At 43.0% G+C, this 106,868-nt stretch overlaps 2 protein-coding genes and 1 long non-coding RNA gene across 16 annotated transcripts; 1 reads left to right on the plus strand and 2 right to left on the minus strand.

Annotated features, from left to right (window-relative positions):
- Positions 1-4,597: 4,597 nt before the first annotated feature.
- Positions 4,598-10,363, minus strand: LOC127044388 (uncharacterized). The gene is made up of 2 exons (XR_007772474.1): positions 5,920-10,363; positions 4,598-5,055 (listed from the first exon to the last, which is right to left on the minus strand). It is a non-coding gene; the product is annotated as an uncharacterized LOC127044388 (long non-coding RNA).
- Positions 10,364-13,129: 2,766 nt separating this feature from the next.
- CREM (cAMP responsive element modulator) lies at positions 13,130-82,956 on the minus strand. 13 transcript variants are annotated; one of them, XM_050939134.1, is made up of 8 exons: positions 72,145-72,229; positions 70,852-70,975; positions 53,971-54,117; positions 44,408-44,505; positions 43,977-44,119; positions 33,890-34,078; positions 25,041-25,197; positions 13,130-14,334 (listed from the first exon to the last, which is right to left on the minus strand). In XM_050939134.1, the coding sequence occupies exons 1-8, from the start codon at positions 72,186-72,188 to the stop codon at positions 14,190-14,192; spliced, it is 1,047 nt and encodes a 348-aa protein (XP_050795091.1). In that variant the 5' UTR covers positions 72,189-72,229; the 3' UTR covers positions 13,130-14,189. The 13 variants fall into 13 exon arrangements, with proteins under 13 accessions (XP_050795091.1, XP_050795093.1, XP_050795090.1 ...); XM_050939133.1 differs by having other exon boundaries at positions 14,242-14,750; XM_050939145.1 differs by lacking the exons at positions 43,977-44,119; positions 44,408-44,505; positions 70,852-70,975; positions 72,145-72,229 and adding an exon at positions 82,826-82,956 and having other exon boundaries at positions 14,242-14,750.
- A 180-nt stretch (positions 82,957-83,136) lies between these two features.
- LOC127044378 (uncharacterized) lies at positions 83,137-99,570 on the plus strand. 2 transcript variants are annotated; one of them, XR_007772466.1, is made up of 3 exons: positions 83,137-84,407; positions 95,424-96,119; positions 98,326-98,391. XR_007772466.1 is itself a non-coding variant. In XM_050939170.1 (3 exons), exons 2-3 carry the CDS (start codon positions 95,532-95,534, stop codon positions 99,349-99,351), a joined length of 627 nt encoding a protein of 208 aa, XP_050795127.1. In that variant the 5' UTR covers positions 83,137-84,407; positions 95,424-95,531; the 3' UTR covers positions 99,352-99,570. The 2 variants fall into 2 exon arrangements, 1 of the variants encoding a protein (XP_050795127.1); XM_050939170.1 differs by lacking the exon at positions 98,326-98,391 and adding an exon at positions 99,313-99,570.
- Positions 99,571-106,868: the final 7,298 nt, after the last annotated feature.

Here is a 106,868-nt window from a genome sequence, read left to right on the forward strand (position 1 = left end):
CCTGGGGCCCTGTTTTTCCTGCGGCAAGAAAGGCCATCTTCAGTGGGACTGCCCCACACTGGAGTGCACCTTTGGCCAGGTCTGCTCCGGGGAGGCTCGGGCCCACCGCCCACAGACAGCCAAGATTACCGCGCCCGTGGTTGTTGAGGGGTACCTGACGGTGGCCCTCCTCGACTCAGGCTGTGGACAGACATTGGTCCACGAACACTTGGGTCCCCAGGCAGATGCACGCTTGGGTGAAATCCGCCTGCAGTGCATCCATGGCACATATGGCCTTACCCCAGCGCCCGGGCCCAACTGATGATAGACGTTACCCGACTGATGGTAGTGGGTCTCGCACCAAGGCTGGCATATCCGGTGATCCTGGGCCAGGACTGGCCCGAGTTTCCGGCCGTCCTACGCCAACATGCTGGAGGCGGCCCGAGCCCCGTGCCAGCCTTGGAGGGGGAGACCCCAGAGACTGAGGAAGACGAGCAGGAGGCCCCAGAAACTGAAGACGACGAGCAGGAAGCACCCGACCCCACCGTCGAGAAAAGGGAATGGGAGGATGTTTCCCCCGGGAGAGGTGGGGGATCTCTCGACCCCCCCAGACTTCTGCCGGGATCAAAGAACCGACCCCACCCTCAGCCGGGTGTATGAGCAGTTGGCCACAGTAGACGGGACCATCCTCGATCCAGGCTGGGTGGCCCAGTGGCAGCATTTTGGATTGCGGAAAGAGCGCCTGTATCGGGTTGAGAGGGACCCCACACACCAGAGAGCCCCAGACTCAACTCCTAGTGCCCCGATGCCCCGATGAAACTGGCCCACAACATCCCGGCTGCCGGGCACCTGGGTCCTGAGAAGACCTTAGCCCGGATACTGGGACGCTTCTTTTGGCCAGGTATACACCAGGAGGTGAAAGACTATTGCAACTCCTGCCCCGATTGCCAGTTGGCTGCCCCGGCAAGAACTCCTAAGGCACCGCTGGTCCCGATGCCGTTAATCGAGACCCCCTTTGAGCGCGTGGCCATGGATCTGGTGGGACCCCTCCCCAAGAGTGTGGCAGGGTTCCAGTACATCCTAGTGATGCTGGACTATGCCACACGGTTCCCCGAAGCGATTCCTCTCCATAACGTCAACGCCTGCACCATCGCAGGCGAGCTGGTGAAGGTCTTTGCCCATGTTGGCTTGCCCCGGAAGATCCTCACGGACCAGGGGAACAACTTTACCTCACAGCTGTTACAACAGCTGTGTGGACTCCTGGGGATCAAGCAGCTGCGGACATCGGTGTATCATCCCCAAACCGATGAGTTGGTCGAAAGGTTCAATCGAACCCTGAAGGACATGTTGCGGAAGTTCCCCCCGGAGGACCTCCAATGATGGGACCAGCTACTCCCGCCCTTGCTCCTGGCAGTACGAGAGGTCCCCCAGTCATCCACCAAGTTCTCACCTTTTGAACTACTCTACGGCCGTCGACCCCAGGGCCTCTTGGACCTGATGAGAGAAACATGGGAGCAAACCCCATCACCCGCCCAGTGTCTCCTAAAATATGTGCTCCAGCTCCAGGAGCATCTTAAACAGGGTGGGGCCCTGGGGTGAGCAAACTTGAAAGCCGCCTAAGAAATGCAGGCCCAGACTTACAACCGGGGTGCACGATCCCGCGACTTTCAACCCGGAGATCGGGTCTTACTCCTCCTTCCTTCCAGTGAGTCCAAGATCCTGGCTCGGTGGCAAGGGCCTTATGAAGTGGTTCAAAAGGTGGGCCCTGTTACTTATGAGATCCATCAGCCTGACTGGCAGAAAAAGGTCCAGCGGTATCACGTCAACCTTCTCAAACCCTGGCAGGAATGAAAGCGTCTGCTGATCAATCCCTACCCACCAGAACCCGAGCCTGGACTCCAGGTACCCCCTACTGAGGACCCGGAGGGACCCCAGCTTGGGGAGACGCTGACAGAGGAACAGCTCAAACAAACCCGGTGCCTCCTTCAAGCCTTCTCCTGTACTTTTACGGCCCACCCGGGATATACCTCCCTGGTATACCATCGAATTCAGACTGAGCCGGGGGTGGTGATCTGGGGCATGACCAGGCCCCTGCCATATCACCGGCAGCGGATCGTTAACGAGGAAGTACAGGCTATGTTAGACCTGGGGGTGATCGAACCCTCGCAAAGCGAGTGAGAGAGCCCAGTCGTCCTGGTGCCAAAGCACGATGGCTCCCAACGTTTTTGCATTGACTTTAGACGCATTAACGCCATCTCCAAGTTCGACGCCTATCCCATGCCCCGAATAGATGAGCTGTTGGCCCAATTGGGAGAGGCCAGCTATATCACAACCCTGGACCTAAGCAAGGGATATTGGCAGATCCCCCTGGAATCAGCCTCCAGGGAAAAGACCGCACTTGCCAATCCTACGGGCCTATACCAATTCATGCAGATGCCTTTCGGCCTTCACGGGGCACCTGCCACGTTTCAGCATTTGATGGACCGCCTCCTCCAACCACATCAGGACTATGCGGCAGCCTATCTGGATGATGTAGTCATCTACAGTCGCCAGTGGGAAACCCACCTAGAGAGGGTCACCGCCGTCCTGCGGTCGGCCAGATTAATGGCTAACCTTAAGAAGTGCCGCATTGGCTGGCAAGAGACCACCTATTTGGGGTACACCATCGGAAATGGGCAAGTGAAACCCCTCGTGAACAAGGTTCAGGCCATCACAGCCTGTTCTCCGCCAACCACGAAATGCCAAGTCCGCCAGTTTTGGGGGCTGGCGGGATATTATCGACGATTCATCCCCCAATTCGCGGCGATGGCTGCCCCCTTGATGGGGCTTCTCACCAAGGACATCCCGCGACAGGTACGCTGGACCCCCGAATGTGACGAGGCTTTCCGGTCGCTCAAGGCAAGCCTCTGCAGTGAGCTGGTCTTATTTAGCCCCGACTTCACTCAGCCGTTCATCCTGCAGATGGATGCTTCGGAGGTAGGGCTCAGGGCTGTCCTCTCACAGGAGGTGGAGGGGGAAGAGCATCCGGTCCTCTACATCAGCTGGAAGCTATTCCCCCATGAGAAAAACTATGCAGTGGTCGAAAAGGAAGCCTTCGCTGCAAAGTGGGCTTGTGACGCCCTGTGATACTACCTCCTTGGGGCCCCGTTCACCTTGGTCACTGACCACACTGTCCTTCAATGGTTGGCTCGCATGAATGACCACAATATGCGGCTCCAGCAGTGGTACTTGGCCCTGCAGCCCTATGCCCTCACCGTTCGCCATAGGGCTGGGAAGGACCATGCAAACGCGGACTTCCTTTCCCGCCTCGGGGGTATGGAGGGGCTTGGCCCCATTGCACAGGAGCCAGCCTTGAGGGGGTGTGTGTGTAGGGAGGCAGCCTGGCTCCCCGCCACGCCTGAGAAAGACGGGCCAGAACTGATGCCAGAGTGGGCGGAGCCACCGCCGCCTGTCCCCACCCCCCTGGAAGTCCAGGGGTGGGACAGGAAGTATAAAGGCCCGGCCTCAGCGCTCAGTTAGGTGTGGGCTCCCGGAGAGAACAGATGCTGGTGCTCGAGCTCTCGCCGGGCCCAACCTGCCTCGTGCTCGCTACCCTGAAGAGCACTGGCCGAGCATGCCTTGTGCCCGGTATCCAGAGGAGCGGTCTGAGCTTCCCTACGCCCGGTATCCAGAGGAGCAGCCTGAGCTTCCCTATGCCCAGTATCCAGAGGAGCTGCCTGGGCTTCCCTAAGACCGGTATCCTGAGGAGCCCATGGTCTGGGACCCACCAGATGACGCTGGCGAGAGACAGGTACCTAGAGAGGGGGAGATTGGAAGTGGCCCGGGGGTAGCCGACCCTAGTCTGGCTCCAGGGGACCCCGAACCGATGTCAGTGTGTTGCGGCCAGGATCCCCACTGGCTGCAGCGAATCTTTGCCGCTGCTAGGGCCCCGGGCTGGAACGCAGTGCAGTGGGAGGGCCTGTGTTCCCCCTGCCACCCTTCCATGGGTGGCAGACTCCCCCTCCCTCCTAGCCTGAGAAGGCCCTTTATACTGTTTAACCCGCTGTTCAGCCCCTGCCTGAGGGTCTGACCCTTACCTGTGTTTGCTCAGCCCTGCTGAAAGGCCTGAGCCTGAACTGCTTACTGCCCTGCCCTGCCCAAGGGCCTGGGCTTATATACTGTGTTTGCTCAGCCCCTGCTGAGGGGTCTAGGCCCTGGATGGATTGCTGCTGGTAGGGAGGCACCCTGGCTCCCCGCTGTGCCTGAGAAGGACGAGCCCCAGCACCGGACTCTTACATCCCTATTTTACATATGGGGAACTGAGGCACAGACAGGAAAAGGAACTTGCTCGAGGTCACACAGGAAGTTGGTGGCAGAGCAGTGATCTGAATCCAGTCCCTAGGCTAGTGCCCTAACCGCTGGACAGTCCATCAATATAGATTGAGAGAGGAACTGAGGGGGGCAGGATGTATGCCCTGGGATATGGATCCAGGGCTGCAACTTATATTTTCCTAACGTTTGGGTTCAGCTCCTTATAAAAACCATCTGTAGGAAGCCCAGATTATCTTTTATGGATAATTGCGGGGGACTGTCTTTCTCCTTCTTGGACCAAGAATACCAAGTCCTCTAGATACATTAGTAAGATCAATTAGTGAAAGTTTTAATGAATTTCATTAGGAAATCATCCAGCTTTTGAGAGTAACTATGATCTAGGAGCTACGGCTACTAAGGTCTGTGAGCCTCAGACGGGTAGGTCTAGGGGGCCAAGTGAAGGAAGTCCCAAGAGACTGGCATTATTTGTGGCAGACAAACACATACAGCAATTTACAAGCCACGAGTGTCTTCATTAAGTTATTACAAGTGATGAGCACATTAGAAGAACCTATATAGAACAGAATAAACTCATAAGGGATGATCAGGATTAATTAAGCTTGAACTTGGTTGATCTTTCTGGCTGCCCAGCATATGATGGGAAAGGTAGAAAAAGTAACCAAGAGATGGCAAACAGAAGACCTGATTTCTCTCTTTCAAGGTGCTCAGAGTGGGATGAATGTTCCTCTTCTCTGATGAGCACAAGGCAAATCAGATATGCCAATCCTGTGAAAAAAACACAGAAATTGGGCTTGTTTTTGGCTTAATTGGCTTGTGAGTTGCTTGTTGGCTAGTTTTGGGCTTGTTGGGCTTGTAGCTTGTTGCTTCTTTTTTTGATCTGCTCCTGGTAAGCAAGGGCAAGGGGGGGCAAGCAGGGGCAAGGCAGTGAGAATGTCCGGGGTGCACAGCGGGCCCCCAATAGTCCCAGACTGCACGCTGGGGGGGGTCCAGTCACACAGAGTGTTGCGGTTCTTAGGGATTGGCTTGTTTTGGCCTTGTTTTGAATTAGCTTGATTTTCGGCTTATTGTGAAAGTCGGAGTGCTTATTTACCCCATAAAAGTTGGCAACTGTGCTTGTAATTTGTAGGGGAATATGCAGAAAAGAGGCCATTTTGGGAAACTGGGGAAGGGAAATGATATTTACAGTCCTTTCATTGAGAAGATATGAACAAACAGACAGTTGGATTGGATCTCACAACATATCATCATCAGTGAGCCCAACTCCAAAGGTGTCTGATACTTAATTTTCAGAGCAGAGGAAAACTAAGGTGGTTTTTTTCAAGTCAATGGATCTTGCACTCATAACTCCCTAATGCACTTCTGAAAATCCAAGCCTTACTTATTGCAGAAGATGCTTCTATAGTCCAAGAAGCAGGACTTCATTCTGCAGATCTTTGCACTCTGCACATCAGGAAGTACAATGCTGCTGCATTCCCACAGCAAGAGTGAGTAGAAGCTATGCATTGGCAGAAATGAGGTTAAGCATTAAGCTTGTGTGATGAACAGAAGTAAGCTTCAAGCCCCTTGTATGCTCTCTCCGTTAGAGTAAAGTAAAAAAATGAAACAGACGTAGGTGAAAAATGGTCTTACCTGAATCCTCTTTGGCTGTATTCCTGTTACAAGAGAAGAATAACTTTGTAGCTGTACAATAATGCTCTTTAGTGTATTCTTGCAATCCCCTCTATTCCTTGTCATCCTCATCATTTTACACATTGTGCTACACTCAATACTTGTCCTGTGCAAGATCAAGACCTGAATAAGAAAAATGTTTTAACAGTATGTCTCACAGACAGTGAGAATTCTTTTCAAGCTACTGCATAGCCCCAAGGAAAAAATCAAGTTCAATGTCTCACTTTGGAGACTTAAGTTAAAAGTGTCCCCTTACACCTTTATATTTATTTCTTATCTACATGTGTGGTCACCTGGCATTTCCCATGCCTCTGGAGGCTGCTAGCCTTGACTGCAACACTCCTCATGGGAAAGGAGTGCCATGCCTTCAGCCATGCCCTTTGACCTGAGAATCCCAAGCAGGGAATTCTTCAGACATACTTCATTCCCTCCTTTTTCTTAGAGGTTGAAAGAACGTTACTTACCTTACAGCAACTGTGGTTCCTGGAGATGTTGTACTCAGTGTGGATACCACTGAAGATGCACACGAGCCTCATCAGTGTGAAACTGGACATTCTTGCATAGTGGTGTCCAGTGGGGCTGTGCACATGCTCTTTGCCTCCTCACGCTCCTTTGCGAGGGCATAAAGCTTGGGGGTTGCTGGGAGCCTCCCTCTTTTCCTCTGCAGTTTGAAGCCTCTGATAGCTGAGGACTCCAAAAAACAAGGATGGATGGAGTGTTGTGGGATCCACTCTGACTACTGCATCTAAAAAACAGTTATTGTAAGTTCTTTCTTTGAGCATCTGTACATGTGGATGTCTGGCAAGCAGCTTCTCCTCAGGATGATGGGAGTTAGGAGCATAATTTGAATGAGCCAAACAATTATTAATGACAAGTGGACTTTGAGATAACTGAATGCTGGTCTCACCTATTTCAGGAGCAGTGTACACCAGGATTTTTGGAATCAGTTCCCTAACTGGATCCAAACCATTTGGGGCTGCTCATATGAAAGATCTTTTCCACTTTGAGAAGTAAATCTTCCTGTTGGAGGATTTTCTGCTTTGCATGAGAATCTTTTGAACCTGTATGGAGCAGTCTCTGTCTCTACTGCTCAAGCAGCCAATATCTAAGCCATCAGTCATAACGACTATGGGTACAGGTGCAAGATCTGATTGTGGTTCTGGGATATTGTATCTGGCAGGCCGGGTCTTACATCCAAAACTGGGTTGGCCAGTAAAGGGCTATTAGATGCCCGTAGCCTTGTCCTGGTGTTGGATAGCATCCTGGGGATCAGGGGAATTGGTGATGGAATATCATGTCTTTGATAGACTCCTTCAGTGACTGCTTGTGATTGGTCACTGCATGCCTGCTTACAAAGTCTTCCAGGTTGTTGTTGACCCCTGGAAAGTGTAGAGCCAGCAGGGCTGATCTGTGTTGATGGAACCACATCCATAGTCTGATGGCTTCCTGGCAAATAGGGGATGATCGGGTGCCTTCCTGTTTGTTTATATAGTGCATTACTGTGTTGTCTGTCAGGATTTCATGTATAATCGTAGGTCATTCTGAGGTCATGTTCCTTATGCATCTGCAGGAGGTTCAGGTAGGCACCCCAAATGCATCCCTGAAACATCTGTGATAGGTGTCGTACTTGGGGAGGAAACAGAGACCCCTTTTGGTATATTCAATGGGTCTACCCACCAAGTTAGCTCTGATAAGACTTGGGATGAGACTATGACCTTTTTGTCTATGTGGTGTCTCGACAGGGTGTGCATGGACCTCAGCCAGAGGAGTAATGGGCGATGATGAAGTCTGGCAAGCGGCATCATATATGTGCATGGCAACATGTGACCAACAGCCCCAGACACATATACACCATCACTGAATTTGACTTCAGGTCATTGACTAGTAATGGGAGAAACCAGAATCTGCCTTCTGACAGGTAGACTTTGGCTGACATGGAGTTAGTCATAGCTCCTATGAACTCTATCATCTGTGATGGGGCAATGGCAATTTCTGTAAGTCATAAGGAGTCCTAATTGGGACAACAGGAAAAATATGTAATCCAAGGATCCCACTCTCCTGCTGGGACCTGTCTCTGCTCAGCCAATCATTCAGGTACAAGTAGATACAGATGCTCTGTCTCCTTAAGTACACTGCCATTAGTGCCAAGCATTTTGTGAATACTCTTGGTGCACTGGAGAATCCAAAGGACAGAACTCTGTATTGGTAATGGTTTGACCCCACTGTCAATCTTAGGTACTTCCTGTGGGCTAGGTGGATTTGGATATGGAAACATCTCCTGCAAGTTGAGAGCCATGAACCAATCTTGAACTTGGAGAGAGAGAGAGAGGATGATGGAGGCAAGTATTACCATCCTGAACAAGAGACAGCATATTTGTTGAGTCTTCTCAGGTCTAGGATAGGACAAAGACACCCTTTCTTCAAAATCAGGGAACACTGGGACTAGATGCCTCTCCTCCTGAACTTTTCTGTTACCTCCTCCATAGCTCCCAGATGAAGCAAGGAGGCCACTTCTGATTGCAATAGGCTCTCATGAAAAGGGTCTCTGAAGAAGGATGGGCAAGGAGAATAGGTGAAAGGTAAAGAGTGAAAATTGGATGGGTGGGTTAGCCATGGGTGATGATCCCTAACACCCATCTGTTTGATGTAAGGGCAGATCATTCCCAGAAGAATTGAGTGAGGCACATTCCAAAGGTAAAGCTCATTTGATTGGATCTGATGTCGCTTCCAACTGTGCTGTCAAATTTGCTGTTGTGTGCCAGGGGTAGGTGTGTTGCCAAGGAGGAAAAAGGTCAGTGTCCTCTAATGTACCTTAGTCTTTTCTAGGCCTGGCATTCAGGATACTTGTGTTGATCAGCTGGTGTCTGTGGCCTCAACTGGGCCTATGGGTGCTACAGCTTGTAGTACAGTGTTGGGATGCAAATCCTGGGGGATCGTAAAGTGACCTTTGAGTCTTCCAATGAATGCAGAGCACTATCTACCTGCTCTCTAAAGAGCTCCATGCCCTCAAAAAGGACAGGTCCTCAGCTGTGGTCGGTACCTCCTGTGACACTGTGCCTGATACTCTTCACAGAGATATTATGATTATGGCATAGTTATGATGTATTTTGTGCAAGATAAGGCATGTGAGACATCATTAGAAAGGTTATGATTTGCTGAATATGATTATCCTATTTGTATGCATGTATCATTTTTGTATCTCAAGTTACGAATATTGAGTATGTATCTATATTTCAAATGTGTTTACACCTGAAGAAAACCCACTACACAAAAGGCTCTCAGTCTAGATGGCTAGCTGGGAAAGTCCCATTCAAGTTAAAGGCCATTAGAGAAAACAATAGGACTTAGAAGAAGCTTCTCTCTCATCTGGGAAGTCTTCCTGAGAATGCTACTAACAGCCTTCGAGGCTGCTGTGACACTATAGGGACATTTGACCAGGTCACCAGGTGCTGGACTCCATCTTTGGAAGTCAATATTTTTTCATTGACTGGCATGGGAACCAAGTTTTGAAACAAAGAGATCTCGTCATATGCAAAAGCTATATAAGACAGGGGAATGACATCATCTGGGTTCTTCACTGACTCCCCACCCAAGAAGGCTCCTGGAAACACCTGAGGAACACAGTCAGAACTGGGGGAAGTGCTGGACCCAGGCTAAAGGGATTTTTAGCCTGTGAATGAAATACCTGAAAATTCCAAGCTGTACGCAAATTCAGCTTGCCCCTTAAGAATCTGCAGCCTCCTTTGTATCATCACTTAGGGTGAGAATTTGCTATTCATATCTGATCTATGTAGTATATTAAACTGAGTTTGCAGTTTTTTTTATTTGCTTGGTAATCTGCTTTGATCTGTTTGCTATCCCTTATAATCACTTAAAATTTATCTTTTATAGTTAGTACATTTGTTTTTACTTTGTTTAAAACCAGTGTGTAGGAATCGTAACTCAGGTCAGAAAGTTGTCGCATATTCCTCTCCATGTTGAAGGAGGAGGTGAATTACATAAGCTTACACTGTACAGGGTGAGGATCTATATCGCGAGTGTGTCAGTCTAGGAAAGCCTGTATAGGGAAGTCTAACTGTTGGTACTCAGTCAAGATGGGTCAATATGATCATAGCTATCAAAGATGAAGGTAATCAAAAGGTGTTTTCAAGAACTTCAGAAGTTCTGTGTAAGATTTAGTTAAAGCTATGAACTAGCAGGTCTGAAATTGTCCAGGTTCTGTCTTGCTGTTGAGGGAGGTGAGGGTAAGAGGGAACAGAGGGAGGGTCATGGTCGTTCTTCCCTTTATGCACTCACACAGGAGCACAGTGCACATGCATGGCCTACTCAAAAATTTCCAGACACATGCACACCTGCAGTGGGATCCACACTGACACCTACTTGAAGACTTTTTTTTTCATGTCACCAAAACAGGCCGCATGAAATTCCCAGAGAGTAATCTAAAATTATAGGGCCTGCAGTAATATAAAATGTATTAAGAATAGAAAGAGAGTCAGATTAAAACAAAACAGTATTCATAACATGAATTAATAGTCTGACCCTCTGCAAAAACTATTCCAAATAGGTCCATTCCATGTCATTACTGAGAATAACAAATCTTTTCCTTTCCTCAGGAGTGTCCCTCTTGTCCCTCTTACTCTAACTCTTTGGCCAGGAGGCATATTAGAGAATCTGCCTTATATCTTATGTGTCTCATATCATTCCTTCCTTCTTGTTTTGTCCTTCTGGGATGCCACAGTTGTACCTTGATCAATCCCTCTGTAACCTCCTTCACAAATATATTTACACAAATGTAATCTTGGAGAATATATGACAGTCTCTTATGAAATGTTAATTGTATGTGTCCTGAATCCATTCAGGATTGGATTTGCTGTTTTGAATCGTCAATTTGTGGTTCCTGTTTTTTCTTTATCACCTTGACAACCCAGATTCCTTCTGTAGGAGCATATACATATAGTTATCTTCAGTCTCATCCTTACATCTTATTTCCAAATAAGCATTTCTTTTCTCCAACAGTCACAGAATCTTTGTTCTCTCTTAGTAACCATATATTTGCATGTTAATTGTCCCAGTAAGAGGTGTTAATCTGAAACTGGCTCATTCTGTCTTTAAAAAATACAGGATTCATATTTTTGTAATTCTCTCCTAACATTAATTCTGTGTTATACTAATCCAAATTATTGAAAGTTTAACATCAATAGGTTACAGGAAGTTTCTCCATTTTTCTAATCTCTTTCAGTTAGAAGAATCAGTCTTTTTGCCAGGTGGATGTTTCTGAAGGTATAAAAATATGATACCTGTCATTGCTGCAGATAAGTAAATAAATAATTTCTAAATGAGAGCCGTTCAGAAGGATAACCACCTATCAGGAAATCCTTTTGGGTTATCTTCCATTGTTTAAAAAAAAAGTTCCCTGTGGAAGAATGAATTTTTAATTACAGACATATAATAAATGTGTCTTCTAGAATCTTGAACAAAGGAGGGCCCATAGTACAAGCTGTACAGTCTTGGAACACACATGGAATCCATTTGTTCCAGTTTCCAACAGTAGCCAACACTAGATGCTTCAAAGACAGGCATAACCACACAACGCACTTAATTTTGCAATACTTTACAGTGCACGGCGGGAGCTCTTCCAGACCCAGCAGTTGATCACTTTATGCTTTGTGCACAACCTTTGTAATTTTATGGCAACTATCTTAACCGTAGTTGTTATGCAAGCATTATAAAATATATTGTCATAGAAAAGGAAAGTGAACTTAAAGTTATCCTTCAGGAATCCTACCACTTTCATCATTCCCTACATAGTCTGTTACCAGCTCAAAGGCTTTCCCCAAGTCAGCAGGGAGGACTGAACACATTAAGAGTGAAGCATGTTGCTGAGTATGGCTCTTCTGAGAGCCAAGTCCACTGGGAAGGACATACGTCAGTCCTCCTACTGAGAAGAAACTAGTTCTTTGCATTTCAAGGACTTTGAAGTATGTTTTGCTGATCCCATTCATTATTTAGGTTTTCCATTATAGTAGTATGCACTGGGAAGATACAGTGGAATGGAAATTTCTTCACCCAAAAACACAATCTTGTAGTTACTCAACACTGGCTTCTAAATCCAAAGAAATCAAGACCCTGAGAATTAAGGCCTCTGCTGTATCTGCCTGGATATTCCATTCTCTCAAGTCTAGCTGATCAGGTTACATAAATACTTAATCCAAGGTTTTGGAGCAGAGGGAAACTATCCCATAGTTGGGACCCTCCTTCCAGAGGATGTCGTAGTATCCTCTCATACTGAGGATACCTCTCCAGGGGAGGAAACTCCAGTTATTAGGAAGAGACAGATAATAGTTATGGGGGATTCGATCATTAGAAACATAGATAGCTGGGTTTGTGATGACCGGGAGAACTGCATGGTGACTTGGCTACCTGGTGCAAAGGTTGTGGATCTCTCAAGACATCTAGATAGACTTATATGTAGTGCTGGGGAGGAGTCGGTGGTCATGTAGGTACCAATGACATAGGGAAGGATAGGAACTCTTTGCTAGAGGATGTTGTGAAGGCCAAGACTATAAAAGGGTTCAAAAATGAAGTAGGTAAATTCATGGAAGATAGATCCATCAGTGGTTATTAGCCAGGATGGGCAGGATGGGCAGTGTCCTTAGCCTCTGTTTGCCAGAAGCTGGAAATAGGCACCAGGGAATGGATCACTTGATCATTACCTGTTCCGTTCATTCCCTCTGGAGCACCTGGCATTGACTACAGTCAGAAGACAGGACACTGGGCTAGATGGGCCTTTGGTCTGACCCAGTATGGCCATTCTTATGTTCTCCCTACTTTCAGTCCTTGGATGAAATCCTGAGCCCCCCAAAGTCAGTGGGAGTTTTGTCATTTACTTGAATGGCGGAGGGGCAAGATTTCATCCTCTATTTTCAGTAAAACAAATTAAATAGGAATACAGTTTTTCCTTCCCTGACTTCTTATAAGTAAGGCAATGTGGGTGACCAGCTACAATGATATGTCCAAAGATTTTTACTCACAACTTGGACCTAACACTGAACAATTAGATCACTCCCACAACATTATCTATTTTATAAAATAGTCATATAAACATGTAATAATTTAAACATTACTTTCCACCAGGGCACAATGGAAAGTTGAGTTTACCAGAAATTTCAACCAATTTGGAATGGATTTATTTTTAAAAACATTCAGCACTTAAAGGCCATTATGGAACACTACAAGTCGGCAGAGAGCTAGTATTGGCTGGAGAGCCTCCCTGACTAAAAAAAAATAAAAAAATCTTCAGTCCCTTTTGCTATCTCAAAGAAAAACCAAAAAGGATTCCACATCTCAGCACCCATTATAATGAACAGTTTGGTCCTGTTCAGAACATTGATCAGTTAGGATTCAGGATGCAAAATCAATTCTGATACATAATCCACTAATACATCAGATATTTTGTATAATGCTTGAAGCAGAAGTAACAAGGAGCGATCTAACAGATATTTGTAACTTCATTCAGGTGTTTAAATAGTTATATTATAATAATGAGGAGCTTGCTTAAGTTGTATAAAGTTTATACTAAAACCTTCTCCAAGGTATTTTTCATATTGCACCATCAGTTTAAAAACAGTTTAAATGTGCCAGATGTTTAAATGAACAACAAATGCTACAAAGGGTAAACAACATGGTTCTATTAAAAACTGTCTTCAACCATGGCACTCAGTGACAGCAATACAATATTTTCTTGGCAAAGCAACTAAGAAAAATTGGCCATAAATTAATATATAGTCTAGTATTCCAATACATCTGTGTAATCATAACATACTTTATATAAACTCTTTCCTGAGATACTTTGGGCAGTTTAATTTTGCTGTATTACTGGATGCATTATCTTTAATAATTCACTTTAAAACACCTGTACAATATTTCTGTGTGTAGGACACTATCAATAATACATAAAAAGTAGTAAATGCAAATATATGGCAATGGAACAGCTCTTATAAATGTTGCACTTTTAACCATGTTACACACACTTTAACATTCGTCTCCTCTGGAAAAAAAATCAAGTTACATCTAAGAATCTACAAAATGCAAAAAAGTATTTCAGGAATGTTAGGGGTTGCAGTATAAGATAAATGACACCAAGAAAAAGTCGTAATTCTTATTGGCTAGGTATTGTCTTCAAAAGCAATTGGACATGTTGTAATCAGTTCATAGCATAATAAATATTTCTACTAATCTGTTTTGGAAGAACAAATGTCTTTTAGGGTTTCAAGCTCATCTATAAGTTTCTTGTTCTGAACTTCTAGCACTGCAACACGACTCTCCAGACATTTTATGTATTCTTTCTTCCGACGTCGACATTCTTTAGCAGCTTCCCTGCAAAAAGCAGAAGTAAAGAGTGCCAACAAAAATGCCATTTGCAGCTATTAGAAAATGCAGATTGAAGAAAGCTCAGTATAGTATGGAGACCATGACAGCATTCCAAATTTTGGAACAATTTCCCAAATCAGTCTGAAAACACTAAGCAAAACTGGGTTCACAAGGGTCACAAGTGTCCCTTCCTCAAATTCACATGGCAATCTGTAGAATTGCTTCATCTCATATCTTGATAAAAGTTCATAGTAAACAAGGTCCATGTCAAAGACAGTTATTCTGCTTTATGGCAATAAAGATCTTTGAGGGCCTTGAGTTCCTCAATCAGTGTCTTGTTTTGGTTTTCAAGAACAGCCACACGATTTTCAAGACATTTGACATACTCCTTCTTCTTTCTGCGACATTCTCGAGCAGCTTCCCTAGAACCAACACAAGGCAAATAACTACAGGAACAGCCACAACATGGCAAAGACTGGATAAGTGAAATGACCCGAAATCCCTACAATTCCACAATAAATCAATCATGCGTCAGACAAGAAGAAAGCTAAGCAATAATTGTAGACAACTGCACGATTAAACAGCAACTTAAGACAACAGGAACAGCTTGTTAATTAATATAGTTTGCTCAGCTTCTACAGTATGATGAAAGAACTTGAACTGACACGAACCGAGACACACACAGTGGGGACAATAGTCAGATATTAATGAACTGCCTTCAACTGCACTGTTATGATTAAACTACTGCCTTCATTTCTGAAAATAGAATTTTTTTGTTCACAGCACATACCATTTTGATGTGCTTATGAAGGCATTTAGGGCATCATATTCTGCAACTGAAAAGTTTAACTCCAAAAATGTTACAGAATTACCTTTCAAAACATTTAATGTAGCAGCACCAGATTAAATGCTAAGTATTAAATGCTAAGTACCTTATTTTTGCAAAACTATGGGTTAGGGTTAGTTATAGTTCCATATGAGTATAATTGTTTTCTTTAAAAAAAAACATTCACTTGTACTCATACAATCCTGATTCTTCTTTGTATGCAAAGACGACCACTCATTTCAAAAATCTATTCAGAATTCTGTTACATAAAAATTAAGCAGTTTGGGAAGGATTTTCAAAAGCATTTAAGTGAGTTACCACCCAACTTCGTTAGGTATTTAAGCACTTCTGAGAATCCCACCCCTTAATATTTACAGGGATGATATTATAAATTGTCATCATATATTAAGAAAAATGCTTTCCTGTATGCTCTGAAGAAGGGAGTGTGAAACTAGTTCAGAAATTGAAGAGAAAAGAATTAAAAAGAAAAGGAAGCAGTATGAAAACAACAATCCTTATGAGTGATTTAAAATGAACACAGGCAAGAGAGCAACACAGTATCATGAATGCAATGAGAAAGGATGCAGCGATTCAGTAATTTAGAGATCTACATGGGAGTCTATTTCTTCCTGCTAAGTGCATGCAACTAAGTTCCACTGAGGTTAGCAGCAGGTATGCACATGCGTAGATGAGAAAACAACACCATTATAAAAGTCAATGTAATGCATGAAGAAAGCAAGGTAGTTTAGCTAATTCTGCACACCAAAGTACATCCCAAGAAATTAAAAAAAACATATCCAAAACCGACCCAGTGCACCAACTGTCACACATAAAGCTACTGAAATCAAAGTTATCCTATGGCAATTTTATTTATTTTTCAAACACATCTTCCTACCAGCATATTATATAACAGTCTGCAACAATCATTTCAGAGTACAATAAAAGTTTCTTTTACAGTACACACTGGATAGATACGTTATTACATACCCACCAAATTTAAATGTAGTTCATATTTAAAAAAATACAAACTACAAAAGAGATAATGTAATTTATATTACAGAGAAAATAACTGATTTTAATCACAAAAATATTTTTCATACTGCAGGATTTATATTTTTGATGTATATTTGGCATAAAGGTTTTGAAAATAATGCAGATATCTGAGTTTCAGACAGCAATAATTTTATGCTTCCTTCCAAAGGAGCAAGTGGACAGCAACTGTAACCCACATGCTTCATACTTATGATTGCCAACCCTCCAAGATTGTCCTGGAGCATCTAGGAATTAAAGATTAATCTTTAACTAAAGATTATGTCATGTAAGGAAACCTCCAGGAATACATCCAACCTAAACAGGCAACCCTATTTACACTGCATCTGACCTTGTTTGTCCCAAAGAAGGAGAGAGAAGCAGTGGAGCGGAAACATGGATTTTAGTTAGAATACTGTCTCCCCATATATACAGAGTGCAGTGCAGGACAACTTAGTCAGAAGAACCCAGAAATAAGGTGTGGCAGTTACTTAGACATGCTTACTAGCTTTTTCTGAAGTTGTATAGGAAATTTTCATTGTGGGCAATCTGCGGGGCCTGATGGGTCACCATTCTCTGAGAGCTGAGCCAATGAAAGTGCACTGGAGAAGAACAGAACTGAGAGATGTATCTGCTATAGGGCTGGGTCCCAATACCTGTACCACTCTGGACACAGGCTATAGATTTCTTTTTCGCTAGCAACTTAGGAAATCTATTCCAAGGGCTGAATGCTTCTAGCCATGGAGATTTCCAGACTGCCTGTCTGCTGACAGGTTTCAAAGTAGCAGCCATGTTAGTCTGTATCCACAAAAAGAACAGGAGTACTTGTGGCACCTTAGAGACTTGATTGGACTCTTCCAGTTGGTATGCATACTTCCACCTTTTCATGTTCTCTGTATGTATAAATATCTCCTGTCTGTGTGTTCCATTCTATGCATCTGAAGAAGTGAGCTGTAGCCCACGAAAGTTTATACTGAAATAAATTTGTTAGTCTCTAAGGTGTCACAAGTACTCCTGTTCTGTCTGCTGACAGGGTTCTGAAGTGTTTGAAAGGACTGAGATGCAGCCATTCTTCCCAGGCTCTGAAGAGTCCAGGTGATACACATTACATATTATGACTACACTATATAAAAAACAACAACAGTTACTCGCCTTCTTGTAACTGTTGTTCTTCTAGATGTGTTGTTCACGTCCATTCCAATCAAGTGTGCACACGCCCTGTGCACAGTTGCCAGAAATTTTTCCCCCAGCAGTTCCTGTTGGGTCAGCTGTGGAGCCCCTTGGAGTGGTGCCTTCATGGCGCTCAATATATGACCTTGCCGACCCGGCCCCTCCTCAGTTCCTTCTTGCTGCTACTCTGACAGAGTAGTGGATATTGGAATGGATGTGAACATCACATCTCAAAGAACCACAGTTACAAGGTGAGTAACCATTTTTTCTTCTTCGAGTGCTTGTTCACATCGATTCCAATCAGGTGACTCCCAAGCTCTACCCTGGAGGTGGGGTCGGAGTCAAGGAATCGCTAATTGGAGTGCTGCTCTGCCAAAAGGGATAGCTCAGCGGTTTGAGCATTGGCCTGCTAAACCCAGGGTTGTAAGTTCAATCCTTGAAGGGGCCACTTAGGGATCTGGGGCAAAATCAGTACTTGGTCCTGCTAGTGAAGACAGGGGGCTGGACTAGATAACCTTTCGGGGTCCCTTCCAGTTCTATGAGATAGGCATCTCTCCATATATTCATATCCTATGAAAGCTGTATCATCTCTAGTGTGCTGTGTAATGGCATAGTAAGAGGTGAACGTATACACTGCGGACCAAATAGTTGCCCTGCAGATTTTCCTAGGCCAGAAACACAGCTGACAAGGCCTATGCCCTTGAGGAATGAGCCTTAAGAGGCGGGTCTGGAACCTTGACCAACTCATACATGTGCGGATACAGGCTGTGATCCACAAAGATAATCTGTGAGAAGAGACCAGAAGTCCTTTTACGAGGTCTGCCACTGCCACGAACAGCTGGTTAGACCTCCTGAGTGACTTTATGCACTCAATGTACAATGCTAATGCCTGACAAATATCCAATGAGTGCAGCCTTTGCTCTTGGGTACTGTTGTGTGGTTTGGAAAAGAAGACAGGTAGAAAAATGTCTTGGCTAGTATGGAATTGTGACACTACCTTAGGGAGAAAGGCCGGGTGAGGTCTGCGTTGTACGTTGTCCTTGTGGAAGACCATGTAGGGCGGGTTGGAGGCAAGGGTCTTTAACTCCGACACCCTCCTGGCTGACTTGATAGTGACCAGGAAGGCTACCTTCCATGACAGGCAGAGAAGGAAGCAAGTCGCCAATGGTTCAAATGGGGGTCCCATTAATCTGGAGAGGATCACGTTAAGGTCCTATGCTGGAAGATGCTGTCTAACCCAAGGATATAGCCATTCCAGGCCCTTAAGAAAACATCTTACCATAGCTAATATGGAGCATTCAGACATGCCCAGATGGAAGGCTGAGAGAGCAGCAAGCTGTACCTTGATGGATGATGCTGCCAGGCCTTGTTGGTTGAGATGCAGAAGGTAGTCCAGGTAGTATAGATGCCTGAAGTGTAGGAGTGTGATGTTGGGCACACCAGCAAGTGAACCTTTTCCACTTGACTAGATAAGTGGCCCTGGTGGATGGTTTTCTGCAGCTGAGCAGGACCTTTTTTACTGATTCTGAGCACAGGAGCTCCACTGGATTTAGCCATGAAGCTTCCAAGCAATGAGATGGAGGGACCGGAGGTCCAGGTGGTGAAGGTGACCATGGCCCTGCATGATCAGATCAGAGTAGAGTGGTAACACGATGGGAGTATCCACTGACCGCTCCAGAAGCGTGGTGTACCAATGCTGGCAGGGCCACACCGGAGCCAGCAGAATACTGCAGCTCTGCCTGTGGATTTTCAGCAGTATTCTGTGCACATATGGGAATGGTAGAAAGGCATATATGAAACGATCTCCCCAGGGGAGCAGGAACACATTTGAGATCAAACCCAGGCTGTGTTTCTGAAACGAGAAGAACATTGGGCACCTCCTGTTGTTCCCAGTGGCAAACAGATCAACCTGGGGAAACCCCCACTTTTGGAAGATGGAATATATGACATTTGGATGGATGGCCCACTCATGATTGTGAAACGATCTGCTGAGGTGGTCCACTAGTTTGTTCAGCACACCAGGGATATAGAACACCTTCAGGTGAATGAAGTGGGCTATGAAAAACTCCCACCAAGAGTTGAAGGGCCTCCCACCATGGGGGTAAGAGCGGGCTCCACCTTGCTTGTTGATGTAAAATATGGCCATGATGTTGTCCGTCATTACCCGCACACACACTGGTCTTGAGCCAGGATAGGAAGGTTTGGCATGCTAGCCGTACCGCTCTGAGCTCTCTGATATTGATATGCAGGGAGAGCTCATCCTGCAGTCATAATCCTTGTGTCTGGAGCTCTCCCAGATGCACCCCTCAACCCAGATGTGACGCATCTGTTACTAGGGCCAAGGAGGGCTGGGGGCTGTTGAAGGGGACTCCTTTGCAGACTGTGCGAGGGTCGAGCCAACATTGGAGGGACTCGAGTACCTGGTCTGGTACCGTGACCACAGATTCCAGGCTGTCGCGCCCCGGGCAGTATAGAGACATGAGCTAAGTTTGAAGTGGTCTGAGCCTCAGTCTAGCATGCCAAACCACATAAATGTAGGCTGCTATGTGGCTGAGGAGACTCAGGCATCCCCTCGCGGTAGTGGTCAGGTAACACCTGAGGCTTTGGATAATGTCTGTCATGGTCTGAAATCAGGTCTCTGGCAGAAGCGCCCTTGCCTGTACCAAGTCCAACACTGCACCAATGAATTCTAGTCTTTGAGTCGGTGACAAGGTTGATTTGTTCACGGTGAACAGGACACCCAGCCTCTCAAAAGTTGCTCTGACTAGTCGGACTTGAGACTCCACCTGCTCCCTGAGTAGCCAGTCATCAAAGTAGGGATAAACCTGAACCTGCCTCCTGCAGAGGAAGGCTGCTACAAATGACATACACTTGGTGAACACTTGAGGGGCTGTTGACAGACCGAAGGGGAGGACCATGAACTGATAGTGTTTGTGGCTGGCTACAAACCACAGAAATCGTCTGTGAGTGGGCCCAATAGCTATGTGAAAGTACGCATCTTTCATGTTGAGGGCAGTGCACCAGTCTGAGACCCCCTTTGCACTAGGGATTAGGAAATAGTGCAAGTAGAACCCCTTGCCCCTTAGCTCCCAAGGAACCTCCTTCACTGCTCCTATGGCAAGGAGCAATTGCACCTCCTGGATAAGGCGCTGCTCATGAGAAGGGTCCCTGAAGGACAGGGAAGTGGGGTGGGAGGGAGGGGAGGAACAGAATTGGAGAGAATATCCCACTTCTACTGTGTGGAGAACCCAGTGGTTCAGTGTTATTTGGGACCATGCATGGTAGAAGTGGGTAGACGATTCCGAAAGCAGGGTTGAGGATCTGATATATGGTCTGACACATCGTCACCAGGCACACTTTCAAAAGGCCTGCTTGGAGGCCGAGAAGTTGGACGCTTGGCCCTGTGATAATGAGGGCTGGGGTGGCTTATGCCTGCCATTCCTACCTTGCCTTCTAGAAAAGTCTTGCCTAGGGCGAGGTTGGTAAGGACGTTGAGGGAGTTGAGGTTTAAAGTGTTTTCGCTGAGTAGCGGGGGTATGCATCCCCAGCAATTTTATCATCACCCTCAAATCCTTTAGGTTGTGTAGATTGGCGTCTGTTTGCTTTGTGAATAATCCTGTACCATCAAAGGGCAGGTCTTGCAGAATCTGTTGGACCTAAGTGGGGTAGGCCTGAAACTTGAAGCCATGAGGTCCTCCTCATGTCTATGCCAGAGGACAAGGTATGCACCACCAAGTCAGTAGCGTCCAGTGAGGCCTGTAAAGAGCTCTGTGCCACTGTCTTGCCTTCCTGCACAATGGCCCTAAACTCATCTCTGGGCTCCAATGGTATTAGCTCCTTAAATTTGAGCATGGAGTTCCATGAGTTAAAATTATATCTGCTCAGGACTGACAGTTGATTAACAATCCTGAGCTGTAGGCTGCCCGTGGAGTAGACCTTTCTACCAAAAAAGTCAAGTTTTTTTTTTTTGTTTTTTTTTTTACAGTCCTTAAGACTTAGGCGTGGGTCCCTGCTGCCCCTGCCTTTCACGTTCATTAACCACAGACATCACCAAGGAGCAGGGCTGCAGGTGGGAGTATACATACTTGTAACCTTGGAAGGGAACGAAGAATTTGCATTCTACTCCCTTGGCCATTTGGGAGATGAAGGCTGGCATCTGCCACACAGTTTTGGTGTTGTTTTGAATGGTCCTAATGAGTGGAAGCGCTACTCAGGATGGACCTTCTGGGGCCAAAATATCCACCATTGGGTCCTCCTGTTCCACCACCTCCTAGGCCTGCAAGCCCATGTTGTGCGCCACCCTGAGGAGTAGGTCCTGATGGGCAAGACTATCTATGGGTGGTGGTCCTGAGACCGAAGTTCACGCTATCGTCTCATCCAGGGAAAAGAATGAGGGTGCAGGTGGGGGAACTGGGTCATCCCAGGCCTGTTGGTCCATGGGGACCTGCTGCTTGACCTGCGGTTCTGGGTTGATGATCCCGTTCCACCATAGGAGCAGGGGTCTGTGTCGGTGAAGGTGCTGTAACCAGAATCCCTTCGACACCTCTGGGTGTGGGATGGCTGGACGAGGCCATCAGCAGCCTGGGCTTGGATGCCACCAACTGGGAGCCCTTGGACAAGGTACCCTGGGACTGGTGATATGCCCGGGGATCCAAAAAGGCCACTGTGCCGGTCCTTGCAATTGGGGCGGCCATGGCATTGTACCCACATCAGGCGGTGCTGGCTCCAGTGTGAGTAGCTAGACCCCATGTCAGATTCTGAAGATGGGGACTGGGATCTAGAAGGCCATGGTGGTGTCAGTCGGAGCTGGCCAGGTGAATGGTGCCGGGACCTCGATCTTTATTGAGGGGATTGGTGGCGCAATGATGATCTGCGCTGGGAGCAGGACCTCTGACGATGCAGGGACCAGCGCCGGGACTCTGAGTGGCACTCCTTTCCAGTGCTGGGGATCGCTGACCTAGCAATGCAGGCAGGCACACCATTGTTGGCTTCTGTGAGGTGGTAGCACCCTCGGTGGTGCCAGGGACTTCTTGCAGAGAGTCGGAAACTGCGGTGCTGTCATGGCAATGAAGTCCCGCGCAGTCTCGAAGATGTCCGGAGTGGATGGCAGCCCCACCTCCTCCACCATGTGGATTGGGGAGTCCAATGGTTCCAGGCTCAACGGTACTCCTTGCATGTCTGAACTTCCCAGAGCCAACTCCAAGGATCTCAGGGTGGGGTGTTCCTTTCTGGGATGTGCTCCATTGGCCGAGACTACAGGGGAGGGTCTCAGAGGAGATCCATCTCTACTCTGCTTGGTGTGCTTCTTCTGCAGTGCTGGAGAGTGGGACCGGTGCCAGGCGGTTCCCACAGTCTTAGGCACGGGGGATCGGTGCAGTGCCACAAGTCTCTGTGCTCAGAGATCTTCTGTGATGCCGATTCTGGTACTGATGCCGGCACACTCCGCACTGAGGAGCTTGGTGTCGGGTCCTGCCGTGCCGAGGCGGGCTGTGGTTTAAGAGCTACCTCCATGAGGAGCTGTTTCAACCTGAAATCCCACTCCAAAACCCTTGCAAATCCTGCAACTATTGGCTTGGTGAGCCTCCCCCAGACACTTTAAAGAAGCGTTGTGGAGGTCACCCATTGGCATTGGCTTATTGCAGGACTCGCAGGGCTTGAATCCCTGGGATCAAGGCATGCCCCGAGGTCCCCAAGGGGAAAGGTTACGGTGGAGAGGAAACTCCCCAGTCCTAACAGAACTACTAGTAACTAATAAAACTAGAACAACTGCAAACTACTAAGGTAAACTACACTATAAAACTAGGGGAAGCAAGTAGAACTTGCAATCAAGCCACTCGCAGTTCTGACCATCACAGGTGGGAAGAAGGAACTGAAGAGGGAACGGGTCAGCAGGTTCATATATTAAGTGCCATGAAGGCACAACTCCAGGGGGTTCCACAGCTGACCTGACAGGAGCTGCTGGAGGAAAAATTTCTGGCAACTGTGCACGTGTGCACACCTGATTGGAATGGATGCGAACAAGCACTAAAAGAAAAAAAGGCAAAATCATCTCTGAACGAAGATCAGAGGGAAATGTGTTTATACATGTATACTAAAGAACAGAACTCTAAGTATAATGTTGAAATCATATATTTAACAGCAACAAAGGGGTGGACGATTGCTGGGGCTTTTTGGCTCCTGGAGAAGTTTAGGTAACATAACTATGTGATAGACCCAGGCCAACTGGGTACAGCAGAGTAATAGACAGCAGATATACAGGCCACTGGATAAGCAGTTTTCTGTTCCGTGACTGACCAGAGCAGGGGCTGCTCCAGGCTAGGGAGAACACATGACTCCAATTAGCCTACAAAGAGTCAGGTGAGGCCGTTAAGCTAATGTGAACACCTGACTCTAATTAAGGCCCTCTGATACTGTAAAAGAGCTCACTCCGATCAGGCCAGGGGAAGGAAAAGGAAGTGTCACTGAAGGGCTGGGTAATAAAGAAACCCTCAGGCCACTGGAAGAGACCCCCTAAGGTAAAGGTGAAGAAGGCATTGAGAGAGAGAAGCAGGGGAGCTGTGGGGAAGTGGCCCAGGGAATTGTAGCAGCTCTGGCGGTGAAAGGTTGGCTGCCAACAGCTGCTACTACGAGGGTCCCTGGGCCAGAAGGCGGGCCCGGGTTCCCCACAAGCCGCCACTACAGAAACAGGAAGACAGGTCCCTGTCAGGACAGGAGACGCAACTGTTCTTGAATAAGCCTGTAGGGATAAAAGAGATTGTGGGGGAGTTCTCTCACCAACCTCCTTGCTGGCTTATGATGAAAAGGCCTCAGCAGACTGTAACCCTGGCCCTAGAGAGAGAAGGGCTACATGGAGGGTCGCAGTGAGCCTCTGAGGCTAGCATAAACCACCTGGAGGCACGGGACCCATGGAGACAAGGTCAGAGCTCTGCCACAGTGATACGTACATTAGCTGGATACTGCTACAAAATATGACTGGCAATAAAAAAGTTAATGTTGATATTTAAATTGTCATAATTATATTTCAGTGTTAAAAGTCCATGGGGATGAGTCAGACAGCTCATGCCTTTGATTTGAGAATTCTTGTTTCAGGCTCTCTGTAGACTCAGGAAGACAACACTGCACTGATTTCTGATCTGTTAATTTTGAAACTGACTTTCACAGTCATGAAGGGTACAAATATTTTTTTCAATGAAAGCTTAGATTTAGTAACACAGTTTTGCAGGAAAGGGTGCTCCTCATGACTCAGTTAGGTGGCTCATTTTATCTTCACTATCATAGAATATCAGGATTGGAAGGGATCTCAGGAGGTCATCTAGTCAACCCCCCTGCTCAAAGCAGGACCAATCCCCAGACAGTTTTTTGCCCCAGATCCCTAAATGGCCCCCTAAAGGACTGAACTCTCAACCCTGGATTTAGCAGGCCAGTGTTCAAACCACAGTTGAAGAAAAGCTACTTATGATTTAGGCAATTATTGGCCATTATACATCAGTGCTGTGTAGGTACACACTTGCTGATGACGTCGTTTAACGGCTAAGAATGTTCTGCTCTCCCTCCATCACATCAAGGGCCACATGACCTTAAGAGTAAGAATTTATTATAATACTTTCCTTTGAAGAAGATTAATCGTAGCTGACATTTGCCCTTTGCAGCAGTGACTAATAATTATATTATTGTTACACACACTTACCTATTTTTCATAAGTCTCAGTTCCCTTTTGCGTGTTGCCTCTTCTGCTAGCTGCTGAGGGCTGTGCAAAGTTCCTGGTGAGGCTGCCATTACCACTCCTTGAGGCAAGGCTGTGGTGGGAGTTCGGATCTGGTAAGTTGGCATGTCTCCAGTGGCAGCTGTATTAAAGAAGAACGTTTTTTACTTTATATAAACTTAACTGTCAAAATCTAACTGAAATAGCATACGTCTGTTGATATGTTAATTACATCAAACATTTCATAGGCTTGTGATGTGATGACACAAAAGCTAACAAATACAACCAAGACTTCTTCTATCTACTTTGTAACACGTTAGTTACACAACACATTTTAAAAGTAGTTTTATGTTTTTAACTTGGAACCAGTCCCTTTCTGATGCTCTCCCTTTGCTTTATTAGTTTCTCTAATTTTTCATTCATTTCTAAGATGTTCTCTTGCTACTTTTATGACAAAAGGCAACCTTTAAAATGTCATTAAATCTGGGTAAGTCACTGTATGTGGCATGTCTGACATTTTAAATTATTATACATTTAAATGTTGAGTGTCTCATACTTAAAAATAAGAGCAAGTTCTTGCTTGTAAATTTTGATATGTTTTATATATCATTGCAGACCTAAGAGCATAACTTTCCCTCATCACAGCAGATGAATACAGGAGATCAAATTTCAGGTGCTATCACATCATCTCATTAAATTTGGTACTGCGTTTCTTTAAAAAAAGTAATTCCAGTACACAAATAATGGAACAGTCAGTGAAATTCAGAAATGGGTTAAAAACAAAAGGTAAAATTTCCCCAACACTCCACTTTTTTGAGGGGGGAAGGAAGAGACACATGGGTTGGGAAGATAAGAGAAGTCAGTTATATGGAGGAAAATATAGAAAAAACTAAATGAATAAATAATTACCCTTCTTATAGCCTTCTTCCACATCTTTTCACACCAGTGGATCTTCTAAAGCAGTACTCAGAAATTGTGAAATGGGAGAAAAATAGATTTAAAATAATAGACTCCTAGGAAGACCATACCAAAAATTCACTGGACATAGGTCACATTCAAGCAAGAGAGGATGGCCTTGTAAGTAAGGCACTGGACAGATTGGCATTCAAGAGATCTGGGCTCAATATTGGTCTCCCTGTGTAACCAATGGCAAGTCACTTAGCTCCTGATTTGGTGAGGTACTTAAGCACAAGGATTTTGTTTCAGTTCACCATTTCTAAAATGGAGTAATAATACTTCTGTGGTCCGACACTATATTTGTTATGTCTATTTAAGTCTTTAGGGCAGGGACTGCCTTTCACTGGATGCATCTTCATTAGGAAAAAGGTGTCATCTTAGCTTGAGTTAATGAGCATGAATCAAAAATCCTAGTGAAGATGAAAACATTTGTAATTTTTACTTGAATTTGCAGGTAACCCTAGACTTCCCCATAGTCTTTAAGATCACCTGTTAACACCTGTGTCAACTACAAAACTGCCTTTTATTTCACCAGGATTTTAACTCATGTCAGCTAACGCAAGATAAAAACACCTTTTTTTCTCTAGTGAACACACTGCCCCATGTATATATAAACAGGGCTCTAGCACAATTGAGCCCTTATCTCTGTTGAGGCCTGTAGAGGATGCTACTGTAATTCAAATAAAGTATGATGATAATGCCTCGACCAGTCAGCATAATGTCTTCTCCTACCTAACAAATAGATGCCAGTGAGTTCTAAAAGCATGATGTTAGAGGAAAATAATTGTTTTGATCCAGCAAAGCTAGCAATCGGATCATTACACCAAAACTCAGACAAAGCCTCAACATTTTTCAGTTCACATCACAGAGTATCAGAATAATGAGATTGTGCAGTACAGTAAGTCTCTTCAAAGCACTTTACAACACACTGAATTAAATTATATTTGCACTGTGATTATTTCTATCTGCAAATCATTGTATATAATGTCTCAAAAAATTAGAATTGACCAGAAAGGAAATTGCCATTTTCCTTAAAGACAAGCTGCAAAAAGTGACATAAAAAGTACATGTAAAGTATATCCAGCTATTTTTCTATTCTTTATTATTACTATTATTTCTTTAGCATCAAGAGCCTTTGGTGCTATACAATGCACAATAATAAATATAGTTCCTGTCCCCAAAGATATCACAGTCTAAAAGGCAGACCCAGAGGATGGGATACACTGGGAAATCCAGAGGAGGGGATGGTTTTATTTGGTTTAAGGGGGTGGTGGTGGTTGTGTTTAATTATAAATGGAAAACATGCTTGCCAACTACAGAACCAGTTTCTCCTCTCTTGGTTTTCACACTTCAACTGCTAGAACAGGGCTCATCCTCCCTGATTGAACTGACCTTGTTATCTCTAGCTTGCTTGCTAGCATATATATACCTGCCCCTGGAAATTTCCACCACATGCATCTGAAGAAGTGGGTATTCACCCACGAAAGCTCATGCTCCAAAACGTCTGTTAGTCTATAAGGTGCCACAGGATTCTTTGCTGCTTTTACAGATCCAGACTAACACGGCTACCCCTCTGATACATGCTTCTTGTGAGATTCACAAAAAAGTGGGTTTTTAAGAGGAACTTGAGCGAAGACAGGGTTACATGTGGAAAGCTGGTATGAGCAGCATTACCTACTACTCCTAAGGTGATATAGGAAAATGCACAGAGCCATGAGGGGAGAAAGGAAATTGTGTATTGAGACTGGAATCACTGTGAGAGTGAAATGGTTAAGAGGAGACACAAGGCAAGGTTTAAGATTTAGGTGGGGATAGCGTTATCAAAAGTTTTGATGGAAAGATTGAGATGTTTTAGAAATGCTGATATTTGGTATGATTCTAACCTATGTGAAATGTGCCCAGATTCCATAGTGATGGATGCCTTACAGATACCTGCAATAACTAATAAAATAATAATGATCCATTAAACATTGGAAGAGTGGAAGTGGAAAGCCTCAAAATAAAGGAAGTAATTCAGTTTATTATTTACTTTAAACTAATCTGTTTTTGTCTTTCTGGTCCCCTTGAGGTAGAGATTCACCAGCTCCTGCCTCTATATGATGCTCCACCATATATTCTATTGGTGACTTCCATGGCAGGTATGATATCACCATCACAGAGAAAGTCAAAGCATCATATTGAATAGGAGTCAGTGAGACTATTTCAACAACCTAAAAGATATAATACAATCTGATCAATGCAGATGGACCCCTGCAAACATGTGAAACCCTATTGTCTTTAATGGTACTCTGTGCAAGTGTAAGAGTTTAGTCTACCATACGAATCAGAATGCAGGATCTTATTAGAGAGGGAAGAATTACAGCCACAGTGATCTTTTTCTTCCTGAACAAAGTCCCAGAAAATTTGATTTACAATAAGAGTATTTGCTCAATTCACCTATCTTAAGGAAATACAGAAATATTCATATGACTTTATAAAGAAACAATGTAGATTGTAAATTCTTTTCACAGACCAAACTCAAATCAAACACTAAGGTCAATGGTACATAAGACTGGGAACCAGGATAGTCCTAATGGCTGACCCATGCTCTCACTGCATTTCCCCAAGGAAGTCACTTTCTCCTTAAAATTAAGCAAAATTGTTAAGCAAACTGGGTAAAAAGCATTCACTGAAAGCCTTGGGCTGTATCTGAGTTCCGGCACATAATTTACCAAATGACCAAATTACTAAAAAAATCCTTACCTTGTAAATCAACCTTATCTGGAGAATTTTAATAAGACCAACATACTAATAAAAATTCCTTTAAAAACAGGCTGTTGAAAAAATGTTCTCTTGATGAGCAGTAAAGAGTAGCCAGACTCAAGTTCTTATAAAGGCTACCCAGGAAAAAGAATGTGACAGGCTATATATCCCTCCCCCTTTGTGAAGCATACCAATAACTACCTTATTAGAAGCTTTTTTAACTTTTCCCCCATAAAGCTTCTAGTTTGCTCCTGAATAGCTGTTTGTGTGAACACAAGACCCTAAAGAGAAGATACTTACACTTTTGGAGTAATAAAACAAAGTATATGAAATAGCTTTACTCAGCTAAGAGCAGAACGTAGACACAAGCAGCAAACTAGTTAGCATTACAACTCTGCAGCGTTTGATGAAGCAGAAAGGAACTGACTAAATCACAGCATGACTCGGAGCTGACGTCAATGTGTATCTTGTTTGGAGTTTAACTTTTCCAGTTCCCCACTGCAACACGATTCCAGGAAGTCTAATGACGTCAGCCTTTTGAACTCAATTAGCTGAGGAACAGACCATTTTAAACAGAGGAGGAAAAAACAAGCAGGCATTATGACACTCAGAACACTACAGCTCTTTCAGATGCATTTGTGCTCCCTATTTTCTTTAGCAATGAATAGTAAAGGCTTATTTATATAACTAGAACAGTGCACATCTTTCACTTACAGCTCCACTTTAGTTTTGACAGGCTAAAATAATCTGACATGATAGTTTATTACTAAACCAAAAAGCAACAGACCAGCTGCACATATTATTGTAAAGAGACTACTGCAATGAAACAACAAAGATACACTAAAGAGTGCTATTAAAAATGGTAAATTTACACTAAAATGCTGTATTAGCTAATGGGGAATAAAAATAATTGGCACCAATTTGTGCAACTTTGCACTGTAAAATTAAAGAGGTACTTCAACAAGTTTTAAAAACAAGTTCCACATACTGCTAGTATGAAATCTTTTCTGGATTTCCAAATAAAGTATAGAAACTGCTATTTTAAAGACCCTGACAAGAGATTCCTACCTGTTTCATCTCCTGTTACAGCCATGATCAGCTTTTGCATATAGGATTCTCTTGTTGCTCTATCACAGCCCAACATGAAATGTTCCAAACTAGCAAGCATGTGCAGGATTACAAGCAGGAACACTGACATCACAATGACCTCACTAGCCTACCTCTGTCATTAACGTGCTTTGTCCTGGAACAGCTCACTAAAACTGCAGCCCAAAAACACTGTTTTTGATGATAAAGCATCCTTTCATATTTCTGTAGCCTAGCTTTGGTTTATTCTAATTTACATACGTTCCTAATTTACAGACCACACTCACAGATCTACTTGTAAATTAGACTCAAAGACACATTGACAGCAAAGTCTGATGGAAATTATTTCATAATCTTAGTATTGCCAATTCCAAAAATCATGAGTCAGATCCCTAAAAATGGTTAAATTAGACAAAAAAAAACAAGAGATTTTTTTAAAGAAGTATAAATCATAATTTTTGGTCTGCCTTCTAATTTTTCAACTCTTTCTGCCCACCCCCAATGTGTGTGACAATTATAGAATTGCCAACTTCTACAAATTTATAGTGATTAAGGAGATTTTGTTCCCCTGGCTGGAGCTTTTCCTAGAAGACCCAATTGAGACCAGGGCCCCCTTGTGCTAGGCACTGTACAAAAACATGGTAAGGCACAGTCTCTGCCCCAAAGAGCCTACAACGAAGTACAAAACACAGTGATGAGTTTGTGACACAGGAACTCAAACTGGGACCCACCAATCTTATATCATATGGGACTACCAAACATCCATTAGATGGGAACAATCCTTGCTGAATGGGGAAGGACTCAAAATCATGACCTACAGGTGAAAGGCTCTGTAGCTCCTTAGCAATGCCCTGAGACTCCAGTACTCCATAAGTACAAATGTTATACCTTTGAGAATGAGGCTTCTTTCTGGACCTTGTCCTTGTAGAACACAGTGTAGGGCGGCTCCAAGGTAAGTGCCCTAATCTCAGAGACCCTACAGGCAGATGTTATTGCTAAGCCCTTCCACAAGAGGAGAAGGAGGGAACAGGATGCCAAAGATTCGAAGGGGGAGCCAGTGAACCTAGACAGCATGAGATTTAAGTCCCATGGAGGTACTGAATCCCAGACGTGAGGGTAGAATCGCTTCAGAACTTTTAGAAATTGGACTGTCGTGTCATGAGCAAAGACTGACCTGCCCTGGGACGGGGGATAGGAGGGGGAAATAATGGCCAACCAAACCTTGGTAGATGAAAGAGACAGACTTTGGAGCTTGAGATGCAGGAGGTAGTCCAGGACTGACTGCAGCGAGGCCTGTTTGGGCCGAATACCTTGGTCCAACACCCAGTACGTGAATTGCTTTTCTTTGGTCAGGTAGTTCACCCTGGTGGAGAGTTTTCTGCTGCCCAACAGGACTTGTTGGACATGGGCCGAGCATTCCTGCTCCTCCATATTTAACCATGCAGCAGCCAACCCCATCAGGTGCAGCGCTGCCAGGTTGGGGTGCAGAAGACTGCTGTGGCTCTGTGACATCAAGTCCAGCTGAAGCAACAACTGTAGCAGGGCATCCACAAAGAGGTCCAGCAGTGGGCTGAACCAATGCTGGCGTGGCAAAGCCAGTACTCTGAGGATCACCTTTGCCCTGTCCTATTTGATTTTCATGAGAACTCTGTGGATTAATGGCACTGGAGGGAAGGCATACGACTATGGGAGCAGAAAGGTGCCTGACAGAGAGCCTCCATCAATCCCCTGAATCAAACAGAAAACGTGGCACTTCCTGCTCTACCTGGATGCAAACAAGTCCACCCATGGAGTCCCCTGTATTTGGAAGATGATGCTGATCATCTCCAGATCTCCAGATGGAGTGCCCATTCATGGCGAGACAAGAAGGTCCTGCTGAGGGGAACTGCCAATGTGTTCCTGGCCTCAGGGAAGTGCATGGCTGCAAGATGAATGGCATGATGAAAACAGAAGTTCCACCGCTGAAGAACTTCCTGCAAAGGGCTGACAAGCAAGCTCCATCTTGTTTGTTGATACAGAACATTGCAGCAGTGTTGTCTGTCAGGATCTAAACCACCCTGCCCCTCAGATGAGACAGGAAAGCTTGGCAGGCCAAGTGAACCACTCTGACCTGTCTGATGTTAATATGGAAGGGGCGATTGTGACTCGACCAACGTCCTTGTGTGCTGAGATTGTCTAAGTGGGCTCCACATCCCAGATCCAAGGCATCGGAGACCAGGGTTACTGACGAGGATCGGGCTGCAAAGGGAACTCCCTCCAGCACCGATATGGGATTTGATCACCATACGAGTGACGACGGTATGTGGTCCAGTACCCTGACTACACAGTCTATGTTGTGTCTGTTGGGAGGTAGACCGACACCAGCAACACCTGTAGGGCCCTGAGATGGAGCCACATGTGCCAGACCCTGTAAGTACAGACTGTCAAGTGGCCCAACAATCTCAGGCACATGTGAGCGGTGGTGAGAGGTTTAGCCCACATGTACAAGATCAGGTCTGTCATGGCTCAGAACCAGGTCTCAGGGAGAAAGGCTCTGGCCTGAGTGGAGTCGAGGACCACCCCAATGAACTCTATCCATTGCACTGGTATCAGAGTTGATTTTTCTGTATTTATCAAAATACCCAGATCACAACAGATCACCAGATTGACGTTTCTCTGCACCTGACCCCACGATCAACCCTTGATGGGTTGCCGGGTCTTAGGCACATCCAGTACCAGGTGTGGTGTATTTGGTACCAGTATGACCATCAGGTCTTTAGCCACCTGGGCAACCTCGGGTGTTGCAGGCCCCAGTAGGAGCCGGGGTCCCCTACCACTCCCAGGAGTTGAAGGAAGATCCCTGGTTGGGCTAGAGGGTCTGACCACAGCGGCATCCCGTTGCAGCTCCATGGTGGATGTGCGGCCTGAACGGGGACCTATGTCCAGAGACCCCTTCCCCTCCTTGGATGGTGCTGGGGAGTTTCTTTTCTGTTGATGCTTTTTGGGCACTGGCGAAGGGGAATGGTGCCAGGAGGAACCTGGTGCTGGTGGAGTGCTCTGCACTGACGCTCAGGTGCTGAGCACAGAGTCCAATAAGGAAGGCTCCAACACCAGGTGAAGTGCAGCCTCCATGGGGAGGGCTTTCAGGCGGATGATGCACTCTTTCTGGATTCTGGGACAAAAAAGTTCTTACAAATCCTGCACTTCTCCTTTATATGGGACGCTTCCAAATACTTCAAACAGCTGCTGTAGGGGTCACTAACAGGTATAGACCTGTTGCGTGATGAACATGGTTTGAAGCCCAGGGAATGGGGCATGCCCCACCCTGGGGCGAAGTCCCTGCTGGTACTCTAACTACTAAACTAACACCTAACACTTATCACTTAATGACTAACTAACTATCTGAGAACTATATACAAAGAAGACAGTCAATGGGCTGTTAGAAAAACCACTAACACTCTTGCGAGGCAAGACAAGGCACTTTGATCAACTGTCACAGGCAGTAAGAAGGAACTGAGAGGGTGTAGGACAGGTGGTGCCTAATATACAGATGCATGAGCATGGCACTCCAGAGGGCGCCACAGCCAGCCCTACGGATACTGCTAAGGCAAAAATCTCCAACAACTGTGGATGTGGGCACACACACACACACCTAGAATGGAATCAACATGAGCAAGCATGCGAAGAAGAATTCTGAATTTCATTTTATTTACTCCAATTACACAGCAACTTCCAATCGAACTCAAACTGCACCACTCCACTCTTGGCCTACTATGAAACACTATCTCGCAAAGCCTGGACAAAAGTGTACATAGGAGCCAGCAATGTCATCATGCTCTTCCCTCATTATCATATTTCCTCTAAAGTACATAAACATTTATTTTCAAATGAGAGTAGCTGCCCTTAGTGAGCAAACCAACCCACTCTTCTCCTAACACTAACTTTCTCAGTTCCTTTTATTAGTAATTCTTCCACTCATTTAACATCACCATAATGTGCACACCAACAAAAAGCACTTTGTGAAAAAATAATTTGTATAAATCTAAAATGCAGTAGATCACAAAATATACCTTGGACAACAACTTGGCTTCCAGGTACAAAAAACTGCTGTGTGCCATCAGGTGTTTGTGCTGCATATTGCACAATGGTAGCACCTGGCTGAGGAGCTCCTGAATTTGTCATTGTTAATGTCTGCAGTCCCTGGACGCCATCAGATGCTGGATTAGAAATCTGGATTGCTCCACCTTGGGCTATGGCAACTGAACGCAAAAAGAAAAAAACAGATTACGCGATAGAAACAAATATATACAACATATTATACTATATTTACCACTTTGGGAAGAAAGTTTTTTTTCATCAGATAGAGACTTCCAATCATTTCTGTGCTTAAAGAAATTTGCAGAACTAATAATATGGCATGGCATGCTGAATTAATATATTTTTAAAAAACTGTACTAGCCTCTTATGTGTCATACTCCTATTTTGTATTATTCACTTTTTGGGTCAATCACATGGAGAATGCACTATTTTACCCATTTTTTTTCAGTTTACAGTCCCAGCAACTCTAATGTTTTCCATTCATCCCAGGAGAACAAGCCACCCAAACACAAGGCCAAGGTACAAATGAGTTTGTACAACAGTACAGTACCATGTTATTCACTACTATCAACAGGTTGGCCCACACTGTCCCTTCGCACAGACAACAGTGATCACTATGGGTCACAGATGAGCTATGGCAGGTAAAGAGTATACCTAGAAAGAGCATACCTAGAAAGGTAGAAACATTTTGAATTCTCCACCATAGCACAAAATAACACTTACAAGACTATGCTACTGCAGTAAAGATGGCAAAATGAACCTTCTACTGCTCCAGAATCAACATGGCAGAATCAAGGCCTACAGAGATATCTTGCATAGTGAACTGCCTAATCAACCCAGACTGTATAGCCCGAGTATCCAAATTCTAAAGCTGTGAAGAACTGTCAACATACTTTAATTATAAGATTAACTGAATACATATATAAAGCTAACTTGGAAAGAAAATTCTACCCCTAACTAGATTGTATTATCCTCCCCATCACCCATGACTGAGTTTGGTCCCTGAAAAAACCCTGAAAAAATATTAGAATCACAATCAGTGAAGCAGATCTATTTCCCTCCTGACCCAGAAAAGCCAGTGAAGAACTATTAAGCAAAGCACTAATGGAAATAGTCAATGCCTCTTTCAGAGAAGCACATCTACCAAAGTCCTAGAAAAATACAATAGTTTGCCCAATTCTCAAGAAACCAACAATCAACCCTGAAGATCTTTCCAACTACTGTCCCATCTCCAATCTCCTGTTTCTGGGCAAAATCATTTAGAAAATAGTAACCGCTAAGCTCTAGCAACATGTGACAGCAGTCAATATCCTGGATACCTCACAATCAGGGCTCAGATCAGGACACACCATACCGAGGGCTCTAGTGGCATACAAGATTACCTCCTCATGGCCATGGACACAGGTAAGATCAACATGCTTATACTGTGGACCTCTCCGCACACTTTGATACAATGGACCACAAAGTAGTACTAACACATCTACATGACATAGCAGGAGTAAATGGCCAGCAGTATAGACTGCTATTGTTCCTCTCCAACAGAACTCAGAGAATGGAGATAAACAACTGCTCCTTCTCTCCAAAGGCCCTCACCTGTGAGGTCCAACAGGGATCCATACTATCCCCACTTCTCTTCAATACTGGGAGAGATAATGAGACATCACAGACTCAGTTGCCAACATTATGTCAATCCGACTCAACTCTCTCTCTCATTCTCAGCTGATGTAACCATTGCCTCTACTAACATGTAACCACTGCCTCTACTAACAACGGGTAGTGATCAACGGCTCCAATATAGTGCCCATCTATAAAAAGGGAAATAAAAACAACCCAGCAAACTACAGACCAGTTAGTTTAACTTCTGTGCCAGGGAAGATAATGGAGCAAGTAATTAAAGAAATCATCTGCAAACACTTGGAAGGTGGTAAGGTGATAGGGAATAGCCAGCATGGATTTGTAAAGAACAAATCGTGTCAAACTAATCTGATAGCATTCTTTGATAGGATAACGAGCCTTGTGGATAAGGGAGAAGCGGTGGATGTGATACACCTAGACTTTAGTAAGGCATTTGATACGGTCTCGCATGATATTCTTATAGATAAACTAGGAAAGTACAATTTAGATGGGGCTACTATAAGGTGGGTGCATAACTGGCTGGATAACCATACTCACAGAGTAGTTATTAATGGCTCCCAATCCTGCTGGAAAGGTATAACAAGTGGGGTTCCGCAGGGGTCTGTTTTGGAACCGGCTCTGTTCAATATCTTCATCAACGATTTAGATGTTGGCATAGAAAGTACGCTTATTGAGTTTGCGGACGATACCAAACTGGGAGGGATTGCAACTGCTTTGGAGGACAGGGTCAAAATTCAAAATGATCTGAACAAATTGGAGAAATGGTCTGAGGTAAACAGGATGAAGTTCAATAAAGATAAATGCAAAGTGCTCCACTTAGGAAGGAACAATCAGTTTCACACATACAGAATGGGAGGAGACTGTCTAGGAAGCAGTATGGCAGAAAGAGATCTAGGGGTCATAGTGGACCACAAGCTTAATATGAGTCAACAGTGTGATACTGTTGCAAAAAAAGCAAACGTGATTCTGGCATGCATTAACAGGTGTGTTGTAAACAAGACACGAGAAGTCATTCTTCCGCTTTACTCTGCGCTGGTTAGGCCTCAACTGGAGTATTGTGTCCAGTTCTGGGCACCGCATTTCAAGAAAGATGTGGAGAAATTGGAGAGGGTCCAGAAAAGAGCAACAAGAATGATTAAAGGTCTTGAGAACATGACCTATGAAGGAAGGCTGAAAGAATTGGGTTTATTTAGTTTGGAAAAGAGAAGACTGAGAGGGGACATGATAGCAGTTTTCAGGTATCTAAAAGGGTGTCATCAGGAGGAGGGAGAAAACTTGTTCACTTTAGCCTCCAATGATAGAACAAGAAGCAATGGGCTTAAACTGCAGCAAGGGAGATTTAGGTTGGACATTAGGAAAAAGTTCCTAACTGTCAGGGTAGTTAAACACTGGAATAGATTGCCTAGGGAAGTTGTGGAATCTCCATCTCTGGAGATATTTAAGAGTAGGTTAGATAAATGTCTATTAGGGATGGTCTAGACAGTATTTGGTCCTGCCATGAGGGCAGGGGACTGGACTCGATGACCTCTCGAGGTCCCTTCCAGTCCTAGAGTCTATGAGTCTATGTATAGTTGGCAGCCGGTTTCAAGCAGAGTGCCCCAAGGGTCAGTCCTGGGGCCGGTTTTGTTCAATATCTTTATTAATGATCTGGAGGATGGCGTGGACTGCACTCTCAGCAAGTTTGCAGATGACACTAAACTGGGAGGAGTGGTAGATACGCTGGAGGGTAGCGATAGGATACAGAGGGACCTAGACCAATTAGAGGACTGGGCCAAAAGAAACCTGATGAGGTTCAACAAGGACAAGTGCAGAGTCCTGCACTTAGGACGGAAGAATCTCATTCACTATTACAGACTAGGGACCAAATGGCTAGGAAGCAGTTCTGCAGAAAAGGACCTAGGGGTTACAGTGGACGAGAAGCTGGATATGCGTCAACAGTGTGCCCTTGTTGCCAAGAAGGCTAATGGCATTTTGGGCTGTATAAGTAGGGGCATTGCCAGCAGATCGAGGGACGTGATCACTCCCCTCTATTCGACATTGGTGAGGCCTCATCTGGAGTACTGTGTACAGTTTTGGGCCTCGCACTACAAGAAGGATGTGGAAAAATTGGAAAGAGTCCAGGAGACGGCAACAAAAATGATTAGGGGGCTGGAGCACATGACTTATGAGGAGAGGCTGAGGGAACTGGGATTGTTTAGTCTGCAGATGAGAAGAATGAGGGAGGATTTGATAGCTGCTTTCAACTACCCGAAAGGAGGTTCCAAAGAGGATAGAACTAGACTGTTCTCAGTGGTACCAGATGACAGAACAAGGAGTAATGGTCTCAAGTTGCAGTGGGGGAGGTTTAGGTTGGATATTAGGAAATACTTTTTCACTAGGAGGGTCGTGAAGCACTGCACTTGGTTACCTAGGGAGGTGGTAGAATCTCATTCCTTAGAGGTTTTAAGGTCAGGCTTGACAAAGCCCTGGCTGGAATGATTTAGTGGGGGATTGGTCAGGCTTTGAGCAGAGGGTTGGACTAGATGACCTCCTGAGGTCCCTTCCAACCCTGATATTCTATGATTCTATATCAGAATGTTTACAGGAAATTAGTTCTTGGATGAAGAGCAGCTGGACTGAACTGAACCCAGGCAAGACTGAAGTGATGCTGGACAGAGAGGGGAAATATTTCCAAGAGCTGATCAAGATGTTTCCACCTTCCAAAGACATATAGTCCTCATTCATCAAAGGAGTGTGAAGGCATACAGCCTCTCAGCATCCTGTTTGACTCTTCGCTAAGCTTGGTAGCATTAGTTGCCAAAAATGACTATTTTTTTAACCTCCAGTTTGCTAGGAACCTTCAACCCTTCCTCCATCCTGCCCACCCTGAAAATGACAAAGGGGAAGTGGCCAGGGAATCTTTATGCTGTGTCAATTCTTGGCTGACATAACAGCTCCTTAGGATTATAGGTGGCTGGAACCAAGTGATAAACTCACTATGACTGAGGATTTGTGCTTAAAAGCTCAAGACCCAAAAGGAAGCAGTTAGGCAATATGGTATCTTTTTATAAAACAACAGTAAATTCCAAATGGTCAAACCTAAAATTTCAACTGCCAGTATTGAGCAGTAACTGACCATCACTACTACAACTTGGATTAACTCTCAACTCTAACTTTTCTTTCACATGACAATTCTGACAAAAACGAGAAGCATCTCAAGAAACATTTTGCTATAACTCCCTTGAGCAAAGGTAGATCTAATATACTGGAGTTCACTGCAATAAAAGATGGATGGGATTTTGTTTTAAGGTTTTTGTCCTTTTCACATACAATGAAGAACTTTTTCAGATCTAGTTAATGAACTATTAAATTATGGAGTAAGAAAACTGCTTGCAAAAAGATACAGCTTTAAAAACAGAGATCCCAAATCAGACTCATCGTCGCATATGAAGGCTGGTATCTGCATTCCTTGAACAGTGCCTAATCTTGAAGCATACTGCTGCAAATGTATTTAACAAATACTGTACATGAAATCAGTCTAAAAATGCAGAACATGTTGTTCTAAGATATCAGTACGATTTCTTATATGAGGGAAGAACAGCATGCATCAGGACGCTTCTAGATCAGGCTCATGCCAAAGCCTTTTTAAAATTAGATTAAATAAGATTTAGTTAAATTTCTTATGGACTCTGCTAACTCAAGCAGACATTGGTGATACATTTATTTTGCTTATTGCAAAGTAGATGTCTTACTGAACAAATATTCCAATTAAAATAGAGAAAAACACAGGCACTACTAGTCAGTACAGTTTTAGCAAATTATAACAAAAGAAAGTGATGTGCAATTACAATTTTAAAAATTATTGATACTAGAATTTGCACTTAATTTCATATTAAAACATTAAATTTCTTAACGAAACTCACTAAACAGTCACAAAAATAATCAGAGTAAAGTTTTAAAATGTTTTTTCAGATTAGACACAAGAGTGACCTCTGAGCCCAAAGAGGGAGGATGGCCACCTGGAGAGTATTTTCTCCAAAAAATCCCAAAATGAAAGTGGAAAAATGTGGAGTAGACTGATGCAAGAATGCCCAGGAGTGCTGCTGACTTCCTGAAGCCCAGGAGGTGGAAGTCCTGATTAATGAAAGCATGGGAGTTCTTCAGGCTTTACTGAACGACACCTCAGACCTTAGTCACCAGGAAGAAGACAATGATGTGACTAGTGAAAACACAGGTCCCCAGATTACCTGGCTGCTGAGTTAAGATGTTTTAACTCCCAGTTCATCACAAACCTGTAGGGATGAATATTGATTGTATGTCTGTAACAATACCTCTCCACAGACACTAGGGAGTTCCCCTTGCATGACAAACTTGATAAATGTCTCATTGCAACTAGAACCAACCCAACCCAAAACTAGTAGATCAGTGATATTTAAGAAGAAAAAATAATTTTGGCATTAATGGTGGCTACATTAATTCTGACATGGGAACATAGTTAAGAAAATTAAAAGTTGGAAAACATGACTAAAGGAATTTTTCACAGAAAGATTTATTCTTTGTAGCACTTAGTAATAGTATTTTATACTAATTATTGAGGCTAATGGAAATATTTAACCCTTCATACATAAGGCCCAATTCTGTTTCCATTCAGATCAGCATCCAACTTCATACTGACTGCAACAAAGCAAAACTGAACTATAAACCATGAAGAGCTTCTTTTATATGTACTGAAAGTTGCTGCGTAGCATAAGTAATAACTGAATTTGTGTTTAATTTCCAAATGCAGATAGTTTCTTCTGGCATTTATTTTCTTTTCAGTCTTGGACACATTCAACAACTCTATTGCTTTGTGTTTTGCTACTTCCATTCCTTCAAGCCTATTCAGGTTTTCCTGAAAAGGCTACATTTTAGAATGAATTCTTCACATTTTTTAATATAACTTCAAAACTGAGTCTCTTGATAAAACTGTAGTTTGGTCATGACGACCTAAAATGAAAAGCTGAACACAACTAATAAATACACTCTCCAGCTGAGTGGTTCAAGTTGTGAGCAGCTCCCAAGAGGTCCTGAGCACTACTGTTGCAGTCACTGGGTATTAAGGACTCTGCATCTAACAGGAGTGAGTATCAATGCCCTTACTTTTTAGACCCAATGGTTTTAAGGACTTTTGAGCACGGGTCCTCAACCTTTTTCTTTCTGAGCCCTCCCCCTGCCCATGCTATAAAAACTCCACAGCCCACCTGTGCCATGACAACTGGTTTTCAGCATATGAAAGCCAGGGGCAGCATTAGGGGATAGCAAGCGGGGCAATTGCCTGGGGCCTCATGCCACAGAGGCCCCCACAAAGCTAAGTTGCTCAGGCTTCGGCTTCAGCCCCGGGTGGCAGGGCTCAGGGACCCAGGCTTCATACCCATGTGGTGGGGCTTCAGCTTTCTACCCTGACCCTCAGCAAGTCTAACACTGGCACTGTTTGGCGGACCAAATGAAAACTATTTGCAGTCCCCCACAGGGCCTGGACCCCTGGTTGAGAACCACTATTCTACAGAACCTTAATTTGGTCATCACCATTAACATCTCTACAACCAGAGTAATAATGAATATAAAGAATAGTAATTAGTAGTTCAGTGTTAAATGTAAATTTTGTTTTCTCAGTGTTGATAAAATCATTTTACCTTTACAAATTATAAAGGATAGCTAGAGGAATTCTAAGAACAGTTAAAGAATTTATTTATTTAGAAAGAGCTATTCTATCCTTTTCTAAGTTCCATTGTTAACATTTTAATAGGAGTCCTCTGTTCTCATATACATACTTCAGAAAAAGCAGATCGCCTTGCCATTTTCCTCCCATTGTGTAGGAGAAAATACACTGCTGTTTTTAATAAAAATCTTCATTATTTCTACACATGAGAAGACCTGAGACATAAATGACTCATTGTAACAGTACATTCTTTGTTTTTAATGCTATAAAAATTCTACATAAAAAGGAAAAAGATTAATGGAAATTCAACCCACAGAAGAGAAATGACTGCAAAATCTAACATTCATAGTGAGGTGTGAAATGTTTAACATGTAAATAAAGCAAGAAAAAATCTTTGAGGAATACTGCTATGAAGCTATTTTTTCTACTGCTGTTTAGAGAAAAACGATGAGCAATTGGAAATTGAAGCTGTCATAAATGTCCTACTCAGATCTGAACCTTAGAGTTCAGAACATGAGAAGCTAGCATGAAACCTCCAAACCTAATTATCAGCTTGGATCTGATATCACTGCCATCAGCCAGAATTCCAGTGTCTGGCTCACTCTGGTCTCCCCAAAACCTTCCCTGGGGAACCCCCAAGACTCAGATGCCCTGAGTCTCACCACAAAGGGAAATAACCCACTTCCCTTCTCCCTCTTCCCCTCCAGGTGTTCCCTCCCTGGGTTCCTGGAGAGATATACAGATTCAAGCTCCGTGAATCTAAACAAAGGGATTCCACCCTCCCTGCTTCAAGTCCTTGAAACACAAGTACCGAGAGATCAAATCTCTCTCCCCCCTCACCCAGAGGGTATGCCAAGTCAGGCTTAGTAAATCTAACACAAAGAGATTTTCCCCCTCCCTTCGTTTCTTAGCCTTAACCAGTGAAAAACACTCAAACAGGTCTTAAAAAGAAAGCTTTATATAAAAAGAAAGAAAAAGGACATAAAATTGGTCTCTGTATCAAGGTGACAATATACAGGGTCAATTGCTTAAAAGAAAAAATGAATAAACAGCCTTATCCAAAAAGAATACAATTTAACACATTCCAGCAACTACACACATGTAAATACAAAAAAAACAATATAAACCTATTGTCTTACTATCCTTGTACTTACAACTTGGAAACAGAAGATTAGAAAGCCTGGAGATAGAAAGATCACTCTCAGAGCCAAGAGGGTCACCGAACCGAGACAAAGAACAAAGAACTCACACCCAAAACTTCCCTCCACCCAGATTTGAAAAAGTCTTGTTTCCTGATTGGTCCTCTGGTCAGGTGTTTGGTTCCCTTTGTTAACCCTTTACAGGTAAAAGAACATTAACCCTTAGCTATCTGTTTATGACAGAAGCTTATGGTTAATTATTGTAGCTTATGGTTAATTATTATTACAGAAAATTATTGTTAATGCAACAGGAAGATTTGAAAATCAATCAAAAGTCAGAAAACTGAGAGATAAGATAGAAAGTTCCACTGTACCTTTCCTTCCTGTGCTTATCCCTAAATTATGGTCTCTATCTCATTACAAATTATATGTCAATTCATACCATAAACAAGGTTATGTTTATATCATGGAGATCATGGTCATTCTCTGCTTCAGTTCCAGGGGCTGTGGGACTTTGGAACTGGCAGCCAGCAGGGCCCTGGCAGGATTCCAGCGACAGGCGACAGTGGGGCCCCCTGCAAGGTTCAAGCGACAGGTGACAGACTCCTGAGGGGGCCCTTCTCAGGGTTCCATCAATGGGCGACAGTCTCGCGCAGGGGCAGAGGGACACCTCGAGCATGTGACTGGGGGTGTCCCGTTTTCTCTTTGGGAAATACAGTCACCTTGCAGCTCCTAGCTGCCGCAGGCAGAGGGGAAACCCCACAGCTCCCAGCCATCAAGGAGGCTGGGGAAACCATGGAGTAGCAGCAGCAAAAGTCACAGACAGGTCATGGCTTCTGTGAATTTTTATTTATTACCCATGACATGTCCATGACTTTTACTAAAAATAACCATGACAAAATCTTAGCCTTAACCATAAATAATAGGATGAATATGACATGTAATAAGTAACCATATAGTACACGGATTCTTCAGATGACTTGATTACTGACACAATTAGAGATTTAAATACAATGAATATTCTATTTCACACCACTTAATTTTATAGTACTGATATTTTGCATTAGATTAGCAAAATGGTATTACATTTTTAAGATAAAAAAGTGAGTCATAGTCACATACAACTTTGTATTGCACTGTATTAATGTTTTAATCAACATTTTCCAATCAACATGCACCTTTATTACACCATTAAAACAATACAATAATGAAAAACAAAAAATTCTTATAATATACAAATACCTGTGTATGGAAAAGACAAGAGAGACACCTACATTTTGCCTCTTTCAGGCAATGCCTGGTTCTTCCATTCTTTAAAGCACTGTACAGTGATGGACTTGATTTCAAAATCACCCCAAGTTTGGGAAACTAACAGAGGCTTTGAGGTGGGAGGGAAACAGACCAGAAAAAGGTTTATTTTTGCTAATGTGATGTGGCAGAAGATGCAATCTGCAATCCTCTTGGACAAATATGAAGATAAATCTCATTCTCTTTTTCCTGGTTCAAATAGCTCTCTCAATTTTTCACTCTGCTATTTTTAAATTCAGCAAAAGACAGTAACAGGTTTTTTTAAAATTAAGATGCTATACTGTATCTTAGCATACATACTGTATTGCCCTGTGCTAGTCTGATATAGGCTGGTTGGTACTGCCATTGCAGGGATGCCAGAAGGTGTTCCTTCTTCCTCTGACTTTTCCTCTTCAATCTTAGGGACACCAGTAGCATCAGAAGATAGTTCATTCAGAATTTTTCTAAAACATAATTTAAACAATTTAATTTAAAGTACACATTTAAAATCAATGCCCATAAGAGAAACATTTTGAGGACTGTCTTTTACTGATATTTATACTATGAGTAGCACATTGGTTTCAGGATATTAGCAAGACAAGGTGGGTGAAGTAATATCTTTTATTGGACCAACTTCTGATGGTAATAGAGACAAACTTTGGAGTGTACACAGAGCTTTTCTTCAGATAGTATCAGTAGTAATATAAGCAGTATGTGGCAGTTAAGCTAGTTTTTAAAAAGCATAAACTTACCGGTATGAAGGCCTTCTTGAAAGAATCTCCCTACGTTTTTGAGAATCAATTACACCCTCCGAGTCTGCAGAGTCCTCTGCATTTGCAACTGATGTAACCTATAATTCCAAAATTTCTGAAATTCATCATCTTGTATAATACAGATGCTGGTAACAGGGTTGTGACACTACACCCCATATTCTTCATAGAAATATTGTTATAATATGAGTATAGCATATCTAAGACATTTTATGCAAGATGGGTCTTGTGAGCTATCATTGGAAAGGTTATGATTTACTGAATAGAATTATCATATTTGTATGCATGTATCTTTTTTGTATCTAAAGTTAGGAATATTGACTATACATCTGTACTACAAAAGTGTTTGCACCTGGGGAAAGCCCACCAGACAAAATGCAATCAGTCTGGCTGGTTAGCTGGGCACAGTGATTTCCCTATACCCCCCTTGAATTTCCCCAACACCCCCCTGCAGTTTTGTGAACTAGTTACGTGCCAAACCTGGTGTCTGAACTTTGCAACTTTGTCCTCACCCACAACTATTTCACATTTGGGGACAATATATACCTTCAAGTCAGCAGCACTGCTATGGGTACCCGCATGGCCACATAGTATGCCAACATTTTTATGGCTGACTTAGAACAATGCTTCCTTAGCTCTCATTCCCCTAATGACCCTACTCTACACTGATGACATCTTCATCATCTGGACCTATGGACAAGAAGCCCTTGAGGAATTCCACCATGATTTCAACAATTTCCATCCCACTATCGACCTCAGCCTAGACCAATCCACACAAGCGGTCCATTTCCTTGACACTACTGTGCTAATAAGCAATGGTCACATAAACACCACCCTATACTGGAAACCTACTGACTGCTATACTTACCTACATGCCTCCAGCTTCTAACCAGGACACATCTCAATCCACTGTCTTCAGCCAAGCTCTAAGGTACAATCGCATTTGCTCCAATCCCTCAGACAGAGACAAACACCTACAAGATCAAGCATTCTTAAAACTACAATGCCCACCTGCTGAAGTGAAAAAACAGATTGACAGAACCAGAAGAGTACCCAGAAGTCACCTACTACAAGACAGGCCCAACAAAGAAAATAACAGAACGCCACTAGCCGTTACCTTCAGCCTCCATCTAAAACCTCTCCAGCGTATCATCAAAGATCTACAACCTATCCTGAAAGATGATCCCTCACTCTCCCAGATCTTGGGAGACAGACCTGTCCTCACTTACAGAGAGCACTCCCAACCTGAAGCAAATACTCACCAGCAACCATACATCACAGAACAAAAACAAAAAGGAACCTATCCTTGCAAGAAAGCCCAATGCCAACTCTGTCCACATATCTATTCAAGTGGCACCATAACAGGACCTAATCACATCAGCCACGCCATCAGGGGCTTGTTCACCTGCACATCCACCAATGTGATATATGCCATCATGTGCCAGCAATGCCCCTCTGCCATGTACATTGGCCAAACCGGACAGTCTCTACACAAAAGAATAAATGGACACAAATCTGATATCAGGAATCATAACATTCAAAAACCAGTAGGAGAACACTTCAACCTCTCTGGCCATTCAGTAACAGATTTAAAGGTGGCAATTTTGAAACAGAAAAGCTTCAAAAACAGACTCCAACAAGAAACTGCTGAACTTGAATTAATATGCAAACTAGATACAATCAATTTAGGCTTAAATAGAGACTGGGAATGGCTGAGCCATTACACACATTGAATCTATTTCCCCATGTTAAGTATCCTCACACCTTCTTGTCAAACTGTCTTAAATCGGTCATCTTGATTATCACTACAAAAGTTTTTTTCTCCTGCTGACAACAGCTCATCTTAATTAACTAGCCTCTTAGAGTTGATTGGGCAACTCCCACCTTTTCATGTTCTCTGTACGTATATATATCTCCTCACTATATGTTCCATTCTATGCATCTGATGAAGTGGGCTGTAGCCCACGAAAGCTTATGCTCAAATAAATTTGTTAGTCTCTAAGGTGCCAAAGAACTCCTGTTCTTTTTGCGGATACAGACTAATATTGCTGCTACTCTGAAACCTGCTAGTTCTTGTGTTATTTGAAGAATTCAATAACATTTCTTTATTCGCTTTTTTCACACCAGTCAAGATTTTATAGACCTCTATCACATCCCCCCTTAGTCGTCTCTTGTCTAAGCTGAAAATTCCTAGTCATTTTAATTTCTCCTCGTTTCATACCCCTAATCGTTTAGTTGCCCATCTCTATACCTTTTCCATTTCCAATCTCTCTCTTTCGGGATAGAGTGACCAGATCTGCACATAGTATTCAAGGTGTACACATACCATGGATTTATACAGAAGCAGTATGATATTTTCTGTCTTATTATCTATTCCTTTCTTAATGATTCCCAACATTCTGTTTGCTTTTTTGACTGCCGCTGCACATTGAGCAGATGTTTTCAAAGAACTATCCACAATGACTCCAAGATCTCTCTCGAGTGTTAACAGCTAATTCAGACTCCTTCATTTTGTATGTATAATTGCGATTGTTTTCCAAGGTGCATTACTTTGCATTTGTCAACACAGAATTTCATCTGCCATTTTGTTTCCCAGTCACCCAGTTTTGTGAGACCCCTTTGTAACTCTTCGCAGTCTGCCTGGGACTTAACTATCTTGAATAGCTTTGTATCATCTGAAAATTTTGCCACCTCACTTTTTACCTATTTTTTCAGATCATTTATGAGTATGTTGAATAGTAATGGTCCCAGTACTGGCCCCTCTGGGATACCACTATTTATCTCTCTACATTCTGAAAACTGATAATTTATTCCTACCCCTTGTTTCTCATATTTTAACCAGTTATTGATCCATTAGAGGACTTCCCTCTTATTCCATGATGGCTGACTTTTCAAAAGTCAATTTAAATTAAATACATTTTTTTTTAAAGATTATATTTTGTTAAAAATCTAGACCTGTTATGTGTTTTGGTGTAACTTGCAGTATCCTTATGTTAAATTTGCATTATCCTAACAAAATATTTACTTTATTTATATCTCTTTTATATATCTCATTGGCCCTGCCCCCCCCACCCGTAAATTCGAACACCCCCCCTAATTTCAATTCCTGGGGAAACTGCTGGCTGGGCACAAGTCAATGAACCATTAGGGAGAACAACAGGTCTTTGAAGATGCTACTCTCCCACATTCCTGGGATGCTACAAACAAGGCCTTTGACTTATGGCTGCTTTGACACTGCAGGGTCATGTGATTATGTCACCTGGTACTGGACTCCATGATAGAATACCAGTATTTTTCCACTGGGGGGAGGGAGGGAGGAACCACACTGGAAAACAAAAAATTCCCAGCATATGTAAAACCTACTGAAGTCAGGGAAGTGACATAATGAGCAGTTGTTTTTCACTGAATCCCTGCCCAGGATGACTGCTGGAAACTTCTAAGAAACAAAGACAGAGAGGGGGAGAAGCATTGAGCTTCTATCTTATGTAGTTAATAACCTTGTTTTGTTTTTTCTAAAACTAGTTTGTGCAATTCATAACTGGGGTGCAAAAAACTATAGGTATCTTCCTCCACTTTGAGGGAGGGAGCAAATTTCATGCGCTTATGCTGCCCAGTTCTCTGTGCAGTGCAAGACAATAAAATTTTGGGTTTACGCTCCAGAGGAGGTGTGCACTTGAATGCTGGGTAATTCCTCAGATGAAGCATTCCCGTGCAGTGATGATTTCAGTGTCTGTGTCTTTCTGCAGCTGGGTGTGTCCCTACCTATGTGTGTGCTGGAGAAGGCATGAGGGCCTGGTTCAGCAGGACAGTGTAAGGGAGCCCAGGCTGGCGGAACAGGCGGACTCAGTGGTACCCCAATGTATCAGGTGGCACCTCGGGGCCAGGGGTGGCCCATCACAAGGGAGACTGATTTATAGGCTACGTCTACACTATGAGCTCAGCTGTGATTCCCTGCTCATGTACACATACTTGCACTAGCTCTGATTGAGCAAGTACGAGTATAAACAACAGCATAGCCACAGTAACACACATAGCGGCAATGGAGGCAGTTTAGCTGTGGATACATATTCGGCACATCTAGGCTGTGCCTCAGTTGCCACCATATATGCTACCACAGCCACACCACAGAACAGGGCCTCATCCTCCCTGATTGAACTAACCTCATTATCTCTAGCTTGCCTGCATATATATACCTGCCCCTGGAAATTTCCACTACATGCATCTGATGAAGTGGGTATTCACTCACGAAAGCTCATGCTCCAAAACGTCTGTTAGTCTATAAGGTGCCACAGGATTCTTTGCTGCTTTTACAGATCCAGACTAACACGGCTACCCCTCTGATACTTCACAGCCACACTGCCATTTATACTCGCTCTAGGTTGGTGAGAACTAGCACGAGAGTGTGTACATGGAAAGAGGAATCACATTGCTAGCTTTCAGTGTAGATGAGGCCTTACTCTGCCCAGGGCTACCAGAGCAGGGGCTGCTCCAGCTGGCCGGCTGGGAACCACTGCCAGGGGCCGTTGGAGCAGTGGCTGCTCTGGTTGTCCCAGCAGCCAGCTGCTTGGGCAGCCTTGAAGTCAGCCACACTGGTCTCTGCAGAAGTCATGGAGATCATGGAAAATCACAGAATCTGTGACTTCCACGACCTCCGTGACAGACATGGAGTCCTACATGTAAATAATTTCCATGTTCAGTGTGGTGGAACCTTGAAATTTTGTACACTCATTCATTATAAACTATAAGACTATACCCAAATTTGAATTCCGACATTTCCATCATACATCATCATGTGGACACCAATTTAAAACCTACATTAATTTTTTTTCTGTCTGGCGATCTCCAGTTTGGAGAAATAAAGGTAATCCAAATTTTATATTTCTAATTTTAGGCAAAAAAAACCTGCCAGAGGTGAATAAGTGTACCATGTTGTTAATCACATCCATTCAAAAAAGTAGATTGCTATCAACTAGTAAAATATAACAATTTCTTAAATTGCAATTACAGCATTAATCAATTTCAACTTAATACCAAAGTCAAATTAACTGCTAAATGCAAAATGTTATACTAACACAACTTTAATTTTAACTTCAATGCTAATGCACAATATACATTAAATACAAACATTAAAGTTGCTGTGGTAACCTCACCACAGCCACAGAAATCAAGTTAGCGTCCAAAAATTAAGGAATACATTTAACAACATAAACGATCATCTAAAATACTACATACCACATGTGCACTAGGGCTAGGTTAGTATTAGTGTACAAACTTTAACTTTAGAACTTTCTTGACTTTTGTGAGTTTACATTTTCACATTTTCTTAGAGTTGCATTAGCATCATTTTTTACATATTAACTTCAGGTTTGGCGATTTTAAAAGCAAAAAACCGCACAGCTAAGCCACAGTATACACCAGCAGATATTATTTTGTGCAAAACTGAAATTGCAATTAACCAAGTAAGGCAAAACACTATTTACATGATTCATTTAACTGCTCAGTCCACAGTTGTGTAGGATATGTGCAAAAGTGGAACTGTGCAGTTATATTAGTTATATGGAAAATAGCATATTCACATAGAGACAGTTTTTTGTAGTTTTTTTACAGTTTTTTACAGTTTTTTGTAGATTAGACTATTTTTAAACTATCTAAATATTAACTTGATTCAACAAAAGTGAGCTAGAAGTCTGACAGAGTCAGACTTGGACACAGTAAAGGTTCCTAATCTGGAGCTAACATCAGAAAAGATAGAACTCAGATGATCGCTGTACCTGTCTCACATAACCTAGGGCTCTAAACATTTGGGGCACAAAGCAGAACTTGCATGGATCTGAAAGGGCATGAATTCCTGGAAGATTCTGAAAACTTGTGGCATTAGGGCACCTCATCCCAAGAGTATAAACAGTCAGAGGCCATGACTTCAGAGACCTACAGGTTACTGTAAACAAAGAAACCTAACGTCTCTTTTCCTTTACTGATTTAACTGCAATTCCATTTCTGCTCAAAATCATTTTGCACAGCACGGCGCTTGCTAGGATAGTGTGGGACATACACAGTAAAATGAAGCATCCAAATATTTCAAAAACATAATGAAAGGTATTTCTGAAACTGTGAACAAACCTAATTTTAAACTAGACTGCAAAACCCAGCTGGGATGAGCAGAATCAATTTGTGGAGGTTCTGCTCATTACTCTTACAGAAATCATGAAGGTTGACAAAGGGGACTTAAAGTTGCCTTAAGGATTCCCCTAGCCTAGGCAAAGGGTCACTCCAAGGCAGGCTGGAGGCATGTCAGAGGTCCAAGGGGCGGGGCAGGGCAGGAACATGATGTTATCCAGAAATAAGGTCAGTAGGGTGACCAGATGTCCCGATTTTATAGGGATAGTCCCAATTTGTGGGTCTTTTTCTTATATAGGCTCCTATTACCCCACATCCCATCCCAATTTTTCACATTTGCTGTCTTGTCACCCTAAACGTCGGACAGAGTGGTCTCCTTGAGGTCCCTTATAATGATGTGCATTGCTGAGATACATTAGGACAGTGGTTCTCAACCTGGGGTCCAGGGCTCCCTGGGAGGCCCCAAGCAGGTTTCAGCTGGTCCACCAAGCAGGGCTGGAGTTAGAGTCACTGGGGCTCAGAGCAGAAAACTGAAGCCCCACTGAATGGGGCTGAAGCCCAGGTCCCTGAGCCCTGCCCACCCAAGGCTGAAGCCAAAGCCTGAGCAACTTAGCTTCGCAGGGACCTCTTTGGTATGGGCCCCAGGCAACTGCCCCGCTTGCTATCCCCTAATGCCGGCCCAAGCTTTTATATGCAGAAAATCTGTGTGTGTGTGTGTGTGTGTGTGTGTGTGTGTGTGTGTGTGTGTGTGTGTGTGTGTGTGTGTGTGTGTGTGTGTGTGTGTGTGTGTGTGTGTGTGTGTGTGTGTGTGTGTGTGTAGAATCAGAAAGAAGAAGATCGAGAACCCCTGCACTAGCAGATCTAGCCTTAAGCATGTAGCATATGTGGAGAAAGTGGCCAAAATCAATACATGTCATTTCTTGGCTATCTGTACATATAATTGGGGGTTAAACCAATGAAAGGGCTATACAATTTATCTGTTGTAATGAATTCTGTACCTATGGATTTTTTTTAATGATATGATAAAAATACTTAACACTTGCTGTTTGGTGAGGGATTATCACAGAGAAAAACTTCATTAGAGAGCAGCCAGAGCTGCTAATTCTACAAGCTTTCACCATTTCCATCCCTTCCCAGCTCTACTCCAGCTCACAGCTCTAGATTGGTGTTTAACTACAAGGCCAAGTTAAAGTTCAAGGGCAGGGTGGGTAAAGGCCCTTCAGCCCCTCTTTCTTCATCCCTCCTATGAATCTGCTGTAGACACCTGGCAAAATGCAGAGGGGACTGGGTGGGGAAAAAAAAGAAGCTTCAAAGAATGAGCTGAAATGCAAAACATTCACCACAATGCAGAGCAGTTATGATCCCTAATTTTGGGTAACAGCTTTTTCACTCAAAAGGCTATAGTGTCCCAAAATACTCTGTCACTGTAGTGGGCCGGCGTGGCTCCCCTCCTCCCCGGAGAGGGTCAAGCCCTGGCAGAGGCCAGAGTGGGTGGAGCTTCGGAGCTCGGAGCCCGCCCCTCAAAAGGTCAGGCGGCGACCCGGAACTATAAAAGCCAGCCCTCAGAGCTCAGTCAGGCCCCAGCGGCCAGAGAAAACAGACGTCCGTCCGGGAGCTCGAAACTGGGAGACCTGGCGACTCAGGGGAGCCGCCTGGACTGGCTGGAGCTTCCCCGCGCTCGCTACCAGGAGGAGGTGCCTCCGGGGTGGCAGACTCCCCCTCTCCCTGGCCTGAGGAGGCCGATAACTGATACTACTGACCCAGCATTTGCTGCCCGCCCTGACCAAGGGCTGGGCCTATAAACTGGTACTGTTGCTCAGCCCTGCCCCAAGGCCTGAGCTTACTGATTCAGCGTTTACGGCCGCCCTGACCAAGGGCTGGGCCTTTAAAATTGCTATTGTTGCTTGGTCCTGACCCAAGGCCCAAGCTTACTGACTCAGTGTTTGCTGCCCCGCCCTAACCAAGGGCTGGGCCTTTAAACTGCTACTGTTGCTCAGCTCTGACCAAAGGCCTGAGCCTACTGATTCAGCATTTGCTGCCCCGCCCTGACCAAGGGTTGGGCCTTAAACTATTACCGTTTCCTCAGTGTCCCAATGTCTAGTAGAAATAAGGTCCTGGATGAAAGCCAGCTTAATAAGGAGGTGCTGCTGATTGGATGGGGAGAATACTTTAAGGATCTGATGAAATCTATAATTGCTCATGTAATGGGGTATACCGGCCCTTTAGGGCTTTTGGAATCCTGTCAGGACCGAAACACCCTACCTCCCTTTAATAACCATATTCCCAAAGGTAAGGGAAAAAAGGAAGCAACCAACCAGGGTTAACTGGGCACAAGTGCTTCCTTCCTTACACCCTGATTGTAGGAGAAGACAGGACAGCTGTAGCTGGCCCAATACCCACTACAAGAGAGCAGTTGGTTCCTATTCCTCTAATAAAAGAGACAGTCGGTGAGAAATCCAGGGGAAATACTTCTCTTGCTGGGTGACTTCAAGCCACGGGGCAAATATTTTATTTTTGTATATTTGTTCCGATCTAAACTGAGTTGAAGAATGGTGATGATAGCAAGTGAGAAGTAGATTCCAGTTATCCAAGAGTCCACCTCTCTTTGGAAGGAACACTTCTGCTGTCTGTGTCAAGAGTAAAATTTGAGGGAGCTGAGGATAAGATTAGGCAAGGTATTGCCACTCACAGCAAATACTCCTAAACCTGATCGCTTTCAGAGTAGTTGTAAGATATTTTTGTCCAGTCTTTTCACTTATGAGAATCTCTGAAAACTCCTGGTGCTTAGTACACTGGTCCCCATTTTCTAACTTAAGCAAGATCAGGTTTGTGAAGGTTTGCCAAATATATGCTATTTCTTTTGTAGCCATTTTTTATTTTTATCTTTATCATGCAAAGCAAACCCAGACGCAATAATGGTTGCTGCTAAGAATAAACAATAAGAGAAGCTGTATTTATAATACTTTTATTTGTATTGCTCCCAGATACTCTCATCAGTATAGAGGTCCCATTATTCTAGACTTTCTGCTAATACATTGAAGAGATAATCCATGCACTGTAGAGTTAATAATCCCATTTGAGACAAGATGTGGAAGGAGCAGAACAACCAAATGAGAAAACGAAGTGGAAGAGTCATTAAAATAGGGTCATGTGATTATACAAGTTTGCTATTACACAAATTGAGGGTTCTAAGGCATCATTTCTTTAAAAGATAAACAAGAAATATTAATGAATCTCTGCACACCACCTGCCTAGCTATTATCAGTTCCCCATGAGCATCATGGCAGAAGTGGGTCTTCTATCCATAGGTAAGAAAGAAGTTGGAAAATTGAAGATCTAAGGTGGAGGTTTCAAAATGGGGGAGGAAGAAGAAACTACAAGCTTAAAATAATCAATAACAACAGCAAAAAATATAAAAGACAGCTAACCTGAACAGCCTGCATTGGTGGTGACTGAATCACTGATGGCTGTGTGGCTTGAATCACTCCCTGGACGGGTACAGTTTGACCAGAAGGCAACTGTACTAGAGTTACAGCTGGAGATCCTCTTCCAGCACTTGATCCAGCTATAGAAACCTGCAAGAATTATGATAATCATGTTTAAATAAAGTGCTCTGTGGATTTCAACAGATACTTCAAAAAGCAATAACACAGATAAGTTAAATGATAACATTTTGAGCCAAACTGCAAGAAGAAAATACACATTATGCTACTTATTACTAGGACAAAATTGTTACTATTTGTGCTAATTGTATACCTTTAAGCTGTCTCAAGTTGGTGACCAATAAAAAACACTTGTCACTTTTTAAAATCTTGACCTTTTGTCTTAATTTTTCAAGGACCCTGTCTGTTTTTTATAAAAGATCTCCAAGCTTTCAAAGACTAAATCTTCTACCCCTGGCTTGTACTTTAGGAAAGAGTCACAGAGATCTCAGCTAGAAGTATCTGTATCGGGTGAACAAATCCAATCATGATAGGATATTCTCAATCAGTGGTATGAAATCCTTGGTCCTCTTTTATAATCTTTGGCTTTCTACTTGTATTCTTCAGGAAGATGTTCTAATATAGAGAACAATTTTTTCCCATGATAAAACAGTTGCATCACTAAAGCAATACTTGGATTGTAAACTCTTCGAAGCAAGGACTGTATCTATATTACCTAGCACAATGGGGCCAGCGCCTCTCAACACTACTGCAGTATAAACAACAATACACCACAACTGATGATTTTCAATCCTCAAGGCTGACATGGTGGAGGAATATGGTTTCTTACCCAGATTAGCAATCATTCTGGCCTCTTTCTTACAGTATTCTACAACAACATCTTCCTCCCTCAGGCTTTACTACTGCACCAGAGACTATCAGAGATCCAGATACTGGTTGGGAGAAGAAATATTCTAATCCCTATAGTGGGACATGTTAAATTTTATCAGTTTGTCTGCCAACAGGTAGTCAAAACCCCTTTAAAAAGCACCAGTAAACTTTAAATAATTGACAGTGCAATTTTCTCTCTTTTCCGGGTTTCTCAAACCAAATTTTGTGAGACATCTTGTGGAATTATGATACCTCTAAATTTAAAGCATATGCCATTCTAGATTTAAAAAAAACTCTTAGAAATGCCTATAGTCATCCAGCTGTCAGAGATATTGAAGGGATGGAAATATTGTCCTATGGAGAGGTAAACAAGACTGGAAACTGTCATGAAGCAAAGGGAAGATTTTTAAGATCACTGTTAATAGATCTGAATCTGTCTCTGGCAAATCATGCCTAATCCTGGACACAAGAAGAATAGATGATATAGAAGAAAAGAACAAAGACAATTACATAGGATTTGTAGAAGAAGAGAATAGACAGTACATCTTTTTCAGCTCTTCAGTGTGAACTGGATAAAAACAATTTGCTTGTGTTTAAGGTTACAAGAATTCATCATTCTCCAGGATTTTTTTCCAGTCTGCCTTGGTTAGCATCCCAAAGATGTATCTGGTGGAGAGTGGTCACATCTCAAAGCTGGACTACTCTGAGACAATAGATCTATGAGCAGGAGAAGGTGGAGAGGACACACTGACAGGAACAGAATATTGAAATACAAGATGTAAACAGGCCAGAATGGATCTAAAAGATCATGATAATTGCATTCTGTCTCCTTTTCCAAAGTATCTGAGACATTCATAATACAAGAAAAAAAATCCGACTGTTGAAAGGTCTTTGATTAATGATCCCTGAAGATTTTGATTAGTGATTCCTGAGCAATATTTCTGTGGGAAAACTCTGCTGGCAAAAGGTCATTTGTTAAGACAAAAGGTCTGTCTGATGAAAATGTTATCTTCCTGTTATTTATTCCTAGGAAGTGTAGAAAAATGCAGTACCATCAAAAAGCCTGGGTGCTGAATCAACCACACCTGAAGAAGGAAGTTTTACAAGTAAAGTAGACAGGATCTGGTCAACTCCTATTAATATATTTATTGCATAACTGTTAAATTGTCAACAGGAATCTGAACAGACTCTCTTGGGAAAGCTAAAAGTAGAGGGCTTCTTACAACTCCCAAAAGGAAACCATCTCAGCCTGAAAAAGGCTTCTAAAAATAAGCATCAAAGACACCCAAAGCTTTCTCCACTCTATAACACACACACTCGTATTGTCATTAAGATGCTGACATTTTGAGCCCAAGAGCCAGCCAGTCTAAAAGATGGACACTTAATATGAACTCAGAATATGATCCAGATTTTAACTGGTGGTAACTAGCTTCACACAAGAGCCATTACAAGGAACAAACAAGGGTTGATTCTAAATACTTTCAAAGCATTCTAAATTGTCAATACGTACTACAAAATTATTAAACAATAAATTTGTAAGCACCTGGAAGATAATAGGGTCATAAGGAACACCAGCATGGATTTGTCGAGGACAAATCATGCCAAACCAACCTAATTTAATTCTTTGATACGGTCACTGCCTAGTGGATAGCGGAAAACAGTAGATATATGTCTCATAAGCGAACTAGGGAAATGGGGGCTAGATGAAATTACTACAAGATGGGTGCACAACTAGTTGAAAGACCATACTCAAATAATGGTTATCAATGGTTTGCTGTCAAACTGAGAAGGCGTATCTAGTGGGGTCCCAAAGTGGTAGTCCTGGGTCCAGTACTATTCAATATTGTCATTAAATATCTTTGATAATGGAGTGGAGAGTATGCTTATAAAATTTGCAAATGACATCAAGCTGGGAAGGGCTGCAAGCACTTTGGAGGACAGACTCAGAATTCAAAATTACTGTGACAAACTGGAGAACTGGTTTGAATTCAACAAAATGAAATTCAATAAAGACAAGTGAAAAGTACTTCACTTAGGAAGGAAAAATCAAAAACACAACTACAAAATGGGGAATGACTGGTTAGGTGGTAGTGCTGCTGGAAAGGATCTTGGGGTTCTAGTGGATCACCAGGGCCGCCTAGAGGATTCAGGGGGCCTAGGGCAAAGCAATTTCAGGTGCCCCTTCAAAAAGAATTGCATTATTATAGAATACTATATTCTCGTGTGGGGCCCTGCAGGGCCCGGGGCAAATTGCCCCACTTGCTCCCCTCCCCCGCCCTGGGTGGCCCTGTGGATCACAGATTGAATATGAGTCAAAATGTGATGCAACGGCAAAATATATGAATATCATTCTGGAGTGTATTAACAGCAGTGTCATATGTAAGACACGGAGGTAACTGTCTTACTCTACAAGACATAGGAGAGGTCTCAACTGAAGTACTATGTCCAATTCTGGGTGCCACAGAGTAGGAAAAAAGTGGACAAATTGGAAAAAGTCGAGAGGAGAGCAACAAAAATGATATAAGATTTAGAAAACCTGAGGTATAAGGAAAGCTTAAAACACTAGCCTTGTTTAGTTTTGAGAAAAGATGACTGAGGGGGACCTGACAGTAGTCTTCAAATATATTAAGTGCTGTTATAAAGAGGACTGCATCAATTGTTCTCCATGTTCCCTGAAGACTGGACAAAAAGCCATTGGCTTAATCTGCAGTGAGGGAGATTTTAAGTTAGATATTAGGAAAATCTAACTATAAGGGTAATTAAGCTCTGGAATTGGCTTCCAATGGATGTTGTGGAATCATTGGAGGGTTGTAAAAACAGGTTGGACAAACGCCTTTCAGGATGTTCTAGTTTTACTTGGTTTTACAGCAGTACAGAAGTCTGGACCTGACTTCTCAAGGTTCCCTCTAACCCTGCATTTCTATTATTCTAAAAAGAGCCAGGCAAACATAATCACAACAAACCTTTCCATTTGTACCTAGAGCACAGACATCAGAAATACAAAACAATACTATAACTGACATGAACAAATTATACCACACAACTGATAGTTATTACAGCCTGTTTCCAGTACATTAGTAGGATGCATGACATTTTCATAACAGGGGCTTGAATAATCAGGAGTAACCCAGCTCTGATTAACTGAAATACCTGGATAACCAAGGTAAGTTATGTTCCCTCAGGATACATTAAATGAAGTTCTGCTCCTGTGGATCTCTTAAATTTTACTGAGCTACATTCTCCAGGAATGGAGAGACAAGTTTCTGTAAGATCTCTTTGGCATTTAAGAAAGTCAATGCAACTTTGGGGAACATATATTATTTAACCAGTTACGTCAAGTTAACTGGAGTTGTCAATTGGGATTGCACTGTACTGACACAAAAAGGAGCCTTCTAACCTGGGACAAAGTTTTACCTAAGCCACTTGTCCTAACATAGACATAATATCTATTTATGCAAATTACTGGTGTTTCTTAGGTTAAATACACTTTGGACAGCCCTAAATCTTTACCTGCCCATGTAACACTTAATACATATTCTCATACTTTCCTAATGAATAAGCACAAAAAATTTAAATCAAAATTCAACATTTCTGGAAGCCAGTTTTTATTATAACAGTTTGATTTAAAAGTTGGTTGAACTGCCTGCTCTCCTATAAGGCTGCACCTTACCTAGAATATTGAACTATAAAAGGTTCTAGACCAGGCTTTCCTTGTAAACTTAATGGCCAATTATATATAATAGCAATTACAAGTATATTTAAGATCCATTTTATGCCATCTTATAACCACACAAGAAAACGTGTCCAAAACTCTACCAGAGTAAAGCTTATTTAAAATTTTTTTACTCTAATGAGTTCATACATGATATTATGTTCTGGGTGAAAACAAGCACATTTAAAGCTGGATCAAACTAAAAGAAGTCTGTTCTTGTTTACAGAAAGAACTACATAAATAGAAAAAACATAATTCACACATCAAGCTAGAATTACATGAAAATTTTTACATTTGAGTGACTTTTTCTTTTAACATTTGCAGAACCTTAACAAAAAGTGATTTCAACACATCAGATTTACTTCAGTGATTTTTTTAATTGAGTTTTTTCTGTAAATTTGAGATTAACAATCATGTCTCCATTCTGATACTGTGCATCTCTTTAAAATAAAGTATAAATAATCCTGTCAAAGTAACATTGGATTTATTTTCTTTCATTCTAAATTGTTGAGACTGTTCCAATATTGCAGCCTTTTGAATTAACTAAAATACATTTTGACTTGCTTATTAGGTTACTTGTGTACTGATACTGATGGAAGTAGTCTTGGCAAGCCATGCAATCCTTACGTCAATGACGAGTGATGCTGCCTACGACATCTGAATTTCAAGGCTTGCCTAGACTGCCAGTTACTGAAGGCTGATGATCATCAGTGGCAATTCAGCAACCTGAAAAACATAGTTTTAAAAAACACTGAATAGTGCAATGTTACAATGCATTTCACACTGTCCCAGGCAAGCAGAGGAAAGGAAATGTTGCATCATGTAATATCATGAGAGCTGATCCACGGAGGTGCTCAGCAGCCTCAAATGCCAATGACTATTAACAGGCATCAAGGGCGCTCAACGCCGTGGGGGAATCAATTTTTTGTATATTTAGAGCCAGACTGTGTCCTACTTCTGGGTCGACATGAAAGAGAGGAAAAGGTGTAGTAAGGACTACACGGTCACTATTCTGATGCTTGGGCCTGCATCCAGGCAAAAGTAATACTTCCCAAGGGGTAGTGGCACTGCTGTAGGGAAAAGGACTTTTGGAGGTCTCCTGCTTCCTGGTTCTGTACTGATTATGAAACGTGGAACTCCTCTTGAACAAGGATTTAAAAAAAAAAAGGCACAGAAATGCTCTCCTAAATCTCTCACCTATGACTCAAAGACTTTAGGAGTTGAAAGGACTTGGGTCTTCAACAGAGAGAAGATTTTTATGACTGTTTTCTTTTTTATATTGTACCCTACCAACTGATATCTGGAAATCTAATACAAAAATTAAAACAATCAACTGTCAACAAGTGGCATAAATCAAACCCATTCCTACCTCTACCAGTTCCACCCTTCATGAGATAAATATCCTGGGTACAGGCCCAAATTTCTTAAATACATCTTACATACTATCCGCCCTCCAACCAATCAACCCTCCCCTCCCCCCCCCCACAAAAAAAAGGCTCTGACTACTGGAGTGAAATCAAGAACAAAGGACCTTCCACCAAAACTGCTCTGTACTCATACCCAGGAATTAAACCACAGGGACAGAAACAAAGGTATTTTGATAAGACACAATTTCTGCAACAGTACAAGGGGGAAGAGGCTCTCTCTGCAACAGTCAGCTCCCAAGCCACTCATGGCTTTATAGATGGTATCCCTTGCTTGAACTGCACTCCAGAAAGAATTCTGAATCACTGCTTATGATGACTTGCCCCAATCAGGCTGCATGCTGACTGACTTTCCTCAATTAAGTTGCACGCTGACTAGCTGAACGTTGTCTATATTCTTCAAAGTCAGTCTTAAGACTATATGCCAGTATAGTGACAAAAGAATAGATAATTGTGTTGAGATCTGCATCCGAAGGAACAGGTTGGTCTAGTCTAGACTCAAGAAACAAATGATCAGTTTAATGAAATCCCAAGATCACAAACAACTGAGAAAAATTGTGACAGTACCTTTTCAGTCAAGGGAGTAGGTATAGTTCCCTTTCTTTTCAAACGTATTTTTCTCTACCGAGCAACACCAGCTTCATTTTTTCTGTATTGAATTTAAGCCAAGCACTGAGAAGGTAGAACAACCAGATATTCCAGGTTTGATGTGAAGACACAGAGTTCATTTTCATCAACTTAATGATAATACTGCAGTTCAAAATGCCTTTTTTCAACAGCCTTACATACATGAGGGTGACAGGATGGAATACTGTGGGACCTTCACTAGGAGAGGACATGCAATTGCCACAATCCTCTAAGTCTTCCCTATATGAATAAACAGATCCTCTGTACAACATTCCCATTCACCTCTATCAGCTCTCACAGATAAGTTAACAGTAACTCAAGATAGCCTTATCAAAAGTATACAATTTAATGAAATTGTAAGTACAATGACCTCTGATCACTGCCAGAAGATCACCAAACAAAGCAATGAGTGTTGTTTCAAGCTTTTCCCCAGGACTAAAGCCAGACAAATCCAGGAATCTAAAAGAATATAGGTGTCAATTAAGTCATCTTTAAAGTGGTAAGATTATTCCTGTCAAACAGATAGCTTCTTGCGTAAGAATCTAACCACTACCTGCTGTAGGTCACCAGCCATTTTTCTTTCACAAAAAATGACATAATCAATTCTGATCAATAATGAGTGTGATGCTTCACTTCAAATTCTTTATGCAAATATGCTTATGATATGAATATGAATATAACATAACTGAGATACACCTTAATCACCTCCCACTGTTTTTGGTTCCTGGGGAACTTGTGCGAATCCTCCCCACTGGAGTTGCATACAATCCCTAGCCACAGTGATACACAAACTTAATAGAATATGGTCCTTAAAGATACTGCGTGGGATTGCAGTATCTATCACACTCTTAACACTGTTGCAAGCAGTGTTGTTGTAGCTGTGGTGGTCCCAGGATATTAGAGAGACACGGTGGGTAAGGTAGTATCTTTTATTGGACCAAATTCTGCTGGTGAGAGAGACAAGCTTTCAAGTTTACACAAAGCTCTTCTTCAGGTCTTGAAGATGACTTGAAGAAGAACTCTGTATAAGCTCAAAAGCTTGTCTCCCTCACCAGCAGAATTTCATCCTATAAAAGATACTATCTCACCCATCTTGACACTCTTACCACCTTATTTAACATCTTGTCCCCCTTTATAAAGCAAAGCTGCACTTAGCTGTAAAGTCTGAATTCCAGCCAAAAGCCAGATATTGCATCTCCTCACAGTAGTCAGACTATTTGACCATGTTGCTAGGCATACTCAGTCAAAGAGATAGCACAGAGAAAGCTGCAAACTTTTTAATATTGCATAACTCATTAAAAATCTCATGTTCCTGATTTAGTTAATCAGAAGCAAGGTCAATAAACATCTGGCTGGACAGAACAGAAAAGAAGGAATGGGTGAGTAGCAATCTTAAATGCCATTCAAAAAATGTCTCATGCCTTGAGAAGAGCTAAATCATAGACTCATAGACTTCAAGGCCAGAAGGGACATTTAGTCTGGCCTTCTGCACATCACAAGCCACAGAACCTCACCCCTCACTCCTGTAATATACCCATAACCTTTGGTTGAATTACTGAAGTCCTCAAATCATCATTTAAAGACTGCATGTTACAGAGAATCCGCCATTTATTCTAGTTTAAACCAGCAAGTGACATATGCCCCATGATGCAGAGGAGGGTGAAAACCTCCCAGTGATCCCTCTTTTGTTAGTAATATTGGTTAACAGCCAGAGAGGTGGTGTAGAGAGATGATTTCAAAGTCAGGGAAAGCAATGTTCCATTCAGTTGCTTTTTCTTTATTTAATTCTTCCAGAGACAAAATACCTGAGAGAAGCAACCCTAGTGAGAGCCACAGATCCATCAGCATGTGAACATACTGAAATATTATGTCTTTGAATTCCTTATGGAATGAGAATGCCAACGTTTTCCATTCAATATACCTACAAAAATATCCATTTGATAACTCCAGCCTAGGGAGCTTACCTCCCAAGGAAGTGAGTGTACTAGCAATGTCTTTAAACTTTCAGTGTAAGACAGTGGCTCACCTTCAAACTCTGGAGCACGGAAGTCTCCCATACAGGGAAATTTGTTAACCAAGTCCTCCTCATCTTAAGTCAGGAGACACATAAAAAGAAGACCACTGGAATGCTAATACAATGTGCTCCTTCCCAGAAGTAGGCCGTGCTACAGAACCAGACTGTGGCTTTGCAGGAGGAAGAGCTGGAGAATCTGATCTGAAAATGTTAAGCTGGATAGAAGCAGTTAGGGAAACCAGGTCCTGAAGATGGCAGCCAACACTTGTTCTAGCTGGTTGCGGTGGAAAAGAGCCCAGACAAGGGACAAAGAGCAGGGTCTATTATAGTGCTTTGCTTCACAGGAACAACTCACTTAGAACAACTTCACAGTCAAGAAAAAATGTCCGGCTGAGAAAAAACAGTATGCAGCTACAATAGTGTGCCCCTGGTGGCCAGACAGCTAAAATGCATGTTGATCTGCAAAGAGTTGCCAGGACGGCACTCTGGCTGCTCACCACTCTCAGTCTCCTCCTGCTGCAGATTATTTGATGCCCAAACAATTTTTTGCAGAATTTAAGCTTTTTTTTTTAATTGTAAGATCCCTATTTTTTTCAGAAGGGCTGAGCACCTACAGCTCTCACTGACTTCAGCTGGAGTTGTGAGTACTCAACATGTCTGAAGATCAGATATGTTTTAACCTTTATGGCTGAAAACTTTCCAAATGTGAATTGATTCTGTGCTCTCTTCCTGAGTCTGCAGAAAACAACAAGGTGTAAACTGCTTTAACTATAAATTTCCATGTCAAAGTATATACCAAAATTTCTCACTATTTCACAGTTGATCATTTTAATTGAAACATCTGACTAAGGTGTATCTCTAGTGTGGTTTTAATCATCTGGTGCTGATTGTGACAGACCTGACAATTTCCTGCAACATCCTTCAAAAACCTTAATGAATGAAGTTTAAGTATCTTTGCAGACCATTGTATCAAATGCAAAGGTTATGTATTATTGTGGGCCAGGATTGTATGTAATCTCTCCAGCAGGGAGATGCGATGTGAACCCCGGAAGAGCTATGAACTTCAAAGGAAGCACTGAATAATGTGCCAGACAAGAATGGACTTTTGGGACAAACAGTAAAAGTTTGCCTGGGGAACCTCTACAGTGAGGTAAATGCAAATTCCCCACCTCTGCTTATGCAAAAACCTAGCCTTTTGAAGATATGCCCTGGTGAGAGGACCATTATCTGCTGATTACCTGTTCCTGGAGTCTCAAGATCAAGGGCTCAAGCTATACAAAGGAACAAGGTTTCAGAATAGCAGCCGTGTTAGTCTGTATCCACAAAAAGAACAGGAGTACTTGCGGCACCTTAGAGACTAACACATTTATTTGAGCATAAAGGAAAAACTAATTTATAAAGGAAAAACTAATTTATCCAAGGGTGTGCTAGTTCTAAGCTAAGGCTGTTATGAACTTGTGACCTTGGTTTAAAGGGCTGACTCCTACCAGATCCCTTAGTGAAGTAGGGGGATGATCTCTGGTAAGCTTATTAACATGTTTGTAGGTACTTTTGTCATTTTAATATGTTTTCTCTGTAATGATTTCACTTAAGAATAAATGTGATTGCTTATTAAGAGCTGTGGAGTAACTTGTAATTGCTGGCAATTAGTTATTCATAGCCTTTGGAGAGAAAGCAAAGCACAGACATTGGTCTGCGTAGGCACTCTGGCTTGTTGGAAATATCACAGTGTGGGCAGGGAACTGTGCAGCCTCAAAATCAGGAGGGAGAGAAATGTGGATCTCTGCCCAAGAGAGGTGACAGCTGAAGAGTCAGGAGCCTAAAGTGCAGGCCTTGGTGAACCATGGAGGAGAAATACAGGTGTAGTTGCCCTGAACCATGACACAGATAATAACAAAAAATCTTTACCAAGGGAAAGTGCAGAATTAGTCAGAGCTTTGTTTAGTTTATCTGTCAGAAGTCCCAAGTGATAGAATTGCCAGCATTTCTCTTGAGATACTATTCCACAGGCTAATAGTGCTCAATGCTAGGAAATTTATCCTGATATTCATCCTAGATTTTATACTTCTTAATTTCTTGCCATTACTCCTAGTTAAAACATAGAACGTGAACTGAGACACCTGAGGGAGGAAAAGGAAAAGGAAAAGGAAAAGGAAAAGGAAAAGGAAATGGAAATGGGGGGAGCGCGGGGGCAGGGGAAAGAGGAGGCAAGTAAGTGTTGCTTATTTATTTTCCAGTTCAATCTTTGGAAGATTGAAATTACCACCTGAAGGAACACAGGAGTCTTAAAACCATCAGGAGCACCCTACACTGAATACATGCACTTTGCTGAGAAGATTCCTTATCTACAACAAAAGTACCAGAAGAGAGAATGAATGGACAGAGCAAATGCTGTCCAGCAAAGGAGAAGCAGCAACACTTACCCCTGAAGAGACAACTGTAGTGATGACTAGCTGGCTGGGGCCTGAATATGTGGGACTCAAAATGAGATTATCAAAAAGTACAGACCACTTGTCTTCATTGGGCAGGAATCCTGTCTAGAAAAGTTTAAGTGGTAAAAAGTCCACCTTGCAGTATTTCTTCTTCAGTGGACTCTTTCTTCTGCGGAGGCCTCAAATGTAGCCCTAGTAAGTGGGGTCACATGGGTCGATGAAGCTATTAAGCCTAACATCTGCAGGAAGAACAGTACACTTCTCGGAGTCTGGGATCCGAGAGGATCTCCCAAATGGTATGGAAAACTCAGGGCTCGGAATAATCCCATCTTTTACACCAAGATAAAAACAGGTGCTTCATTGCTTAGGCAAAACCTCAAGGGTTGGAACTATCTGTATGCTTTCCCTAGAAACAAGAACACTCCCTGAGCTCATGGTACTCTTATCAGTTAACAGTCTAAACAATGATATTTGTGTTGTCTGAGGGATGAAGAATCAGCAGTGAAAACATTCACCCAGTTATATGGCATGGTCCTTTAATGTTTTGAGAGGTTTTGGTGTATGCAAGGATCTAGGAAATAAGAGGTACTGCTAGAGAGGAAGAAGTCCTGGCAATAATCAGAATGTGGGAGAAAGTCAGTTACTGTTTCATTAAGGGTCCAGGACTCGTGAACTTGCAGAGTGGATGAGGCAATCTACTGGGGATGACCTGGGAGAAGGGGACTCCACTCCTTAGCAGGGTAGACACCAGCAGTAGAAGGCTGCCTACTGAGGCCTCCAAGTCCAAGGACTAATTGGGGGAAAGGGGCCAGCTGAAGGAGAAACTGGCTAAGCCTCTATAGCAGGCCTAAATTACAACCCAGCTCCAGGGAAGAGAACTGGAGACTCCTGACTTAAGTTTCAATCCAACTTTGGGGAGGAGATATAGGGACTTCTGTCTTAAAAGAGGGTTACAGTTTAGGCTACCTCTACACTATGAGCTAGGGGTGTGATTCCCCTGCTCGTGTACACCTACTTGTGCTAGCTCTCATCAAACTAGCATGAGTATACACAGCAGCATAGCCATGATAACAGAGGCTTGGCTGAGCTTGCTGAGCAGAAACCCTCCTTAAACCGGTGGGTACATATTCTCCTGCCGCTACCTGTGGTACCTCAGCTATGCTGATATTGATACTCATACTAGCTCAATGAGTGTGTACCCAAGCAGGGGGACCACACTTCTGGCTTGTACTATAGACATAACCTTAAGCCCTGTCTACACGGGCAAGTTTCTGTGCAGTAAAGCAGCTTTCTGCACTGTAACTCCCACGGTGTACACACTGCCAAGCCACTTAGTGCACAGTGCTTTAAAAAAACCTCCCCAATGAGAGGCGCAGAGCTTTCTGCGCCAGAGCCACAGCGGTGCAGTGCCAGTATAGACACCGTGGTTGATTACAGCACTGTGATTGGCCTCCAGGAGTTGTCCCACAATGCCTGTTCTCGCCTCTCTGGTCATCAGTTTGAACTCTACTGCCCTGTCCTCAGGAGATCAACTATCATCCCCACCCCGTAAATTCCTTTGGAATTTTGAAAGTCCCCTTCCTGTTTGCTCGGTGATGGGTGCAGTGGTCTCAGCACATCTTTCCAGGTGGTGACGCTTGCTTCACGCATTAGGCAATCCCCCACTTGGAGCAATGCCAAGCTGCTGGACCTCATCATTTGGGGGGATGAGTCTGTCCAGTCCCAGCTGTGCTTCAGCCACAGGAATTATGATACGTACTGTAGCAGGGTGGTTACCCTGCTCCTGCCCTTTGGGGCTTAAAACAGCCCTGGGAGAGGGCTGTGGCAGGGGGATGGCTGACTGGGGAAGCAGCCACAGTTGGGCCACACCCCAATCAGGCCATAGCTGGCCTGTATAAAAAGGTTGTGAGCCAGAGACCTAAAAGGCTCTCTTCAGGCTGGGAGAGTGCAGGGCCTGGCTGCCTGCAGAAAGGGTACTGGGAGTGAAGCAGGGCTACGGAGAGTCAGAGGAGCAGGGGAGCTCCAGGCTAGCAACTCCCCCGGCTGCAGGGCCTGGTCCAAGGCCCACAGAGGTACTGGGAGGCAGAGGAAGGCAGCAGGTCCAAACAACCTTGCCTATGATGAGTGGCTTTTATACTGCAATCTGCCCCAGGGAGTGGGGGCTTGGTGATGACTGGCAGTAGCCCAGACTGAAGCGAGGTGGGGACAGAGGGTTGGGGGTTCCCCTGTGAGGGAGACCCATAGAGACTGGTGGGGTATTGCCAGGGGGCAGTCCCAGGGTAGAGGGGCACCGGGGTTCAGGAGGGACACGGGGCCCGCTACAAATGGGACACTGGCCTGCAAAGGGCGCTCTAGAGGCTGGAGAGCTAATTCCCTGGATGACCAGCAGGAGGTGCCACAGGAGTGAGTCCACCATTTACACCTCCTGACAGATTTCACAATGCATGAGAGAAAGGGGCCCTGACCAGGACACATTGCAGTGCAGGGTCAAAGTGAAGTAGCTGCAGAACGCCCACCACAAGGCGCGTGAGGCAAACTGCTGCTCTGGTGAATACTGGTCGAGACTGGACCAAGCCAGGAAGAGGAAATCCTGAACAAGGATGTGGAGGGGGACCCAGAGGCAGAGGATGACTTGGAAGTCAGAGATGTATGCAGCCAGAAGAACTAAGGACAACTTTCTGCATGATGTTATGATGCACTCAACTACTGAGAAACAGGTCTTGAAGGAGTGGCGGGACAGCGAGAAGAGGGACCAAAAGGAGCATGTGGCACACCAGAATAGAGCCATGGAGTAGCTCTTAAAGGTTATGGAGTGCCAAGCAGATATGCTACAGGCGATATTAGCTCTGCAAACCGAGTAGCTCTGAGCCCCCTTCCCCTGCAGCCGCTGGCAGAAAACTCTTTCCCATGTTCCCCAGACACTGCGAACACACTCTTATCAACCTCCTGACTCCAGTCTCTACCCGCAGCATCCCATTCCTCCCTCCTCACAGTCCAGCACTGTGGTCTCCCACTACCCACTGCACTCAACACCCATCCCTCTTCAGTTTGGCCCTGATGAAGTACAGTACCCGCTGCATTGTACTCCAAAGGAGAAGGTTGGATATGATCCCTGGACATACACAAATCTTTAGCCGTCCCGGGACCTCACCTCCTTCTGGGACCTTCCCTTCCCCCATCCCCCTCACTGCTGATTTTTTTTGTTTGACTCTCTCCTCCAATTGTTGTTTTTTAATAAAAACAACGGTATTGGTTGAAAGCAATCTTTATTCTATTAACTGAAAGCAAAAAGAGACCTGCAAAGTAACATACAATTATGTTAAACCCACACATTGCATTGTCTGCACCAATCATCTCCTAGCATTACAAGCACTGCACTCTCGAGGATAGCAACAAATATTAGTGGCTTTCAGCTTCAAATTGCTGCCTCAAGGCATCCCTGATCCTTATGGCCCTGTGCTGCACCCCTCTAATAGCCCTGGTCTCTGGCTGCTCCAACTCAGCCTCCAGGTACTGACTCTCTGCGGTCCAGCTCTGAGTGAAGCTTTCACCCTTCCCTTCAGAATATTATGGAGCATACAGCATGCAGCTATAAGCATAGGAATATTGTCATCGGTCAGGTCCAGCTTCTCAAAGAGGCAGCACCAGCGGGCCTTTAAACAGCCAAAAGCATACTCAATATTCATTCTGCACTTGCTCAGCCTGTTGTTGAACCGCTCCTTGCTGCTGCCAAGTTATCCTCTGTTTGGCTTCATAAGCCACGGCATTAAGGGGAAGGCAGGGTCTCTGAGGATCACAATGGCAATGGCCAAAAGTAATTACAAATTGATGCCTATGAGGTGCCTGTCACAGGACTGATCCTTTAAGAGGGAATCAGGGACCCACACACCTGAGACAAGCTCCTGTAACAGAAAATGAGCCAACTTATACTCACATGGATCCAGTTAAATCCTTAAGTGACTTATTGCCAGTTGTTTAGCTAATGTGCCTCATAAAGGGTTACTAGCACTACAGTTGGGCTCTAGAAAACAGGAAGTGCCTGAGAAGAGTAGAGAGAACACCAGAGCAAGGATGGTGTGTTCTCAGAGAGAGTAGCTCCTCAGCAGCAGGAGGAGGAGAAGGAATTATAACAATGAAAGGGGCAAAGGAATCATGCCAGGAGCCTGGGGGGCTGCAGCTGGCTGTACAAAAGTGGCTGCAGGTGAGTTCTGTAGCAAATTAAGGTAGAGACTGAACTGGACCCAGAGAATCACAAGCCCCACAGAGGAGGGCTGTACAAACCCTAAACTCAATTGGCGAGACTTTCTATTTCTAATATATTTTGACTTAATAAAGTAGAATCATTCTTTTGGACTGTGTGGCATTCTTAGGGGAAATTGAGGTAAGAAGAACCTATAGTGCCACATTCACCCAGCAGGAGCCATTATGGGCACAGCCACCACCTCAGTACAATGCCCTATATTTAGTGGGTAGTCTCAATTCAGTTTTTAATTCACAGGTGTACATGTCACAGAAATCACTACCACAGATAGGACCTTTATTAGTTAAAGTAGAGAAGGCCAAAAATTGGATGAGCTTTCAGAAAGAACTACCTTCTAACCTTTATATCTGACTTTCCAAGTCAAGGCTGAAGAGAACAGGAATGAATGGGTGTGTATGTAAACTGCATGGGCAATATGGAGAAGTTTGGAGTGCAGCTGATAACAAGTTCTATGGAGAAACAGACACATCACCCTTCTGGGTGCTGCCAATCTGAGTCCTTTCACAATATCACAACCACTAACCTGATAAGCCCAAAAAAAGGACAGGTCACTTAAGTAAGTACTACGGCAGAGCAGTTAGCACAGCCCACAGGGAGCCAGAGACTAAAACAGGAATGCATCCTGCTCACGCTGGGGTTATGCCAATAAACTGTATTTAGATAAAGTATGCATCTGAGAACCATTGTCTGGGTTAAAAATAAACGTGTGCTGGAAAGCCATAGGAGTTGAATGGCACTGAAGTACTGTAGTATTCCAAAGGATCAGGATATAAATATTGACCAGCATACTGGAATATTAGTAGCAATTTCCTTTTCATACAGATCATGGATAAGTTTAAAAAAACTGAAGCCTTTATGGAGCTCACCTAATATATCAAACTAAAGTTTGAATTTTTTTAATTGTCAACTCCATTCTATTAACCAGCAAAATACTTTTCCAGAGAATATCTAAAAAAAAAAATATTTAAATCCAGAAAGTGCCATCATGTGCATAGGGAAGAAACATAAGCAATGATTCTGAGTTTTGCCTGAAGGATTGGACTCATTTTGAGTAAACATGAGTTTGGGGAGGGAGAACACAAAAATTAGCTTCACCCATTATCATAAATTGCTGCATCAAACACCTCCTCCCTCTAATCCTGTCGCTGCCTCAATTTAATGGGACACCATTATCAGGTAACTACTATACAGCAGTAGTTCCAAGAACATGGGAAGAGTCTACTGGCTTCCATTACAGTGCCATCCTGAGAAACTCTTGAAGTGTTACTTCTGTGAATGACTTACAATAATGTGCTGTTTTATCTGTGGCCCTTATTCTGCCATGTCCATAACATAGCAGTTATCATTTGGGACTATATCTTTATTGTTTTTAATATGAAATCACTACTCTAAGAACGAAAGATTGATACAGGACAGGGGGATTTAATGATGAACTGTAGAAAAGTATCATGTTCATCCAAATGCAAGTAACAATTCTAAATGATCATTTTTATTTGTTTTTCTTAGTTTCCTGTATGTCAAATTACCTGAGCTATGGGGGGAATCTGACTTTGGCCTGGTTGATTTTGTATGCAAACAGCATCGCTCTCTGCCACAGAATCTGTTGCACTTCCATCCTGTTGCGATTCAACCATTTCCATGGTCATTTGTCTAAAAATAAATAATATAGTGCAAGGAAATGAATTCAGACCTGAAGAAGGGATATTTACTTCAACTCTATTAAATTATTTTTCTCCTCAACTCCTAATTTCAGCTCTTTAAACTATCTGCCAAAACAGCAACCCAACAGTGTCCTAGCATCATATTGTGTTGCCGAGCAGGACCTGTAAATTAGGACTCAAGCTCACTCTCTTGGTTAGCAAGGACTAGATGCGGTGTGTAAGCAATACTCCCAGCACTGAGTAAGGAAATCAAAGCCTCATTCTCTAGCAACCTATTATGTTCAGATACTAGCTTGCACTGCTGAATCCATGAAGAGACCTATCTAGCCCTTCTATGCCAGGGTAGGGGAGTGGAAGGAACATTAAAACAAGGGGAAACTGAAGATGAGAAGAATTAACTGGGAAAAACAAGAGGATCATTCTGAGGAACACTGAGGGAGAAATATCTGGCAACTATTTATTCAGTTAGGTCTATAAAAGAAGCAGTAGTGCCTAGATTCAGTACAGTATAGGTGAACGTGACAATTAGATGTCTAGGAAGAATTGGTTAGAAATTTTTATCTTTTCTTTATTCAATTAGGTTAGACAGTCATAATATTGTATATCCTGCAATTGACACAATCAGAGACATAAGATTATACCTAACAAGTGAATATTTATTCTGGATTACCATGTCTGGATTGTTTTTTCTTTTGTTTTGTGATGAATGCAAAACTTCCTTCAATTCTTATCAGTACAAATTAGCCACTAGAGAGATATACCAGAGTAGGAAATTATTAAAATATTGAGACATCTGAAAAGTTTTGACAGAAATATTGTACGTAAATCCTATTGTTCTGTCCCACTAAATAGAAATATCATCCTACTTTAGACAAAATATATCATTATATTATATACTTTTGTCTCTTTTGCTAACAGTAATTCCAAACATGAAAATCTCATATTCAGGACAGCGAACTGATTTTGTTTTGAACCAAATGACAGATTTTAACACTTGATTTTTACATTGGTATCAGCAACTCTCTTGTGGTTTTTTATCCTGTAAATCTTAAACCTAAGATTGGGTAAATTACATCCATCAATTGAAACTTATAAACTGAAAGACTCTGTTAGTGGAGAAAACTTTCAAATATATCGGCTACACAAAAACATAATTACCTTACAGCTGTTTTTCCATGATATTTCTTGACACACTTGCTCATAATGGATGGTGGGAGTGTTTAAAACAAGAGTTTGATTTTCCTCAGCTCACTTTATCTCCTACTGAACAATGCAGTGAAGTTATGATGTTGAAGTTGTGATGTCACAAACGTCACCATAGCAACAAACCAATGTCACAAACAGTATATAGCCTTCACTGCAGCCTCAAGGAGAAGTGTGACATTAAAAGAGAGATCTTGTTCAAACACATACCAAATATTATAGAAAATGCAGGAAAAGACCAGACAAGGAAGGGAAAATCACCTGTTTGTTGTTTTATTTTTTCTGACGTTATGACAGGGTTCCTATTCTTGGGTCTTCTGCTATCATGTGAGACAAGCAGGAACTCCCTGTTTCAATGGTTTTGAGGCCCCTGAAGTACCCATACATATTTTTAATGCACAGGCCAACTCCTGGTATCTTAGTGCTCTCTGGAATGTTATTTCTTTGAGTGAGAAACAAATAGCTCCTAAACACTACACATAATTTATGTCCAAAATAAGTCATCAAAATGTTTGTCTCCCACTATGGTTGAGAAGGAATCGAGTTAAACGATATCATCAGAGAAGCAGAATTACAGGTAATTTTCGTATCTCTAAGAATACCATCTTGACTAGATACTAGGGTGACCAAATAGCAAGTGTGAAAAATCGGGACAGAGAGTGGGGGGTAATAGGAGCCCTAAATATCGGGACTGTCCCCATAAAATCGGGACATCTGATCACCCTTCTGGATACACAAAAATGCCCTGTCTCCTTCCATCTCAAGCCTCTGTGCAGATCTCAGGTTCCAGTATGTTTCTTAGTAATTAGGTCTTGAGTGATTTATGGCTTTAATGGTTAAAATTGCCACCTTGAATTCTATCAGAAAATTCTCAGGAAGCTACTGCAGCTCACAGAGTACTATCATTCATACACTCTTAAAATAAAGTTCTTCTTAAACTAGCTTGTTTCCAAATGGTGTCAGTGTATACACCATGAGGAATGTATTAGAGTAGCCTATCTTTTGTGTAGTTTGTTAGAAAAAATTTTAGTACATTAACAGCAGTTCTAATTCAATCCATAATAATACAGTATTTAATACATACACAGATGGTACCTCCTGCATTCCTGTTTCATCTCGTGAGTTCCTTTCCTGGATATAATGCTAAAATAATAGTGCAGTCAAAATCTCAGGCTGTTGAGAGCGCTGGTGCTCAGTATGTACCAAGGACTTAATCAGAGGAGAGTGTATAACTTTAAATTGGGCAATTCTGGATTACTCATAGGCTACTCTGAAGATCTCCTACTGTATCCAGCCACTTCTTCCTACAGCACATGTAAGTGAGAAGAGTATCTTGCTGAATTACTGTACTTCTTATGCACATACTGAGTATAGTAATAGGCAACGATCTGGGAAGAAATAGTCTTTCCCCCAGAAATTTCACTATGACCCAAGACTCAGCCGTGAGGACACTAGTTGTTTAATATGTACATCTAAAAGGATGTCCCCATAGAACAAAACAGCTTAAATACCAGGATCAATAATGTAATTAGTATGCATTACCAACATAGTCACTAAAACTTTCTTCTGGAATTAAGGGTAGAATCCTGATTATTCTACCCGATGGAGCTCCAAAATCTTATCTTCATATTTCATATCCAAGATTGTCTGTCACACAGAGAAAAGGTTTAGTTCAAAATTACTAATTTTACCCCCGTCCCACGGAAAATGTTCCATTGGCTTCTCTTGGCAAGGATCATCTATCATGCTGTAGAAACTGACATGTTTTCTATTTTACTACTTTATTGCTTTGGGCTTGATTTACATGAAGTCTGGACCCGTACATCCATTACTTGGAAATGTAACGCTTTTCCCGCTTTGGTGAAAAGACAGTCTCAATTAGCTGTTGAATGTCATTGCCTGTTGCACTAAGTATCATTGAAACAAAAGCAATAAAGTGTTTGAGGAAAATGCCTATCTAGTTTTCCAATCTTGACATATCTTTTATTTCCCAGATAGGGGCTTAATCCCTTATGGATTGCTGAAGGCCCTCCTCCTACAGAAAAGTTGTATTATTCTATTTGTTTTTAACACCCATATGGATCTTTCTATGACAAGTCTTTCATGTAGTATAGACTGCTAAACACTTAACTACTTTCAGTTCACTTGTCTGTTATTAGATGTTTGCACAGTTAAACTTTAAGTACTGATGTAAATAGTGAAGACAACTAAAAAATTAATAAAGTATTTCTAGGATATCTGCAGCCTTACGAAATATGACAAGAAAGAGGACTGTATTTTTATTATGCTCTAGATTTTAGGTAAAACTCATGGGAAATTAGAACACAAATCTCAGATGCAGAACACAATTAAAATACACGTTAGCCAAACCTAAGCATGGGAATCTATTCAAATATATTCTCTAAAGATACAGCTGAATATACTCCGGATTTTAGGTAGACAGATGATTTACTATTTTTAATCTTCAGCACAGCCAAATAGCACTAGAATTTTTTATATTGTCTTTTTTCAGGTATTCCTGAGATTTGTTAATATCACTGTTCTCCTAAAACATTACTTCTGGCCAAGCCATTATTGTTATTATTTTCAAGGGGAAATTAATTTGAATGTCAACAGCATGTGAACACATGCTCTTGTTGAACAAAATGCTAAACTGAGCACAGAAATTGCCTTTTCCAAGTATGAAGGTCAAATGAAACCTAAAACTCTGGGCCTGTAAAAGACAAAGCTTAAAAAAGGTAAGTAGCCATTTTAGATGTGCTAGTCCCCTTGACATAAACTTGCACAAAATGTCTGACTAAAAACAAAGTTGCAGTATAACAGCTGCATAATGTAAAGACATAGCTCAAGACAAAGGACCTATTTTGGTTGGCATATCTGAAAATAGCAAGGCAGGTGATATGTTTTTCCAAAAGACTATTAAAACTGTTCTCAATATGAAGCACCTATGAAACAGACAGTTATTTAGTCCAGAGACTACCAAAATAGAATACTTTTTCTTCCTATAATGTAAGCAGAGTTTTGATTAGAGGCAAACCACCGATGACAAAGAAAATGCACTGACAGATCCATTCCTCCTAAGTTTCAAAACAAGGCTCTGCATCAGGGGTGGGCAAACTATGGCCGACGGGACTGCCACCCCTATGATGCCGTGGGCCCTGTGGCACTTCCAGAAGCAGCTGGCATCATGTCCCTGCAACTCCTGAGGGGGCAGAGGGCTCCGCACGCTGCCCTCGCCTGCAGGCACTGCCCCCCGCAGCTCCCATTGGCTGGAAACAGAGAACCACAACCAATGGGAGCTTTGGGGGAGGTACCAGCAGGTGAGGGCAGCATAGAGCCCTCTGCCTCCCTTCCCCCAGGGGCCACAGGGATGTAGTGCCAGCCACTTCCAGGAGTGGCACGGCACAGGACCAGGGCATGCAGGGAGCCTGTCTCAGCCCTTCTGGGTGCTGCTGCCACCCCAGAGCCGCTCCAGGTAAGCGGTGCCGGGCCAGAGCCCACACCCCAAATCCCTCCTGCACCCCAACCCCCTGCCACACCCTGCACCCATCCTGCACCCCAACCCCCTGCCATACCCCACACCCTTCCTGCACTGCAACCCCCTGCCCTGAGCCTCCTCATACACTCCACACCACTCCTCCACCCCAACCCCTTGCCCTGAGCCTCTTCCTGCACACCACACTCCCTTCCACACCCCACACTGCCCCCTGCAACCCAACCCCCTACCCCAGCCCTACATTCATGGCCCTGCATGCAATTTCCCCACCCAGATGTGGCCCTTCGGCCAAAAAGTTTGCCCACCCCTGCTCTACATAGTTCTTTTGGGCAGGGACCATCTTCTTCTGTTTGTGCAGCACAAAGAACAGTGGGATTCTAGTCCATGACTGCGGCTCCTAGGTACTGCAGTAATAAAAATAACATCCAGTTTATACCCCTTATTTCATGAAAAGTCCAAAGGTCATTGTAAAAGCATTATAAGATCCATGAGTAATGGAATTAAGTTTTAGCTTTATATATCTAGCAAGGATCTTAACACTTTTTGATGACAGAGATCACACTGTCTGGAAAACCAGGAACAATAAACAGATTCTGTTTGTTTGTTTTTTTAAGGAAGACTGAGCTTTCAAACCATTATAACTTTATAGGCCTTGTATATAGACTTAACCCTAAACTCAAAAATTACTTTATTTTATATAAACAAGGTTTAATTACAAATCAGCTACATATCATGAGATTTATTTTGATATTAAATATTAATAGGATTGTTACATTTTTCCTCTGGGTACTACCTTTCAAAAGTTATGAGGCAATACATTGATATTAATTAGGCAGGATTTTTATCTTAATACACGGAAGTTACATGAATGCACTTCCATGAATTATGGCTGAAAATATATTCTGTAATTTAATGTAAGGCAAATGTATGTGGTTTCTTTGCCTGGAGATGATGAGGAAAAATCACGGGCTGGAAACATATGCCTATTTTCCCTGTCTCACTAATGACATTGTAATAACTTATTGCGACATTGTTTATTGTGTATCCAGTATTGAGATTTTGCTGTTTGAGTAATAGGTACACTCTGCATTTGGAAATGTGTTTATCTGTGTCTTCACTGTTAAATTTGCAGTACTTAACTTTCTCAGACTGTCAGGAAATCTGAAATCCTCTAAGGAAATGTTTTTACTGTTTGAAAATATATTAAATTATATTGCACTGTGATTTTTTTTTTAAATATATCAGTTTCTTTAATCTAGTGTTTTCAAAGTTTATTTCAGCCTGTGGAATGGATGCTTGACACTGGCCTCATATCAGAACTATATAAAGATGTCAGACATATAAAAAAGAAAAAAGAGAGGCAGAGTAACCCTCTTCTACCCCTCCTCCCAAAATAAACTTCACAGCCAGAAAATTCATTCCAGCAGAAACCATTTGCCTTACGAGCACCAGAAGCAGCAGTGACTCCATAAAAGCCAAGCAGAAGTAGCCATTGCTAGAAGGGAAAGCTGATCATGTGCAGAGCCCTGTAAATCTGCAGATATCCACGGATATCCACATCCACGAATATGGACAACCGCAGACCATGTTTGCGGATAGATGCTGTCATAAATATAGGCAGAAGGGTAGCAACCTTTATGTATCCTTGGCAATTGTACTGGATTGCCTTCCCTGTACAGGGTTAAGCAGTTGAAATAACATAGCTGGCACCTGGCCAGAAGGGCCAATGAGAAAAGAAAATACTTTCAAAATTGGCAGGTGGAAAGGTTTGTTTGTTGTTCTCTTTTGTTGTTCCCTCTCCGGATGGAGGGAGAAGCTAAGCAGGTACAATATCTCCTGAAAATATACCTGGAATAATACATCTAAAACCACAGAAACTGTGAGTAGGGCAAGGAAATGCATTAGGTTATCTTTTGTTTTGGCTTGTGAATTTTCCTATGCTGCAGGGGTAGTTTCATTCCTGTTTTTGTAACTGTGACGCTGAGCTCAGAGGGGAATCCTCTGTGTTTTACATCTGTTTTGTACCCTGTAAAGTTACCTTCCATCCTGATTTTGCAGATGTGATTATTTTACTTTTTTCTTTATAAATAAAGTTCTTCTTTTAAGAACCTGATTGATTTCGGTGTCCTGAAGACAAAGGGTGTGGTCTGTGCTCACATTGCGAAGGCAACTGGTTGATAGTTTATTCTCAAGCCTCCCCAGGAAAGGGGGTGAAAGTGCTTGGGGGGATATTTTAGGGGGATAGGGATTCCAAGTGACCCTTCCCCGAATATATTGTGTAAGTCACTTGCTGGTGGCAATAATCAGTCTAAGGAATTGGTGCCTTAGAGAAGTTTTAACCTAAGCTGGTAAAATATAAGTTTAGGGGATCTTTCCTGTAGGTCCCCACATCCATACCCCAGAATTTGGGGCAGGGAGGGGACCCTGACAAATACAGATCCAAATTTTATATTTAGAGCCCTGCAAATCTGCACATATTCACTTGGTAGTCATAGACCATATTTGTGGATCATGGATTAGATTCAGATACAAATTTTGTATCTGCACAGTGCTCCAGTCATGTGACCCAAGATAGGCAGCTGCCACGCAAATTTGGAGACATGAACCTTTATTTTAAAACTTTTTCATTCCCACTAAAGGGAAACTGATTAAAAAAAAGTTTAGCCCTATAAAGATAAACAAAATACTTTTGAGGAAAATAATTGCATGCTGTTTTTAATTTTGAAATCCTTATAATAAAAAATTAAATCTTTACTATTTGTTGATGAGATTTAGCTGCATAACTAGTAATCAAACTGCTCCAGAATTCAGTATGACCTGAAGCATCAGATGCCTCCATTAAATACACAGAGCCATTGTAAAATAATTATTTTATTCCAATATACTTATGACATTAAATATCAGAATGCATAAATTCTCAACAAAGGTTGCTTAGTAGTAAAGAAACTGCTACTAAATAAAAGGCAGATAAGCTGTGTGATTCAGGACTTCCACTGAGGTCTCATTGGGTGCATCATTTTTCTGCCTCTGCAGATCTTTCAAATGTCAGATGGATGTTACACATTTTAAGGGTTTTCTTCTTCTTGGCTACCAACCCTGTTAACTTCATTCATAGAGCACAGGGCCTTGTGTTTGAAAGAAAGTTGTAGATAGGAAACTCAGAATCCATTTTTTTGTGGATTTCAAGGCCATCACTTTTTCTTCAGGCCAACAAGCAGGGACCAGGCAGGAATAGTGTTCAGGAACATGCATTTGGTATGTCAACTGAGCACCACCTGCAGCTCTCTCTACTTGATAGCACCATTCTATTGATTTAATATCAAGACTGTAGTTCTCAGATTAATTTCCATTATTAGTAGCACTCCCCACTTCTCATCTTCTCCCGTATTCCAAGATTTTTCCATTCTATTCCTTTTCTCTGAGGACTGTAACAGTCTTAGCAAAGAGAGAAAAAAAAAGTCACTGGTATTAGGGCAAAAAGAACAAAAGTACTTATGGCACCTTAGAGACTAACAAATTTATTTGAGCATAAGCTTTCGTGGGCAACAGCCCACTTCATCAGAAGTAGCCCACGAAAGTTTATGCTCAAATAAATTTGTTAGTCTCTAAGGTGCCACAAATACTCCTGTTCTTTTTACGGATACAGACTAGCATGGCTGTTACTCTGAAACCTGGTATTAGGGCAGGTAAGATGATACATGTCAATCAGGACACATCTGCTCACCTAATATTACAGGTGAGATAAATCCAGTATTAGGCCTTGTGTGATTTTTAGACATGCAACAGCCATGTCAAAGAACAAAGTGGAGCTCAATCTATAGTTACAGCGTAGATAAGATTACCATTTAATGTGAAAATCTGATTGGAACAGCTGTTCAGCTGCATGAGATGCAGCTGGACTCAGGCCTGGGTAAAAGCTTGACAACAGCAGAGCTAGAGCCAAGACACTGACTCGAAGGGCTTGTCTACATCAGAAAGTTGCAGCGCTGGTGAGGGAGTTACAGCGCTGCAACTTAGGAGGTGTACACATCTGCAGGGCACCACCAGCGCTGCAACTCCCTGTTTGCAGCGCTGGCCGTACTCCCGTTTTGTCTCGGGTGTAGAGGATCCAGCGCTGGTGATCCAGCGCTGGTAATCAAGTATAGTCACTTACCAGCGCTTTTCTTGACCTCCGTGGAATAAGCAGGTATCCCAGCATACCTGAGGAAGCCTCTGGTAATCAAGCTGGTCTCCTTCCCCGGCTTGCTCTCGCGTTCCCCGAAACCCCGAGCAAGCAGGTCTCCTTCCCTGAGGTTTGCAGGGTGGTTCCGGGAAGGCGAGAGCAAACCGGGGAAGGAGACCAGCTTCGCCGCGGTTTGCTCTCGCGTTTCCGCGAACCACCCTGCAAACCGCAGGGAAGGAGACCTGCTTGTTCGGGGAAACGCGAGAGCAAACCGCGGCGAAGCTGGTCTCCTTCCCCGGTTTGCTCTCGCGTTCGCCGAACCCGAGCAAGCAGGTCTCCTTCCCTGCGGTTTGCAGGGTGGTTCGCGGAACGCGAGAGCAAACCGCGGCGAAGCTGGTCTCCTCCCCGGTTTGCTCTCGCCTTCCCCAAAACCCCTTGAAGCCGCCCAACAGCGCTGCAGTGTGGCCACATCTAACACCACTTGCAGCGCTGGTTGCTGTAAGTGTGGCCACTCTGCAGCGCTGGCCCTATACAGCTGTACTAATACAGCTGTAACAACCAGCGCTGCAAAATTTTAGATGTAGACATGGCCGAAGTTTCAGAAAGAGACCTATTTCTTATCAATCCCATAGGGGCCCTCTCTGCCCTTGCCTGCAAGGCAATAATCGAGTTAAAAGGGATCAGGCCCATTCAGATCGCTTCCCAGAGAATTGCCAAGGAAGGCTACCAAAAAACACAGTGATTCTCTGCCATTCACCCCAAATATTAAAACAGGAGCATCCCCAGTAATACACAGACACACACATTGCTTGAGATTCTGCAGTTTACCTTAGCCACTTGCACAAAGTGCTTCCCCCATAACCAGCCACACACAATACCATCCTTTGTGTTCCTCACCCCCTCTGGATGCATATATACAGTGTTACTCCTACCCTAATCAAAGAGGACATTGCTAAGCCCCTCCCACAGGCAGTGTGCCCTCATTCCCTCTATACCAGCGGTTCACAACCTTTCTAGACTACTGTATCCCTTTCAGGAGTCTGATTTGTCTTGCATTCCCCCTCAAGTTTCACCTCACTTAAAAACTACTTGCTTACAAACTCAGACACAAAAATACAAAGAAGTGTCATGGCACACTAATACTGAAAAATTGCTTACTTTCTCATTTTACCATATAATTATAAAATAAATTAATTGGAATACTTTGTACTTACATTTCAGTGTACAGTACATAGATCAATATAAATAATAGTATGAAATTTTAGTTTGTACTGACTTTGTTAGTGTTTATGTAGCCTGTTGTAAAACTAGGCAAATATCTAAATAAACTGATGTATACTTGGAAGATCTCATGTACCCCATGGGCCTCTGTACCCCTGGTTGAGAACCACTGCTCTACACAAACACTGTGCTCCCTCCCACACACATCATACCAAGTACTGGCTGCCTGCTGCCAATTGTACATGTGTAGTGTGCCAGGGCATCCTAGGCTAACCCTTTATGTCAGCATGGACCCTGTTATTGCTCCATGCTACAGAGTGGGAATAACTCTTCTCTCTCTTTCTCTCTCAATGACAGATCAAAGAGAGAATGAAGTGCCATTACGGCTCCCACCTGAGAGGGGGATATCTCAGCCCAGCACCCTGGCTCCACTCACGCTTAAATTATTTATCCATAGGGCAACAGCTTCAAAGGCGAAACCAAGGGAGTCCCACATCAGAAAATCCCACAGTTCAGTGGTTAGACCACTCTCCTGAGCAGTGGGAAATCACTTCTTCCCCTCTAGCAGAGAGAGGTGGTATCAAACCTCCATCTCCCACATTCAGGCAAGTGCTCTAATAACACTGGGATGAAAGTTGTAAAATGAGGGACAGCACCTTCTCTGGCTGTTTGCCTGGAATGAAGCAGGCACCTAACTAAATTCAAGCAACAGGTTAGGCAGTGAGCCCAGACAGTAGGTTCCCCTTCATGGGCTGATAAACAGAGATTGATCTGCAGGGAGGAATCTGACTTATGCCTGGACTACATACATTGCTTAGGGCTGTGAAAAAGTTCATGCTGCGTCTGTGAAGTAGTAAATTGACCTAACACCTCCCCTCCCGTACATGCTGCTAGGTCAGTGGAAAAATTCTTCCATTGACATAACTACCACCTCTCGAAGGAGTGGATTTACTACAGTGACGGAAAAACCTCTTTCGTCACCGTAATGTCTCAGGTACTGCCCAGGGGAGCTGCAGCTGTGCCCCTGGAACACTTCTAGATACGCCCTGCGGTGCCCAGCTCTGCCAGCAGGGCTGGGCTCAGCACATGCCTAGCTTAGGGCTCCTGCTCTAGCCGGCTGGCGCTAGTGGGTCGCAGTCTAACGCCCCTCTCTCCCCTCCGTGCACCGCAGGGGGAGTGCAGGCGCGGGACTCTGCTCTGGAGCTAGCACTGCTCTGCCTGTGATTCTCTAGGTACCTAAATGTTAGGTGCTGTGATGCTCAGCAGTGTCCAAGCCCCTTCGGGGACTCCACCCCCAGTCTCTCCTGCCGCAGCTCCCCAGGGGTAACGTGGGGAGAGCAGCACTTGCTCTGCCTCCCCGGGGCCTGTGATGACACCCCCCGCACCGACTGAAGCGCCTAGTTCCTACCGCCGTAACAGTGACCGAGTACCTACTACTGTTTAAAGGGGAGAGCGCGACGCCCAGAGATTCGGAGAGAGGCAGCCGAGCTACAGTTCCCGTGGGGACCCGAATGGCAGCCGCTAAAGAAGGGCAGGCGGCTAGGTAAACAAACCCCTCCGGACGGAGCCCCCGGGGGGTGGAAGGGGGACGACGCTGACGCCTCACACACAGCAAGAGCAGCCACTCCCGCCCTCTCCTCTCTGCACCCCCTGGCTTGTCTCCCTCGCCTGGCCTCTCCCCCTGCTCCCGGCCGGCAGGGGGTCGGGCTGCGCGCACACACCCACACACACGTGTCCCCGCCCCCTCCCGCACTCACCCGCCGCCCTGTACGTGGTGCTCCCGTCACAGGGGGGTGGGGGGATTGGGCCAGGCGGAGCCGCACGTCGCCTCCACGTCAGCGCTGATGCAGCCGCGCCGCTGCGGGGGCGCTGAAGAAATGGCGCCCGCGACGGCTCCCCGACCCCGTTGTCACAGGAGGAGGAGCCCAGGTTCAGGCAGCCGTAGCCGCCAGCGCCGATTGGTTACAAACGGGACTCAACGGCCGGCGCCGCACCAACCGCCGCCACGGGCTCACCAGCCTGTCACCTGATTGGTTGCGGGAGGGAGGCGTCTGTTCTCTCAGGTCCCCCCTCTCCCCGTTTGGGGAGTGTGTGTAGGGATCGCGCTGCGCTCTCCGTGGGGAGGTGCTGTGTGCTGGCTTGGGGCCTGACCTCGCACCCTCCTCAGAGGCACGGGTAACCTGTGGGGTGCGGGTTGCCCGCTCAGTCTTCATGGGCGTTGCGGGGGGAGGTGTTTTCCCCTGCTAGCCAGGCCGGGAAGGGTGTAACTCACACAACACAGAGGCATTGGGGAGGGTGTAACTGTGTCCCAGCCCCACACTCACCGCATGCCGTAGACCCCCGTGGGAAGGGCAGAGGGTTTAGAGTTGAGGCTGCTGGGTTTTATACCAAGCTCTACTGCTGGTTTAGGTAACTTTGGCTAATCACTTCTCTGCCACCGTTTACCTTTCTGTAAAATGGGTGTAAATTCTTACCTAAGGTGCCTGAGCACGTTAAAATACTCACGAGGGGGACACCTAGGGTAACCAGACAGCAAGTGTGAAAAATCAGGATGGGGGTGGGGGGTAATAGGAGTTTATATAAGAAAAAGACCCAAAAATCGGGACTGTCCCTATAAAATCGGGACATCTGGTCACCCTAGGGGCACCAGGAAGCCACTTCCTTTGTATAATATCACTGAACCTGCCTGTTGTATTAGGAAATATAATTGGCTGAGAACTTATATATTTTCTTTCATCTGAAAATATCAAAGTATTGAGAACAATACAGCAAGACGTTAAGTGACCTGCTCAAGGATACACTTGTGAAATATCTTTGTTTAACAAAAAAAAAAACCCTTTAATTCAGATTATATTACTAAGAAATGGTTTTCTTTAGGAGTCTAAATCACACATTGTATTTATTTTATATTTTTAAAAAATCCCAAAATCTTAGTATAGTATATCAGAAATTTGCCAATAGATAAACATAGCCACCAGTCTCGCTTTTATGTTCTCTCCCCCTATAACCAAAGGGATATATTTAATGACTATAAATAATGTTTGATACTTACCATGCATTTGACATATTTGCTGTCTTCTGGAAGGTATAATATTGGTAGCCTTAATTTTGATTATGCTGAAATTCTTTGTAAATATTTGGGCCATGGAAATTATTGCTACTGTTCTAGTATGTCTTCTCTTACAAATGGTTTATGTTTCACAATATGCAAAAAGAGAAGAAGGATGATCCTGTGTTAGGGCACTCACTTGGGGACTTGGAGAGCTGGAGTTGATTTACCTGCTTCATCACAACTTCTGTGTGACTTTGGACAAGTCACTTAAGCCCAGATCCTCAAAGGTATTTAGGCACATAACTCTTACTGAAATCAATGGGAGTTAGTCCCCCAAATACTTCTAAGGTTCTGTGCCTCTGTAAAATGGGATAATACTTCCCTACTTCACAGTGGCATTGAGAGGATAAACACAATACAGATTTTGAAGCTCTCAGATAGTACACTAATGAGGGCGAATAAGTAGAAATATCCCTATGTACAAAATTTTAAGAGTATAAATGAAAGGAAGGAAGAAATTCTCAGTGTTTGCTGTATAAACTCTGCAAGTAGAATGCCAAGTGTTATATTTGAGACTCAAGTGTTTATACCATGTGTTTTACATAGCATGTTTATACAGCACACAACTTTTATTCTGAAGTCACCTCTTAATGCACTGTCCCACCAATACTGTGTGTAATAATAATGCATTTCTTCTATGTGCTTGCTCAAGTATTTGAGAACCTATTCAGTAGTGGATTGTTTTTTTAAAAAAAGCAAAGATCTGAATGAATTTTCAGATAAATTACTATGATTAATGAGTTTAATGAGTTTAATGATTAATGATTAATGAGTGGTTATGTTTTGTCCACTCCCATCCTCCTAAGTAAATAGGTCAGGTTTTCAATCTCATTCACTGAGTGAGGGAGACAAAATCTGGGCATCTGTCCTGTTTACAAATCATGATTGGCTAGCTCCACCTCTGGTCCTACTGTTGAGGCACAAACAAAGTGACATTTATCAAACTTTCAGCTTTAGGTTTGTTAATTTTCCCTTGTTTAATCAGTTCCTAGTAGATGTTTCTCTATTAAAATGTTATTTAGCACAACTGGCAAAAATAAACATGATGCATATAAATTAATTGTAGTAACCTAAATATTATCACTTTTGAAATGTTTTTGTTCTGATCCTACATTTCCTTTGTTGAAATATTGAACAACATCCCCTTCCTGTTTTCAATTCTTTCCACCTTCTCTTATTCATTGTGACTTCCTGTGTGCTTCCCTTTTGAGGGTTTTGTGTTGGTGTTGCTCTTTCCTAGTTTTCTTACTCTAACCCTTTCCTGTTAGTATGGTAGTCAATTAACCCACTTGGCCAGGGGTGGGCAAACTCTTTGGCCCGAGAGCCACATCTGGGTTGGGAAATTGTATGCAGGGCCATGAATGTAGGGCTGGGGTTTGGGAGGGGTTGCAATGTCCTGGAATGGGTTCAGGGCAAGGAGTGCAGGAGGGGTATGGGGTGCATGAGGGGGCTCGGCAGGGGTTTGGGTGCAGGGTACGGCAGAGGCTCAGAGCAGGGAGTTGGGGTGCAGGAGGGGGTGTGGAGTGTGGGAGGGGGCTCAGGGCAGGGGTTTGGGGTGCAGGCTCTGTCCTGGCACCATTTACCTCGAGCAGCTCTGGGGTGGCAGCGCCGCACAGTGGGGCTAAGGCAGGCTTCCTGCCTGCCCTGGCCCTGCGCCGCTCCTGGAAATGGCCAGCATGTCTGGCAGTGGCTCCTGGGGATGCAGTGGGGCAGGTGGCTCCGCCATGCACTGCCTTCACTTGCAGGTACCACCCCCGAAGCTCCCATTGTCCACTATTCCCCGTTCCAGGTCAGTGGGAGCTGTGGGGAGCAGTGCCTGCAGGTGAGGGCAGCGCACGGAGTCCTCTGCCCCCCACCTTTCCCCAGTGACTGCAGGGACATGATGCCGGCCACTTCTGAGAGCGGTGCAGGGCTAGGGCAGGCAGGAAGCCTGCCTTAGCCTTGCTGTGCCACAGGGCTGGCAATCCCACAGACCAGATTGAAAGCTCTTGACGGGCCAGATCTGGCCTGCAGGCCATAGTTTGCCCTCCTCTGCACTAAACACTGTGGCAAGTAATTGGAAGCTTTTGATCAAATAATTTGACTTAAAATGTTATTTCAATTATAAAATATTTAACTGAATATGCAGATAAGACTCTAAGGAACTAGCAAGCCTGAAAATTTTGGAGACAGCTATTTAAATGGCATCATTAAAACAACATTAACCTTTAGACATAATTTATAAAGCTCAGAATCTTTAATGCGACATTCAGCTTGACCTAAAACTTTACATGGGTGTGACTGAGATGTCATCAAAAACTTTTTCTCGGAAATGTAGTTACAAATGGTGATGGTTAAGGATTTACGTGCCTATGTTAAATAAAAAAATTAGTTTGAGTGGGTTTCATGTTCATTTGAACCAGGTTTAGGTTTTCTGCCCTTCAGCATGAAGTTAAAAAAGAGAAAAACACTTATCTTCTGTAAAATATGCTAGGTAAATGATGGATATAAATCATCTCTCATCTTTCCAATGACTTGCTAGCACCTTGCAACTTTCAAAACCAGGTTTTAAAGGTTAATTTATTACAGCTTTCTTTATACCACTTTGTTTAGCATTCCAATATGATCTTGCCTCAAATGTTTTTAATTGCATGTACATTTTGAATGGTAACCTGGAAACTGAGACCCCAGCCTCTCAAACTCAAATGAAAGCCAAGAGGCAGGAAACCAAAGAGATTACATTCTAGAGCAGCAGAAAGGATGGACCAAATTCAGCTCTGGTATAAATGGGCATGACTCCATTGAAGCCAGTGGAGCTGTGCCCATCAAAGCCAGAGCCAAGTTTTGCTCAGAGGACCAATGCTATGAACGGGGAAAAGGTGGTGAGGAATAAAATTGTTGCATTCTTGCAGCAATAAGTTTGGGGCAGTATCTGTATTTACTTAGTTGAGACCCTGACCTTGCATGTACTAGAGCAGGGGTTCTCAACCTTTTTCTTTCTGAGGCCCCCCTCAGCATGCTATAAAAACTCCAGGGAACTCAGGGCTTCAGGCCAGGGGTGGGCCCTTGGGCATAGGCATAGGTTGACTTCTGTTTTGGGGAGAGCAGGGGCCAGTGGGGCTTGGGCCAGCTCCACACAGCAGGGTCCAGAAAGGCAGCGCCACCTCTACCCCCTGACTCACTTCAGCAGGTCACCCAGCCTGTCTCGATTGAGTGTGGTGACGGTTCAGCTCAATAAGTTTGAAAACGGCTCAGCATACAGGGAGGGAGTAGCTAGGGACTGTGTGCGGGCAGGGGGCTAGCTAGGGTCTTTGTGAGGGCAGGGGCGTAGCTTGGTGCAGGGAAGGGGATAGCTAGGGGCTGCATACTAGAAGGGTTCCCCTGTGGGCAGTACTCCCCAAGGGCTCTGCCAGCCACAGAGTGGGGTCCCCCTGCCTGGGCAGCTCTTACTGGCTGCATGAGCTGAGGAGCAGCCGCAACCCCAGGCACCAGCAGCAGATGACGGCGGAATGCCGTGGCTGCCTGCTCCATGACACCAGTCAGAATAGCAGCTGCCTGCACTGCCTGACTCTGGCTTCCCACCTCTGACCTGGCCAGGGGGTAGGGTCTCAGGTGTGGGGAGAAGAGGAAGCGGTGCGTGGAGCTGCCCCTGGAACTGCCCTACTCTGGCACCGCAGTGCGAGGTGGAGTGCCAGGGCTCAGGGTTTCAGCGCCTTGGCAGGGGGCACTGGGGCTCAGGCTCTGGGTTTCAGCTGCAAGGTCCTTCAGCTCCCATGAAAGGGCTTGTGGCCCCCCAGGAGGCCACGGACCCCCAAGTAGAGAACCACTGTACTAGAGAAGTGTACCAGTTTAACTAAAATCACTTTAAAAATTATTGTGATTACAAATTAGTGCAAATTCCTAATATAGCAGCACTCAAGCCAGTGTAACCATATGACCATGATTGAGGGAAACTCAGTGTCTTAGTACTACCACAGCACAGAGCCCCCTATGGTTCAGTCCTCAGTCACACGCCATGGGCCTGAATACAGCCTAGAGTAGCAAGGAGCCCTCCTTCTCCACCCGGGAGTGTCAAACAGGTCCTTTATTGTTCCCACAGCGAGACAAGGGGCTCTCAGTAATGAAAAGGGTTTGTCTACAGACTCAGGCAAGCATCAGTACTATGATAATACCCAGTCCATGTTGTCAAGCTTTTCTGAGCAATCATAAGGGTTAGCAACTTTTGTTTTTAAATAAAAGTTAAGCTTCCGATGTAATCTATAACTAGGTTGTACGGCCGTTAGCATGGCCTATAGTGTCTGTGCCTTCATGTGGCTCTGTATTGCTTTAGTGTTAATTGGTATTTTACCAATGAAAGCTAAATCAGTGTAAGCAGTGGGCTAAACTGGTTTAATTGTTTCTTCATTTTGGGTTTGTACCAGTATAACTATACATTTTACAATTACAGTTTAATAAAACCCATGTATATTTCAATTACACATAAGGGCCATATTGATTGTACTCTTGTGAAATGTACCTGTGAGTGCTGTAAAATATTCTAGAAAACTTGTAGTCTGTGGAGGGTTACATGAAGTTAGAAAAGGGGTTACATTGTATATAAAAACATTGTTTGTAGACTTTCTTATTAGGATTTAGGTAGTCAGTTCTTGGCCATTTGGAGATTATGCTTTATAATGCTTGACAGGAAAATAAAGATTTGATGCATATTGTTGCAACAGTACTGTGTTAAAGAATTTTGTTTTGTTAAGCATTGTTGTAATTGCTTCCTGGCTGCATGTTTCAATGACGCAATCCCTATTTAAGTATTATATACTTTTGTAAATTTATACTAGTTACATGTTTAACAGAATTGCTGTTCCAACCAGTTTCAGGTGTTGTACGCATTAAGACATTGTGAAATGTGCTTTTGCTAGGATAAAAAGAGCTGTAATTCAGATGTTGAAGTCTGATATATCATGCATCCTGAGTATCTTGTAATGTTTCATTTTTCTGTACTTTCTTCTATGTTGTTTATTATGCCAGAAAACTCTGTTATATTTTTCAGGGTAAGTGCTAGCCAAAAAATGCCCAGTATTTTATCTTCACTTAACTGTTTCTATTGAGCTCATTGTTTTGGATTTTTCTAGCAGGGCTTTTTATCCTGGGTTTGACTTACATAATTTGTTGTTCAATTCCAACATTTTCTCCCTTGAAAGATTGCATACCTGTAAATATTTCAGAAGATTAATAAAAATAAAAGGCAGGGGAGGGTGGGAGAGAGAGCTTTGAATTTTGTATTGTCATGCTCAACAGCTTATATGTAGATTGGTAGTGTTTACAGCAGACATACCATGCTTTTAAAGGAATCAGGATTTTGGGGGAAGTTTTCCAAAGTGTAACGGACTTCATGTAAATAAGTGTGAGAATTCTAAAAGAGAACATGAAACTAGAAGAGATTGTCTAGGTTATATATGTAACCAGGGCCATCCTTAGCCACAGGCAGAATAGGCAGTCGCCTAGGGCACCACTAGGTCTGGGGGCACTGCTCTGCTGAGAGCCGGGACAGACAGGAAGCAGTGGAGCATGTAAGAGCAGGGCTTCTGGGTCCTAGAGAGACTGAATGCAGCACAGTCTGAGGGAGGAGATTGGCTGCTGGGGTCTCTGGGAAGGGGTGGGGGAAGGAAACTTCCTGTAGGGTGGCCAGATGTCCCACTTTTATAGGGACAGTCTCAATTTTGGGGTCTTTTTCTTATATAGGCTCCTATTACCCCCTGCCCACCCCCTATCCTGATTTTTCACACTTGCTCTCTGGTCACCCTGGGGGGGTGGATAATTGGTACTTATATAAGACAAAGCCCCAAATATCAGAACTGGTCCTATAAAATCAGGACATCTGGATCTGGTCACCCTAGCTGGGTAGCATGTCTCTCCCCTGGGCTGGCAGTGATCCATCTCATCCAAGGGGAGCTGCACAGGGCATGATGAGCTGCTGTGGCTCCATGGGTGCCCCATCCTTGAGATCAGATGCTGTGCTAACTTCACTATGGTCTGTTGGGCTGGCGGTGGTACCCATTGGCGTGTGATCGAACCTGAGGATTTTCTGCTGCTGTTGCCACTCTGCACCCCAAGAGGTGGATTTTTGGGGTCCTGCAGTTTTCCATCTATCTCCTTCTCTACTGCAGCTGTTGGACCAGCAGGCTGGGGGGGGGGGGGGTGAGCCAAGCATGAAAACAGTACTGTGTTGCCATTTAGAATGCCCTGTTAGATTGTCATTTAACAAATTTGTTCACCAAAAATGCTTGCTAACAATCCTGAATTCAATTTCGATATTTTTTTTAAATCAATATCTTAGCCAAAAACAGAAAATTAAGTTGTTGACAATTATTTGTGATAAGTTTGGTATGGGGAAGGGAGTGGGCCATTTTCATCAGAGAAACAAAAAATGTTGACTGACTTTCCTATAGCCCTGTTACTGCTAAATAGAGCCCTCCAACAGCTGCTGCCTCATTGCCACCCGGGGTCCCGGCCGCCGGCCCCACTCAGCACCCACTGCTGGCGTCCCCAAGGAACCCCAGGTTGGCAGCGGGCTGAGCAGGCTGGCGGCTGATACCCCTGCTGAGCCACTCAACCCACTGTTTGCCTGGGGTTCCATTCACTCAGCTGGTAGGTGGGCTCAGTGGAACTAAATTCAGCAAAATAGGAAAACGAGCAACTAATGACAAAGTGCAAGAACCTAGCAGTGGTCCCCCACCTTTTTCATCTGATGGACGCCAGACGAAGGTCCGTGGCGGTGGACGAGCATCTGCCGAAATGCTGCTGAAATTCGGCAGCATTTCAGCGGTGACGCCTCTGGATGACATAGCTTGTTGGAGAGAGTCCATAGAAGAGCGACAAAAACGATGAGAGGTCTAGAAAACATGACCTATGAGGGCAGATTGAAAAAACTGGCTTTGCTTAGTCTGGAAAAGAGAAGACTGAGAGGGGATATGATAACAGTTTTCTAGTATGTAAAAGGTTGTTACAAGGAGGAAGAAAAATTGTTTTTCTTAACTGCTGAGGATAGGACAAGAAGCAATGGGCTTAAATTGCAGCAAGGGAGGTTTAGGTTGGACATTAGGAAAAACGTCCTGTCAGGGTGGTTAAGCACTGGAATAAATTGCCTAGGGAGGTTGTGGAGTCTCCATCATTGGAGATTTTTAAGAGCAGGTAAGACAAACAACTGTCAGGGATGGTCTAAGTAATACTTAGTCCTGCCATGAGTGCAGAGAACTTGACTCTTGAGGTTACTTCCAGTTCTATGATTCTACAATCAAAGAAAAGAGGCAAATTTAGCAGAATCAGCATCTTTTTAAATTCTCCATTTTTTAAGCCACTCTCATGCTTCTCTATGAGAGATTGGTTTAGCCCTTTCTATTCTCTTGCAGTATAAGAGTTGGCCTCTCGCTGTCCAGGATGATGGTCCACCTCAAGTCTCTGGTAGAAGTGGCAGTAACAGCAGCAATAGTGTGGTTTGGGTAGATACTAAATGTAAAACAAAAATTGGGTTAAATTTCTCACTTTTACAGTCGATTTAAAAAGACTCAAAAAGATGTTTTCATCTTAGTTGTAATCTCTGTTTAAATAGGGAATAGCTCAGTGGTTTAAGAATTGGTTTGTTAAACTTAGGGCTGTGAGTTCAATCCTTGAATAGGCTGTTTAGGGATTTAGGGTGAAAATCTATCTGAGGATTAGCCCTGCTTTGAGCAGGGGGTGGACTAGATGACCTCCTAAGGTCCCTTCTAACCCAATTCTACGTATTGCATATCATTTAACAATAAACCATTTAGACTGGCTTTTGCATTCATACTTGTAGGACTTTTTTGTAGCATTCAAAGAAATGTGGCCACTAAATGTAAAAATCTCAAAGTCATTTGTGACACCACTATTTGGTAACATAAGCCATTTTTCACAGCCTCGGGTGTATAAGGTTAGAGCTGGTTTAACAACCTCTTGGAACAATCTTGTCTCCAAGCTGTACACCAGGCAGGGAAGGAGAAAAGAAAACACACCCACAGAGTCAGTTCTTTCTAACTTTCCCCAGGCAGCACTATTCCCCTTATCAAACATCTCTCCAAAATACTTTAGCACCAGCCTCCCCTGCTCCCCAAATCCTCTTTTGATTCTTCCTGTGACGCAAATCCTTCAACCACAATCTTTTGAGCCTTTCATGGATAGTAGGACCAGGTTGGCAGCAGGGGTCATGGCTCAACAAAGGTAAAAACTGGTATAGACAGAAGGGAGCTTTGTGAACAAGGTTTTAAAAATCTTTCAATCTTTGAAGACACTTTCAAGTTGGTGAGTGGGGACTTTAGTGTCTGTGTATAGGAACTTGTTAATGACGAGCAATTTTACAAGTTTGTGGAATCTCTCTCTTGAAAGATGTACTATGGAAAAAGCGTTTCTCGGGATCAAGAATTTGTGAATTGTTGTCCTTGTTGAATACCTGGATTCATGGGGACATTCTTGCTCTTGGGGTTTTGTTATATTGGAGGTAAAGGACCCACACTTATTGAAGATAAGAAAAAGATACTACATCTAACTTGTAAGAATAGAGGCTCATTTCTCTTCCGTCCAAAAAGCAATAGCTTTGGCTTCTTTTCTCTTTGCAAGCATATCTGCTGAGATTCCTCATATGGCCAAGATGACCTAAACTCTGCTACAGAAACAAAATCTATATTCTCTGTCTTTCTCTATCTTCAGTTGCCAAAGCTTTCCTCAGATGGGGATACTCTTGCAAAATAAATGAAAATACAGAAAATCTTTAACAGTGTATTTTGTTTAAAACATCAGTGCACTAAAGAAAGAGAGTCAGATGTCATGTTCTTGCCACCAAACTAAGGTCTAGTAGGCTGAAGGATCAGAGCACCATATTTCTGCATACAGCTTTGTAAATTGATCAGGGACTAAAAAAAATCAGTGGCAAGTAAGACATTTTCACAGGCTGGAAGGAGGCCCTAAGCCTGGTATTTCATGGAGTTATAAAGATAAGCTTCAAACTGAACTGCTGCACTTTGGTTTTCTGCACATAGCACGAGTGAAATCAACAACACAGAGTTTTCACTCCTAATATTCAGAATCCTGTGAGCAGCAACAATAGTACTAACAAGAATCAAGTCAGTTTAATTCTACCGCTAATTGGGAGTGCCAGGAGAAGTAATGCAGATAATTATAAGGGAGGAGCTTAAAAATAAAGTAGGGGAGGGTTGCTGTAGATTAGTCCGCCTGCAGCTATGAGCTAGTGAAAGGACAGTAGTGCATGCATATACAGGCAGGATTTTTCTCTAAATGAAGAAAGCAGTTATGTAAAACATGCAGTTACCAGAGGCTGAAGTTGCAATGGACATGGAAACAAATACAAACTTTATTACTCAGCAGGCAGAAAAAATGAACTTCAAAGCTTCACACACTTGATTTGAACTGATGTTTCTATGGCCATTTAAACCCAATTAACAGATCATGTGTTGTAAGTATGGGTCAGCAGCAGAAGTGTTATAGCTAAAATACAGTATCTACATTCTATCAAGCTCTCCAGCAGTCATTTGATTGTCTGTACCACCTTGTACTGATACTGTGACAGCATTTGCTATCCCTAGTGCTTTTCCATTATAGTATAGCCTCTCAACGGCACCCAGGGTTGGTGTGTAAATTTCCCACATTACAGGGTGGGGGCTTGAGCCAATTCTGTGTTGTATCAATGGAAAGGAACCCCTAGATATTGAACCTAGCCTTGGTTTCTGCTAGCTCTACCCGGCAGAAGGGTTACATACAGGACCGTCCTTAGGATTTATGGTGCCCTAGGCGGGATTATTAAACTGGTGCCCCTGTGCCTGTCTTGCTCTTAGCAACACAAACCTAAGCTTACATTACTGGAAAATTGCCACATGCATGTTATTAAAACCAGTTTAACTTAATTAAGCACACTGTAATGCCGATGGACTAGCACTAAAGAAGTAGCACTATAGAAAAAATTCTGATTTGACAGAATGATGCAAATAATATAATTTTTTTTAATTTGTCAACATTTTATTGGAAATTTATATGAAGAGGTATCGAAACAAGGATTTGTTTTTATTTAAAAGCAATCTTTCTGGCGTTTTTTGGCTGCAAAATCAGTAATAATGTCATCGTATGACAAAGACAAAGTGATGTCTTGTTTGATTTCAAGACTAGCAAGACCAGTCAAGTGTTCCTGACTTCTTGTAGAGCGGAGATAGTTTTTAATGAGCTTTAGTTTTGAGAAACTCCATTCTCTGATGCTACTGTTACAGGAATTGTCAGAATATGAGTGGCAATGTACACATTAGGATATATGTCAACAAGTTTGCTGGTATGAATAAACTGTACAATGTCCATCATCAATTTTGCATGTGGCAACATTAATGACAGTGTACTCAATTCTTCATACAGTTCAAGTCCATTTAAATCAAAATGATTGCCAGGCTTCAGGAGGCTCTCTAGGTCAGGGGTCCCCAACATGGTGCCCGTGGGCGCCATGGCACCCGCAGGGGCCTCTCAGTGCACCTGTGTACGAGCATCCTCCGCAATGCCACCGAAATTCGGTGGCATTTTAGCAGCAACACCTCTGGATGACGCCGCTTGCCACCAACAAGCTATGTCATCCAGAGGCGTCACTGCTGAAATGTCGCTGAATTTCAGCAGCATTTTGGCAGATGCCTGTCCATTGCCACGGACCTTCGTCTGGCGCCCATCAGATGAAAAAGGTGGGGGACCACTGCTAGGTTCTTGCACTTTGTCATTAGTTGCTCTTGTTTTCCTATTTTGTTCAATTTAGTTCCACTTAGCCCACCTACCAGCTGAGTGAATGGAACCCCAGGCAAACAGTGGGTTGAGTGGCTCAGCAGGGGTATCAGCCGCCGGCCTGCTCAGCCCGCTGCCAACCTGGGGTTCCTTGGGGACGCCAGCAGTGGGTGATGAGTGGGTCCGGCGGCCGGGACCCCAAGTGGCAATGAGGCAGCAGCTGTTGGAGGGCTCTATTTAGCAGTAACAGGGCTATAGGAAAGTCAGTCAACATTTTTTGTTTCTCTGATGAAAATGGCCCACTCCCTTCCCCATACCAAACTTGTCACAAATAATTGTCAACAACTTAATTTCTGTTTTTGGCTAAGATATTGATTTAAAAAAAAATATCGAAATTGAATTCAGGATTGTTAGCAAGCATTTTTGGTGAACAAATTTGTTAAATGACAATCTAACAGGGCATTTCTCCCTCGCGTTGCTCCATACAGGCTATCTTGGACTACCTGGTTCGTTTGAGGAACAAGGGCCTGGCACACTCTTCCATTAGAGTTCAACTCACAGCCATCTCTGCTTTTCACCTACCAGTCCAAGGACAAATGGTGTTCTCCCATGACATGATGGTCAGATTCCTGAGAGGGCTGGAGAGACTCTTCCCGCAGGTACGGGCTCCTGTCCCGCAGTGGGATCTTAACTTGGTCCTCTCTAGGCCTATTGGCCCTCCCTTTGAGCCACTGGGTTCCTGCTTCTTTTCCCACCTGTCATGGAAGGTCGCGTTCCTGGTGGCAGTGACATCAGCAAGATGGGTCTCTGAGATTAAAGCCTTGACCTCAGAACCTCTGTACATGGTCTTCTACAAAGATAAGGTTCAGTTGCGGCCCCACCCAGCCTTCCTGCTGAAGGTGGTTTCTACCTTCCATATGAACCAGGACATCTTCCTCCAGGTGTTCTGTCCCAAACTGCACAAGGCCAGTGAAGAAAGGCGTCTTCACTCCCTGGATGTCCGGAGGGCCTTGGCTTTTTACTTAGAGCGTACCAAACCTTTCTATAAATCGATTCAACTCTTCACTGCTACAGCGGATAAGATGAAGGGTCACCCGGTGTCCTCGCAGAGGATTTCCAATTGGATTACCTCATGGATAAGGACCCCATGCAACACATCTCGAAGAACACCGGTTACGGAAAAGGTAACTGTCTTTGTCTGGTTTGTGCATCTTCAGTAATAAAGATTCTGCAAGCCATATTTTGCCCTCAAACGTGTGTAGCTTCATTTTCAGTAAACAGTTATATACGAGGTGCTAATCTGTCAGTAAACAGAGAGAAACAGATGGATTCCTCTCATAAAACTGGTTGAACAGTCTTTTTCCACTCATGATTGTGTCCTAGTATAGCATGCCCTTGTCAGGATGATTTTGGGATGATTTATAATAAATCATGTATGGAAAGCATAATACATATATTTAAATGAGACATGTGAAGTTATGCCCAGGAGATAGCATGAAATGTCACTTACAGTTAGAACCAGGTTGGTAATGATGATAAGTTACATCTGATGGCTGTTGAGCAGTGTTTGTGAAACACATGGATTACCAGAGACAATATGTCACTGCAGAGAGCAAAAGGAAGCAGTATTGTTTGTAATGCTGTTTATCAGCTTCACTACTGCTACTGAAAAGAAATATAGCTTTTATTATATATGGATAGAAATGAAAATTTTTAAAGTGTATACATTTTCAGCCCTTGAAGCCACAGGGTATGGTGCCCTCATGTGGCTGTTTCATTTTCCTAGCACAGCTGTACAGTTTTTAATGAATGTTTTAGCTGTTCTGTTTACTAAAGAGCTTAACTAAATTCTGTCATTCATGGGTTTTATAAAACATACATGATACATTGTGTGTGTGTCTGTGTGTGTGTAATATAAATATTTACATCGAAAAAATCACAGCAACCAGCAGAAAACGATGCAACCCTCATTGTTCTTTTGAGAAACTTCACTTCATGAACACACGTTGCTAACACATACTTATGGATATACCCCTTAAGCATTTCAAGGGTAGAATTATCCTTCAGCCTTGTATTTCATGAATCATGCCCAGTATGAGATCAAAGTGCAAAAGCAATTCTGGCATGTGTTAGCAAGATGTGTTCACTAAGTGAAGTTTCTCAGAAGAACAGTGAGGGTTGCATCATTTTCTGCTGGTTCCTGTGATATTTCGATGTAAATATTTATACCATTCCGAGACTTATAAAGGCAATCCTTGTCCAGGAATTTGAATGAACTAGGCAAGCAACTAATTGTAATAAACCTAAATTAAAATGGCTTCAACAGAGCAGAATGTACCTTGTTCAGCAATTGAGCATTCATGCTGAGGCAGTTGTATACATATCTGATATATAAAGAGAGCAACAAAGATCTAAATATTTGCAATAGGAAAATTGAAGGTTCTAAAATCATTTACAGTTCTGATAAAACTTGGCACAAATAGCATTTTATGTATTCAGTGTCCTCTAAAAACTGCTTTTTGCTAACTTAAATTCAATACTGCATTTCATTATAAAATTTTATCATTTTAAAAGTACACAGTTTAGATACACAAAGGTACTAAAGGATTCTAATTTACTCATTAATAGAAAATATTCCAGATCTGTGTTCACTGCCAATATAAAAAATAAGGGGAAACTACAAGGAGAGACTAGTTCAGGGGGTTGCTAAAGAGGTATGGAGCCTTTAGCTGACTACATGGCCCATGTAAAATAAGTTGTGGTCTTAGATTCAACAAGGAAAGATGTTTGTTTACATCATAAATGATATTTGTTGGAACCCTAATTGCCAGTCTCAGCAGAGAGACCAAGGAAGCCATGGAAAGTGAACTAACACTCTCACCATTAAAGGTGATGAGAGTGACTAATTCACATCAGTTGAGAAACTTGGACTCCTGCTTTTCCTGTTTTGTGGCTAAATAGATTGAGATTTCAGTATTGTTAATCAGACCTCTTTCATGAACAGTAAATATCCTGTTTAATATCTATTTATTGAATTCCAAATAAACTACTTAGTATTGCCATCTTGTGGACATAACTGGATTGCTATTTACCATTTCTTGGAAAAGTAAAAAGAAACTTGCATGAAAAGGCAGACTGAAATTATCATATTATTTAACTTCTTAATTGACTTCCCATGGCAGAAGCTACAAGAACAACACATTTCTTCCTAAGGATCTTGGATAGCCACAAAATCGGTCCTATACTTATACTCTAATTCTATGAATGCTATCTTATGGACAAAAGAGGCTGAGAAAAACAAGATTTTAAAAGGAACCCGTGTTTTCTTTGTGATGCTTTGAAAGTTCGGTGCTGCTGATTTCATGTGTCTTCCACGGTCACTTATGGTAGCATTTCCCAGCATCTGAGGCATAGCCTCCCAAAGGCCTCATGGTGGGCGGTGACGGTGATCATGGTGAGTAAGAGGAACATACACAGACCTCTTGATTATTTTCGAGAGTCTCAGCTTCTTTTTTAAAATTAGTTTCTGACTGTTATGGTTGTTAAGACAACTTTCAAAATGTGTGACCCCAAGTGTAACCAAGGCAGCAGTGTCTGCCTGAGTTTGCAGAAAGCCTGAAGCAAGAGCTCCAAGGTGTGATCTGCCCCATTTAGTTTAATAGGTGCTAATTCAAATGCCAATGATCACACTTTAACTACGTCACATTACATTACACCATGTTATGAAGTGCTACACAAGCATTTCTTGAAGTCAGGGGGAAGTAAGAGGCTTGAAGGATTAGCTTGGGTGTGTGGAAGACATATAAATTAAAATGAGCAATCCTTTACCCACACATAGTGGGTCAAAGGGAGGCTTGATTGGTTTCATTTTTCTGAAAGGATACTCATATCTGAAGTTTGGGAAAGTTTCAAAAGTTTGGGAAACACTGGCTTGAGGGATTGAGGCTTAGGTGAATAATGGTTCAAATGAATCTAAAGTGTGTAGAAGTGAGGACAGAGTGGAAAAGTTAACAATCATTAGAGGACTAGCCTGTTCAGAAACTTGATTGGGCACATGTTGATTTCAGTATCACTTGTGAGGATATTATTATTACTATTTATTTATTATTTGGACTGGCTGAAGTGTTTGCATTTTCTAATAACTTCAGAATCATAAGCCACAAAAGCATTGCAAATCACTGAGGGGACTTGAAATTACAACCCAAGAAGAAATTTCTGAACTTATTCTCTTTGAACAGATGGAGAAAAATCTTGGCTTATTATTATTGTCTTATGTTACATTATGTCAGTGTTCTCTAAAAAGTGCTCTATGGATAAGTGGGTACTGGATTGTAAAAACTTTATTCTTGTTTCTTTTCTCAAACCTTGGCTCAACAGGTCCAAGAAATATCTACCAGACCCATGGATATGAAGTAAATATTGTACAGATCCTGGTAGGAAACAAATAGAAACTTGCTATGAGAAATGGACTGGCAACAGTCATAGGATATTTTACATTCTGAGTAACAAAGAAAAGTAATTTAGCTAAAAAAACAACGTATCTAGTGAGTGATGTAACTTACACAGTATTTTTTTCAGAAACCATGATCCATAAAATTCTTAAGAACCTGATTCATCCTCCTTCAGATATGATGTAAGCCTTTATACTCTGTAGCATGCTTTACTTGTGTTTTGTGGCAAGACCCATGATTTTTGGAGCTTATTTCTGCAGAAAATTGGAAATATTCTGGCACCACAAAATAGATAAATATTTAGAAAAATTAGGTTTCAACAGTATTGTCTATGTTGGTGATTTTAATATTTATTTTAATGAAAACTGAGTATATTTCAGAGTGCTGCCTAATTTCCAATTTTTGTCACAGTATCTAATACTGATGTCATGCAAACTGGGGAAGGTAGTGCGAAAGGAAGAAGAGAAGAGCGTAACATGCTGCAGAATCAAGTCAATATGTCATACTCCCTCCTTCAACCTGGAAGCAATATGGAAAGACAGAAACAAGTGGAGTGGGAGGGAAACAGCCCAGATAGAGAGGAGGAGATTTACAATAACAATGGATGACACATAGACAGCTCTTGGCATATTCAACACTGACCCAGTCTATTTATTAACTATTGTTTATTTAAAGTTAGTGAGATGCCTGCAGGTTCATGAGACACATAACTGACCTGTGGTACTCTGCTGTAATTATGAAAGGTGTAACACAGTAATGCTGATAAGAAATTGATCTCTATTTCCTGGGCCAGCTCACAAGCCTTGGGTCAGGGTCCAAAACACTATACCCAGCGCACATGATAAGGCTCAATATCCAATTACTCCATTAGCTACTGTTACCGCTTACACAAGATATCATTGGGTATATCTACACTGCAAAAAAACCTCACAGAACCAAATCTCAGAGCCCGGGTCAGTTGACATGAGCTCATGGGGCTTGGGCTGTTGAGCTAAAATTGCAGTGTAGATGTTTGTGTTTGGGCCGGAGTCTTGACTATGAGCCCCCCCGCAGGGTTTAAGAGCCCAGCCCCCACCTGAATGTCTACACTGCAATTTTTAGCCCCATAAGTCCAAGCACCGTGGGCCCGTGTCAGCTGACCCAGGTCAGCTGCAACTGTGCGACAGGTCTTTTATTACAGTGTAGATGTACTCATTGAGTTCATATGCTTAGTGGGATTCATAAAAGGACTGGATATTTATTATGGACAGTATGACCTACTTTTATGGCCTTCTAACTGTTTTTAGTTGCTTATAGTTTTGTCAAATGGTAACTTTCTAAACTAATCTTTTTGGGTATGTCTTCACTGCAGAGTTAACTTGGGTGAGTAGCACCTGGATTTAATTAGCCAGAGTGTGAGCAGCTACACTGCAAAGCCATACTCAAGTGTGTCCACTTAGCTGCATCCACTCTGGTCCTGTACTCACTTATGTGAGGCACTACGACTTCTGTGGGGGCATATGCCATGGTTCTTCGTGCTGCAGTAAGCTGAGGTGGTTTGAAGATAGGAACTTTGATGTCTTGGAGATTCCTGATATTGTATTGAGCTCCTAATTATCAACAGACTTCATAATAATCTAGAAAAATGTATATATGTTATCAAACAATTGCTCAATATTATTTTATAAGCTAACTCATAAACAGCACAGTCCAACAGAGTATGAAGTAAACCAGTTTAAATGGGTGTAAAAGGATGTATCCAGGGGTAAAGGATATCTTTGGGGGGCTCTCACATCTATACACACACTATTCATTTTTTTATTCTCTTTATTTCCTTATTTTTATAATATTTTAAAGTATTTAGAAAAAATCATATTTAGAAAAATATTGAGAGAGTTAAGGTTGTATTAATTGCTCAGCAGAAAAACTTCAAGAATGTTAACATTAAAAAAAAATATTGGCAAGCCAATCCATTTTCCACTGAGTTAAAAATGTAAAGAATAAAAACTACAAACTTACAAAATTCAGAGGTAATTCAACTTTAATCTGCCCCTGTACCTGATACCTCTCTTCCCCAAATGCATGAGACAATCTTATGCCTGCATCCCATACATCTTCATCATTGACACTAATAACCACTATGCTGTTCCACATCCTTACTATTTTGGGTACTCTAAAATATACAGTACTCTGTTATATATGTGCCCCCTATACAATCACAAACTTTAGTCCAATTCGTCTTTCATTAACAAAGCAACACCAATGTTCTCTTCCACATTTAATACTAGATGCAGACCAAAGACCTATTCAGCCCCCACGTTCCCAATATAGTTTCCTTTTGTCAGCCATTAGAAATCTTGCCAGCATTTTAAATCTTTATCTACACACAGTGGTTCTCAAATTTGATTGCACCCCCCCTTCATTGTGTCTGTAGTTGCTTAAACCCTCCACCGGACAGCAGGAGTTTTTTTTTGTTTTTTTTTTAAAGCATATAGCTTGTGCCTCCCTTGACATGTTGCCACACTTCCCTTAACTGCTGATCTACAGTGATCAGATTCCTGGGGGTGGAGGACTTTTTAAACCCTGCTTCACTTGCTATTTGGTTGCACAAACCTTGTTATGGAAAATCTTGGGTGGATTTCATTGGGATGTCCCTATCTTCAGGCTGTATAAAGTCCATAGGCAAACAAGATGTCAGCTAGTTGTGATACTTCTCATAGGCATGTATTTACCTTACATATGGTTACATAGAGTTAAAGTTCTTCAGGGAATCTTGTCTCTCCTTTTATCTACTGTCCAATATTCATGCATTTTTTTTAATTTACCATAACTCTGTCATGATGTACATTTTCTGTGCAGAGTACATACACATTTAGGAGAGGTATCACATTTTTCTTTATAGGACTTCAGAACTTCATCTCCACTTGCAATTAATTTTTACATGATCTCTCCTGTCTCAAGGTATATTGCAGGTTACTTATCTTCTTCTGTAGTCCTGCAGAGTTTAGGAATTTAGGATTTGTTTGGCTTCTTGAATTAAATAATCATGAATGGGTATAAACTGTTCAGGAAGGACAGGCAGGGGAGGAAAGGTGGAGGAGTTGCACTATATGTAAGAGAGCGGTATGTTTGCTCAGAGTTCCAGTATGAAACTGGAGAAAAGCCTGTTGAGAGTCTTTGAGTTAAGTTTAGAAGCTAGAGCAACAAGGGTGATGTAGTGGTGTGCATGTGCTATAGACCACCGAACCAGGAGGATGAGGTGGACGAGACTTTCTTCAGACAATTAACTGAAGTTTTCAGAACACAGGCCCTAGTTCCAATGGGGGACTTCAATCACCCTGGCATCTGCTGGGAGAGCAGCAGTGCACAAACAATCTAGGAAGTTTTTGGAGAGTGTTGGGGACAAATTCCTGGTGCAACTACTGGAGGAACCAACCAGGGGCCATTCTCCTCTTGACCTGCTGCTTACAAACAGGAAAGAATTGGTAGAGGAAGTAGAAGTGGGTGGCAACCTGGGCAGCAGTGACCATGAGATGGTTGAGTTCAAGATCCTCACAAAAGGAAGAAAGGAGAGTAGCAAAATATGGACCCTAGACTTCAGAAAAGCAGACTTGGACTCCCTTAGGAAACTGATGGGCAGGATCCTCTGGGAGGCTAATACGAAGGGGAAAGGAGTCCAGAAGCCTTATTAAGGGTACAGGAACAAACCATCCCAATGTGCAGAAAGAATAGCAAATATGGCAGGCAACCAGCTTGGCTTAACAGTGAAATCTCTGGTGAGCTTAAACACAAAAAGGAAGCTTATAAGAAGTGGAAACTTGATCAGATGACTGTGGGGTATAAAAATATTGCTCGAGCATGCAAGGGTGTAATCAGGAAGGCCAAAACACAATTGGAGTTGCAGCTAGCAAGGGATGTGAAGAGTAACAAGAAAGGTTTCTACAAGTATGTTAGCAGCAAGAAAAAGTCAAGGAAAGTGTGGGACCCTTAATGAATGCGGGAGGCAATGTAGTGACAGATAATGTGTAAAAAGCTGAAGTACTCAGTGCTTTTTTTGCCTCGGTCTTCACAAACAAGGTCAGCTCCCAGACTGCTGCACTGGCAGCACAGTATGGGGAGGAGGTGAGCAGCCCTCTGTGGTGAAAGAACAGGTTAAGGACTATTTAGAAAAGCTGGATATGCACAAGTCCATGGGTCCAGATCTAATGCATCTGAGGGTGCTGAGGGTATTGGCTGATGTGATTGCAGAGCCATTGGCCATTATCTTTGAAAACTCATGGCGATCGGGGGAGGTCCTGGACAGTTGGAAAATGGCAAATATAGTGCCCATCTTTAAAAAGGGAAGAAGGAGAATCTGGGGAACTACAGATTCACCTCAATCCCTGGAAAAATCATGGAGCAGGTCCTCAAAGGAACCATTTTGAAGCATGTGGAGGAGAGAAAGGTGATCAGGAACAGTCAGCATGGATTCACCAAAAGCAAGTCATGCCTGACCAACCTGATTGCCTTCTATGATGAGATAACTGGCTCTGTGGATATGGGGAAATTGATGGATGTGTTCTTCCTTGACTTTAGCAAAGTTTTTGATACAGTCTCCCGCAGTATTCTTGCCAGCAAGTTAAAAAAGTATGCATTGAATGAATGGACTATAAGGTGGATAGAAAGCTGGCTAAATTGTTGGGCTCAACGTGTAGTAATCAATGGCTCGATGTCTAGTTGGCAGCCGGTATCAAGTGGAGTGCCCCAAGGGTAAGTCCTGGGGCTGGTTTTGTTCAACATCTTTATTAATGATCTGGATGATGGGATAGATTGCACCCTCAGCAAGTTCGCAGATGACACTAAGCTGTGGGGAGAGGTAAATATGCTGGAGGATAGGGATAGGGTCCAGAGTGACCTAGACATATTGGAGGATTGGGCCAAAAGAAATCTGATGAGGTTCAACAAGGACAAGTGCAGAATCCTGCACTTAGGATGGAAGAATCCCATGCACCTCTACAGGCTGGGGACTGACTGGCTAAGCAGCAGTTCTGCAGAAAAAGACCTGTGGATTACAGTGGATGAAAAGCTGGCTATCAGTCAGCGGTGTAACCTTGTTGCCAAGAAGGCTAACGGCATATTGGGCGGCATTGGTAGGAGCATTGCCAGCAGATCAAGGGAAGTGATTATTCCCCTCTATTCGGCACTGGTGAGGTCACATCTGGAGTACTGCATCCAGTTTTGGGCCCCTCACTACAGAAAGGATGTGGACAAATTGGTTTTGTTTAGTCTGCAGAAGAGAAAAGTGAGGGGGATTTGATAGTAGCCTTCAACTACCTGAAGTGAGGTTCCAAAGAGGTTGGAGCTTGGCTGTTCTCAGTGGTGGCAGATGACAGAATAAGGAGCAATGGTCTCAAGTTGCAGTGGGGGAGGTCTAGGTTGGGTATTAGGAAACACTGTTTCACTAGGAAGATGGTGAAGCACTGAAATGGGTTACCTAGAGAGGTGGTGGAATCTCCATCCTTTGAGGTTTTTAAGGCCCAGCTTGACAAAGGTCTGGCTGGGATGATTTAGTTGGTGTTATCCTGTTTTGAGCAGGAGGTTGGATTAGATGACCTCCTGAGGTCTTTTCCAACCCTAATCTTCTATGATTCTATCCATAAGTGAAGCTCTCCCTAAAGCAGGGATTCTCAAACTGGGGGTTGGAACCCCTTAGCAGGTTGTGAGGTCATTACTTGGGGGATTGTGAGCTGTCAGCCTCCACCCCAAACCCTGCTTTGCCTCCAGCATTTATCGTGGTGTTAAATATACAAAAAAGTGTTTTTCAATTTATGAGGGGGGTCACACTGAGAGGCTTGCTATGTGAAAGGGATCACCAGTACAAAAGTTTGAAAACAACTGCCTTCAAGTGTATCCAAAAAAGAAAAAAAAAAAAAGATTTTTTTTCTGAAGTGTGTGTGTAAAATTGTTGACTTCTAACATTTAGAACTGTAAAAATACAGAACTGACTTTCTTCAAATTTGACTTGATTTTTAAAGGACCACTATGGTCAGAAAAGTGACTAAAGAAATGGCACCTTATTACTAAACATATGTCCTATCAAGGGATTTCCCTACATCCTCCTGGAATTTCCCCAACATCCCTGCCAGTGGTCAACTAGTTACATGCAGTGTTGCCAATTTAGTCATTGGTTGGAAAGTTGAATTGAAACTGAAACATTAATACACACTTTGAAAACATACACAGTATATGATAAAATACTTGTACCTGAAAAAGCATAATAGGTTTGAAAAGTATGAAAAAAGACTAGCTTCCTCACACAGCTGTTATTTTTTCTGACAATGTCAGTGCATTAATTTCAGTGATGTTGGCCAACCTAATAATTTCAATTATTATTTGTAAGTGTTAAGCAACGAGATTCTTTTCCCCAAGAATCAGGCAGACACAGACAATACTGAAGGGGGGTTTATTTACGGTACTGAAAAGACTGACAAGCAGTTTCAAAGGTGTGGGGTTACAGTGACCGATTATATACCTTTCTCTTATAACTTCATTTGGATTTATCTTGTTCTTACAGAGACAAACATTGTTTCAGAGATAGAGAACGCACTTAGCATGACAGTGACAGGAACAGAACATACACATTAAACTGTTTTGATTACATTAATTATTCATTACTACCTTAAGGCGAAAGGGTGGGGTGGGAGTGAGTGTTTACAGATATCCGGAGGGCTGTGGAGGGAGGGTTTGTTCTGTTCTAAGAGCCAGGCTACTGTGCGGACACTTGACTATATAAGTTTATCAAGCATTTACAGTTGTCAGTGTCCTTCGGTTTCCGTGTTTTTGTTTGTTAGTTACATGGGTTTCTGTCTCACTGCTTACTGAATTTTTAACTTTTGCCTAATATAAGCAAGGTCTGAAAGAGCTCTCCCCTGACAGCTAATGATGAACTTGAGGGTTGGGGAAAAGGCTTCAGACCAGACTGTATTTACATGAACACACCTACTCTACCGTATCCAGCAGACAGAGCTGTGTTACCCGAGTGATCAATTTTGGCTGGTGTTGGGTTACAAATCACTATGACATAGCTGGCATCACAGACACTTGGTGGGATAAAATGCATGACTGGAATATTGGTATAGAAGGGTACAGCTTGCTCAGGAAGGACAGGTAGGGAAAAAATGGAAGAGGTGCTGCCAGGGCCGGTGCAAGGATATTTTGCGCCCTAGGCGAAACTTCCATCTTGCGCCCCCCCTACCCCCCCAAAAATCACATACATTATACACAATACACGGTCACAGAGTAACATGTTATAATTTAGAATTTGTTTCCGCGCTTTAAGTTCAGCAAATTTAGAAACAAGTTCCTCCAAGTCAATGCTGTGAGCAATGTCATGTTCTGTTGACAAAGTAGATAGCCCAACAAGTCTTTGTTGCAACATTGATGTTCGCATATATGTTTTTATCAACTTGAGCTTCGAGAATCTTCGCTCACCACTGGCCACAGAAACTGGGAGAGTTAAGAGGA

This window comes from Gopherus flavomarginatus, chromosome 2 (genome assembly GCF_025201925.1).
Source record: "Gopherus flavomarginatus isolate rGopFla2 chromosome 2, rGopFla2.mat.asm, whole genome shotgun sequence".
NCBI classification, from domain to species: domain Eukaryota; kingdom Metazoa; phylum Chordata; order Testudines; family Testudinidae; genus Gopherus; species Gopherus flavomarginatus.

Bases quoted from the DNA above. Each gene is read 5' to 3' on its own strand.
- CREM (XM_050939134.1), bottom strand. From the start codon at position 72,188: ATGAGCAAGTGTGTCAAGAAATATCATGGAAAAACAGCTGTAAG. The intron at 44,120-44,407 runs GTAAGTTTATGC...ATTATGTTTTAG, and splicing joins TCAAGAAGGCCTTCATACCG to AAAAATTCTGAATGAACTAT. The intron at 34,079-43,976 runs GTATGTATGCTA...TTTTGCGTTCAG, and splicing joins GACTAGCACAGGGCAATACA to TTGCCATAGCCCAAGGTGGA.
- LOC127044378 (XM_050939170.1), top strand. From the start codon at position 95,532: ATGGTGTTCTCCCATGACATGATGGTCAGATTCCTGAGAGGGCTGGAG. The intron at 96,120-99,312 runs GTAACTGTCTTT...TTGGCTCAACAG, and splicing joins GAACACCGGTTACGGAAAAG to GTCCAAGAAATATCTACCAG.